The sequence below is a fragment of the Carassius auratus genome, unplaced genomic scaffold, assembly GCF_003368295.1.
Source record: "Carassius auratus strain Wakin unplaced genomic scaffold, ASM336829v1 scaf_tig00214794, whole genome shotgun sequence".
NCBI lineage: Eukaryota > Metazoa > Chordata > Actinopteri > Cypriniformes > Cyprinidae > Carassius > Carassius auratus.
In genome coordinates this window covers 366,874-511,052 of record NW_020527807.1, presented here as the reverse complement: position 1 = coordinate 511,052, position 144,179 = coordinate 366,874, and the positions used below count along the sequence as shown (strand labels likewise).

At 39.2% G+C, this 144,179-nt stretch overlaps 1 protein-coding gene and 1 pseudogene across 1 annotated transcript; both read right to left on the bottom strand.

The window, feature by feature from the left end:
• Positions 1 to 32,868: 32,868 nt before the first annotated feature.
• On the bottom strand, positions 32,869 to 34,397 carry LOC113092972 (tumor necrosis factor receptor superfamily member 11B-like; annotated as a pseudogene).
• A 3,319-nt stretch (positions 34,398 to 37,716) lies between these two features.
• LOC113092971 (tumor necrosis factor receptor superfamily member 11B) lies at positions 37,717 to 94,667 on the bottom strand. Its single transcript, XM_026258775.1, has 5 exons — positions 94,570 to 94,667; positions 72,038 to 72,401; positions 68,285 to 68,500; positions 39,079 to 39,303; positions 37,717 to 38,254 (listed from the first exon to the last, which is right to left on the bottom strand). The coding sequence occupies exons 1-5, from the start codon at positions 94,600 to 94,602 to the stop codon at positions 37,869 to 37,871; spliced, it is 1,224 nt and encodes a 407-aa protein (XP_026114560.1). The 5' UTR covers positions 94,603 to 94,667; the 3' UTR covers positions 37,717 to 37,868.
• Positions 94,668 to 144,179: the final 49,512 nt, after the last annotated feature.

The following is a 144,179-nucleotide window of genomic DNA, read 5'->3' as shown; positions in this document are numbered from 1 at the left end:
ACTATGCTGACACAAAGTTATGGATTTTTTATCGATAGACAAAGCCGTTTTCGCATACCACAGCGACGAATTTGAGGCACAATGAGAAAATGACACTTGAGGCTGTATCCCTGGAATGCTTTGGCATATTGACACCAAACTTTGTGTTTGTCATTGAAAAGTCACACAGAGTACACCAAATTGATTTTATAACAGTGCCACCTATTGGTCAAGCTTGATAAGCCAAGTAATCATGCTACTAGAGGTGGTATTATGATTTTTTTTAGCCATTTCAATTACAATAATTCCAAAATTGCTGTTATTGCTCATTAATGTATTTGGTGTGATGCTTCATGCGATGCTTAGCTCCTACATTTGCCGTTGGAGTGCTTGGCCCCGTAATTGCTGCTTGCAGCTATATTTAGGGGCCACGCACCGAAGGTGCATAGGCACCTATTGTTTTCGTTGGCGTTATTAATAGGGGCCAAGCACCGAAGGTGCGAGGCACCTATTGTTTTCGTTGGAGTTATTAGGGGCCAAGCACCGAAGGTGCGAGGCACCTATTTTTTCCGTTGGCGTTATTATTATTAGGGGCCAAGCACCGAAAGTGCGAGGCACCTATTGTTTCCATTGGCGTTATTATTATTAGGGGCCAAGCACCGAAGGTGCGTAGGCACCTATTGTAATCGTTGGCGTTATTATTCTGCTTCTTCTTCTTCTTCCGCCGCAAGTCTATGGCAGCCCATAGAACCAATTGCGGGAAAGTTGTATAATTTGGCACACCGATAGAGGACAGTCCCACCATTAACTATAGCAAATTTGAAGTCTCTAACTCCAACTCTCTAGCGCCACCACTTGTCCAAACTTTCAATGTTTCTATGCTAATAACTTTTGAACCGTAAGCCAGAAAATGGAAATTCTTTTTTCCTCTGAATCCTTGGCTCATGCCAAGTCGAATGAACCCCAAAATTCGCAAGGTTTAGTTTTTTCGCTATTTTAAATTTTTCAAAAAAACTACTTTTTCGAACTCGTCCTAGATGGTTAGTCCGATTTTCACAAAAATTGGCTCAGATCATTTTCAGACGATGCTGGCTAAAAGTTATGGAATTCAAGTTGATTCGTCTAACCGTTCTCGAATGACATGTAAAAAAATATGACAGAAAGGACGCAAAAATACACGTGAGGCTATATCTCATCAACGGTTTGGCATATTGAGACCAAACTTGGTGTGTGTTATAATAAGCATGACCTAAGACGACCTGCAGTGTTTCGACACAGTGCCACCTAGTGGTCAGGAGATATGAAAAATGCATATTTTGGCTTATAACTTCTGAATGGTTTGGCCAAAAATCACACAACTGGTCTTTTTAGATTCAGTGAGTCATGTCGAGTCGAATGATATCCAATTTTCCTGTGTCGGCCATTTTAGGTGTCGGCCATTTTGAATTATGTTTTAAAATGCTGTATTTTTTGAACGCAGCATCGTATCGTTTCGCAAATAATTACAAAAATATTTGGCTCCATGCCCTGAAGGTACTCAAAAAGTTTGGTGGCAGCGCCAACTTGTTGCCAATAGTTATAATGAAATATCACAGAAATGCTAATAACTTTTGAATAAATTAGACTATTAAAATTAAAATGGCCTCCCTATATTCTGTGGGTCATGCCGAGAGCACTGATACCAATTATCCGAAAATTGGCCAAACTTCCTGTCCGCCATTTTGCTGAATGTTGAAAACCTACTTTTTCGAACTCCTCCTAGAGCGTTAGTCCGATTTTCACCAAATTTGACGTGGATCATCTTCAGACCATGCTGGCAAAATGCTATGGACTTTGTGTCGATGTATGAAACGGTTCTCATTTAGCGCATCAACGAATTTGCTGGAAGGATGCCAAAATGCATTTGAGGCTGTATCTCAGCAACGCTTTGACATATTTGCACCAAACTTTGTATGTGTTATCGCCACCTCACACTGACCATGCCACATAAATTTGGTAACAGCGCCACCTATTGGTCAAGAGTAATAAACCATTCATTAACCATGAGTAAATACACTTTTTAAAATGCTGATAACGTTTTATTGCATTAGCCTATTTGAATGAAACTGGGCTCAAAATATTCCCTGGCTTATGCCGATAACATAGATACCAAATATGCCATAGTAAGCTGAACTTCCGGTCCGCCATTTTGATTTATGTTGAAAACATACTTTTTCGAACTCCTCATCAACCGTATGTCCGATTATCACCAAATTCGAATCAAATGATCTTCAGACTATGCTGACTCAAAGTTATCGATTTTGAGTCGATAGACAAAACCGTTTTTGCATACCACATCGACGAATTTGAGGCACAATGAGAAAATGACACTTGAGGCTGTATCCCTGGAATGCTTTGGCATAATGACACCAAACTTTGTGTGTGTCATTGAAAAATCACACAGAGTACACCAAATTGATTTTATAACAGTGCCACCTATTGGTCAAGCTTGATAAGCCAAGTAATCATGCTACTAGAGGTGGTATTATGATTTTTTTTTAGCCATTTCAATTACAATAATTCCAAAATTGCTGTTATTGCTCATTAATGTATTTGGTGTGATGCTTCATACGATGCTTATCTTTTACATTTGCCGTTGGAGTGCTTGGCCCCGTAATTGCTGCTTGCAGCTATATTTAGGGGCCAGGCACCGAAGGTGCGAAGGCACCTATTGTGTTTGTTGGCGTTATTAGGGGCCAAGCACCGAAGGTGCGAAGGCACCTATTGTGTTTGTTGGCGTTATTAGGGGCCAAGCACCGAAGGTGCGAAGGCACCTATTGTGTTTGTTGGCGTTATTAGGGGCCAAGCACCGAAGGTGCGAAGGCACCTATTGTGTTTGTTGGCGTTATTATTATTCTTCTTCTTCTTCCACCCCAAGTCTATGGTAGCCCATAGAACCGATTGCGGGAAAGTTGTATAATTTGGCACACTAATAGAGGACTGTCTGAACATTAACCGTAGCAAATGTGAAGTCTCTAACTCAAACTCTCTAGCGCCACCAATTGTCTAAACTTTCAAAAACTTGATGCTAATAACTCTTGAACCGTAAGCCACAAAATGAAAATTCTTTTTTCCTGTGATTCCTTGGCTCATGCCGAGTCGAATGGACACCGAAATTCGCAAGGTTTAGTTTTTTCGCTATCGTCAATTGTTCGTAAAACCTACTTTTTCGAACTCGTCCTAGGCCGTTGCACCGATTGTCACGAAAATTGAATCAGATAATCTTCAGACCATGCTGGCAAAAAGTTATGGAATTCAAGTTGATTTCTCAAACCGTTTCCGAATAGCTCATGAACGAATTCTTCGAAAAGCACGCAAACGTGAACGTGAGGCTATATCTCCGCAAAGGTTTGGCCTATTGAGACCAATCTTGGTGGGTCTTATAACAACCATTCCCTGGGACTACCTGCAGTGTTTCGGTGCTGTGCCCCCTAGTGGTCAGGAGATATGAAAAATGCATGTTTTTGCTCATAACTTCTGAACGGTTTTGCCAAAAATCACAAATTGTCTTTAGATTCAGTGCATCATTCCGAATCGAATGATACCGAATTTTCCCAATTCGGCCATTTTGGGCGTCGGCCATTTTGAATTTAGTTGTAAATTGCTGTATCTTAAGAATGAAGTTCCGTATCGTTTCGCAAATAATTACAAAAATGTCCGGCTCCATGCCCTGAATGTACACAAAAAAATTGGGGGCAGCGCCACCTTGTGGTCAATAGTTATAACGATTTTTCGAAAAATGCTAATAACTTTTGCATACATTAGCCTATTGTAACAAAACTGATGTTGATAGATTCCTTGGGTCATGCCGAGAACACCGATACCCCATTTGTCAATTTTGGCAAAATTTCCTGTCCGCCATTTTGATTCATGTTGAAAACCTACTTTTTCTAACTCCTCCTAGACCGTTGCTCAGATTTTCACCAAATTTGATTTGGATCATCTTCAGACCATGCTGGCAAAAAGTTATGGAATTTGTGTCGATACACGTAACCGTTTTCAATTAGCGTACCAACGAATTTGCTGGAAAGATGCCAAACTGCATCTGAGGCTGTATCTCTGCAAAGGTTGGAGATATTTACACAAAACTTAATATGTGACATTGTCACATCACATTGACCACGCCACATCATTTTGGTCACAGCGCCACCTATTGGTCAAGAGTAATAAACCAATCAATAACCGCTAATTATTACATTTCCAATAATGCTAATAACTTTTGATTGCATTAGCCTATTATCATGAAACATGTCTCAAAATGTTCCTTGGGACATGCCGACAACATACATACCAATTATGTCATATTAAGCAAAACTTCCTGTCCGCCATTTTGATTCATGTTGAAAACCTTTTTTTTTAAACTCATCCTCAACCGTTTGTCTGATTTTCACCAAAATTGAATCAGATCATCTTCAGACCGTGCTGACAAAAAGTTATGGATTTCGTGTCAATAGACGAAACCGTTTTTGTACAGCGCTGCTTCAGATGTCAGGCATCTTCACAAAATGAGTCTGAGGCTATATCTCTGCAAAGCTTTGTTGTAATAAAGCCAAACTTGTGTGTGCCATTGTCTAACATGGAGAATAGGCTCACAGACACTCACACACAGAAATGAAATGGTTCAACTATTATATGAATAATCAATAAGCATGATTACACACACACACACACACACACACACACACACACACAGAGAGAAGTACATGCCCACACATTTTGTTGTATGTAGATATTTGAAATAAATCATAGGTGACACACAACTCACAGAAAGACTTCTTTTCTTACATTACTATGTCAGGTTTCATTGCATTCATATTCTGACATAATAGTTAAAATTTGATATACATGTATGAATAAATTGTTGAACTTTCACTCAATGTGATCTTAAATGCTTGAACAGTAATATTAAATAATAGTAATATATATTTTTCTAGATGAATCAATCATCGAGACAATGAACTGTAATGTTTTAGTCTTTAGTGAGCCCATTAGTGGTCTTCCAGTGACATCTAGTGGTCGTAAATGCAATTTATCATACAACACTGTCTCTTTAACCTTTATAACTGTTATATGTTGTTGTTTTTTGCCCAATTTGTCTTAAATTGTGTATGCTTCTTTGGAATGAAATTATGCATAATTTTACTATCTAGATAATAGTACTGCACTGATTTTAAATAACCTAGATATGGCTGACAGTAAAAGAATAGAACAGGATTACAGACACACACAAACATGAAATGTTTAAACTACTATATTAATACTCAATAAGCATGCTTAAACCCACACACAGATGCACACATTTTGTTATATATATATATATATATATATATATATATATATATATATATATATATATATATATATATATATATATATATATAGATAGATATATATATAGATAGATAGATAGATATTTGAAATGAATGATAGGTGATAAAACCTATTGCAAGTCTTCTGTTTTTATGAGTGTCTATGTCATTTTTCAGGTTACATTGCAACAATAATCTGGCATAATAATAAACATTAGATATATCTGTATGAATAAATTTGTAAACTTTGACTCAGTGTGATTTTAAATGTTTGAACAGTAATATTAAATAATAGTTATATACATATTTCAAGATAAATCCACAGCAAATCCATAAACTGTAATGTTTTAGTCTTAAGTGAGCCCATTAGTGGTCTTCCACTGCCATCTAGTGGTTATAATTGCAAGTTTTTAATTCAACACTGTGCTTTATAAATATTAGTGTTCTTTTTTACCTAATCTCTCTTAAATTTTGCATGATTGTTTAGAAAAAATACAGATCTAATGCATGTGTGATTATATTACCCCTTTTTTTGCAGTTTAATGCCATTCACAACAGAAATCTTTTGTTTTTTAGGCCATTTTAACTGTTATAGCACCAGCTATTTTCTGATCTCAATGAAACTTTGCATGCTTGGTGGGTCATCTTTCACATGTTATAACCAAGTTTCATAAAGTTTTGAGTTTTTGTTTCAGTTTTATAGGCTTTAGGTTACATGTGGCCACGGCCCTTTCCTAAATGACCTCTTATAGCTAACCAAAGGACAAAATGCAACATATTTTTGAAAATTATTGATCTAGAGAGTCCAGAGAATATTATTGCAGTGGTTTGATCAAGACTGAACAAAAAACCAGGTGACCCAAAACATTCAAATTCGTGGACCAATTTTACGAAAAAGGCTATAACTCGGGAACAAAATGAGATATCTTCACCAAACTCAGAACTCATATGCATGAACAAAAACTTTAGTCAAATTATTATTTTTTTTCCATATCTGCCACTTGGTGGCGCTACAGGATGAAAAAAAATCAAATGGCTATAACTAAGCAACCGTTGATCCAATCAACTTGAAAATTGATATGGCCCAATGTGGCACAAGTGCTCTATGAGGAATTTCACTTATCTTAAAATACATGGCCGCCATTGGCCAAACAACTTTAAGCACCTATTTGACAAGGTTAATGGAAGTCGATCGGAACGAAACTCGGTGGGCATGTTCGACTCATTGCCCTAAAGGTCTGTAAGTATTTTGAAAGAAATTGCCCACAACATTGTCACCTCCCACAGAACACAACAAAGCGATTTGATTACAGCGCCACCTATTTTCCAAAAATGATAATGCATCATTTTACTGGAGTTTTACTGGCTGTTTCAATTACACTCTTCCAATAATTGCTTTTCTTACTCGTTGCATTTGGTCTGATGCTCCATGCCATGCTTAGCTCCTCGCTGTGGAACTTTTATTAACGATTTTCAGCCATTTCAATTACAATCATGCAATTATTAATTTCATTATTCATTGTTGCATTTGGTCTGATGCTACATATGCTTAGCTCCTGATGTTGCCGCTGGAATGCTTGGCCCCGTGATTGCTGCTTGCAGCTATATTTCTTCCTCTTCTTCTTCCACCCCAAGTCTATGGTAGCCCATAGAACCGATTGCGGGAAAGTTGTATAATTTGGCACACTAATAGAGGACTGTCTGAACATTAACCGTAGCAAATTTGAAGTCTCTAACTCAAACTCTCTAGCGCCACCACTTGTCCAAACTTTCAATGTTTATATGCTAATAACCTTTGAACCGTAAGCCAGAAAATGGAAATTCTTTTCCCCCCTGAATCCTTGGCTCATGCCAAGTCGAATGAACCCTGAAATTCAAAAATCGCAATGTGTAATCTATTTTCGATTGTTCGAAAAACCTACTTTTCGAACTCGTCCTAGACGGTTTGTCCGATTTTCACGAAAATTGGCTCACACCATCTTCAGACAATGCTCGCTAAAAGTTATGGAATTCGAGTTGATTCGTCTAACCGTTCTCAAATGACACGTGATAAAATTTGACGAAAAACACGCAAAAATACTCGTGAGGCTATATCTCGGCAACGGTTTGGCATATTGAGGCCAAGACACTGGCCAGAGACTATCTGCAGTGTTTCGACACAGCGCCACCTAGTGGTCAGGAGATATGAGAAATGCATATTTTGGCTTATAATTTCTGAATGGTTTGGCAAAAAAATCACAAAACCTGTCTCTTTAGATTCAGTGAGTCATGTTGAGTCGAATGATATAAAATTTTCCCATGTCGGCCATTTTAGGCGTCGGCCATTTTGAATTATGTTTTAAAATGCTGTATTTTTTGAACGCAGCATTGTATCGTTTCGCAAATAATTACAAAAATATTCGGCTCCATGCCCTGAAGGTACACAAAAAGTTTGGTGGCAGCGCCACCTTGTGGCCAATAGTTATAATGAAATATCACATAAATGCTAATAACTTTTTAATAAATTAGACTATTAAAATTAAAATGATCTCACTACATTCTGTGGTTCATGCCGAGAGCATTGATACCAATTATGTGAAAATTAGCAATACTTCCTGTCCGCCATTTCGATTAATATTGAAAACCTACTTTTTCAAACTCCTCCGAGACCGTTAGTCCGATTTTCACCAAATTTGATGTGGATCATCTTCAGACCATGCTCGCAAAATGTTATGGATTTCGTATCGATATACAGAACGGTTCTTATTTTAAGCATCAACGAATTTGCTGGAAGGGTGCCAAAATGCACTTGAGGCTGTATCTCCGCAACGCTTTGACATATTTGCACCAAACTTTGTATGTGTCATCGCCACGTCACACTGACCACGCCTCATAAACTTGGTGACAGCGCCACCTATTGGTCAAGAGTAATAAACCATTCATTAAGCATGATTAATTACACTTTTTAAAATGATAATAACTTTTTATTGCATTAGCCTATTTGAAGGAAACTGGGCTCAAAATCTTCCCTGGCTTATGCCGATAACATAGATACCAAATATGCCATAGTAAGCTGAACTTCCGGTCCGCCATTTTGATTTATGTTGAAAACCTACTTTTTCAAACTCTCATCAACCGTAGTTCTGATTTTCACAAAATTCGAATCAGATGATCTTCAGACTATGCTAACAGAAAGTTATGGATTTTGTGTCGATAGACGAAACCGTTTTTGCATACCACAGCGACGAAGTTGAGGCACAATGAGAAAATGACACTTGAGGCTGTATCTCTGGAATGCTTTGGCATATTAACACCAAACTTTGTGTGTGTCATTGAAAAGTCACACAGACTACACCAATTGATTTTATAACAGTGCCACCTATTGGTCAAACTTGATAAGCCAAGAAATCATGCTAATAGAGGTGGTATTTGTGATTTTTTTTAGCCATTTCAAATACAATAATCCTAAAACTGCTGTTATTGCTGATTAATGCATTTGGTGTGATGCTCCGTGCCATGCTTAGCTCCTACATTTGCCATTGGAGTGCTTGGCCCCGTAATTGCTGCTTGCAGCTATATTTATTATTATTATTATTATTCCCGCTTCTCCAAAATGAATCGCATTTTTGAGGGCCTAAACATGCTCAAAAAGTCATGAAACGTTGCAAACACCTCAGAACTGGCGAAAATTTACGTCTGATATGGTTTTCAGAAGTGGGTGTGGCAAAATGGCTCGACAGCGCCACCTATAGACATTCAACGGTGTGCGCCTCGAGCTATGTTTCCCGTACATGCATGAAAATTGGCACACACATGTACCACACCAATACCTACAAAAAAGACTCTTGGACCAAAATTCTAAACCCAACAGGAAGTCGGTTATTTTTAATTTTATGAGCAAATTTTGTGTCTTTTTTGTCATTTCCATGCATTGTATTTTAACAAACTCCTCCTAGAGATTTATTCAGATCAACACCAAATTTGGTATGCCTAATCTAAAGGCCTTTGCGATGTTAAATTGCGAAGATTTTGAGTTTTCGTTAATGGGCGTGTCCCTGGCGGCCTGGCGAATTTCGTTGATTCGCCATGAAAAATTAAGTTGCTATAACTCAGACATACAATGTCCAATGTGCCCAATACTTCACATGTTTGATGAGACTCCGAACCTGAACATATTGACATGACCATATTCAGTTATAGTCATAGCGCCACCTATTGGCAACAGGAAGTGACATATTTTACGCTGCGAAGAACTACTCCTAGAAATGTTATGACATCAATGTCTTTTTTGTGGTCAGTCTAATCTAAAGGCCTGTACGATGTTAAATTGCGAAGATTTTGAGTTTTCGTTAATGGGCGTGTCCGTGGCGGCCTGGCGAATTTCGTTGATTCGCCATGAAAAATGAAGTTGCTATAACCCAGACATACAATGTCCAATGTGCCCAATACTTCACATGTTTAATAAGACTCCTGACCTGAACATATTTACATGCCCATATTAAGTTATAGTCATAGCGCCACCTATAGGCAACAGGAAGTGACATATTTTACACTTCGACAGACTACTCCTAGAAATTTTTTGACATCAATGTCTTGTTTATGGTCAGTCTAATCTAAAGGCCTGTGCAATGTTAAATTTTGAAGATCTTGAGTTTTCGTTAAGGGGCGTGTCCATGGCGCCGAGACAAAGTTCGATGTCTCGCCATGGGAATAAAAGATGTTATAACTCAGGCATAAAATGTCCGATCTTCCCCAAACTTCATATGTGTGATAAGAGTCCTGCCCTGAACACATCTGAAGGCCATAATTCCATCGGGTGTCGCAAAATGCCTCGATAGCGCCACCTATACACTTTCAACAGAGTGCGCCTCGAGCTATGTTTCACGTACATGTACAAAAATCGGTACACACATGTAACACACCAATACCTACAAAAAAGTCTCTTGGGATGAAATCCGATTCCCAACAGGAAGTCAGTTATTTAGAATTTTCTCTGCAAAAACTGGCGTTGTTTTTGCCATTTTCAGGGGTTGTACTTTAACGAACTCCTCCTAGAGATTTATTCAGATCAACACCAAACTTGGTCCGTTAAATCTAAAGGCCTTTGCGATGGTAAATTGCGAAGATCTTGAGGTTTCGTTAAAGGGTGTGTCCATGGCGGCCTGACAAATTTCGATGTTTCGCCATGAAAAAGGAAGTTGCTGTAACTCAGTGTGACGGTTGGGTTTAGGATAAACACAAGGAGAGGCCAGGATCCAATAGCAAGGTATGGGTTTTATTAACAGAAGGGTAAATACAAAATAAACAGTCTTGATAGACAAACAAACCAAAAGAGGGAACCGGATGAAACGGGAAACTCGGAGGAACGAGAAGGTAGGTGAAGTCTCGGGAGCCAAGAGCATAGACACATAGGATAAGGACTCCATACAGACAACAGAGAAAGAAAGCTCTATATAGGGAGACTAATGACAAAGGATTGTCAACACCTGTGCAATTTAATTGGAGTGCAATTACTGTGACGACATGACCAGACTAGCGGAATTAAAGTGCCTATGGTGAAGTGCCTAAGGAGAAGTGAGCTCACTAGGGAACACCCAGGAAAACAGATACTGACAGCGTGACATTACCCCCTCCCCTACGGAGCAGCTCCCAGATGCTCCACCTGAAACCCCGGAAAACCCAACAGAAAAAGAGGTAGGAGGGAGGTGAAGTGGCGGCGGACTAGGGGGAGGGACGGAGGGTCAGAAAACAGAGACAAACAACCAGGTGGAATGGAGAGACAAAGACAGGACAACCAGGTAAAATGGAAGAAAACAGAGACGGAACAACCAGATGGAATGGCGAGGCAGAAGCAGGAGAGGTGAAACACAAAACAAGGAGGGTGGTGGACCGGCGGAGGAAAAAAAAGGGGAGGGACGGAGGGCCAGGTCCAAAGGAGAAAAATAGAAAAACAAATGAAAACAAAAACATGGGTAAATGGAGGACATTAGGTGATGCCCATCCGGGCGGAACAGAGGGCCATCACACCCATGTGGTCAGGGCAGAAGCCCCCCCAGGGCGGAGCGGAAGACCACCACGTCCTCACAGTCAAGGCCAGAGTCCCCCAGGGCGGAGCGGAAGACCACCACATTCTTGCGGCCGACCCCATGGGAGGACGAAGATCACCGGTGACTTGACTCAGTCCTCGAAGATCACCGGTGACTAGCCTTGTCTCTGGAGAGTCCATAAGAACCTGACTCGACTCTGAAAGGTCAATAGTGACAAGCCCTGACTCTGGAAGGCCATCGGTGACTAGCCCTGGCTCTGGAAAGCCATCGGTGACTAGCCCTGACTCTGGAAGGCCATCGGTGACTAGCCCTGACTCTGGAAGGCCATCGGTGACTAGCCCTGACTCTGGAAGGCCATCGGTGACTAGCCCTGACTCTGGAAGGCCATCGGTGACTAGCCCTGACTCTGGAAGGCCGACGGTGACTAGCCCTGACTCTGGAAGGTCGACGGTGACTAACCCTGACTCTGGAGGGTCCACGAACACCTGACTCGACTCCGGAGGGTCAACCGGGAACTGACTCAACTCTGAACAGTCAATGGGCACCTGACTTGACTTAAGACTGCCTGTGGAGACGTGAGACACCTCTGCTTCGGGCACCGCCTCAGTCACCGCCTCGGCCTCCGGAACAACAGCGGGCGCCGCCTCGGCCTCCGGAACAACAGCGGGCGCCGCCTCGGCCTCCGGAACAACAGCGGGCGCCGCCTCGGCCTCCGGAACTGCATCGGGCGCCGCCTCGGGAACTGCATCGGGCGCCGCCTCGGGAACTGCATCAGGCGCCGCCTCGGGAACTGCATCGGGCTCGGCCTCGGGAACTGCATCGTGCACCGCCTCGGCATCTCGAACAGCATCGTGCACCTCCTCGGCATCTCGAACAGCATCGTGCACCGCCTCGGCATCTCGAACAGCATCGTGCACCGCTTCGGCATCTCGAACAGCATCGTGCACCGCCTCGGGAACGTCCTCCTGGATGGCAGCGGCCCGCTCGGGAACGTTCTCCGGACCTTGAGGAACGGCAGACGCCTGTCTCCTCCTCCGTCCTTTATGATGGCGAGTCGGTGGCAACTTATCAGGAGACTCAGGCGTTGAATCGGCCATCTTGTGCTGTGGTGCTAGGCTGACGGCCATCATGGGTTGTGGCGCTGGACTGGCGACCATCTTGTACTGTGGCGCTAGACTGGCGGCCATCTTGTACTGTGACGCTGGACTAGCGGCCATCTTGTGCTGTGGCGCTGGGTTAGCGGCCATCTTGTGCTGTGGCGCTGGGTTAGCGGCCATCTTGTGCTGTGGCGCTGGGTTAGCGGCCATCTTGTGCTGTGGCGCTGGGTTAGCGGCCATCTTGTGCTGTGGCGCTGAGCGGGCGGTCATCTTGTGCTGTGACACTGGGTCGGCGACCATCTTGTGCTGTGGTGCTGGGTTGGCGGCCATTTTGTGCAGCAGCACAGGACTGGCGGCCATCTTGTACTGTGGCGCTGGACTGGCGGCCATCTTGTACTGTGGCGCTGGACTGGCCGCCATCTTGTATTGTGGTGCTGGACTGGCGGCCATCTTGTACTGTGGCGCTGGACTGGCGGCCATCTTGTACTGTGGCGCTGGACTGGCGGCCATTTTGTGCCGATGCACAGGACTGGCAGCCATCTGGTTCCACGGCGCTGGCTCGGCCGATCTGCGTTTCCCCTCTCCTCTTGGGACATACTGGGGAACTGGCAGCCCCCAACCGAATCCCGGGTCGACGGGCGCCCACAGTGGAGATCGCTGCCGGACCTCCTCCCGACTGTTTGTTCCGGAGCGACCTCCCCTGGTTCCCCGGAACACCACTAGGCGAGAGCCCTCGAAGCCACCTTTCTCCCGCTTGCTGGCTGGGGAGAACATGGCAGCAGACATACCGCTGGATCCTTGTGGATGGAGTCCTTCTGTGACGGTTGGGTTTAGGATAAACACAAGGAGAGGGCAGGATCCAATAGCAAGGTATGGGTTTTATTAACAGAAGGGTAAATACAAAATAAACAGTCTTGATAGACAAACAGACCAAAAGAGGGAACCGGATGAAACGGGAAACTCGGAGGAACGAGAAGGTAGGTGAAGTCTCGGGAGACAAGAGCATAGACACATAGGATAAGGACTCCATACAGACAACAGAGAAAGACAGCTCTATATAGGGAGACTAATGACAAAGGATTGTCAACACCTGTGCAATTTAATTGGAGTGCAATTACTGTGACGACATGACCAGACTAGCGGAATTAAAGTGCCTATGGTGAAGTGCCTAAGGAGAAGTGAGCTCACTAGGGAACACCCAGGAAAACAGAGACTGACAGCGTGACACTCAGACATACAATGTTCAGTCTGCCCCAAACTTCACATGTTAGATAAGACTTCTGCCCTTAACAGATCTACATGCCCATATTCAGTTATAGTCATAGCGCCACCTGCTGGCAACAGGAAGTAACATGTTTTACGCTGCGACAAACTACTCCAAGAAATCTTTTGACATTAATGTGGTCAGCCTAATCTAAAGGCCTGTGCAATGTTAAATTGTGGAGATCTTGAGTTTTTGTTAAAGGGCGTGTCCATAACGCAAAGACAAAATTTGATGTCTCGCCACAGCAACAAAAGTTGTTGTAACTCAGGCATAAAATGTTCAATCTTCCCCAAACTTCACATGTTCGATAAGAGTCCTGCCCTGAACACATCTGAAGGCCAATATTCCATTATAATGATAGCGCCACCTGCTGGCAACAGGAAGATTGGCACATATATGGAATAAACTGATATATTCTACTTGTATTTATGAATTTAAACGCATATTTCTCACTGTTCACCTATTTACTAAAGCCACTTGCTGCCGGTGAGCCCGGGTGCGAGGGCCCGTTCATTGCTGCTTGCAGCTTTAATTAGGGCCCGAGCACCGATGGTGTGAGGACCTTATTGTATCTGCTCTGTTTATTATTATTAGGGCCCGAGCCAATGGGCGCAGGGCCCTATTGTTCCCCTAAAGATTCTTATTATTATTATTTTTATTTTTTATGAACCTTCCGGGGGTTTTTGGGGGCCTTAGCATACTCAAAAACTCTTGAAAATTGGCATACACATTGGAACCTGCGGCCATCAGGACGCCGCAGAAGCTGGGACCCGGGCGTGGCAGAGGGGCTCTACAGCCTTGAACCAAAGCTCACACACACTTGCATGTATTTATATGAAACTCAGTACACCTATAGATCTCATTGAGCTGAACAACTTTTGCGCTCTATGTCATAGGCTCCGCCCAACAGGAAGTCAGCTATTCAGGGTTGTTTATAAAAAGCATGCTCTGGAATTTGAAATACTCCTCTGAGGACTTTCAACCGTTTGCTGCGGAACTCGTTGAACATGATCTCATGACATTGGGGATGAAAAATTGTGAGGGGATTTTTGATATCTCAAACGGTTTGCCCGTGGCCTGGCGTTGAAATTAGGGCAAAAAATTAGAAACAGGAAATGCCTAATAACATCCACATACAGTACCTGAGTTAGATCAAACTTCATCGGTTTGTTCGAAATATGATACCGATCGTATATATGTGACTATTAAGAGTCAACGTTATAGCGCCACCAACTGGCAGCAGGAATTGAGTCATTTTCAAAATGCTTTGAATTCAGCATCTTATTTTTACTCAATTTGCTTCAAACTTCATCAGAATAATGACAAAACATGGCCGATGTAAACCTGTTGTGGGAATATTGATATCTTATATATTGTTGCCATGGGAACGTGTCAAACGTGAATATTCTGTTATGGTGATTTTGAGGCAGATAACAACCTCAGATTTACATGAAACTCAAAACACATATCAGTATTATTGATAGCTAGACAATGGAAAAAGCTTTTACAAGGGCGTGGAAGAGGCACTCTATAGCGCCACCTTTTGTCAAAAGTGGGGGGGGGGTTAGTTTTAGCTACAGACACCAAACTCGATACGTATATTGATCTTATCAAGACGGACAACTTTCTAATTCACAGTCATCAGCTACGACCAACAGGAAGTCGGCTATTTTTATTTGAATATGGATTTTTGAAAAAAAATTGAGCTGTGATTTAATCCATACTCCTCAGAGGAAAAGTTCACTATACTCACCAAACTTTATCTACATGTTGCAAAAACATTGAGGAACTTAAATTGCGAACGGATTTTGGTTAGCTTGAACGGTTTTGTCGTGGTGATTTTTTGAAATGACAGTCAAAAAAGGAATCATTAATTGTCTTGTATTTTTTATTGCAGCTTCCAAACACTTAAAAGCATTTTCTCATACAGAGATCAAATCATTCTGAGGAAATATGCATAGTTTCATGACTTTACGACACTGTATGATTAAAAGAAAATACAAAAAACTGTCAGACATCTCAACTCACTCTGTCCCTCTGTTTGAGGAATGTATGTGTGCTGACTGAGTGCGTGTGTGTGTGTGTGTGTGTGTGTGAGTGTGAGTGGGGGATGGGCATGAGCTGAGTGGCAGACAGACAGGGAGAGAGAGAGGGACTTAAACATCTCTTTAATCACCAGAAAAAAAAAAATATTATTTTAAATTGTTATTTTTTTTTGTTGTTGTTGCTAATTGTGCTGTTTTCATTACAGCTTAAGAAATCTCTTAGGCCTTATCCTTTTCTGACAGTTTCAGTGATTAAAAAAAAAAAATTGTGCTGCAAATAATATCAAACTCATTTGATACTGACCTCTGACACCCTGTGATTGACATTAATCTGAATTTATATAATCTCATGGATGTAACAGTAAAACTGTTCAGCTCACAGATGACGACCAAGCTGTGATGCAAGCAGAACTATTTCACAAATGCTTATAGGCCAGTAAATTTATAACAAAACACTTTTAATTACTTAAGGATTTGGTAACAATATAAAATAATGTCTCATTTTTTAACATTAGTAAATGCATTGGTAGATACTAGAGGGCTGCATTGGGATTGAGTCCCGCCGGGTCCCGCGGGACCCAACGCAAATCTCGCGGGAGCGGGCGGTTTGAATTTTGTTGTGGGCAGGAATGGGCGGCTAAAAAAAACACCGCGGGATAGGGAGGTTGCCTAGCGACATGATTGAGAAGATGTCAATAGATGATGTAGAAAAGAACCTATTGTTATTTATTAGTGTTGTTTTTTGAGCACAGCCCCTCGTTACCATTTGTTAATTAGGTCAAGAGGCATGATGATGCCAGTGTTATTGAGCAGGCTGCCTAAGTTTGAATGTTTTTATTCTTATTTGTATTTTTCAAACAGAATACCTGTGACATTTGGCTAATAATTGTAAAACTGTTTTTCATGTAGCCTAGTTTATCATATTATTTATATTTTTTCTTTGCAAAGCAGTCTATTTTTATGTGCAAAGTTTTTGATAATAGCGAAATTATATTTGAATGTATTGTGTGTTTTGTCTTTTTTTTTTTTTTTTTTACATTCAGGCCAGGGAAACGAAACAAACAACCCCATGAATCTCTTTAATAATATCAATTCAAATACCTGTTTGTTTGTTTTTTTTCCTGCGGGACGGGAGAAGACACAAAATCAATGCATCTCTATTATTGTGCAGGAATAAATTGTCAGAGTTTTGCGGGTGCGGACGGGAGTGGAAATACATATTGCGGGAGCAGGCGGGAGTGAAACACATACGTTGCGGGAGTGGGCGGTAATCAGTGTTGTGGGTAACGCGTTACAAAGTAACGCGTTAGAGTACTCTAATTACTTTTTTCCTGAAATTTGTAACTTAACGCGTTAGTTTCGTGCGTAAGTAATCAGTAACTTCGTTATTTTTTTAAAAAAAGTAATCCGTTATTTTAAGGAAAGGAAAATCCCGACTGCAGCCTGCTTTTTGTCAGACAGCAGTCCTAGGTCTACTGTGCCACCTGCGGATGTACAGTATCAGCGGAGCCGAAGCTCTGTGATCGTAAAGTCAATGGCTGTGATGCGTCTGTGCCCTGCGCCTGACCCTGTGTGTGTGTGTGTGTTTTTTTTTTTTTTTTTCGAACTCCCGGCAAGATAGCAGAGAGGACAGCGTTTGGTTTATGGAAGTACGCACATTATTTTCAATTTGTCAACGAAAAAGAAAAGAACATAACGGTAAAATGCACACTCTGCTTTGGTGAAAAGCTTCTGTCGACCGCCAAAAATTCTACCTCAAATTTAACGCTACGTTTTAATCACTACTTTGAAGAGTAAATGTAAGAGGACTGTGTTAAAGCGAATTTAGGCTTTTGACTGTGAGTGACACTTTAATAATAATTAGTTCGGCTATTAAGCGATTTGTCATTTGCCTGTGTGGCAGTGAAGGATTTAATTCGGTTTGTTATCATTTTTGTTTGACAGGCAGCTGTTAATTTCTGTTAGATCATTGTCTGGCTGGTTGTTCATCATTTCTAAATGGATTTAAATCTGCAAGCCTGTTTAAGGTTGTGTTTACAAGTAAAAATACTTGTACTTTGATAACTGCATTATTTAAAGTTAACGAAAAATCAGGTGTTATCTTGTGGTGCTCATAATATACAGTAGCCTAGGCTACCCGGGCTGGGTAATGTTAGGTGCGAATTTTGATTAATAATATGTTCTGTGATAAATAAATAAAACGCTATGTGGAATAGCCGATTGCTGACTGTCTATCCTGTTATTGTTATTCTGCAGTGTTAATTTAGTCGGATGACTGACGTTATTCATTGTCGGGAGTCACGACTTCTAGGTGCATTTAAAGGGTCCGGGGGCTATGTCTGTCGTGTGTCGTGTGTCAGCCGCTGCAAACGGCTTTTAATTTTTGGTAACGCATGAGTACTCTAACGCGTTACTTTTATGAATAGGTAACGCTGTATCATAACTGATTACTTTTAATTGATGGTAACGTTGTAACCTAACTAACTACTTTCCAAAGTAACTATACCCAACACTGGCGGTAATGGTCAGAAATTCGGCGGGAGCGGGATGAAGAAAACAGTCCCGTGCAGGCCTCTAGTAGATACCTACAAAATACCTACAACAAAGTCTCTTGGTACGAAATCCGAATCCCAACAGGAAGTCGGTTATTTAGAATTTTCTCTGCAAAATTGGCGTTGTTTTTGCCATTTTCATGGGTTGTACTTTAACAAACTCCTCCTGGAGATTTATTCAGATCAACACCAAACTTAGTCAGTTAAATCTAAAGGCATTTGCAATGTTAAATTGCGAAGATCTTGAGGTTTCGTTAAAGGGCGTGTCCATGGCGACCTGACAGATTTCGATGTTTCGCCATGAAAAAGGAAGTTGCTGTAACTCATACATACAATGTCCAATCTGCCCCAAACTCCACATGTTAGATAAGACTTCTGTCCTTAACAGATCTACATGCCCATATTCAGTTATAGTCATAGCGCCACCTGCTGGCAACAGGAAGTGACATGTTTTACGCTGCGACAAACTACTCCTAGAAATCTTTTGACATTAATGTATTTTTTGTGGTCAGTCTAATCTTAAGGCCTGAGCAATGTTAAATTGTGGAGATCTTGAGTTTTTGTTAAAGGGCGTGTCCATGGCGCCATGACAAAATTTGATGTCTCGCCACAACAAGAGAAGTTGTTGTAACTGAGGCATAAAATGTTCAGTCTTCCCCAAACTTCACATGTTCGATAAGAGTCCTGCCCTGAACACATCTGAAGGCCAATATTCCATTATAATGATAGCGCCACCTGCTGGCAACAGGAAGATTGGCACATATATGGAATAAACATTGATATATTCTACTTATATTTATGAGTTTAAAAGCATATTTTTCACCGTTCACCTATTTACTAAAGCCACTTGCTGCCGGTGAGCCCGGATGCGAGGGCCCGTTCATCGCTGCTTGCAGCTTTAATTCTTCTTCTTCTTCTTCTTCTTCTCCTCCCGAATGAATCGCATTTTTGAGGGCTTTAACATGCTCAAAAAGTCATGAAACTTTGCACACGCGTCAAACCTGGTGAAAATTTTCGTCTGATATAGGATTCAGAAGAGGGTGTGGCAAAATGGCTTGACAGCGCCACCTATACTAAGAAAATCAACAGCCTTCCAGCTATGTTTCACGTACATGCACGAAAATTGGCACACATATGTAACACACCAATACCTACAAAAAAGACTCTTGGACCAAAATTCTAAACCCAACAGGAAGTTGGTTATTTTTAATATTATGAGCAAATTTTGTGTAATTTTGGTCATTTCCATGTGTTGTATTTTAACGAAATCCTCCTAGAGATTTCTTCAAATCAACACCAAATTTGGTATGCCTAATCTAAAGTCCTTTGCGATGTTAAATTGCGAAGATCTTGAGTTTTCGTTGAAGGGCGTGTCCGTGGCGGCCTGGCGAATTTCAATGATTCGCCATGAAAAATGAAGTTGCTATAACTCACACATACAATGTCCAATCTGCCCCAAACTACATATGTTGGATAAGACTCTTGACCTGAACAAGACTACATGTCCATATTCAGTTATAGTCATAGCGCCACCTATTGGCAACAGGAAGTGACATATTTTAGACTGCGACAAACTATTTCTAGAAATGTTATGACATCAATGTCTCTTTTGTGGTCAGTCTAATCTAAAGACCTGTGTGATGTTTAGTTGTGAAGATCTTGAGTTTTTGTTAAAAGGCGTGTCCATGGCGCCGTGACGAAGTTCGATGTCTCGCCATGGGAATAAAAGATGTTATAACTCAGGCATAAAATGTCCGATCTTCCCCAAACTTCACATGTGTGATAAGAGTCCTGGCCTGAACAGATCTGCAGGCCAATATTTTACCGGGTGTGGCAGAACAGCTCTATAGCGCCACCTGTACACTTTCAACGGAGTGCGCCTCGAGCTATGTTTCACGTACATGTACCAAAATTGGTACACACATGTAACACTCCAATACCTACAAAAAAGTCTCTTGGTACAAAATCCGGATCCCAACAGGAAGTCGGTTATTTAGAATTTTCCCTTCAAAATTGGTGTTGTTTTTGCCATTTTCAGGGGTTGTACTTTAACAAACTCCTCCTAGAGATTTATTCAGATCAACACAAAACTTGGTCAGTGTAATCTAAAGCCCTTTGCGATAATAAATTGCGAAGGACTTGAGGTTTCGTTAAAGGGCGGGTCCATGGCGGCCTGACAAATTTCGATGTTTCGCCATGAAAAAGGAAGTTGCTGTAACTCAGACATACAATGTCCAATCTGCCCCAAACTTCACATGTTGGATAAGACTCTTGACCTGAACAGATCTACATGCCAATATTCAGTTATAGTCATAGCGCCACCTATTGGCAACAGGAAGTTACATATTTTACACTGCAACAAACTACTCCTAGAAATTTTATGACATCAATGTCTTTTTTTGTGGTCAGTCTAATCTAAAGACCTGTGTGATGTTTAGTTGTGAAGATCTTGAGTTTTTGTTAAAAGGTGTGTCCATGGCGCCGTGATGAAGTTCGATGTCTCGCCATGTGAATAAAGGATGTTATAACTCAGGCATAAAGTGTCCGATCTTGCCCAAACTTCACATGTGTGATGTGGGTCCTGGCCTGAACAGATCTGCAGGCCAATATTCCATTGGGTGTGGCAAAATGGCTCGATAGCGCCACCTAAACACATTCAACGGAGTGCGCCTCGAGCTATTTTTCACGTACATGTACAAAAATCGTTACACACATGTAACACACCAATACCTACAAAAAAGTATCTTGGTACGAAATCCGAATCCCATCAGGAAGTCAGTTATTTAGAATTTTCTCTGCAAAATTGGCGTTGTTTTTGCCATTTTCAGGGGTTGTACTTTAACGAACTCCTCCTAGATATTTATTCAGATCAACACCAAACTTGGTCAGTGTAATCTAAAGCCTTTTGCGATCTTAAATTGCGAAGATCTTGAGGTTTCGTTAAAGGGCGTGTCCATGGCGGCCTGACAAATTTCGATGTTTCGCCATGAAATAGGATGTTGTTGTAACTCAGGCATAAAATGTCCAATCCTCCCCAAACCTCACATGTTCGATAAAAGTCCTGCCCTGAACACATCTGAAGGCCAATATTCCATTATAATGATAGCGCCACCTGCTGGCAACAGGAAGATTGGCACATATATGGAATAAACATTGATATATTCTACTTATATTTATGAGTTTAAACGCATATTTCTAACCGTTCACCTATTAACTAAAGCCACTCGCTGCCGGTGAGCCCGGGTGCGAGGGCCCGTTCATCGCTGCTTGCAGCTTTAATTATTATTCTTCTTCTTCTTCTCCCGAATGAATCGCATTTTTGAGGGCTTTAACATGCTCAAAAAGTCATGAAACTTTGCACACGCGTCAAACCTGGTGAAAATTTTCGTCTGATATAGGATTCAGAAGAGGGTGTGGCAAAATGGCTCGACAGCGCCACCTATACTAAGAAAATCAACAGCCTTCCATCTATGTTTCACGTACATGCACGAAAATTGGCACACATATGTAACACACCAATACCTACAAAAAAGACTCTTGGACCAAAATTCTAATCCCAACAGGAAGTCGGTTATTTTTAATATTATGAGCAAATTTTGTGTAATTTTGGTCATTTCCATGTGTTGTATTTTAACGAACTCCTCCTAGAGATTTCCTCAAATCAACACCAAATTTGGTATGACTAATCTAAAGGCCTTTGCGATGTTAAATTGCGAAGCTCTTGAGTTTTCGTTGAAGGGCGTGTCCGTGGCGGCCTGGCAAATTTCGATGATTCGCCACGAAAAATGAAGTTGCTATAACTCACACATACAATGTCCAATCTGCCCCAAACTACATATGTTGGATAAGACTCTTGACCTGAACAAGACTACATGTCCATATTCAGTTATAGTCATAGCGCCACCTATTGGCAACAGGAAGTGACATATTTTAGACTGCGACAAACTATTTCTAGAAATGTTATGACATCAATGTCTCTTTTGTGGTCAGTCTAATCTAAAGACCTGTGTGATGTTTAGTTGTGAAGATCTTGAGTTTTTGTTAAAAGGCGTGTCCATGGCGCCGTGACGAAGTTCGATGTCTCGCCATGGGAATAAAAGATATTATAACTCAGGCATAAAATGTCCGATCTTCCCCACACTTCACATGTGTGATAAGGGTCCAGGCCTGAACAGATATGAAGGCAAATATTCCATTGGGTGTGGCAAAATGGCTCAATAGCGCCACCTATACACTTTCAACAGAGTGCATATGCACATTCAACAGAGTGCGCCTCGAGCTATGTTTCACGTACATGTACAAAAATCGGTACACACATGTAACACACCAATACCTACAAAAAAGTATCTTGGTACGAAATCCGAATCCCAACAGGAAGTCGGTTATTTAGAGTTTTCTCTGCAAAATTGGCATCGTTTTTGCCATTTTCAGGGGTTGTACTTTAACGAACTCCTCCTAGAGATTTATTCAGATAAACACCAAACTTGGTCAGTGTAATCTTAAGCCCTTTGCGATGTTTAATTGCGAAGATCTTGAGGTTTCGTTAAAGGGCGTGTCCATGGCGGCCTGACAAATTGCGATGTTTCGACATGAAAAAGGAAGCAGCTGTAACTCAGACATACAATGTCCAATCTGCCTCAAACTTCACATGTTAGATAAGACTTCTGCCCTTAACAGATCTACATGCCCATATTCAGTCATAGTCATAGCGCCACCTGATGGCAACAGGAAGTGTCAATGTTTTACACTGAAAATAATTACTCCAAGAAATTTTATGACATCAACATTTTATTTTGGTCAGTCTAATCTAAAGTTCTTTGCAATGTTAAATTGTGGAGATCTTGAGATTTTGTTAAAGGGTGTGTCCATGGCGCCATGACAAAATTTGATGTTTCGCCATAGGAAGAGAAGTTGTTGTAACTCAGGCATTAAATGTTCAGTCTTCCCCAAACTTCACATGTTCGATAAGAGTCCTTGCCTGAACACATCTGAAGGCCAATATTCCATTATAATGATAGCGCCACCTGCTTACAACAGGAAAATTGGCAGATATATGGAATAAACTTTGACATATTCCACTTATGTTTCTGAGTTTAAATGAATATTTCTCACCGTTCACATATCTACTAAAGCCACTTACTGCCGGTGAGCCCGGGTGCGAGGGCCCATTCATCGCTGCTTGCAGCTTCAATTTATTTTGTATTTGCCTACATTATGTATTTTAACAGTGTTATTATTAACCAATCATTATTGTCTAGTTTTTTTTTATATATAATTTAATTCAGTTCAATTCAGGTTTATTTGTATACCGCTTTTTACAAAACGTTACAAGGCAACTTTACAGAAATTATGTTTCTACAATATTTAGTAGTAGCTTATAAGTGGTGGCTGTCAGTTTCTGCATGTATGATTTTTCAGAAAGATTAATACAAGCATGGCGTTTTGTGACCTTAGGGAGCGTAATGGATTGTAACGTGGTATAAGGCTAGTTAGGTATGCAGGAGCTAAACCATTAAGGGCCTTATAGGTAAGTAATGATAATTTATAACTGATACGGAACTTAATAGTTAGCCAGTGCAGAGACAGTAAAATTGGGGAAAAATGATCATATTTTCTTGACCTGGTAAGAACTCTAGCCGCTGCATTTTGGACTACCTGTAGTTTGTTTATTGAAGATGCAGGACAACCACCTAGAAGAGCATTGCAATAGTCCAGACTAGAGGTCATGAATGCATGAACTAGCTTTTCTGCATCAGAAACAGATAACATGTTTCGTAGCTTGGCAATGTTTCTAAGATGGAAGAATGCAGTTTTTGTAACATGGGAAATATGATTTTCAAAAGACAAGTTGCTGTCTAATATAACACCCAGATTTTTGACTGTAGAGAAAGAAACAGTCCATCCGTCCTTTCCTGTCTCAAACTATCTTGAGTAACAAAAACCTGATTTGGCATTCCTGATGGCATTGAAGTGATTATAACAATCAAGGCCTGTAGGCCAGCATGTGTTTACATCGGGGGTCTGCTAATTGTCACACCTTTTGCACAGTGGGTGAAGCTGTAGTCTGCTGATTGGTCAGGTTGAATGTCTCGCATTTGTTTCATGGAAATGGTCAAGGAAGGGATAAAAGAAGACTGTGAATGTTACTCTAGGATTTTCTCTCTTCTGGCTTTTCCTTTGCTGGAGCTCTCTTCTCTGGGCCTTGCCCTCTCTCCCTCTATTTCTCCCTCTCTCTCTCTATCTCCCCCTCTCTCTTTCCTTCTCAGGTAATATTTTACATACATATTGGGTACAATTAACTATATGTTTTACCATCCGTCATTTTTTTTGTAACCAATTCAAGTGTAAGCGTAACAAAATATTGTTATTAAACAATTTCAATTATTAATTATGTGCTAACTAGTCTTTACTCAATATTAACTTTGAAGTGCAACTTATTGCAATACAATATAGTCACTTAATAGCAATGCTCTCCCACATATTTAGCTATTGTAACTGCGCTTATTTCCATCGTTGGTATAAGTGGCAGTGGGTGGTAATAGACTAGAAATTTACAGTTTTATAACGTTTCTTTAGTCCTTCTGCAATCCTACAGCCTGAACCTCTGTAGGCAAACCACCCTTACAGATTTTGTAAGGTCCAGGCACTCGGCCCAAGGAAGGTATCCGGTAGAGTTATTCAATTTAGGTTAAACTCAAATCTGACTCCATTTTATTATTTAATCTGACTCCAATTTAGTATGACCTTGAATTTAGGTTGAAATGCAGATTGGTTGTATGCCTTTTTAATTAGTATTCTTCTGACATTTGATTATTCTAGTTAACTCCTACTCTTATTTTAATTCGTTCATTCGGGTGCTCATGTTACTAACAGGGATACAGGAACGTAATCTACTATAGTCAATAATCACAGAGTAAAACAGAATAAAATCAAATGTAACAATTTATTATCAGTCAGGTAAATATGTGTTCTGCCAATTACATATCCAATTGGAACATATCAAATCATAGCATTATAAAACATCAAACTCTCAAAGATTCATCTAAAAGTAAAATATGCATACCTGACCTTAGAAAATACATAGTATGAAGTGAAGAGACACACCACACTACGGGCTTTCTGGCTACAGAATCGCCCCGATCCTTTTGCTGCAATCCTTTAAATACCTGTCACGGTTGGAAAAACGTGATCTCGGGGTGTTTGCACTTTGTGGTGAAATCTGTGTGTTTCGCGTCTGCACTGATTAGCTTGTGGGCATCTCCATTAATTGTCATCAGCAAAAGCTGCCACTCATTACTCATCCACTATATATTGGCTTGTCTCACGTCTTGTGTTTGTGAGATTGTTGTTACTTGTTTGATGTGGTTACCCTGTTCGTCTAGCTTTAGTGTTGTATGCGTTGGATGTCTGTGTTTTCCCTTGAACCTCATCCACTCTCCGCACGTTCACTCAGCCACGGACACTTACCTATGGCTCTATTCACCGCAGTTCCTGTGCCATCCTCTCCTGCTGCCTACACGCCGTCATCATCCGGCCTATTTGTATTCATCTCATCCCATTAAAACTGTTAACTCGCATCTGCTTCCAGACTTTCCTTAATCCACCGTCACAATACCTCAGACCAAGACAAACATCCCCGAGATGAAGACAGAAACAAACAATTGGAATTTGATTAGGCCAGGTCCCAGACCAGGGTAGTTTACACATCAGTGGGAACAGAAGGTAATTTACATGGAAGACCCTGGAAAAGGGCACTCCCATTACAGTAATCAAAATATCTCTTAACTCTTAGGATCTGTATTATCTTTTAATCTACTTTTCTAAGGTTGAGACCATTGTACCTGTCGCCCTGAGACAATTCAAATGACACCAAACATGACTGTAAATATCACTTGCATTAATGCAGAATATTATACTATTGGCAATTCTGAGTGAAAGTAAGTGGAGGGAGTGTGATGGTGAGGTGTGAACTACTAGGTGTGGTGTCTCTTTGATGGCACCGTTACTTATGATGGAGGGTGTTCAAGAGAGTGTTCAAATGTTTATTATCAGGAAAGTCCTTTGTTTTCTCAGGGAGAAGTCGTCCCTCAGTCCAGACGGTCCGGCTTCAGTCTTACACTAATAATATTACCAAGGGGCAACATGTATATTGAAAATAGAAGGGGGACCTAGGGCGGATCCTTGTGGCACTCCATATTTTACTGGTGATAAATGAGATGACTCCCCATAGTTTTGTAATCTTTCTATGAGTATGCTCCGGGTGTGTGTTCACAGTGTGTGTGTGTGTGTGTGTTCACTGCTCTGTGTGTGTGCACTTCGGATGGGTTAAATGCAGAGCACAAATTCTGAGTATGGGTCACCATACTTGGCTGAATGTCACATCACACTTGTCACTTGTCACTTGTATGTCATGATCTATGGTGTCAAACGCAGCACTAAGATCAAGTAAAACTAGAAATGAGATGTAGCCTTGATCTGACGCAAGAAGCAAGTCCAGTTTCTGCAGGCCTGAAACCTGACTGAAATTCTTCATACAGATAATTTTTTTGCAGGAAGGAGCTCAATTAAGCAGACACAACTTTTTCTAAAATTTTAAACATAGATAAAATAATGCATTTTATGTCATTTTAAAGGTTATTGATGGCTTAGGTCCGTTTTTATAGAAACAACAAAAACATTACAGTATATTAATGCTTCTTTGTAAATTATTATTTGAAGTAACAAAACCATGATTAATTTGCAGTTACCATGGCTACAAGAATGATGATTTGTGGTGTTATTGTTAAAAACCATAGGTAATTTTTGTAAGGGAACCTGAAAAAAAAGCAAAAAATAAAACCTTCACAGGAATGTGCCTGAAAAGTGATAAATAGGCCTCGTTTTTACCTAAATGATTTATAATTTATTTTAATATTTATTAAAAATGTATAAGGTGTGCATTGTAGCTGAGACCTAAATGAAGACATGAACAGAAAAGACGTGCCCCCCCCCCCCCATGTAATCTACACCCCTGCTCCGTCCATGACACTGATTCACTGCAGAGCTGCCAGTTTTAATCTGAACAGCTCTTAACACCGATTGGATGGTTAGATGTTTGATGGGCTAATTTTTACAATATAAAAAACAAAAACAAAATAAAGGTCTTTCCAGCACTAATGTAATCATTTTACTGCTTTTTTTCACGTTATCTCGACATAACAAAAGTCGTTTTCTCGTCATAACGACTTAATTTTCTCATTATCTCGACATAACGTACAATTCAATTGACTGTACAATTCAATAAAATTTTTTTAATATTTACTTAAAAAAAACGAATATACACTTGATTTTTCATAATACATATTATTTTAAAGACTTAAAAAAACTTTTTAAAGAATAATTTGGTATTGAATTTAGGTTTTTCATGATTGCAGAAACATTTATCCTTATAAAATAAAATAAAATAAAATAAAATCAGAGGATGATCAATTTAAATAAATATGATAATAAAACTAAAGAAACACTTCACAATACTTAAACTTTTATTCTCAGGGGGACATAAAGCAAAACTGGCAGTTGTTTGCACCTTTGGTCTTCTTCTGGCTAAAGAAATTATTACTTCCTATGTAGCAACACATTAACAAGACACTATAACAACAAACTATATCCTGAGAATTTTTCATGGACCACTGGATGGCAGTATTAATCTAAAAATGAATATGAATTCACCAATGCACTGACTAGGTTCAGAATAACAATAATAATAATAATAATAATAATAGTAATAATAATAATAATAATAATAATAATAATAATAATAATAATAATAATAATACTCAAGTCAAGTCAAGTCACGTCACCTTTATTTGTATAGTGCTTTATACAATACTGATTGTGTCACTGTTAAACAGGAAAAGAGTTTGTCAATAATGCAAGAAGACAATATCAAATAGTATTTTTTTTTTTCCAGAAAAAAATCAGTTCATTGATGATTCAGTGACGTCATCATCAGTTCAGCTCTCTTCCAATTGTGTCTGTGCAATTAGTTAAGTATGGCTGCTTGGACTCATTATTTTTCAGTTCATTATTATTAATAATTTTGCTAGGCATTATAATGAATGCATAATGCATTATTTAAATATATATATATATATATATATATATATATATATATATATATATATATATATATATATATATATATACAGTATTGTTCAAAATAATAGCAGTACAATGTGACTAACCAAAATAATCAAGGTTTTTAGTATATTTTTTATTGCTACGTGGCAAACAAGTTACCAGTAGGTTCAGTAGATTGTCAGAAAACAAACAAGACCCAGCATTCATGATATGCACGCTCTTAAGGCTGTGCAATTGGGCAATTAGTTGAAAGGGGTGTGTTCAAAAAAATAGCAGTGTCTACCTTTGACTGTACAAACTCAAAACTATTTTGTACAAACATTTTTTTTTCTGGGATTTAGCAATCCTGTGAATCACTAAACTAATATTTAGTTGTATGACCACAGTTTTTTAAAACTGCTTGACATCTGTGTGGCATGGAGTCAACCAACTTGTGGCACCTCTCAGCTGTTATTCCACTCCATGATTCTTTAACAACATTCCACAATTCATTCACATTTCTTGGTTTTGCTTCAGAAACAGCATTTTTGATATCACCCCACAAGTTCTCAATTGGATTAAGGTCTGGAGATTGGGCTGGCCACTCCATAACATTAATTTTGTTGGTTTGGAACCAAGACTTTGCCCGTTTACTAGTGTGTTTTGGGTCATTGTCTTGTTGAAACAACCATTTCAAGGGCATGTCCTCTTCAGCATAGGGCAACATGACCTCTTCAAGTATTTTAACATATGCAAACTGATCCATGATCCCTGGTATGCGATAAATAGGCCCAACACCATAGTAGGAGAAACATGCCCATATCATGATGCTTGCACCTCCATGCTTCACTGTCTTCACTGTGTACTGTGGCTTGAATTCAGAGTTTGGGGGTCGTCTCACAAACTGCCTGTGGCCCTTGGACCCAAAAAGAACAATTTTACTCTCATCAGTCCACAAAATGTTCCTCCATTTCTCTTTAGGCCAGTTGATGTGTTCTTTGGCAAATTGTAACCTCTTCTGCACATGCCTTTTTTTTAACAGAGGGACTTTGCGGGGGATTCTTGAAAATAGATTAGCTACACACAGACGTCTTCTAACTGTCACAGTACTTACAGGTAACTCCAGACTGTCTTTGATCATCCTGGAGGTGATCATTGGCTGAGCCTTTGCCATTCTGGTTATTCTTCTATCCATTTTGATGGTTGTCTTCCGTTTTCTTCCACGTCTCTCTGGTTTTGCTCTCCATTTTAAGGCATTGGAGATCATTTTAGCTGAACAGCCTATCATTTTTTGCACCTCTTTATAGGTTTTCCCCTCTCTAATCAACTTTTTAATCAAAGTACGCTGTTCTTCTGAACAATGTCTTGAACGACCCATTTTCCTCAGCTTTCAAATGCATGTTCAACAAGTGTTGGCTTCATCCTTAAATAGGGGCCACCTGATTCACACCTGTTTCTTCACAAAATTGATGACCTCAGTGATATAATGCCACACTGCTATTTTTTTGAACACACCCCTTTCAACTAATTCAACTAATTGCCCAATTGCACAGCCTTAAGAGCGTGCATATCATGAATGCTGGGTCTCATTTGTTTTCTGAGAATCTACTGAACCTACTGGTAACTTGTTTGCCACGTAGCAATAAAAAAATATACGAAAAACCTTGATTATTCTGGTTAGTCACATTGTACTGCTATTATTTTGAACAATACTGTATATATATATATATATATATATATATATATATATATATATATATATTAAAATGTTGTATCATCTCATGAATATTCATAAGAACAGCTTTAATATATTATAATATTTAAGTATTTGTTGTTATAGCTTTTAAGAGTATGATGATGATTTATAACACAATAAAAACGTTGCATCCACTTTTACAATGTATTTTACCTCTCATAGTTATAATGTTGTCTCATATCTTGCATTTTTCTGATTTTCTGACACATTTTCTTTGTGAATATCAGTTTATATCAGATTATTTTGATGGTACCCTTTAGACAATTAAGTTACTCTGCAACTACTGTACATATCAACTAGTTGTCATTAGAGTATTATTATGTCTGCTACTGTAAATACAGGAGCTTCTCAATGAATTAGAATGTCATGAAAAAGTTCCTTTTGTTTCCGTAATTCAACTCAAATTGTGAAACTCGGGTATGAAATAAATTCAATGCACACAGACTGTCTTCTTTTTAATTTAAGTCTTCTTTTAATTATGATGATTTGGCTCACATTTAACATAGACCAGCCAATTCTCAACAAATTAGAATATGGTGACATGCCAATCAACTAACCAAAATTGCATTTTTTTACTCAGTTTTTTTCAGAAAATTAAGCTGACATCAATAAATTAACATTAGCTCCACAGGAAACACTCAAATAACACTCAACATCTAGCCACTCACAAGCTGTAGTAAGATACTATGCAGATAAACAATGTCAAGATATGACACAGCCCATTACACTGTAAATGAAAGAGATTCAATATGGTGCTCATTGTGTGTTATAAATAATCATACTCTTAAACTTATAACCATAAATACATAAGTATTATGATGTATTATAATTGTTGTTATAATTATTCATGAGTTGCTATAACATATTATAAAGTTTTATATAATGAATTATGCATTCATTATAATGCCTTAAAAATACCTCATAATGTATTATGCATACGGGCTTCATAGAAAGTGTTACAGTTACATCATTTTAATAATAAATTCCTGTAGATAAATAATACATTTATATTTAACATAATTTCCTGCACAACATGTATGTACATCTACATATATATGATACATTTTTCATAGAATTACTTAAAAAAAAATGTATTGTCACCACTTGAGTGTTGATTTGAATCAGCAATAACTGGAGACACTCTTTACAGGATTTTAATTATTCTCTCTGCAAGCCTCCACTATTGGTTGTGACAGAAATATCTTCTTGGGGGCATCTGGTTTGTTCAAATGCTGACATTTTGTCATCATTTGGATAATTGCAGCAGTGTGAGTGCTTTCCTCCTCAGCCATCTCAGAGCAGATCTGGCCAGGTCAGTTTTTAATGTGCTTATTGTCGAAAGTTTACATACACCTAGTTATAATTATATATATAATTCAGCTATTGTTTTAACTTGTACATTACATTTCAAAATTAACATGTGGAATAGTTCACAATTATGTGAAATAGAACCAAATGCTCCAGTAGTTGTAGTAACAGTGTAATTAATCATTAATCGGGAAGTCGTGGCCTAATGGTTAGAGGGTTGGACTCCCAATCGAAGGGTTGTGAGTTCTAGTCTCGGGCCGGATGGAATTGGGGGGGGGGTAGTGCATGAACAGCTCTCTCTCCACCTTCAATACCACGACTTAGGTGCCCTTGAGCAAGGCGTCGAACCCCCAACTGCTCCCCGGGCGCCGCAGCATAAATGGCTGCCCACTGCTCCGGGTGTGTGCTCACAGTGTGTGTGTGTTCACTGCTCTGTGTGTGTGCATTTCGGATGGGTTAAATGCAGAGCACAAATTCTGAGTATGGGTCACCATACTTGGCTGAATGTCACTTCACTTTCACTTTTTCACTTTCACACTTTTACTTATTATTAGTCAAAAGTGTCTGTCTGCAATCGGAAAGTCTAAAGAACCAAGAACCAAGACTATCCCTGAAAGAACCTTGGCAGAAAGCTGGTCCACATGTAACTGCAACTGAGGTCTGTTTCATGGGGAAAGTCCTGCTGTAAAAATATCGCTTTCACTTTTTTTACATTTTAATTTTAGAAAAGGCCTGAGGCCAAAAAAGAGCACACAAATGAACAGTGTAAACTAAACATGGAGTTCCCCTGCTGGTTTAAAAAATAAGTTAGCTCAATAACACTAGAGAAGAGGACAAAGAGACACACATACAAAAAAGGGAAGAGGAACAAGTCTAATGCGTGACCAAAGGGCAATTTTTAATGGCTTAGTGACCAAAGCCTCATATTACCTACCAGTTGTCATGTGACTTCCAGTTAAAATACTCAGAAACATTCTTGCTTCCAGTTGTGGTAAGCTAGCTGCTTGAACTCCCTGTAATGGTTTCTGCACTTGTTTAGCATGGCGGAAGATAAGTGAAATGTGGTACTCTGAACCACTAGAAGATAATTCAAGCTACACTCTGGAGGAACTCCCAAAATGAACCATGGCATTTATAGTGACTCTTTCATTCTGTCACAACTCCTACTGAACTGGATTTATTAATGCTGCATTTTCAGACAGTGTGGACATATGAGGAGATGAAGCCTTGTATTCTGTATTGGATAAACTTATTCAGTTTTTTGCCTACACCACCTACTTACTGTTTCCATTATAAAAAATAAAAAATAAAAAAAATGCACCAGTGCTTCATTTTGCCAGCTAGTACTGGTTATATATGAAAGCACAACTTTTTTAAACATTCAAAAAAGTTGTTTATTTGTTGTTCAATGCTTCTCACATCAAGAGAAAAGGGCACAACGTACACTCACAAGCAACACAATCCACATCAACAAAATTTCTGTTTAGTGGCCTTTAGGAAGGAAGCCTGTAATTGACCAAGGTGGGTGCACCAGAGAATCTTAGCAGAATGTATGCTTTTGTAAATGTCTTTTATAAACTCTGCTGTTCTCTGCAGGTCAGAATACCACAAAGTTGTACCAAATACAAAATTTGATTAAACAAAAAATTGATGAGGTAATTTTTTTTAAATGAAATGTGCTTGATGTGTTAAAGATGTATTCAAGTAAGTAGCCTAAGGTTTAATAGCCTTGAATGAACCAGACCCAATTAGTTTAAATCATTAAATCAACCCAATTATCTTAAACCAACAAAAGTAAAATCTCCAGTAACAATTGACTGTTACCACTTTTTACTATATGAATTATGTATGACTTGACAACAATCAATGGCAAATTAGAAAATTTACCAGCATTCTGGAGATTTTTGCATGTTGAGCATATGTTATCATGCCAGCTGGTTCCCCTCGGTACCACATCAAGATCGATCGATTTGCAGTCGGTGTGCTTTATGCAAGGCGATGTCGAGGATGTGACAGCAGAAAAGGTGCCTCACACACACCTCTCACATTTTGTATCATGTAAGGTACCTATAGACAAATTAAAAAGCATTTCACGCAACTTAGAAAAAACACACACACACACAAAAAAAATCATAACCCCAGAAACGTCTATAATACCATCATGCTTGACGCCGTATCCATATGGACACTCTGCATGCTTGATGCAGAAGTCAGCTTGCCAAAAATAACCTTCTTTACACTGGCAAATCCTGTTGTTAGTAGTAGATCATTCTATCTCAATGTACTGATTTTCTACACAGAAAGTGCTGCAATACAGTCATTTTGGTAAGTAGTTCCAGAACTGTGTGAAATGGTCCTCTGGACATGGCAAGCAGATGGTGTCCTCAGTTGCAATGCAGTATTTACTCATGTGGGTTCCAGGGGGGCAGAGTGTGCATGTGAGTATCTGCCTTGTGAGCGGGTCCTCGTGCTGGTAAGTGAGTATTTCTACTGTCGATGTGTCAGTGGGTAATAGTAGCATCAGTAATAGAGCCGGGTGATGTTCAACACTGTAACATTTCTAGAACATTAAATAAATACATTTCAGTATCCAGTAACACTGTACTTTTTCATAACAAATGTGGAAAACCACAAAATGATTTAAAGTTTATCCAAATCAGTCTTTGCAGCATATTGACACATCCTAAAGATTCAAAGCACAGTATTACCCAGACAAAGCACACAAAATCAAGATACTTACATTCAGTAAACTTTAACTATATTACAATATGTTACATAAACAGTGACTTTTTAAATAAAAATATTGTAAAACAAAGAATTACGGAAAGTAATTTTCTTCATAAAGAATAAAATAAAATCTAAATTACATTCAAAATAAAAACATTATTTTACATTTTACAAATATTACCTTGTTAAATACTTTATTACATTTGAAAATTATGAGGCAGTTCATGAACCATTATTTTTAAAGAATTTCACAAACTTACCTTAATCCATTTTAAGTCCAAGTAGTTACCTAATATTACTCAGTACCTTCTTAAAATATACAGTGTAAGTACATTGTATGCAAAGAGAAATTGAGTGTTCACTAGTATAATTAATTACCATAGGGATGTTCAGTTACATTTACAAAAGAAAATAATTACAAATTAATTTGATATTCATTAGTATTACTCTAATGTACTTACATAAATATGACCCATTTTACTTTCTTGTCCTGACAAGATACGAAGAACTAAGGGCGTTCATCCCTTTAAATGTATCCTTACCCACCCACAAAAAGGCTGGACTGCTGTTTCAGTTCATTACACACCCACCACTCAAGTAATACATTATGAGGATATAGAGAACCATACAACCCTTTTACATTATCCAGTGAAACACAAATTAAATTACCATATTGCTTCCAGTAATACATTAGCTTATCAATTAATGAATATTATCTTTATTAATCTGTGATCTATGATTAGGCCTATGATTATTTCACTTTAAACTGTCTATTCTATTTTCCGATATACCGTAGATGAAAAGCTTTTTGATAAAGTTAAATGTCATTTGAATTCTCAGTGGTGAATATCAGTGAAACTGGAATGAATTACAGGCATAACGTGGGTACCATGTGAAAGAAAAGAGAAATCCATTGTAACAATTCTAACTTTAATTAACTTTAAGTCTTATTATTAAATAACGGTTTAAAATGAATTCTTAAAAGGAGAGGAACAGCAGTTAACAGTTAACCTAAAAAACCCAATCATTATGAACACTACCATAATGTACAACAGACCACCAAACTTCCATTTGAAGTTGGAATCAGTATATTGTTGGTATATAAGCATGTTATGTTTATATTATTTATATATATATATATATATATATATATATATATATATATATATATATATATATATATATAGTGCCATTTGTAAGTAATGTATCTGACATGAACTTTTTTCATTCATAACTCGTCAGTTATCTTAAAGGAGAACTCCTGGAATCCCCCCACCAACACACTTCTATATTTGATTTCCATTTGGAAAGATGACGTAAGATCTAAAGTAAACAAAACAAAACATTTTAAACAGAAACAAGCCCTTTTATAATATTGTACACCATGCTCATACACTCATGTATGCCAAACTATTCTAAGTTGTTTTATTCAGTAATTTCCTCCACTAATAATTTGGATGTTTAAATATTTATGTTTGTTGGATTCCTCTTTTTCCAGTTGTCACAACTGCTTCCTAATATATTAGAATTCCCCCCCGTAGGATACCTCCATATTATCAATATAATACAATACAAGCAGAATAGTGAAGTCAGAAAATGTATGAATGCAAAAAGTTATTTTTTAAAGAAAAATCAAGCAAATTTACACTGACAGTAAAAAAAAAAAAAAAAAAAAAAAAAAAACACCTGTCATATATTAGAATGAGAAATAGACATCAAACAATAAGCTCATTTTAGAGTGTTTGAAAGTTGAAATTATAATTAAGATTACATTATTAGCTTCCTTGATTACTATGTCCAGCGGAAACAGTTTTAAAGACTTTACAAGCTTGTCATGGTTACAGGGTCAGAATATGGTTCTGCAAAGTCCCTGGGCACTTGTCAGTGGAGGCCCTCACTATCCTTAGTGACAGATGCCTTATCCTATATTAAGTGTCATGGGAAACATACATGTTTTGGTAGGCTAACAAAAGATTACTAAATGATAACTGGGGACCTCATGCCCTAGTGGTCCCTGTATGGACAAAGGATCTTCAGCATACTTTCATTTTGAGAATATGTGGTGGTAAACCTCAATATCTACCCAAAACTGTGACAACCATACTTAAATCCTTAAAACAAATTATATTATATTGATAATATATATATATATATATATATATATATATATATATATATATATATATATATATATATATGCATTTAATATTTTTTAAACAAAACAAAATATGACAACATATAATGACACTTAAATATAACAACTGTTCCCTATTGTATAATAGATTCATGACCAACTTCCATTATTTACAACTTCATTAAAGGAAAACACCACCGTTTTTCCATATTTCACTGTTCTTCCCACAACTTAGATGAGTTGATACATACTTCACATTCAATCGCTTAGCGCGCAGCGCCACTATGCTAGCATTTAGCTTAGCACCATTCATTCCTTAGGATCCAAACAGGGTTGAATTTAGAAGCCACCAAACACTTCCATGTTTTCCCTATTTAAAGACAGTTACACGACTAAGTGTGGTGGCACAAAATAAAATGTGGCAATTTTCTAAGCGGATAAAAAATTATAACTATAATGTATGACGGAAGAGCACTAACCCTTTAACACTTCATAATTTTTTATCTGCTTAGGAAATTGCCACTGTTTACTTTGTGTCACCATACTTACTTGTTTAACTACTTATGTAGTTTGTGTTTGGTATCTTCTAAATTCATCCCTGTTTGGATCCTAAGGAATGAATGGTGTTAAGCTAAATGCTAGCATAGTGGTACCGCGTGCAACAGAAATTGATTGCATGCACTGAGACGGAATAGGTACATACCAACTCATCTATGTTGAGGCAAGAACATAGTGGAATATGGAAAAATGGTGGCATTTTCCTTTACAGCATATAGGTTCATTTTCCAAGTAATAACAGGTCAAGCAATATCTTGAATTAATGTTGATTTTCCTCTAGAACTTGGCTTATATTTCCATTTTGGAGTCAAACCTTTAGTTTCAGTCCAATATAAAACAGCCCCCCAAAAAAAGATATACATCTCCACACAAAAAAAAGTTACTTAACCCATCCCCCTTTTAACCCACAATTTTTAAAAACTATATACTTAAAGCTGCAGTAGGTAACTTTTGTAATTTTTTTTTTTTACATATTTGTTAAACCTGTCATTATGTCCTGACAGTAGAATATGAGACAGATAATCTGTGAATAAATCAAGCTCCTCTGGCTCCTCCCAGTGGTCCTATTGCCATTTGCAGTTACAGAGCGCTCCCAGTAAGAAAACAACCAATCAGAGCTGCGGTCCGTAACTTTGTTTGTGTTCAAAATGTAGAAAAAATTTATATAATAAGCAAGTATAACATGAATCCATTTTCCAAACCGTGTTTTTAGCTTGTCCTGAATCACTAGGGTGCACCTATAATAAGTGTTTATATTCAGACTATTTTAGATTGCTTCGGGGGTACCCCAGCGGAGTAACCCAGTACCGTTGTGGTTCTTCATAGACATAAACAGAGAGAAGTAGTTCCGGCTAAGATGTTCTTCCGCGAGACGCAAGCAGTTCTGTTTATTAACCACTAGAGCGTCAAAAGTTACCAACTGCAGCTTTAAACTTAAATAACTTGTTTTAATTGTCCTTCGATAAAGTATAATTAGTCATTGTACAGTTGGGTTTTGAAATGTGTTGTCCTGGATCATGTTAACAATCATCTTCTCATACATACGGTGTATGGATGACGCATTAATAATCCGACTGATCCTCTTCAGAATTTTAAGAAGGTGTCGGTGAGCACCTTTCAAATGTAGTCTGCGGAGACTGTGAGATAAAGCTTTGGCTAGGTCCTGAGCTCCATTCTGAATCTTCCACAGGTGTAGAAGCTGCAGGATGTAACGCTGTGAGGGACAGAAACGGACCAGGGCTCGAATATCCTCCTCGCTCACTTTCTCCCCAGGTAAACTCTCCATCAAGGTCAAAAGGTCTTCCAGAGTAAGGTTTTTTACACTGGCACAGTGAGATACTTTCCTCTCACAGTGGTTTATACCTAGGAGAAAGTAGAATTAGTATCTATTAACCTAAAGTACATTGCACTTGAGTTAATTTTTAATTTCTATTAAAAACAATTCTGCAGACAAATATGTAAATGCTATGTAATGAGGGTAAATGAAGTCAAAACAAACAAATAGTTAATTTTGCTTAAGGAGCAAGCTACATCAAGTCACATTGATTTATAAGCTCTAGTATATATTTAGCAAGCCTTCCAATAATTATTATCTTTCTTCCAAATGTTCATACATCTGTATGTAAAATCCTTTAAAAACGGTTTAATTTCCAAATGCAAATAGTGTCAAAAGTAGGACATTTGTAGATTTCTCTTCATTGCGCTAAAGTCTGGAATCATTTACTGTAAATTAATTAATCCTACTTTGTAATCACATGTATAAACTGAAAGATCAAAGCATTTACAGATTAAAATGTTATATTTGTATAAAAATAAAATATTTATTGTTTCTTTTTCTCAGACATCATAAAGTTTCAGGAGACTACATTTTACCATTCTATTTTACATACAGGCTGACGTCTTGATATCAGGATTTGAACAGAAAACCATGATTTGTATTGATTATGAGTTTGAAAGAGATTTCAATCTAAAATAATAGTTTGACCTTTTATGGACTTTTTTATTAACTGACAGTTTATGGTTTTCCTATCCTCAAATCTGTCGAAACAGGATTATATGTAAGCCACATTCCCACAACATGAGACAAAAATAGCATAAACGATCAATAATGCTTGCACTTTTTAACTTGAATTCACATTTTTTTATCTTTGAAGTTAAAGCTATATAAACCAAATATAGATGATGACCTTGGATGATACTGAGGAGTTTGTCTTGGTGCTTATTTTGTTCTGTCCAGAGACGAAGCAGATGTAGTGCCTGCTGCTGCGGGCTGCAGCTTTTCTTCAGCCTCTCAACACTCTTCCAGTCCACTTTGCGTCCTGGAAGGCTCTCAGAGAGATGCTCCACAGAGACAGAAGCCAAAGGTGGTGATGCAAGGAATTTAAATATTGCTTCCTCACATAATATAATGTCTAGAAGACATTGAAAGAGAGGTGTGGGGATGGTTAAATATATGGAAGTGTGAAAAGTGCACTAAACAAATCAAAAGATTTTGCAGAAACAAAACAAAAACAGATAGAGAAGACAATGAAGCATATTAGTACATCAGATATGGTGATTTAGTCCATAGGTTTTCATGTCCTAATACAGGAAGTAACATGTTCCCACATGTTTAAAGAAGCTTTGACCTTCCACATCTACTCCACCCTATCTGTGGTTATTCAAAATTTTAGAACTAGACATGGGACATGGCTTTAGGGTATAAGGTGCAAGTTTGTATAGGAATGTCCTTTTCAAGTTTTTTTTTTTTTTTTGTGCTCCCGGTTTTATTTGAGTAATTGTATTTTGAATATCTGGGATCTGCAAACCTGATTCAATACTTGTTTTCTCTAACTGCATGATGCTTCACATCAAGTACATTTAACATCAAAATCAGTCCTATGCATACAAGGATGTGCATAGAGTTTCTCAGGTGTAGGGGCTCAAATAAGGGGCATCTATCACTATTGAGGAATTTACAGTATAACATTATAATATAACAATATAACATTATAGGCCTGTAATAACATTATCTCTCTCTCTCTCTCTTTAAAACAGGAACATGTAAAGACATTTTGAAGGACAGGGGATCAAGTGGAAAAAAGGGTACCTCTCATATTTATTTATATATTTTTTTCCAAACAAGACGTTAAATATATCAGGGATGTGCGTTATTGACAGAAAATCTATATTTTCAGGTAATATATCACTTCCAGGACTCCCCACTTTATGGCCATGGTCTCTTTCTCGACCGCCACATACCTGGTCTTGGCGGGGGAGAGTTTTCTGCTGATGTGCCTCTTGGATCTGGGAAAAAACTGCTACCAACACGGTGCCAGAAGCATCAGTATGCAAAATGAAGGCTCAGCTGAAATCCAGGGCTATAAAACTGGTGGGGACATAAGGGCCATCTTCAGGACCTGGAACGCTTGCTCTGCTTTCTTGGACCACATCACCTTCTCTTGCTTTTTTATTTATTTTTTATTGGTCAGGTCTGATGGGGCTGGCTAAAGAGGATAAGTTAGAGACAAAATACCCGTAATAGGACACCAACTCCAGAAAAAAGCCCATACCTGGGCTTTGCTGGTGGGTCAGGGAATCTTTCTGACTGCCTCAATTTTATTTATATTCCAGATACTTGGCTTCTATCAGTCCATAGTTGACATTTCATGGGGTTGGCTGTGTGAGTTGGCTGGGGGTGCTAAACGCTAAACTTCTGACGGGATGCTGGTTTTGGGTGAAGGCAACAAGCTGTCTTTTTGTCTTTCTGTCAAGCACATTTTAAGGATGCTAAAATAGTAGATATACTGAAATAGTCAGATGATAGATAGATATATAGATAGTTAGATAGTGTTACATGTGTCCCAAGCTCTCGTCAGCGTCGCCCTGGAAACCGAGCAGGCACACCTGCACCTGCTGGTCACAGGCTGAGTGGCCACACCTGCACCCCATCAAGCTCTGGTTACTTAAACCCAGCAAGCGAACACAGAGGAGATAGATGTCTCTGTAAGACTCAGCTAATCCCTTATTTGATTGTGCCCACAGGGAGCAGCGTGTGACCGCCTGCTGACGAGCTTCAACAAGTGGACCTTCGAGCCGCAGCCGCCGGCCTCTCCCGTTTGCCTCAGCACTGGTTACAGGCCGGGGGTCCCACCGTACACCAAGTAGTGGAGTGCGTGGTGGTCGATCGCCTCCTGCGGGCAACTTCCCCACCCACTTTGTCAGGCAGCCAGTATGCGGAACCCGTCCAACGTGGATGAACTGGTCGAGGCCAGTTCCAGCGAGGAGACCACGTCCTGGTTCTGGTTCCCACAGCCGCCAGCCCGGGCGGACCCACGTCCTTGAAGCATGACATCCGCACACCACCGGGGACCATCATCCGGCAGCGGCCCTACCGTGTCCCGGAGGCTTGGCGACACGCCATCGAGGAAGAGGTTAGTTACAGGAGATGCTGAGGTTAGGGGTAATTTAACCACCACCCAGCCCATGGTCCAGCCCCATCATCATGGTTCCAAAGCCCGACGGCACCCTCCGGTTCTGTAACGACTTCCACTGCCTGAACGAAGTCTCCGAATTTGACTGCTACCCAATGCCCCGTGTCGACGAGTTGTTGGACCGCTTGGAAATGGCCTAGTTCATCTCGACCCTCGACCTCACCAAGGGCTACTGGCAGGTCCCCTTAAAGGAACAGGCCAAACCGAAGACGACCTTATCTACGCCAAGTGGCCACTGGTAGTACTGGGTCCTTGGCTCAGCACTGGTTAATGGCTGTGGGTCCCACAGTACACATTTGTGAGCTACCTGGCTGCAAAAAAAACTACAACAGTATTTTTCTATGGAACCTTGCCATTATCTATTCTAATAAAAGGCTAGGCTATGGAACATCTTTAATATAGTTGTCTAGCTGGTTGCAAATAAAGTCAAGCCTTTTATATTTTTCCCTGTGTGGTATTTCAAAGTACGGTCACTGATGTGTTGTGGACAAAGTCACAGAAAGTAACTAAACAATGCCATTTAACTCATGGCAATCATTAGGGGTGCAAGCACAATGGTTTGTGTAGATGATGCAGTTACACAATGGACATTTCACAAGTAAATTTTAAGTCCTTATGTGAGTACTATTATGTGCACAATATGAAAATAGATAACTAATGTTCTTTCTTTACTGTTTTAGTGTATCAGACCTGAACCTGACAAATTAAAGAATCCATCATGTCCATGGTTGAAACATAAGCTGAATTCCTCAGAAAGTCAACAGGATGTTGTAAATCAAATCCTAGTGCCACAAGTCAGAAGCAAGATAACCAAACAACCAACTCTTTCATAGAACAGCTTTCAACATTAACACCATTAGAACAATTATTGACAATTTCAATTCGAAGAAGAGATTGTCACATTTGGGGGAAGTAATCAAGATTGATGGTCAAAGAGATGCCTGACCATCATATGTAAAACCATGAGAGTAAACAAGGTTCCCCACCTAGCAGAACCAGACTGAAATTCCAAAGGGGACCTCTTAACCTCTGGTCTCCAAAGAACATCCTTGTCAAGGAATGGCAGATAGTCTTTTACAAATGTAGATGCACCAAAATGAACTCAAAAGGACATCTAAAAGAATATCAGTCCATTGCTTAAAGGGTTAGTTCACCCAGATAGCAAATTTATGTAATTAGTAACTTACCCTGATGTTGTTTCAAACCCGTAAGACCTCCGTTTATCTTTGGAACACAGTTTAAGATATTTTAGATTTAGTCCGAGAGCTCTCAGTCCCTCCATTGAAGCTGTGTGTACGGTATACTGTCCATGTCCAGAAAGGTAAGAAAAACATCATCAAAGTAGTCCATGTGTCATCATAGGGTCAGTTAGAATTTTTTGAAGCATCGAAAATACATTTTGGTTGAAGCATCGAAAACACATTGTGGCGCTGGGCTGGCGACCATCTTGTGCTGTGGTGCTAGGCTGGCGGCTATCTTGGGCTGTGGCGCTAGGCTGGTGGCCATCTTGGGTTGTGGCACTGGACTGGCAGCCATCTTGTACTGTGGCGCTGGGTTAGCGGCCATCTTGTGCTGTGGCGCTGGGCTGGCGGCCATCTTGGGTTGTGGCGCTGGACTGGCGGCCATCTTGTAGTGTGGTGCTGGGTTAGCGGCCATCTTGTGCTGTGATGGCTGGCGGCCATCTTGTGCTGTGGCTCTGAGCTGGCGGCCATTTTGTGCTGTGGCGCTGGGCTGGCGGCCATTTTGTCTGGAGACTCAGGCGTGGTTGCTGCATCTCACTGAGCACGATGGCGCAGGTAATGGGTAAACCCCCAGAAGTCCAGGATCTCCAACCCCTTCAACTCCCATTGAGGCAAAGGGTCATCCAGGCAATCATTAAACAGTGCTTTTAGTGCTGCATTGTTGTATCCCATACCCTCGGCCAGGGACCAGAAGACCTGTGCCAGGGCACCCACTCCATTGCCCTCTTGGCGGAGGGCGGTCAAACGAAGAAACTTGGTTCTCCGCTCCGCCATCTTGGCTGGGGAACGGAAAAAACGACATATCGCTGGTTCTCGTGTTGACGGAGTCCTTCTGTCACGATTCGTGATGCAAGGAACGAGGAGAGAGAACCAACAGAACAGTAGACAGGTGGGGAACAATCAATTACACAACAAGGAAGAAGGTGACCAAATAATGGAACAGGAAGTGATAAGGTGACAGACACCGTGAGAAAGTGGGACATCTAGTGGAACCCCAGGGAACACAACCTAGACACAGCTTGCTTGAAATGCTTCTGACCATCAGTTATGTGTCAAATGTATCATATTCTTGTTATAGAAATCATATCCAAAATTATACCCTGCAAGAGCATGGAAATTTGGACCACATGCTTGACAAGATAACATATAATTTATGATACCCTGAGAAAAGACAATATCAAATTGTTCAAGACAACATTCAAGGTGTGGCCAAAAGGCCAGTTTAAATACTCAAGACACCATCAAATTTAGTTTTTAGCATTTGCTTAGCTTTTGCTCTCAGCCATGCTTTTAGTCATCACTTTCAGCGTTCTTTGAGCGTGGTTCCAGCATGCTTCGGCCTGCACGCCTGCTGCTACTTAGCCACGATGAGAAGAAACACCACATAGTCTCGTCAAACGTTACTCCTGTTCTTTTACTTTAGTTTCTTTTCTGTTGAGAGTTTCGTGTTCTGAGTTAAGTTTTGCAACTCCTACATGCCTCCTAGTCTGACCTCGAGTGCCCGTTCGACTTTAACTAGCCCACAACTCCGCATAATCAGAAGACGCCCAACCACAGGTTTTCCCAAGATGACACTTCAATGACTACTGAAGTTCCAGCCAATCAGCAACCTTGTGAAACCCCCTTTACACAGGCAATGCAAGTAACCTCCAGACTCTGATCTTTACTGGTGTATCTAATATGATTTTAACCTCATTGAGGATCTTAGTGCGAGGGTAAATTAAGTGATTGATGGCTTTTAATGTCTATGCAATTTCACGTATTGCTGTAAACTTGGGATTCCACATTTTCACTCTCAAACTCATCCTTTCCTAACTTTCTATCTTCCTGCAACTTGTGTGAATGTGTGAGTGTGTGTTCTTGTTTTAGATTAGTGTATATGTCTTAGATTTATCTAATAAAGCCTTATTCATATTGAAAAGAGAAGTATCTTGTGTTTTCTGCTTACACGTTAATGTCTTAAACTGCCGATCTTGTTATTGTGCAATTGTTAATAGTGTTTTTACTATATATTGGATATTAATATCCAGTGCAGATTTGATGTTAAATGGCTCGTACAATGAATTGCTGGCCGTTTTAGTGATCAGCCGAGAAACAGTGATTCTGTTCAAATTACCTTTAAAATCTTAAATGATTCCCTTACATATTAACGGTGGAGAATGCAGGCAGTTTAATCAAAATGAGCATAAACCAAGTTATTTAATCTTTTCTTTTGCCCCGGATGATAGATGAGAAGCTGAGTTGAGACGTGTGTGACCCATGACGTAAGCAGCGCGCAACCACTTAAATGACCTCAAATCTGCCACTTCAGTCTTAAACCGCAGTAAGTGAACTAAAAGTTTACATCTGAGATGGTTCAATAATGTAGAATTTGAACATGTTCCTCTTTTTTGTAATGCCTTGTTTATAGCTGAATTGATTTTACTGGTGCCTCTCAAAAGCTATATCTCAGTCACCGTTCGCTGAATGGAGGTAAACTGCTGTAATTCAAAGAAAAATAAATAGTGAATTAAGAATAGTCCTCAATCGTCACTAGTGTAAACAAACTCCATGGTATTGCTAAGCTAATGAAATGGTTGTTTTAACATTGAAGTCTATGCTAAAGCCACTAGCAACAAAGGTTAGCCATTAGCATTAACATCCAGTGGTTGAATGGTGTCTGTTTGGGCAATGTTAAAGTGATTTAACTCTTTAAACATCTCAACTAACACTTGATGGTCTCTTTATTGCTCTTATTTCTCCCTTTTCTCACTATACAACTTATTTTTATTTTATTAGAAAGGGAAATACTGACTCACAATTATTAATTGTGTCAAATTCAAATTTAACTGAAACATTACATTTATTTTGAATCATTCAAATTTCACCTCAGATCATTACATATGATCATTACTTTTAGTATTCTTTTTTGGGTCTCATTATTTTAGGAATGAATAAGCCTTGAACTTTGAAAGTTTAAGTAAACTTATTCTACCTAATTTATTTATTACCCAACTTAATATATTCTATTCAGACTTGTACTTATTGCGTTTTACCCCACTTTCTTCCTTTTTTGGTTATACACCTAACCACTATTGTTTTATTTATTGATTTCCTCTATTTAATTTCATTTTTGCTTATTTTGCCCATTTAATACTTTTTAATTTTACCATTAATAATACCATTAATTCTTACCATTTCTTCCTCTGTGAGTAAAGGCAACTCACTTTCAATTTTAACATTTGTAGGGACATTTAGGAACCATCAATCAATTCTAAGTGAATGAAATACACAATCGTGTCAAAGAATACGAATCATCCTTATGAATTTGATTGTAATCAACCTCTCCTTTGTTCTTCCTAACCTTCCTACATTTTGAAATGCAATGCAAGTTGTTGCATCTCATCCAACGTTGAGATCAATTTAATGGAGATACATGTTGTATCATTTGGACCAATCAGACACACAACTATGTTACATTTAACAAATAATATCTAACACCTCCTCATCTAACCAAAGGGTCTATGGACCCTTCCTATGAGTTCATATTTTCATGATCTAAATGAGAGTGTGTATTATATGTTGATGCCTATGTGACACATTAGTTTTATAAGAATCATAAAGATTCTTCTCTTGAACCCCCCAATCTAATTTCATATGCAAGACACCAGACTAGAAACAAAGAGTTGTAAAACTTCCCTCCAAAAGGTACCATTCCTCATTGGCTCATTCAAATCCTGAGGGTGTGACATCATCCCCCTATATAGATCACTGATCAACAGATCAGGCGATTCTTTTAAGATTCAGGAATTCCAGGAGAAGATGCTGAGCTAAGAGCTCTCAAAACCATGCTAAGCATGTGCCAGGCTTTGGCCTTGACTATTCATTCATCTCTCTGATTCGAACTGGTCTCATCTATTCTCTTCAGCAGAGATCAACTGGAGCCCTAAAGTGCATCAGGACTCTTTATCAAACAGGTGAGACTTGCAAGTATCAAACTTAGTCTTTTTAAATGATATATTAAGTATCATATGCACCTTTTACAAATGTTTGTTTGAACTAAGAAACTGATGTTTCCTTCAGGCTGTAGATCTGATTAATATCAATAATAATATGATAATATGATAGGTAAAAATTGATAGCCTGAATGCACTGTAAGTCACTTTGGATAAAAGTGTCTGCTAAAAGCATAAATTGAATTTAAAATGTTTTTTTTTTTTTTTAAATATCAAATTGTACCATAGCTTCATGTATTTATTTCTTTTCTTTTTACTGTTACTATGCTAACTGTATGCATGTGTGTGTGTGTGTATGTTTGACTAGTTTAAGTGTTTATGTAGTTAATAAAGTCTTATTTGTATCACACTTGAGTTGTTCATTGTTTGCTCATATCTGAAGTTCCACAATCATGCAGATTTTAGCTACATGCTCTGAGTAGTATTGTACAGTAAGAAAGTTTTTTTCCTTAACCAGTAAGTTAATGTTCTTAGAATTGACAGACAGTTGACACTTATAGGTCAAGTAAAAACTTACAGTGGATCTAAATATTTATAATTTATCATAACTAGTTATGATTGATTATTCATATTTCCCCCTTGAGCTGATTCGTAACAGTGTTGAACAACTGTCACCTTCACAGCCTCCATGGTGAGCGGTGCAACTGTAAGGTGTACGGTGTCAATCCTGTCAGACTAAGGAAAGAGATATCAGCATTATTATTGTATTCTTTTGTCCAAAACATGAGATTTAATAATAATGTTTACCTTATTGATAACATTTAATTGGGAAAAATGTATTTTCCTCATTTGAAAAACTGACAACTGCTTGGCATTGAATTAGTTTTTCACCTCTTTCTCTCTTTTCCTCCTCCTCATTAGAGTGACAAAGTCTTCACATCTCTAGTCTACTTAGACACCCTGAGACCAACACAGTCATCACCACACTTCACTAGTGGTTCACAATCACTGACACAACACTTAGTTGCCCCACCACACATAGGCTTTTACATCACACAGATCTGTCACTCTCTTCTCTCCAGCTTGCCAACATGCCGCAGACTGCCAAGATTTAAGCCAGAACAACCATGAGGAGCTAATCAAGATCACCTCCCTAAGATATTAGTTAGTAGTACCTTTATTGTTCAGCCCAAGCGGAAAATTGATCTTTGGTCTCGCCATACAATCACAAAACAATTAACAATACACAACATCCAGAGAATACTTCTAGCCATTCAAACATATATGCCTTAACAACACAGTTTAAACTGAGTGACAAGTACATCACCCACCTTCAAGAGGAGATGAAACGTGCTCAACATCGCATAGACAAGCTGGAAGTGAAAGTTCAAGATCAACTCAAAGCACCCAGTGAGAGGGAGCAGGAAACAACGGAACAAGTTGGCAGAAGCTTAGCTCGACCAGCAACATGCAACGGCTGCTCAGAAAGACCTGGTAAACAGAGTCCAGTATGCTGAACAGCTACTAGAGGAAGCCAAGAATGACATCAGAGACAATAATTCTGAAATCAGTGCTTTGAAAGACCACCTCGAAATGTACAGAACTGAAACAGTCAATCTGACCCAACAACTAGACGATACCAACAATGAGCTCTACATGGTCAGAAAAGAACTCCAATATGATTACAAGCAGAAACAAGAGCCAAGGAAAGAAACATCTCTAAAGCCCCATTCACACCAAGAACGATAACTATAAAGATAACTATAAAGATAACGATATTAGCGTCCGCACCAGCGAACGATATCGTCTATTTATTCTAAGCGCATGTGCGTCTGCTGCTTTAAAACCTCGAGCTCATTATAGCAGGATGGATTCTGATTGGATGTCAATGTTTGTATCATTCATCAGCTGGAAAAAATCTTCTGAAAGTTTTTCCAATGATACAGTTTCTCTATGCCTTTATCGTTAAAGTTGTAGTGTGGACTCTGCTATTCTTTAATATTGAAAAAGATTTTTAGAACTATATGTTTATCGTTATCTTTATAGTTTCGTGCTTGGTGTGGACGAGCCTTTAGCCCCGGCACTGCTGAGCAGAGCAGAGTCCCACGTCCAAGAATTGCCATATGACGAAAGGAGCCTCCGCCACACAACCCTTTCCTGTCAACGAAAGAAAACCTCCCATCCAAGCTGACCTGATCCCAGCAGCACATGGGATGACCATCGAAGACCTCAACAAGCTGTCTGAAAACACCAGCAGGTTCAACCCAAACTCCATAGAGGGCCACGACATTCAGGCTTACCTGTGAGATATCGAATATCAAATGGAAATGAGACCTCATATGACTTACAGAGACCGGTTATACCTCCTTAGAGCCACGTCCAGTCCAGAGGTACGAAACTTCCTAGATCGACAGCCCAGTCAAACAAAGTCAAATTACCAGCGGCTTCGTGAGGTCCTGATTAAAGAGTTTACAGACCCTGAGTCTGAACATGGACTGTTAACTGCCTTGGACAAGCCTACTTTGGTGCACACAACCAACCTGACCTTGAAGAGGATGTGAACTTCAAAAGCCTCTTCCTAAGAAATCTGTACCCTGGAGTCAGCCACCATCTATCCGTCGTGGCCATGACCATCCAACAATTCCATGATCTAACACAGAAGGACTACAATAAAGCAGAAGATGACCTAAAAGAAAGGTAACATAACCTCCACACTCTTGAACTCTGTCAACAAAGACACAAGCTTTGCATTGGACGACACCCAGTGGCATCACAACACCAGAGTCTTCCATCAAGAGCTCAGAGAACATGACACCTATATCCATGACCGTTTCAGCCCAACCACTTGAAAAATCCATGGGACCAGCCACACTTATCAAGAAACCAAAAAAATAAGAACAGCTGGAAATCCAACCAGATGTCCAAAGGTAATCACGGGACTCATCCAAGAGCAACTCGGGTGGGTAAGTGACAACAAAACCTGCCTCAACAACACTCAGACATGCACATTGCTGAGTAAGCACAAGAACATGACAGGTTCATGTGCATATATATATATATATTTTTTATGTGCATTTTATAAATGACTATGGTTGTGGATAAGTTCTATGTTAAGTTGATATTTATTATTTTTATTATTTTTGTATTTTCATTTTCTATTGTTTATCCAATCGTATTCACTTGTCCACGTTGGGTGTCCAATCTACGCTCTAGATTAAGGTGAAAGGGGCGAGAAGAATTGACAGAAAAGTTTAACGAGGAAGAATCGGCGATCATCTGGTGTGATATTGTTTCACTAAAGATATAGTGTAACTAATGCTATAATGTGTTACAGTAGTTTATGTATTTAATGTGTTGTCGAAATGAGAACAGAAAGTTATACTACAGAGACGGGTAAGAATTTTTCTCCACAAAATATTTTTGGTTGTGTTAATTCCAGCCTCAATTTACTAATACAGCGAATGGACTAACTATAGAGACTGAACATCTATCTTGATCGGATGGATTGTGTGTTTAGTTGGAGAAATTCCTATTGCTTATTTAAATAATTATTTTATTTTACATTTAGAAAAAAATCCTCAAACGTGATCCTTTTACATTTTATCCAGTAAAATTTTTATTTACCGTATACTTGAGTGTTTTAAGTTTATTATAATTTGAGTTAAAAAGGAAATATACATATACATTGAGACTTCTTTGTTGGTAAAACAATTACTTTATTAACTGAAGGTAAATCCTAAAATTCTAATTTATTAATGTTTGTGAATTTATTTTAAAGTTTAAGGGAACCCAGGGAAATAAGTAACAAACACAGTTACACAGAATAAGTTGAAGTGAGTAAATAAGCACACTTAGCTCACAATATTTGATAAAGTTTATTCATACAAACTCAGAGCGCTCCATTATCTATCTATAAAGGAAAGGGTTAAAAGCGCTACACCAGCTTCACACAGCAATGCCAAACAGCCTCTGACTGTCTGCTTATGAACTTCCTGCCTTGCTGGACCGACCCCGATTAGACCATGGACACGCCCTCATTAAAGCCATGGATACAGAGAGCCAGTCTTCAGTGACATACTAGAAAATGGGGGATACAACACAGACCTAAACAGATCTGTCCACACATACACTACACCATTAAAACACACATTACCTACACCCAGAGTTAACCACATCTATCGATAACACATTCAACAAACATATTCTTCCCACAAGTAGAATACCCACCATGAAGAAACATGCAGCCATCCTCACAATATGTAGCACACATGACACTAAGTTAAGGTACATGACACAATAGCTGCACATGACATCCTAGCTCAGACAATGGACGAAAACCAACCTAATAAGTTTAAATAGAATTTCAGTAAGTTGGCTTTCTAAAGCAAAATTAACTAGATAAAAAAGTTTGCCAAGACAAACTTTAAGTTGCCTTGAGAAAGCCGGACCAGAAAGTTAGAAAAGATTAAACATTTTAACTTTGCTGGTTTTCAGTGTGCAATAGTTTGAAATTTAAAGTAGTTTTAAAAGATAAAAGGCAATACAGTTTGTCAGAGATAGATATATACTAGAACACAGATGTGGTTGTTAAGGTGTTGCTATTTGCTTGCTAGGGTACTTGAGATGGTTACTAGAGCGGTTGCAAGGTTACCTGGGATGGTTGCTAGGTTGTTGCTATGCGGTTGCTAGGGTGCCCGGGATTATAGGTAAGGTGTTGCTATGAGGTTGCTAGGATACCCCGGGTGGTTGCTAGGGTGTTGCTATGCAGTTGCTAGGGTACCTGGGATGGTTGCTAGTCATAGTAATGGTTGCTAGTCACCATGGTGAGCCTCCCCGTTTCCATCCTTGCACATACTTTTCCTGGAAGCTGACCCCTGCAGAGCAAAACTATGATATAGGAAACCAGGAATTGCTGGCAATCAAGTTAACCCTGGAGGAGTGGCATCACTGGCTGGAGGGAGCCTCTTTCCCATCCACTGTCATAACCAGCCACGAGAACCTACAGAACTACGGTACTTTAAGAGATTCAAAACACCTAAACCCATATCAAGCCTGATGGGCCCTGTTCTTTACACACTTACATTTCATCTACATTTTCACCTACTGTCCCAGAAACCAAAACCCCAAGGCAGATGCACTCTCCCATTTACACACTCCAGATCTACCCTCTGACCCTGAATCCATTCTCCATCCAACCCTCCTTATCAGCCTTGTCAGAAGGGAAAACATATGTTCAATCTTTCCAGCGATGAACCCCTCTGGGCTTAGTTTGTGAAGTACTGGGCTCTGGACACCCAGGCAGCCAATGAACCCTCTAGCTCATTCAAGCTCCATTCTGGTGGTGTGGTATGGCCAAGGATGTCATCAGGTATGTCCGCACCTGCTCTGTCTTTGCCCTGTTGAAGTCGCCTCCCAAATTCTCCCAAATTCGGAAGGTCACACATGTGTGCTCGTGGTCATGGATCATTTCTCCAAGGCATACAAGTTGATACCCCTAAAAGGCCTTCCCACTTCAGAGAGTCTTTTTCACCATGTGTTCCAAAATTTAAACAAACTTGAACCTAGGTGAACTCTATATAGACTTACCTGTGTGTTTCCTTACCTCAGACGTTCCAGTTTTTCCACCCTTACGAAAGGAAAATATATTTACCAATATATTTCTTAAAATATATTGATATATATTGTAGTATATTTTTTTTCCCTTTTTATTTTCTAATATTTTATATATTTGAATACATTTAATAATATATTGATGATACATATATTATATAATATATTGCAAAATATACAAATGATTGCCGCTTTCAATATATTGCAATATATTGGGAAAAAAATGAATATATATAAGAATATATGCCTAATATATTACATGATATTTTCCAATATACTGCAATATATTTTTGTTTCATAAGGGCACTGCATGAAAGCAAAGAACTGTCACAGCAAGCTAAGGCTGGGTTCACACCGCAAGCTGCAGTACATTGGAAGCAGCGCGTTAGCAGCAGGTAGGCAGAGCGGAAGTGACTTTGTGCTTCTTTGGGATGGCACAATCAAGCGACGTTCACTTGCAGAACGCAAGCTTCTAGAGGGCACATAAATCTGAAGTAACAAATTTAGGTAAATGGGTGCAGAACCAGTGGTAGTTTTGTAGGCAAACATCAATGCCTTGAATTTTATGCGAGCAGCTATTGGAAGCCAGTGCAAATTGATAAACAGAGGTGTGACGTGTATTCTTTTTGGCTCATTAAAAGTTAATCTTGCTGCCGCGTTCTGAACTAATTGTAAAGGTTCGATAGAATTGGCTGGAAGACCTGCCAAGAGAGCATTGCAATAATCCAGCCTGGACAGAACAAGAGCTTGAACAAGGAGTTGTGCAGCATGTTCCGAAAGAAAGGGCTTCTTCTTGATGTTGAATAAAGCAAATCTGCAGGATCGGACAGTTTTAGCAATGTGGTCTGAGAAAGTCAGCTGATCCATGAAAAGCCATGTTTCTGAATGACAGAACCTAATGATGCCATGTAGACAGAGAGGAGAATTGGTCCAAGAACTGAGCTCTGAGGCACCCCAGTAGTTAGATGTTGAGACTTGGACACCTCACCTCTCCAAGATACTTTAAAGGACCTATCTGATAGATAAGATTCAAACCATTGAAGTGTGGTTCCTGAGATGCCATTTGCCAGTAGGGTTGATAGGAGGATCTGGTGGTTAACCATGTCAAAAGCAGCGGACAGATCAAGCAGGATAAGTACCAAAGATTTGGATTCTACATTTAATTATCAATTATTTAAATTTTCTGCACAGAATAAGGTAGAAAATATACTTTATAGTTTCTGTACTGTAATAAATTCAGTTTAGCTGCAGATAAATCCTGGCAAGTCTTTTCTTTCAGTGTGAAAACTTCTTTATCTAATTTTCAGAAAATAAAATGCTATAGTAGCTATTTAACTTCTCCTCTCCATCAGCGAATGATGATTCTGAGAGAAAACGAGCCAGATGTCTGTTTGCTAAATCTACAAACAATTCTTTCAGATTAACCTTGCACTCTTATTTCAAGGTCGTTGTTCATGCTGTGGTTATTTTAACAGTTTCCTTCATACATTCGGTTCATCCGCATTGTTTAAACACATTTATCATTCAATAGAACTGTGCGTATGATTTAGACACTTACATTTCTGCTCTGACCGTGAAATAAAAACGCAGCTTTCGACTGCTCAGGTAACGCCGTTGGTAAGATGCAGAGAGCCATTTACAAAATACAGAAAAAACGACTTCATTTTACTACTACAGCCCACGAGTTTTGATGACAGATTGCACGTCATCAGCTGCACAGAGCGCGAGCGCAATCCTGTGACAGTCTCAGGCGGTGGAGCACGTGAATGACAGATAAGAAGCACGAACACTGTTCAAGGTCTCGATTAATTTGTGCGTGTAGTAATTTAATGTGTATATATTTTGAAAGCATTGAATCGCTATGGAAATCGCGATTCATTCGATTCTTAGCGTTTTGAATCGATTACTGTCCGAGATTGGCGATTCACGATTCAGAAATCATGTTTCAAGATCCATGCATATGAATCGTCAGGGTTTGTAATCAATGCATCGAGAAAAGGAGTGATTCGTTACACCCCTATTATATTTATATATATATATATATATATATATATATATATATATATATATATATATATATATATATATATATATATATTAGTGCTGTCAATCGATTAAAAAAAATTAACTAATTAATCGCACAATTTTTTAAAATTAATCGCGATTAATCGCGATTAATCGCAATTAAAAGACTGAAACTTTTTGGATATGTAAATGTAAAATGTAAATAATTAATGTAAACTCAAGACAAAGAAACTATTTAAATTCAAAATATGATTGTTTATTGGAATTTTTTTAACTTGTAACACAGATTTTCTCATGTAAACAACATACCTGCAATAAACCATCAATATCCTCCAAATTCACTGTTGGCTTGAAAGCCATATTTATTACAGAAATAAAAACACAGGCATGTAAGTACCATGTGAATTTCAAAACAATCAATGCCAATAAAAAACAAAAATGATTTCCATGTTGAATTCTAAGTGGACTGCAAAAAAATTCCAAAGAATAGTCATTGCCAGTGCTTTAAGTGGGCCGGTATGCACCAGTACTCAGTACCGCCACTTCCAAATATAGCTCTTGAGCATACCGCCACCTCTCCGTGCGCCCAGAACGTGCTTGTAGCGTACCGGTACGCTCATTTGGACATCTGTTTTAATAGAGGTTTTAATCTTTTACCTGCACTGCCGATTTTCAGAGCACCCTTCACAATGCAAGCTTCCTAATTCATCCCACCCAGAGCAGAAACTACATTACCCATTCACCCTTAAGTTATACAAGTGAATAGCGCATGTGTCGCTTTTCCCACTGTTAAGTGTCAACAACTCAACGTGGCCGGAGAAGGTGTGTGAAACTCGTTGTGAGTTATACTAAAGCAAAATCTTGAGTATTTATTGTCTGATAAACATTAAAAACTGTCTGCGGAGGTTGAGTCGTCCTGCAGCCCCCGCTGGCGGTTCATTGGCTGCAGCATCTTTTTTCTAAGTTCTAAAAAAATACCGTAGACGGCAAGCCACAAATTTAGAGATTCATCTAATTAATCTATAGCCTATGCACAAAGACAATTCGATCTTTTTGTCCCCTTTTTGTTTTAAAGCTTGATGAAGAGAGAGAGCGCAAGTTGCTGCAGCTGCGAGGAGGACAGTGATGCACGCGTACAGGAGTGATTGACAGTTCGCGGCACTGTGTACAAAAAATACTCCGCTACACAATTATTTCGTTATTTTCATTTAAGCTTATTAACGTTAGCGTTACAGAAAGGTCTGATTTACGCACTGTTACAGTCATTGTTTTTTTTTTTTTTTAAACAATGACATTTGAGTTCATGATTTTAATGTTGCTGTTTCTTGTGGCAGACTGAATGAAGAGTAATGTTTCTTGTGGCAGACTGAAGAGTAATCCGGCAGAGTTTTATACTGAAACTTTCCGTCTAAAAGTCCTTCCTTGGTCTTATCCATATTTCTTTGCACGTTGAACACACATAGGCCACAACTGGAAATAAAAAAAAACTGCAACCGCGTTAATTGCGTTATTTTTTTTTTAACGCGTTAAATATTTCAAATTAATCGAATGCGTTAACGCGCTAATTTTGACAGCACTAATATATATATATATATATATATATATATATATATATATATATATATATATATATATATATATATATAAATCGAAAAATATGTGAATTTAAATATCATAAATGTTTTATGTAATTTGCTAAAAACAAAGTAGATATCATTAATGCAAAATTACTTTTTCGTTTCAGTACATGTGTATTTTGGCCATGATCATTGTCACTTTATCTTCTTTCTTTTCTTTATCTTTATCTTCTATACATATTTTTTTGATTAATTTTCTTTCCTAACATACTCCAGTTCTTGTTAAAACACCCTAGATGTGCTTATTTTGTGCATTTAGAGCACTTTTTGTGTCAAATCATATTTATTTTGTCCATCAAAGGTGTACTTTCACTCTAACTGAGCGTCAGCAGCGCAGCAAAAATAGCCGAAACGATCACGGCACTGCTGCTTCTGCTCTGCTTCTGCTACACTCTGCCGTGCAGCCTCTGCGTGAAGTGTGAACGCTCTCATCTGTTAACATAGGCACCGGAAAAAATACGCACTGCTTCTGCTCTACTGCAGCTTGTGGTGTGAACCCGGCCTAAGTCTTCAGAACCTTCTCATTTTTCACTATTAGTCTCATTATAAAACCCTTGTTTGACCTCTACCGCTGTGTCTCCTACGCTGTGTTAGTGACAACAGAATTTTTTTTTTTTCCTTTTAAGCTTTTAATGCTCTGGAATCAACAAATGCAGATATGCGTTTTGTGGCATGATAACACTGAAAAGAATTTAAATTACACTTTCAGTTTTGATTGTACACATATGATCAATACATCAATCGGACCTGTAAAGGGTCTAGAGCCTTGCACAAGCCTTAAATTTAGTGTGTATGTGTATATGTGTATATATATATATATATATATATATATATATATATATATATATATATATATATTAGTACAGACCAAAAGTTTGGAAACATGACTATTTTTAATGTTTTTTAAAGAAGTTTCTTCTGCTCATCAAGCCTGCATTTATTTGATCAAAAATACAGAAAAAATGTAATATTGTGATATATTATTACAATGTAATTTTTTTTTAAATTTATTATACTTTAAATTATCATTTATTTCTGTGATGCAAAGCTGAATTTTTTAGGATCATTGTCACATGATACTTTAAAAAATATTCTAATATGATGATTCATTATCAAAGTTGGAAACAGTTCTGCTGCTTAATATTTTTTCAGAACATGTGATATTTTTTTAGGATACTTTGATGAATAAAAAGAAAGAAAAAAGAAAAAAAAAGAAGCTATGTTTTTAAAATATAAATATTTTGTAATAACAATATACACTACTGGTCAGTAATTTTTTTCTTTCTTTTCTTAATAAAATCAATACTTTTATTCAGCAAGTATGTGTTAAATTGATAAAAAGTGATAGTAAAGAAAATATATTATATAGAATATATATTATTAGATTTTTTTTTTTTTTTGAATAAATGCAGTTCTTTTTAACCTTTTATTCATCAAATATATTAGACAGCAGAACTGTTTCCAATACTCATAATAAATCAGAATATTAGAATGATTTCTAAATGATCATGTTATAGACTGGATCACTGCACTGGCTTCCTATCAAACATCGTATAGATTTTAAAATATTGCTTATTACTTATAAATCCCTGAATGGTTTAGCAGCTCAGTATTTGAATGAGCTCCTTTTACATTATAATCCTCTACGTCCGCTACGTTCTCAAAACTCAGGCAATTTGATAATACCTAGAATATCAAAATCAACTGCGGGCGGCAGATCCTTTTCCTATTTGGCGCCTAAACTCTGGAATAATCTACCTAACATTGTTCGGGAGGCAGACACACTCTTGCAGTTTAAATCTGGATTAAAGACCCATCTCTTTAACCTGGCTTACACATAACGTACTAATATGCTTTTAATATCCAAATCCGTTAAAGGATTTTTAGGCTGCATTAATTAGGTAAACCGGAACCGGAAACACTTCCCATAACACCCTATGTACTTGCTACATCATTAGAAGAATGGCATCTACGCTAATATTTGTCTGTTTCTCTCTTATTCCGAGGTCACCGTATCCACCAGATCCAGTCTGTATCCAGATCAGAGGGTCACTGCAGTCACCCGGATCCAGTACGTATCCAGACCAGATGGTGGATCAGCACCTAGAAAGGACCTCTACTGCCCTGAAAGACAGCGGAGACCAGGACAACTAGAGTCCCAGATACAGATCCCCTGTAAAGACCTTGTCTCAGATGACCACCAGGACAAGACCACAGGAAACAGATGATTCTTCTGCACAATCTGACTTTGCTGCAGCCTGGAATTGAACTACTGGTTTCGTCTGGTCAGAGGAAAACTGCCCCCCAACTGAGCCTGGTTTCTGCCAAGGTTTTTTTCTCCATTCTGTCACCGATGGAGTTTCGGTTCCTTACCGCTGTCGCCTCTGGCTTGCTTAGTTGGGGTCACTTCATCTATAGCGATATAGTTGACTTGATTGCAAATAAATGCACAGACACTATTTAACTGAACAGAGATGACATCACTGAATTCAATGATGAGCTGCCTTTAAAGGGACAATAAGTAACTTTTTAGGTATTTTATTATCTAAAATCAATATTTTTATTCATAAATATGCCCTCAATGGTGTACAAATACCTATGCCAATGTTTAAACTAATCCTTGTAAATGAAGAATTTATTATCTTTATATACATGGGACGGGTAGGTCGACGGAGGCTTCCATGTAGTTCCGCCATCTTGCAAAACTATAATAGCAGAGAGGGACAAAAAGTACTAAGCCAACGCATTTCCACAGCGCGTTTTCGGTCAGAGCTAGAAACGCAGGTGCAGAGCAGTGAGAGGCGCTTGAAACTGCACCGGCAAGTTTAAAAGTCTGGATTGCATTCTTATTATGGACCATACATATGCCGCGCCACAGGAGAAGAAAACATTGTCGCCAAAACAGTAAAAAATAGAACGTAAAAGGAAACGTGACCGTAGATTACAGAAAACAAGAGTTAATGTCGGGGAAGCTTTTTCTAGGTGGAAAGAGCTAATGCTTGATAAAGATTTCAAAAGAGACGCTGAAGTGGCCAGTTTTCTTCTCGACAGGTAAGTCAGTGTTACAATCTATATTATAATATTTTTTTTATATCTAACAATGCATATAATTCAGAAAATATAACGAATAAATTAGACATATCTACTAATTACAATATTTCATGTTTTCCACAGTGAGTAATTCATACTGTAACATTCGTTTGTTAGTTGTCATGTTGCAGTTTGTTTGAAATAACACACCTGTTCACCTGAAGGAAAACTCGACGAAGTGCTATTAGAAGACATCCTGTCAAAGCTTTTTGGTACATATCGCCTACCGTAGATGCAACGCGCATTTGAAAAAGCGAGGCGCTGGAGAGCAAAATTAGTTTGAATGCAAAATACAATTTCACCACTAGATGGGAGTAATTCCTACTTAGTGTCCCTTTAACTATCATTTAGCATTATTGAAACACTGTTTTCCTATTGAATGTTGTTCAGTTGCTTTGACGCAATGTATTTTGTTTAAAGCGCTATATAAATAAAGGTGACTTTGACTGGATGTTACATGTGACACTGAAGGCTGGAGTAATGATGCTGAAAATTCAGCTTTGCATCACAGGAATATATATTTTTTAAAGTATATTCAAATAGAAAACTATTATTTTAAGTTGTGATAATATTTCACAATATTACTGTTTTTTCTGTATTTTTGATCAAATAAATGCAGGCTTGATGAGCAGAAGAAACTTCTTTCAAAAACATTAAAAATATATAGAAAGCTTTAAATTACTACTTAACGGAAAAATAAATATTATAATCATAATCCGTAAAGATACACCTCTTTTTAAAGACACTTCGAATGAAGAGGTGGCAAGTGAGTTCGGCAACTTCATCCTTGCGACAGACTCAGAATTTTTTTTTTGTAAATAATTAAAATATCACCCTCCTCTTTTCCCTCGACACATTTACGGTAATAACTTTTTCTGATGCTTTGCGGCAAGCTTAAGCCTATTGCATGCATTTTAACAGAGAACACTTCGGCTGCGATGACGACACGCATGTTGCTGGACACCAAACACCATAGAGAGCGCTCTTGACAGTCGCGGAAGCATAGTCTCATATTGTTTCCACCAGCAGGTTATTTTTTCATCACTAATTGATGGATGTCTAAAATATAAAACTAGTTTGAATTTTTGATAAATAGCTTGGTCTATATAGCTTGGTCTGCGTGATCTTCATTTATAAATTATTATTATCATTAAAATGAATTGTAACTCAGCAAGTACTCAACAAAGAGACAAGACAAAGCTTGACATGTCTACTTTTAAAATATTCTGTGTCTAAACAAATATTCTGAGATAAAGTAATCCATATGAAACCAAAGTGATGTCCAGTCTTTCAATCTCCCTTCATTATATCTAATGCGACCACACCCACACGCTGAGCATGCTTTAGATATTATAATCATCCACATGAAGCACCCGGCGTGTAAACAACCCACATCACAGCAAAGCAGCAAGACTGTACCAAATAAGACAGAATTCACCTCAAATAAGAAGAATGTGGCAGCTTGATTCAGCAGAGATCATAAACATGAGTAAGTCTTTTTTTATTAACCTACTTCTATTAGTTTCCACATAACTAACACATTTTATGAGTTAGACATTTTCCAAAATATGAAGTTTCATTCACAGCATCTAAATGTCTCACAATGCCAGGATATTTTTGTTGTTGTTGTTGTTGTTTTTATGTTCTATGACAGGGGTTGGCAAGTTCAGTCCTAGAGAGTCGCAGTCCTGCAGAGTTCAACTTCAACCCTAATCAAACACACCTGAACAAGCTCATCAAGATATTAGGGCCGGCAGCCATATCACCCTGGAGCCCAAGACCGGTTTCCCACTGAAGCTAAGCAGTTAAACCGAGGTCCTGACTCTCTGTGGTCATTAAAAATCCCATATAAATATATTTTAAAATGTAATTTATTCCTGTGATCAAAGCTTCATTTTCAGCATCATTGCTCCAGTCTTACTCCAAGAGTAACAATATACAGTACACTATACTACTCAAAAGGTTGGAGTCAGTATATATAGAAACTAAAACATTTATTTAGCACACAAGTGATGATAAAGACATTTATCATGAAACAAATGATGCTGTTCTTCTGAACTTTGTATTCATCATAATAATAATAATAATAATAATAATAATAATAATAATAATAATAATAATAATAATAATTGTATTATTTACATGATGTGGTGATTAATATAATTAATCGCACATCAAATTTGGAGAAATTACTCTGAAAAGATCATTTAAAGTCATTGTTGTGCAAAGCATCAAACAGAGATTACAAAAAGTATTTTGTTTGATCAAATTTATTGCAAATACTCTTTTGGACCATGTGAGTAAATTATGACAGAATTGTCATTTTTGGTTGGCTAAACTATAATTAAATTTATTTGTCTTAATTTTATTATACTTACTATGACAATATTAAATTATTTATTTAATAAAATGATACTCTAAATAATAAATTAAAACTGCCAGTAGGTAGTGGTAAATGTCTTAATGATTAAGTAATTGAGTCATATATTAATCAGTTTGATTCGTTCAAATGGCGATTTATTAAGGAGTGAAGTAAATGGTTCTTTATGAATGGTTCATTGAATCATTAGGCTTGTTCGACTTGAAGCGGGTCATCACCATCAGACTGATCGATGTGTGACATCAAAGAACCACAAGAGCTTTAGAGAGCAGATGACTCTTTGTGCTTTTGAATCGCTCTCACGTTACTTTGATGTCATACATTGATGACATGCAGTGCCACTTCAAAGCCAACACGACTATGGCCAATGGTTCAACGTGGCAAATGGTTCACCAAATTCGTTCAAAACGTGGATTAAGTATTTAAATGCTGTTGTGGGTTGCTCCTTGATTAACACTTCTGATTTGTCTTTATATTTTGGTTGTCAAAATTTAACAAAACAGAAGACATCATGTCTAAAATGACACAATATTAAATTCTTAATATATATATAGAATTGGACTGGAGGGATTAAAAAAATTAAAACTTGTATAATGTTGTGTAACCTACGAATTAGCGCCCTATATATATAAAATATATACTGTATACAGAGGCTTTTGGATTCCCATAGTTTTTTAGACATCTCTTCATTTTTTTTTAGGTTTTGCATTTAGATCTATATCTAGACATTCTAAAAGATAACTTTTTGTCTAGGTTTAGATATTTTTGGTTAGATAAGTATCAGGTTTTACATTATGACAGTCAAACATTAAAATCTTATTAGAAAGGGAACACATAGAAAGCATTTTTGTTACTCAGTATTTGATCATTAAAAGTGATCATTCAAAACACTATATACACATTTTGTAATTAATATTTTATTCAAAGTACTTCAATAAATGTTAGAGAGAGAGAGAGAGAATCTCTTTTGGATTATTTGATTTATAATTTATTGATTTTATTTCAATAACTCTGATGTAGTCTTAGGAGTTCATTTGTGTGTGTGTGTGTGTGTGTGTGTGTGTGTGTGTGTGTGTGAGAGAGAGAGCTAGAGAAAGCAAGCCTTTTGTTTTTTTTTTGTTTTTTCATTTATTGATTTCACATATTCTCACAATGTGCTATCTTGCAGTCTCACCAGTTAATTTATGTGTGTGTGTGTGTGTGTGTGAGAGAGAGATAGAAAGGAAACAAGCGTTTTGTTTTTTCGTTTTCATTTATTGATTTCACATATTCTCACAATGTGCTCTCTTGCAGTCTTACTGGTTCATTTCTGTATGTGTGTGTGTGTGTGAGAGAGAGAGAGAGAGAGACCGTTTTGTATTTTTTCCATTTATTGATTGGTGTGTATTTTTCACTCCTGATATTCTAGAGAGTCACCCCTTGATTGCTGCACACTTTTTTCCTGACCAGTGGCTGATATGTAGTTTGTATCACCAAAAGATTCACTGAGTTTTAAATTTTTTCGTATTTCCCATTCATTTCCTATGTCGGTCATTTTTGACCACGAAGAAGGTAAGTCTGACTTATTTATTTTTTTGGACTCTTTAACATATCCAAATTATGTCCATGATTTTTTGTGTGTGTTCATATTGGTAACGTGACAAAAGTCACCAAGTGTTATCTCATTCCGATGAAGCTACGATTTTTTTAAATTTCAAAATATAAAATATTTCGGTCAAAAATGGCCGTAGAGTGCCAGTGTATAAGATTAGTATCACATTTGCACCCCTGTGATATTGCACTTCCTTAAAGAGCCAGTAAGATGAAAATTCTAAGCTACCTATCACTGTTTATAAGTCCTGTACACAAGGTTTAAATCCATCCAAGGTTAAAAAACATTGTCATTTTGTCAAAATATCATTTTAAAATTACCTCAATTCTCAGAGATCCCCAAACGGTTCGCGCAAAGCTGTTCAAAAGATTCAGTTTCATTAAACCCCACCTTTCGGTAGCATACTGTGTTCTGATTGGTCAACTGACATATTCAGTTTTGATTGGTTGTTCCGCACACAACTTCACGGTAAACAATGCGTTAGCATCTTTTTGGGGTGAATTATGTCTTATTCCTCTCACCGCGAAGCAAACAGTAAAATAAAAAACTTGAACAGTCTCGCTGCTTTTTCTTCTGTGTGGGTGTATTCAAGCTGCGCACTTCAGTTTGAATCTGAATAAGCGCGTTCAGCGCTGGGGCGTGGTCACATTAAATATAATGACGGGAGACGTGAAAAACGGACATCGCGTTGTTTCCATATGGATTACTTTAACAGAATATCTGTTAGCAGCACTTGTTTTAAAGAAGACATGTCAAGCTTTCTATAGATATCTCTCTCATGTCTCTAGGTTGAGTATTCACAGAGTTACACTTCATTTTAATGACGTGTTTGTAAATGAAGATCAGCGCAGACAAAGGCAATAAAACAAACTTGCCTTTACAATTAAAAACACACTGTCTCCTCGACATGATGCTATCACATCAACCAGAGCGTCTGTGTGGGAGGTGGGGCAGGTAAGAGATTTGTTTCTCCCAAGACGGTAGGCGGAGATTATTATGCAAAGTGTTCTATTGACGTACATAGAGATGGGCAAAAGATTTGAGATCTATAACGACTCGTTTCAGCGATTCAGAGTCGACTCCTTACTTTAGAAGCCAATAACTTTATAAATTGTGTACTTTTTGGTTTAATTACTTTGCACATTGTTTACACTGATGGACAGCTACATCATACACTGTAATATAACATACAAGGTAATATCTGATTTCCCATCTGTGTGGCTCTTTAACAATGTGATGTAAATGAGACAAAATTTCAAACAGGGGCATTTTGCCCTATAACTTGAATTTAAGGGATGTTCTCTAGGCTGTAACAAGCAGGTAGTTGTTGCTCTGCCTCATATTAGTCATCAGTTGACTGTATGAAATGGCAGTTGGTCCACACAGGTCTGGGGCGGGGCAGGTCATTAAATGCTTTAATACTTTTAACAAGTTATTTTTCTTAATAATTAATTAATCTAATCAACGTGTTAAGTCAAGTCAGGCCAAGTCTGCTTTGTCAATTCTTCCACGTGTACAGTACATACATACAGAGAATCAAAATTGCGTAACTCTCAGACCCCAGTGCATACAGATAACATTATTCATAGTTCAGGGGTGCCTGGGGCAGAAGAGGCAAGGGGGCAAGTTCGGGAGCGAGTTCAGCTTCCTGACAGCCTGGTGGATGAAGCTGTCCTTCAGTCTGCTGGTCCTGGCCTGGAGACTCCGCAGTCTCCTCCCTGATGGCAGCATACTGAAGAAGCTGTGTGATGGGTGTGTGGGATCACATGTGAAGCAGAGGGCTTTTGCGGGTGAGACGAGTTCCATAAATATCCTGCAGTGAGGGGAGAGAGACACACCAATTCTTCTCATCTGCTCTCACTATGCGTTGCAGAGTCTTTCGGCAGGACGCATTGCAGGCGCCATACCACACAGTGATGCAGCTTGTCAGGATGCTCTTGATGGTGCCTCTTTAGAAGATATACATAATGGGGGGTGGGGCTCTGGCTCTCCTAAGTTTGCAGAGGAAGTAAAGATGCTGCTGTTATTTCTTTGCCAGTGCTGCTGTGTTTTCAGTCCAGGAGAGGTCCTCTGTGATGTGCACACCCAGGAACTTGGAGCTGCTCACTCTCTCCACAGTCGCACTGTTGATGGTCAGAGGAACGTGTGTGTGCTCTCCTGAAGTCTACAACAATCTCCTTCGTCTTCTCCACGTTCAGAGAGAGATTGTTGTCACTGCACCATCCGGCCGGGCGGCTCACCTCGCTCCTGTAGTTTGTCTCATCTTTGTTGCTAATAAGACCCACCACAGTCGTGTCGTCCGCAAACGTAATGAAGAGGTTGGAGTTATGTGTCGGTGTGCAGTCATGGGTCAACAGAGTGAAGAGGAGGGGGCTCAACATACATCCTTGGGGGGCCCCAGTGTTCAGTGTGATGGTGCTGGATGTGTTGCTGCCGACCTGTACTGCCTGAGGTCTTCCAGTCAGAAAATCCAACAGCCAGTTGCACAGCAAAGTGTTGAGCCCCAGCTGGATCAGTTTTTGAATTAGCTGTTGAGGGATGATTGTGTTGAATGCTGAACTGTCTATGAAGTCTATTAACAGCATTCTGACGTATGAATCCTTTTTGTCCAGATGTGTGAGTGCTGAGTGAACAGCTGTGGCGATGGCATCATTGGTAGACCGGTTGGACTGATATGCAAAACGGAAGGATTCCAGGGAGGGGGGAAGGGCAGATTTGATGTGGAGCATGACTAGCCGTTCAAAGCACTTCATGAGGATGGGAGTAAGTGCAACAGGACAGTAGTCATTGAAGCAGCATGGAGATCGCTTCTTCAGAACTGGAATGATGGTGGTAGTTTTGAAACATGTGGGAACAACAGCCTGATTAAGTGAGATGTTGAAAATTGCTGTGAAGATATCAGTGAGTTCTTCTGCATAGTCTTTCAGTACACGCCGAGGGATGTTGTCAGGACCCGGAGCTTTGCGTGCATTGATCCTGCTGAAGGATCTCCTTACGTTGTCTGGGGTCAGCGTCATCACCTGGTGGACTGGAGGAGTTGAAGTCTTCAGTGCAGTGGTGCTGTTTTGTTGCTCAAAGCATGCAAAGAACGTGTTCAGCTCGTTCAGCAGAGATAAGTTGTTGTTACAGATCCGTGGTGGGGGCTTATAGTCCGTAATGGTCTGTATTACCAGGTCTAAATTACCAGCCCTACAAATTTCTTTTGTCCACACATTCTTTCTTGTAACTCTTTTCTCTCTCAGTCAGAAACCAGACTGAAAAGCTCAAAATGCAGCTCATTATGCAGGCCTTTGTTTTCTCAGGTGGGAATCACAGCATTATGATGCCTTCTCGCATAGACTTTTTCTACTCAAAAAGTGTCTTAGAAGATTTTAATCAATATATCGTTTTCTGTGAGCAAGTTAACAAGATGATTTCCACATTGTTTTGAAGCAAAAACTCTAAGCTACAAGATCCAGTTATTTTGAACAAATGCTCTGTATGTTTATTATGGCCTTATTTCGATGACTTCAAAATTGTAGTTTTTCACTAACCACGAATAAATGTTGTTTTATCAAAAGCAAAATCATATACATACTAGGGGTGTGCACGGATAGTCGAACATTCGAATATTCGCTCTGCTCTAATTATTCGATTAATAAAAATTATATTTGAATTTTCTATATTTTTGCTTGCCATAAAAAAAGATTAAAAAAAGTCCACAATAAAACTTTCTTTGATTCTCCACGGCATATTTGAAGATGTATGCAAGCAAAAAAAAAATGATTGAATAAGAACTGTGGTCTTCTACAGTACTTCAAATATGCTGTGGAGAATCACAGAATGTGACCGAATTCAAGAACACTGTTGCGGCATCTCTCAAGCAACGAATAAACACTTCTAAATTGGAGAATGCAGTGAAAACTCCTCTTCTCACGTCCACCCTAGACCCTCGGCACAAACATCTCAGGTTTCTCGATGAAAACATTTTCCTGATGCAAATGGTGCGGATGCAGCCGCCGCCACCAATGATGAAGAGGATGCAATGCCCACTCGTCGGAAACGCAGGCTGCAGGCCTTAATCTTTACTTTTGTTTGTTTGCACGCATTGTTAAAGGTTTTCAGCTACAAAACACGATGTGTAATGTTCAAGCTTATTGTGTGTAAGATTGTTCAAAAATGACGGAAACGATAAATGTTGCTGAAAAATAACATCTGTCTCATTAAACTTAATTTAAATAAACGAATATTCGTTTTTTGTGAGCTCAAATATTCGAATGTGATATTTGCGGAAAACGCCCATCCCTAATACATACATGCTGCTCACCTATTATTGTAGTCCAGTTTGCGCTGATTAAAGTGTTTTTAGACTTTAGCCATTGATATGTTAAAAAGCACAAATGTCAAGGCATGTTAAAACTTCTCCAGGCCCCCAAAACATCATCAGGCCCCAGAGGGTTAATAATAAAAAATTTATAATGTATATCTAAGGGCATTTGAATGAGGGTATATTAATAGCATGGGCAATCTTGGTTTTAGTTTCTGACTTGACTATGCGACCTCTTAAATTTTACGGAAAAAAAAAAAAAAACACAAATCATGCAACTGCTAAATTATGTTGACTATACTGCTCATGTTTTTTTTCTCTGCAGTTTCTATCAGAAAAGCAGTCGGCCAAGGTAAGGGGATTGTTCTAATATGGGCCCAGAACAAACAAAGAGTCCTACAGTGTGTTGGAGAACACCAGTCATCTTCAACACCCTTGCAATACACAGTCACAGAGCCCAAGAGGGCAATTCCTAGCAGTGTATCTCAACTTTTCCCAGGAGATAGGGACTTTGGGTTGGAACTCGTGTGTTTTCACCACAGGAACCAGGATTGAAATAAAGTACCAGGTAAAAAAAACGCCGTCAGAAAGTCCCTGCTGGCAAAGTAGTACTTTTTCAAAGTTCCGGAACTTTCAGGGACTGAATATGATGATTGGTTGAGTTCATGTAGCATTGTGATTTCAACCACTATTTATTCAGATAATTTTCTAAATATTACTGTTATTGTGTCATGAAATGTAGTTTTAAAAGTATTTTAGATGAGAATGTAGTTGTTTAAAACTCAAATTCGCGGTTTATATATAAAGACAGGGCCTATTTAAAAATTTGTTGCGCCGATTTTGGAGACGATCAGGTCCACGCGATCAGTGGGAACTCCGTGTTCATGTATCTGCCTAGAGTAGTCTCAACTCGGCTAGTCCTTCTGACATCTGACAGTTCCTGTGGAAAAAGTTCCTGGTACAACTGTTCTGGGTGATTTAGGTGGAAATGCGGCATCAGGTATTTGTTAAAAATTTTGTCCATTATCTACCAAAATTGGCAGTAATTTTCTTCAAATCAAACAATGTTTTTAATTAATCAAACAAGGACAAGAATGTTGCTTACCATTGTGACACTCTGTGTGTTGATTGGAGCAGTCAAAAGTGAACTCTTTATTCTCAGAATCACACAGAGTATCATGGGTGGCTGTACCTGGTCTTACAGTCTTCAGGCCTAGTTGAGTGCAGTTCCTGTGGGGTATGCATGGTTCAGTGGTTGAAGATGTGCTGGAGAAATAACCCTGGGGACATTTCTCACACAAGGTGTTCCTCTCTGGTGTCCCTGCAGGACATAAACATACACTCTCAATACACAACTGATGTTATTTTAGAATATAGAAAACTTTGAATAGCAAAATCTAAGTCTACTATGCAAAGCAGGCATATTCATGTCATTCTTTTGAATAAATAACATACTACTGAAATAAACCTGTCCTGTTATATTACATTGTTCAAGTTCTGTTTTATACTGCTTTGTCTTAAATTATATTAAAAGGGTATATTTAATATATACTGTAGTGGAATTTAGGAATGTTAGTATGTTAGAACATGACTCAGGATCTATTCAATGAAACATAACTTCTGGTCCATACTGCCAATGCAATAATGCAGGTCTAATGCAATATTGAAAGCATGAGCATGAAGAGTACAGAACAAACAGTTAAGAACATCTTTACTTTTAAAAAAAAAAAAAAAAAAAAAAAAAAAAAAAAAAATAAAAAAAAATATATATATATATATATATATATATATATATATATATATATATATAATAAAAAAAAAAATATATATATATATATATATATATATATATATATATATATATATATATATATATATGCTGATTTATTTTTATTTTTATCATACTAAAACTCCTACATTCAGTTTTTTGAGAACACAAAATGTTAAGGATGTACCCTCTATGGAAATACTGTAATATCTGAAATGAATCTCGTTTAATTCAAGCTGAACACCCATGTGTATGAAATATAGGAAGTGAGAGTTTTCTAACAAGAATTAGAGATGACTATTTAAGGAATACCAGACATTTGTCATTCACACATGACTAACAGAAACCAGCCACTCTTGTTTAGGTCAAAAATGAGTCAGATCTATAAATGACTAAACAGAATTTGACCTATCAATGGAGTTTGAATATGACCTATTGGTGGAGTTTAATTATGTAAATGAATTTAGAAATTTAATGAGGAACTATATGTACTATATTTACTTTTGGGCTCATTCTTTAACTGTGCATAAATTCTATGTCCTAAATGTTTGCACAAAAAAATAAATTAAAAAAACATTATCTAATAGTTTCACACTTTTTATTAAAAACTGCATAAATAAGTGCCGAAAAGCAAACTTACAACATGTTTTACATCATAGTAGCAATCATGTAAAATAATAATAATAATAATAATAATAATAATAAATACATAGTATACTACGGTGCCCGTAAGATGACTTGTTTGGTTTACTTAGTTTTGTCGTGGCCACAAAATAATAACTCGAGGGAACGTGATAATATGTCGTGGCCACGAGATATTAATTTGTGGGAACGTCATATTATGTCATGGCCATGAGATAATTTTGTCGAGGTAACAACATCCTCATGTCGTGGCCTCGAGATGCTATGTTGAGGGAACAACATTCTCATGGCCACGACTTCTTATGTTGAGGGAACGACATGTTTTTCTCGTGGCCACGAGTTTAATGCGTAAACAAACCTGCGTGACCATAGCAACCAGGGATAATCAGAGATGGATTCATTAATATTTTATTTAGAATTAAGTAATTATTATATTACTATACGCTTTGGCTACCAGGCTGTATTAAATGCGATCGTCAGCATTCACATGAAGTTTATCATAAATAAATATTACATAAAGTGCATAATAAAATATAAAAACTTTTTTTATTCTACAGTCTTGCAAGTCCATTAACTGATAGTCTTTCCCCCATAATATGTGAACATTATTATTATTATTAACCTATTATTATTGGTTATATTTTTTTATTTAGTTTATATTCATTTATTTTTTGCTTCAATTTCGATCTCTTAACATTCTGAATACTTTTGTAAATAATAGAGTTCACTCGACATTAACATAAAATGAAATAAATGCATGAAATGTAAATGCATAATAATTTCTTAATTCTACGAGAAATGGATGTTGTTCCCTCAACATAGCATCATGAAGATGTCGTTACCTCGACAAAATGATCTTGTGGCCACGACATAATATGACGTTCCCACAAATTAATATCTCGTGACCACTACATATTATCACGTTCCCACGACTTATTATTTCGTGGCCACGACAAAACTGAGTAAACCGAACAAGCCACTTTACGGGCACCGTAGGAAACATAGAATAGTATGTCTGTTTCAAAGAATTGATTCTGAGAATGTTGCCCTAGCTTCTTTAAGAACTGGCTGTAATGGAGACGTTCTCTGGAAAGCACATTTAAGGAGATGTTTTGGGAATCTATTAAGCTAAATGATACCTTCTGGCATGTGTTTTTTTTATTTATAATACATTTACTTTAGAACAAGATTTATCTGTGTACATACCTATTGCAAATTCTGTAAAAATATTCCACAATAACCTTCTGTCCACATAAGTTAGAACACAGTTAAATGACCCTGTAGGAGTCATTGTGATTTCAGTGTCTTATTATTTACAAAGAATATTCAAATGTTTGATTGCTTAGAATAGTAATAATATACCACTCTTTATTAAGTGTCATTATTTGAGATATCATTAATGTCCATAGCACAAATGGTGCAGGACAAGTTATTATAAAAAATGTATAATTGGGGTTAATGGTATGCTAATCTATAAAATATCAGAAATATTAACAAATAATTAAGTCACCATCTAATGTATTAATATATACCCCTTAATGCACCTTTAACAATGAGACAGGCCTACAGAAAATTAATTTATTCATATTTTTCTGAAAATCCCACAAATAATGTAACATAATCCAAACTGCATTTGGAAATAAATAAGAGCCATAATCATGCCATCTTCACTGTTTAATATAATAATACTATAATAATATCGGTACAGTTATGGATTATATACTGTATATATATATATATATATATATATATATATATATATATATATATATATATATATATATATATATATATAGTTTTTTTTACATCCTTTTTGAGATCATTTCTATTAGACTCAAGCTAGAGTATTATAACAACCAGTAATGTCATTCCGTTTAATGAAAACCTACGTCAGTCACACTCTATGTCAGTCACTCTCTTATTTCCAACAGGGACTGTTCACTTACACTTCTTTTGCTGGAATTCAGCCACTGTGAATATTTCTTAATGTCTCATCATACAGTACAGAATGATTATCAAGCACCCTGACAACATGTTCAGGGTGCCAAATGTTAAACCAGCTGCCATTGAAAGCTTAAGGGAGGTAGTGGCTGACTGTTAATGTACTGAATTCTAATTCCTTATAAATGTGATTTATTAACCTTGAAACGGGTTACACAGTACATGACGAATACTGCAACGATAAAACGATGAAGAAAACTGTAATGATAAAAAAAAAAAATAACGAAAAAAAAGAAAAAACTGGCTGAATCTCAAGTTTATTATTTATTATGATTATTTTTATCATTAAGTATGATTATAAGCTCCATAATAATAATTACATCTAAAATGGACTGAGATGATCTAAGAAAGTAAAGTGTTTCAGTATATCAGTGTAAATTATTTCAGCATTAAAGTTTTTCAGTGTAATCTGCTAGCACATTGGTGACAGATAATAAGTGTACTTACCCTGCACAATGACACCAAAGCCAGGTGAACAGGCAGTGTGTCGGACACAAAATTCCACCAATAGGTAATATCCATGTATACACTCACAGAGCCTGTCATGAGTGCTGTTACATTCCCTTCGTACAATCTGTCTTTCCTTGCAGACAGATGTACAATGTTGACAGCTGTCTCCCCAGTGCCACTGCTCCGCAAAGCATTTTTCTGGGCAGAGGGCACAAACAGTGGGTTCCTTTGTGCTGCAGTGGTGTTTCACAGCTGTTCCGGGTGGACACTGGTCACAAAGCAGCACCTTAGATGTCACAGGGTCTCTGTGCTGGTATTGAGGTATTTCTTGGTAGGCCCGTGCAAAACACATGGCAAACAACTGAGAAAAAGCAAATAGGAATACAGTTTAAAGATGCATCTTGCAATTTGGGGTGTATGTAAAATGTTTGCTGAAAACTGTCTGCAATGATGAATGAATGTGATGTGTGTTTATCATGGTATGCTTATTAATGCACATAGCCATTTTACGCACAGAGCCAGTAAGAGGCAAAGACTGCATATGGCTTAGATATCCTCCACAAAGCATCAGTAGAGAGTTATTTTCTCTGGGGACTTCCCCTTCACACTGCTGTCATGATAAACAATATGCTTTGGATATCGCACAGGCCATGGTGTGACTGCTCTTGGCTCATGTCAGATGAATGGTTATTGAAGTACTGTAGATGGGTGAGGTGGGGTGGGGGTTAGAGAGATGTCATGTCCTTAAAATACTCACTTTACACTAAAAGATGACTAAATAATTCCTGAGTTCCAATAATCACTCCATGATGACAAATGACAAATTAAGAATATTACTTGGTGAAAGACCTACTTCCTCTTTAGTAGCACATCATATTTATAAATGCCACAAAATAAGGAGGTAATGAGTGAACACATCTGCATTAGTAGTACCTTTAATGTTTACATATGTTAAATATTGGATGTATTTTATATATTATTATTATTTTTTTTTTTTTTTTTTTTTTAGTTTTTATTCTGTCATGTACAATGCTTTGGTAATATGTACCTACAGTAAGAATGTCATGCCAATAAAGCAATATGAATTGAAAAAAAAAATTGACAGAGGGGAGAGAGAGAGAGAGAGAGAGAGAGAGAGAGGATGCCAAGTTACACATAATTTCTGCTTCCGGCTTTGCTACCATTCGGACTGCTCTGCCCTTTGCTTCTTATATCTGTACTTTTCGCAGATTTTACTTAGATTTTTACTTCAGCAGATCAGCACAGTGCTCAAACAACACATTTTTGGCACGAACAATAAAAATAAAAACTTTGGGACTGGAATAATGCTACAAAAAGAAGACTTTGCTTCCCACTGCCAGCAGCTTATATTCCCGAGATGGGAGAACAACTGCCTATATTCAAACAGAAGAGAGAGAAAATGCCTCCTATTGAATATACTTGTTGCATGAATTGCTGAAAACTTCTAAAGAGGATTGTGGTTTTTTAAACAAAGTTATTTGCTGGACTTCCAAAACAGGCGTAAAACTCTGCAGGCCATCGTCATGGACCCTCTCAACATACAACCGTGGAGTTCCATGAATCTTCTGAGTTTATACCCAGTTTAGTGGAACAAGCCAAAACTGTTATTCTTCCACCCCGTTAATTTCGTTAACAATTTTTTTTTTTTTTTCTGTGATGAAGATGAGACGTTGACGAGCTAAAACTAGCTTAGATTCCCAATAAAATGCTCTCAGACAGCAAATGCAAGGAGTTCGCTTCCTTCATTTTTGAGAAGATCATCAATATCAGGAAGGCGATTAGCACATCCTCAAGTAATGCAGAGGTCAGACAGATTTGCCCACAATATCAAAAAGATACTGGGCCTTATCATACACCTGGCGCAATGCAATGCAAGGAGCTAGTTTCAGTCTGGATTTCCCCATCCAGCGCCACGTCATTTAATTAGAAAATGCATTTTGTGGTTCTTTAAACAAAGTTATTTGCTAGACTTTCAAAACAGGCGGAACACTTGGCAGGCCAACGTCATGGATCCTCTCAACATACAGCCGTGGAGTTCCATGAATCTTCTGAGTTTATACCCAGTTTAGAGAAACAAGCCAAAACTGATCACCACACTAATTGATGGCACAAACAGGGAGCGGGACCCAAAGGAACACGAGACATCAGATTGTCACAAGTTTCTCATATTGCTGCCGTAGCATCCTCTATCCCAGATTCGACTATGACAAGGCTTGTGAATACAGGTATTCTACCACCCCGTTAATTTTGTTAACACATTTTTTTTTCTGTGATGAAGATGAGACGTTGACGAGCTAAAATTAATATTTAATGATAAAAACTATGACAAAATATATGCCGTCTTCGTTAACAAGACGAGATGGGACCGGACATTCAAAATACATCCAATAGGGTACCGTCTTGTCCTAAAAAAATGTGTGTCGCTGTCATTGGATTGCAAACAGATAAGGGGCATCCCATATCTATTCTCAATATGGCAGCTGCAGTGGATGGATAGACTAACAAAACGCGAACTAGCGATCTGAAACAATTGCCTTAGCACCCGAAAGGGTAGGGATGAGGTGACCAGATGTATAGTTCCCCAGGAGTCACATATTGTTGTCGATTAATTTATAGTTAGTGAAGGCAGGATAGGCAGAATCGAGCTGATAGCGGTGCTCTCTTGTGCACACTCCACTTTTCAGTTCTCATATAAAGCATGCGATCAGTTCTCAGCGTTCAAACACACACATAGCAGTCTAAATGTCTTTCGTGTAAAATTTGTCTTATTATCGTGTTCTGCTTCTGCAGTGCAACAGTCCTAAATAAAGCAGCCCCTCATAACTTTATTTTCATGAGTGTATGTAGGACACTGTTAGGAGAGGTTGAGGTGAAGCCACTTTATTTAAAGATGTCTATCAATGCAAGCAAGTGTCAACTAGTCAATACTTGTCTTTTGAATATCTAGGGATTTTTCTGAAAGGTGCTCCACGCATTCTTTTTATTATTTACAGGCCTCCAAAATACTCTCCAGCCTTTGTTAAATAGGTCACAGAAATGTTATCAATGATTTCTTCAGAGTTTGACTGTTTTGCTATTGCAGGGGATTTTAATATTCCCATGAATAACACAGAAAACAAAACTACGAAATAAATGATAATGGTTCTAAAAACTTGTGACCTGATTCAGCATGTGCATGGACCCATACACAAAGGTGGACACACTCTAGATTTAATCATCAATAGGGGTCTAAACATTTCATCCAATGTTATTAAGGACATAGCTCTATCTGATCACTTCTGTATTTTCTTTGATATATTGATCTCTGCTACCACTGAATCTACACTGTAATGAATTGCTGTAAAAATTACAGCATTATTTTAAAGCCGCAGACTGTTTTTTAATAATACAGCATATTGCTGTAAACTACAATGCATTCTGGGGTCACGTGTAGGTCTGACTCAAATTACCGAATTTTGCTGTAAATTTCAAATGTTCAGAGCCGCATCAACGGTCGAGGAGATTAATGTTAAAGGCAAGCGGAGTGATCCACAACTGTTGTAAGTGACTTCAGTTTTTTATATTTTTTGTTTGGTAGTATTAAATGTGTCTACATTCACGGATTATATTGGTAACCCCAGATTCAAGCATCATCCGTCCGCGGGGCGCATTGCAGAATTGCACAGGGTTTCAGTAGCGCGGTCGCGGTAGGATTTCACACATCCCAAGTTATTCACGGTAACTTCGTGTTTATCAGCACACTTCGTCGTGATTATTTTATGATGTAAAACAACTTTGCACAGGCAGTCATCTGTTAACACGGGCGGTGAAATAAAACGCGTTTCTAAAGCCTTGCGGTCAGTCAGGGCCACTCACGGAGGATGTGTGTGTCATATAAATTCTCAGTGGTGCTCTTCCAAGAGGTAAACGTAACCAGTGAGATGCTGGTTAGATTGCTAACTTCAGGTAACGTTAATGTGAAAACTTTAACATATCTGTTTGATATAAAGTCTGCTTTGTATAGTTAGCCTAATTTATTACCTTAGGGCGACCAAATAATTTTTCCTTGAAATTATTAAATATGCTATTTATAGATATGTGTCTATATTTATGTCGGCAGGCAAATCTTGTGTGTATTTTTGCACAGGGTGCACAAAGGCACCTTATCAGTGCGGTGACACTTGAACAAATGAACTGATCATGCGCGACACTGACCAATAAACAAACGAGTTGACTTATTGTAGTTGTAGAATATTTCTCTTATTTTTTTCTTAAGTTTTATTGCGCCTATGACTTGAATCTTATCATCAGTTGTAGTGATGGGAAGTTCGGATCATTTTACCGAATCGGACTTTTGAGTCTCGTTCAGCAAAATGAACGAATCTTTTTTCAAGTCGTTTCAAATGAACGAACAACCCGAAGGTTCAGGAAGAAAAAAACAAAGTGCTTTCAGTCTGTTTCACATTAGGAGGCATTTTGCTGCATAATCGATCCACCACTGACCATCTGCAACTATGGAAGCTAAACTTCCATTAAATGGACTGAAAACGCTCAAGTATAGGTCTCAAAACGCTTGCTCTGCACCAGTGGATACACACAGTTATGTGCATGTCACAGACTGTCGGGGCATGCACTTCCGCGTTTCAGAGATCCGCCTTTTACTTTCCGTCAACATTACATTAATTAACGTTTAGAAAATTGATTTTTGACATTTGTGAATCAATTCAGAATAGTCTGCTTATGCATTGCGATACATTTAAGAATCAAATTTTTATCCCACCCCTACTAAATATAATGTAAATGTAAAAATCTGAAATACAAAAAAAAAAAATGGTATAGGTATTAATTACTATTGTGATATTGATTGTTTTAGGAGACACTTTGACAAGTGGGCACTGGATGCTGAGTATTGAAGGCAAGGTGGTGTGTGAGGGCACTCAGCCCAGTTTCCTGTCCAGCCTTGCCACTCTGTTTGCTGCTTATTACTAGTTTAATCTTGAGTATTAGTAGAAAGCAGTGTGTACTTTGGAGTTCATTCAAAGGTAATGATTGAATTCTAACAACTTCAGAACCAGCATTTTATAGATAAGTTATATCAGGACATTCTTTTTAATAATGTTATGTTATGTTATAAGTGTTATTTCTGTTGAGGCCTCTAAAACAATGTGTCTTAACTCGAGGAGAGAATATATTTGTCTCGCTATTTAACACCAGCAAACTATTGAGTTAAATATGTTTTTTTTTTATTATTATTAGTGGACATCTCCAACTTTCTGGGAGGTCCTAAAACCGATCTTAATTACATATTGTCTGTTTCATGACCCTTTAGGTGCTTTGTTGGCATAAATCCGGAGAAAGGATCCAAAGCCAAGGGAAAAGTGCCATCGAAATAAAAACAGGACAAGTGATACAGAAGAAAATGTGTGGCAGTCAACCCACATGTTGCCACTCTTCTGTGCAAATTCCAATTTCTGAAATGTAAGGATACGTCTTCCTTTTATTGTTCTCTATCTGCCTTTGACTCTACCTCTCATCCCTCTGTCTCTCTGACTGTACCTCTCATCCCTGTTTCTGTCACTAACTGTATCTGTCCTCCCCCTATTTGTTTCTGAAAGTATTATTATATTTTGTAATAAAACTAATGTATTGTCCTCTTTGCTCTTTTCAATATTTTTAGTCACACTTTGAATCCTGGGATGGAACTTCATCTGGAGCATAATTGTTATTTGGTTGATTTTTATCTGTTTGATGGAAAGTTTGTATGACTTGTTTGGCCATATTGGTCTATTCTTTAAGTGATGAAAGCTATCTGAAAGCATCTTTGTGGTTTTTAAAGGATTAGTTCACCCAAAAATGAAAATTAAGTCAATAATTACTTATTTCGTTCCACACCCGTAAGATCTTCGTTCATCTTCACAACACACATTAAGATATTTTTGATTAAATCCAATGGTTCAGTGAAGCCTGCATTTCTAGCAAGATCATTTCTTTTTTCAATGCCCAGAAAGTAATAAATATATAATAAATATATAATATTTATATAATAAATATTATAAAGCGACGAGAATACTTTTTTTGCCAAAAAAATTTTTTTTTTAAATATAAGCACAATGTAAAAACATGTATGTACACAATAAGTACATTGTACTAAATCATTAATTAAAATGTAAGTACATAGTAGTTAAGGCCACTTAATATAAAGTGGGTCCCAAATCATTTGCTCAGAACGTGTATCAAACTGCAAAAGTCACATGAAAATGTGAAATTTGAAATGTCAAAACACTTACGAAGCCTCATTTACTGAAATCATGTGACTTTGGCAGTTTGATATGCTCTGATTTTTAACTGAAAGATTCATAAAGCTTCGAAGCTTCATGAAGCAGTGTTAAAAAAAAAAAAAAAAAAAACATCCCTCACTAGATATTGTTGAATAGTCATTATTTTGTTTTTGGCATACAAAAAGTATTTTCATAGCTTCATTACACTAAGGTTGAACCACTGTGGTCACATAAACTGTTTTAAATATGTTTTTAGTACCTTTCTGGGCATTGGAAAAGGAAATTATCTTGCTAGCAATGTAGGCATCACTGGGCCATCAGGTTTTATAAAAAATATCTTAATGTGTGTTGTGAAGATGAACAAGGTCTTAAGGGTGTGGAATGACATGAGGGTGAGAAATGACAGAATTGTAACTTTTGGGTGAACTGTTTTAACATGACCATGTTGGTCATGTTTCGGTTATAACGCAGTTTGAATATTTCTTTGTGTCTAGGTCCATGATGGCCAATATGTTCCAAGTAATAAAAAAGAAAACATGCCAAAATTTCATATCCATTAAAAAAATGAAATAATTTTAAAATAAATAAAAATGAGTTCAAAATAATATACTTTTTATGTCATTTTTTCATGTAAATTTGAAAGTGATATATAACATTTTTACAGTTTTTTTTTTTTTTTATGTTTTTTTTTTTTATGTTTTTTTTTTTTTTTTTTTTTGGTGAATTAAGTTATGCATTATACAACACTTTATGCAGTTAAAGTTAAGTCAGCAATAGGGAAAATATACTGTATGCTATCATTTTACATACTTTAAATATAGCAAATACACATGCTTTTTTCAAAGAATTGCTTTTCACAGTAAACTACTTGATGGGCATCTCTGAAACATTTGCTATTTAAATAATTGTGTAAAATTCCATATACAAAATATTTAAAATGCAGTTTATAATATATTTTTTGTAAAAATGCAGTATACAAAATATAAAAAAATGTAAATTTTACAGTAAAATACTGGCAGCAGGGTTGCCAGACACTTACTGTAAATTTTACAGTAGTACAGAATTTTACTGTAATTGAGAATACAGTAAAAAATCTGTACATTAAATTACAGTAAAACTACTGTAAAATTTACAGTAATTTTTTAACAGTGTAGATATGTCTCTGTCAGAAAGAGATGCATTAAAGGTGCTGTAGGGAACTTTTGTAAAAAAAATATTTTTTACATATTTATTAAACCTGTCATTATATCCTGACAGTAGAATATGAGACAGATAATCTGTGAAAAAAATCAAGCTCCTCTGACTCTTCCCAGTGGTCCTATTGCCATTTGCAGAAACTCCATCGCTCCCGGTAAAAAATAACCAATCAAAGCTGCGGTCCGTAACTTTGTTTGTGTTCAAAATGTAGAAAAATTTATATAATAAGCGAGTACACCATGAATCCATTTTCCAAACCGTGTTTTTGGCTTGTCCTGAATCACTAGGGTGCATCTATAATAAGTGTTTATATTCGGACTATTTTAGATTGCTTCGGGGATACCGCGGCGGAGTAACCCAGTACCTTTGTGATTCTTCATAGACATAAACAGAGAGAAGTAGTTCCGGCTATGATGTTCTTCTGCAAGACGCAAGCAGTTCTGTTTATTAACCGCTAGAGCATCAAAAGTTCCCTACCGCAGCTTTAACGAGAACATGGAGGCTATATCTCTAACACCAAGCTTTTCTGCAGACTCTATTGATATTCTCCTTGATTCCTTTAACTCTAAAGTTAAGAATGTTATTTATGATATTGCTCCTGTAATAGTCAATAAGAAAATTAGCAGATAGAAATCAGTTCGGAGAAGATCAGCAGCAGTTCAGACTATGAAAAGACAATGCAGAAAAGCCTGATTTGAAATTCACTATAGCATCTATAAAGACAGCCTTCATGTTTTAATGTGAAACTAGCCACAGCTATATAGAATTTCTTCTCAAACCTTATAAAACAGTAACTTAAAAAACACTCGTACTCTTTTTGCCACTGTTGGGAGACTGACAAACCCCCTAAGTCAGATTCCCAGTAAAATGCTCTCAGACAGCAAATGCAAGGAGTTTGCTTCCTTCATTTCTGAGAAGATCATCAATATCAGGAAGGTGATTAGCACATCCTCAAGTAATGCAGAGGTCAGACAGATTTGGCCACAATATCAAAAACATATTGTGCCCTATCATACACCTGGCACAATGCAACGCAAGGAGCTAATTTCAGTCCGGATTTCCCCATCCAGCGCCACGTCGTTTAATTAGAAAATACATTTGCGCCCATGGGCGTGCTGGTCTAAAAAAGAGGTGTTGCTATTTTAAGGAGCTGAAAATAGCCTGCGCCAGAGACCAACGCAAGCCTGGTCTAAAGTCTGTGGCACAATATTTATTTTATTATTTAAAGGGTTAGTTCAACCAAAAATGAAAATTTTGACTCACCCTCATGTCTTTCCAAACCCGTAAAACCTCAGTTCATCTTTGGAACACAGTTTCATATATATATATATATATATATATATATATATATATATATATATATATATATATATATTAGCATTGTGAGTCTTTTATCACAGAACAGTAACAATCTTTCATAGTTATAGACATTAGTTTAAACTCAATAAATATAAACAACGCATTATTCATGAATTTTACTTCTAGGTTTGTATAATAAGTTGCTCAAGCAAGAAGCAAAACATTTAAACACAATAATTAGCCTATGACTTTTCTTGTTAAAATATTTCAAATTAAAACACCACAGACAGAAACAGTCTCGTACATTTTGCATTTATATCTTTATCATAAGCAATCCCACAGGTCTTAATGAACTTTGTTTTTCTGCTTCCATAAAAGTGAACATATATATTGTTTTCCTTGTTTATCTAAAAGTGCAACTTTTCTCGTTTTAATAACCTAAAACCTGTGTTGCGTGTGAAACACAGTAGGCTTTAATAAGTATACATTTATTGTGAAATTACTGCGTTTCCATGTAAATCCATGTTCATTTTTCCCTGCGAACAACATGCTATCGCTTTAATTCAGTGCCTGCAGCACAGCAAAAATAGACTCAGTAGCCAATCGCTGCACTGCTGCATATGCACTTCTCCTGGAACGCACTGACAAACCGCAACCTCGTGCAGCTGGAATCCATTAATACGCACTGCAGATCGACTATGTGTGAAACAGGCGTTATAACATAAAACCAGAGCACTGCTGAGTTTACCCTCACCACGCCTCGCAGTCACTGCTTAGAAGTGCAATATTGTAAAGGGTCCGTCTGAAACAATGTCGCGTGGCCGCGGAGCAGCATAACATTCATTCCGAACGTTGTGTAATGAAATACACCGGTATGGCGGTATATTAAAAATTTATGTCATAAACGAAAATATACACCGGTTTTCGGTATGAACCGGTATACCGCTCAGCACTACTGTCCAGAAAGGTAATAAAAACATCATCAAAGTAGTCCATGTGACATCAGAGGGTCAGTTAGAATTTGTTGAAGCATCGAAAATACATTTTGGTCCAAAAAAAAAAAAAAAAAGACTTTATTCAGCATTGTCTTCTCTTCCTGGCCTGTTGTGAGTGCGTTCACAACACTGCAGTGTAGTAATGCCCGGTTCACGAATGAATCATTCGATTTAACTGGTTCTTCTTGAACCAGTTCACCAAAGAGAACTGAATCGTTTGAAATGGTTCACATCTCCAATAAGCATTAATCCACAAATTACTTAAGCTGTTAACTTTTTTAACATTGCTGACACTCCCTCTGAGTTAAAATAAACCAATATTGCGGAGTAATTAATTTACTTAAACAGTACACTGACTGAACTGCTGTGAAGAGAGAACTGAAGATGAACACCAGGCCAAGCCAGATAACGAACGAAAGATTGACTCGTTCTCGAGTCAAGAACCGGTTGTATCTGTTTTCGGATCACCAGTACACTGAACAGAGAACCGTTTCTGTCAGACGCGTCTGACTCGAGAACAGTATGTGCATGCGTGATTCAGAGTGAAGCAGACAGACACACAGCGCATCTGAACCGAACTGGTTCTGTTGGTGATTGATTCTGAACTGATTCTGTGCTAATGTTATGAGCCCGGGTAAACCGTAGGCTTGAATAAAGGGCAATCATTGCAAATTACGTCATTACGTAGAGCGTAAAAGAACCGGTGTACCATTTTTTTTTTTCAACTGGATTATTGAATCGAACTGTCCTAAAGAACCAGTTAGCAGATAAGAACTGAACTTCCCATCACTACTGGTGGCCAGAGGAGTGGAGTCCCGAGGCGGTGGATGGACGACGACTGACCAAGGCAGAGCCGGAAGGAAGAGGGAGCAGGTGGGATGACGGGCCACAGTAAAGACGAGGGAGCCTGGAAGCGGAGATGGGATTCTCATGCCAAGGCAGAGCCTGAAAGTCCCAAGGTGGATCAGAGCACCCAGATGGCACTGACTGAGGGTGAGCTTTGGGACTGACAGGCGGAGATGGAGCTAAGGAACTTGCTGGTTAAAGAGGAGATGTGAGAGGGAGGCTGGGAGGGAACAAAGGAGGACTTGAGCTGGGCAGAACCAGTGAAGACACAGGAGATTCAGGGCTGGATGGAACCAGTGCAGATGCAGGAGGATGTCTCAGGTTACAAATGTAACCATAGTTCCCTGAGGGGGAACACCAACGAGTTGGCCGGCGACAGCCCCTGACGTCACTACCGGCGACTATAGATACACCGTTAATCACCAGATTCTTCTGTCCACCCTCAGAAAGATGGGCATCTCTGAAACCGCACTCCTGTGGTTTAAGTCCTACCTCTCAGATAGATCCTTCAGCGTGTCTTGGAGGGGTGATGTTTCTAAGTCACAACATCTTGCTCCTGGGGTTCCTCAAGGTGTCATTAGGATCTGTCTTTCAGAAGCATGGCTTTTCTTATCACTGCTATGCTGATGACACCCAATTCTACTTTTCATTCCAACCTGATGACCTGACATTAGCAGCTCGCATTTTAGCCTGTCTGAATGACATTTCTAGCTGGATAAATGACCATCACCTTCATCTCAACCTTACCAAGACATGACTCCTGGTGGTTCCAGCAAACCATTGTTTCATCACAACTTCTCTATACAGCTGTGTTCGACAACCATAACTCCTCCCAAGACAGCCAGAAACCTAGGAGTTGTGATGGATAACCAGTTAAGCTTCACAGACCATATTGCTACAATGACCTGGTCCTACAGATTTGCCTTATACAACATTAGGAAGATTAGACCCTTCCTGTCAGAGCAAGCCAACCAAATTATTGTCCTAGCTCTTGTTCTCTCAAGACTGGACTATTGTAATGCTCTACTGGCGGGCCTTCCTGCATGTACTATCAAGCCTCTGCAACTGATCCAGAATGTAGCAGCGAGGGTTGTCTTCAATGAGCCAAAAAAAAGCTTATGTTACTCCTCTCCTCATCAGGTTACACAGGCTACCAGTAGCCGTTTGCATCAAATTCAAGGTACTGATGGTTGCCTACAAGATGACCACTGGCACGGCACCAACATACCTAAACTCACTAGTTCAATCTTATTTGCCCTTCAGAAGTTTGCGCTCTGCAACTGTACGACACCTTGTGGTGCCATCCCAAAGAAGTTCAAACTCACGGACCTTTTTCTGGACTGTGCCCAGCTGGTGGAATGACCTCCCAATCTCAATTCGTACAGATGAGTCTTTACTCATTTTCAGGGAACATCTAAAGACTCTTTTTTTCTTGCACTTAACTAACTAATACTAGCAGTTTTCTTTCTTTTCTTGTCTTTCATAAATATATTTATATAAAATAACCCTGGCTATGCGTTCTCTACTAGACGAACTGAGACTTGTCATGGCACTTGTATACTGTTGTTGTTCTCTTGTTGATCTGATTGCTTCCATTGTTCTCATTTGTAAGTTGCTCATTTGTAAGTCTGCTAAATGATTAAATATAAATATAGGATTTTAGAAAAAATGAAGAGCACTAGCATGTGAACTTACCACAGTGTGGATTTCAGAAAGTGCGCAAAGACTTCACATGCACACTTACCATAACATTGATTTTAAATACTGTTCTAAGGAGGGGGCTCTCGTGGTACTCTCATAGAGCAGCTCACAGTCAAGTCAAGTCACCTTTATTTATATAGCCCTTAAAACAAATTAATTGAACAACTGAACTGATTAACTAACAAAAAATTAACAAATTAACTGAACAACATTCGTTAGCAAAACAGTGTGTCAATAATGCAAAATGACAGTTAAAGGCAGTTCATCATTGAATTCAGTGATGTCATCTCTAAGTTTAATTTGTGTCTGTGCATTTATTTGTAATCAAGTCAATGATATTGCTGTAGATGAAGTGACCCCAATTAAGCAAGCCAGAGGCGACAGCGGCAAGGAACCAAAACTCCATTGGTGACAGAATGGAGAAAAAAAAACCTTGGGAGAAACCAGGCTCCATTGGGGGGCCAGTTCTGCTCTGACCAGACGAAACCAGTAGTTCAATTCCAGGCTGCAGCAAAGTCAGATTGTGCAGGAGAATCATCTGTTTCCTGTGGTCTTGTCCTGATGGTCATCTGAAACAAGTTCTTTACAGGGGATCTGTATCAGGGGCTCTAGCCATTGAGAAGATAGGCCATCATTTAGATATATTTTTGAGATGGAAAAATGCAGTTTTACAAAAGCTAGAAACGTGGACTTCTAAGGAAAGATTGCGATCAAATAGCACACCTAGGTTCCTAATTGATGACGAAGACTTGACAGAGCAGCCATCAAGTCTTAGACAGTGTTCTAGGTTATTACATGCAGAGTTTTTAGGTCCTATAATTAACGCCTCTGAATTTCAGAATTTAGCAGTAAGAAATTACTCATCATCCAGTTTTTTATATCGACTATGCATTCCATTAGTTTTTCAAATTGGTGTGTTTCACCGGGCCGCGAAGAAATATAGAGCTGAGTATCATCAGAATAACAGTGAAAGCTTACACCATGTTTCCTGATGATATCTCCCAAGGTTACCATATAAAGCATGAAGAGTACTAGTATTGAGCCTTGAGGTACTCCATACTGCACTTGTGATCGATATGATACATCTTCATTCACTGCTACGAACTGATGGCGGTCATATAAGTACGATTTAAACCATGATAATGCACTTCCATTAATGCCAACAAAGTCTATGCAAAATAATGTTGTGGTCAACTGTGTCAAACGCAGCACTAACATCCAATAAAACTAATAGAGAGATACAACCACGATCAGATGATAAGAGCAGGTTATTTGTAACTCTAAGGACAGCACTCAGTACTATGATACGGTCTAAATCCTGACTGGAAATCCTCACATATACCATTTTTCTCTAAGAAGGAATATAATTGTGTGGATACCACCTTTTCTAGTATCTTGGACAGAAAATGGAGATTCGAGATTGGTCTATGATTAACTAGTTCTTTGGGGTCAAGTTGTGGTTTTTTGATGAGAGGCTTAATAACAGCCAGTTTGAAGGTTTTGGGGACATATCCTAATGACAATGAGGAATTAATAATAGTCAGAAGAGGATCTATGACTTCTGGAAGCACCCATTTTAGGAGCTTAGATGGTATAGGGTCTAACATACATGTTGTTGGTTTAGATGATTTAACAAGTTTATACAATTCTTTCTCTCCTATAGTAGAGAATGAGTGGAACTGTTCCTCAGGGGGTCTATAGTGCACTGTCTGATGCGATACTGTCGGCGGAATGGTTACAATTTTATCTCTAATTGTATCAATTTTAGAAGTAAAGTAGTTCATAAAGTCATTACTGCTGTGATGTTGTCAACACTTTTTGAGGCTTTATTTTTCGTTAATTTAGCCACTGTGTTGAATAAATACCTGGGGTTATGTTTGTTTTCTTCTAAAAGAGAAGAAAAGTAAACGGATCTAGCAGTTTTTAATGCTTTTCTGTAGGATAGGTTACTTTCCCGCTAGGGAATACGAAATACTAAATACTAAATTCCTCCAGCTGCACTCCATTTTTCGGGCTGATCTTTTTAGGGTGCAAGTATGCTCATTATAGCATGTTGTCATACTGGTTTCCTTAATCTCCCTTAAGCGTAAAGGAGCAACTGTATTTAAATGCTAGAAAAGATGGAGTCCATAGTTTCTGTTACATCATCAAGTTGTTCTGAGGTTTTGGTTATGCTAAGGAAATTTAGATACATCAGGAAGATAACTTAAAAAGCAGTCTTTTGTGGTAGAAGTGATGGTTCTTCCATACTTGTAACAAGAAGTAGAATTTATAATTTTGGCTATATGAAGTGTGCACAAAACTAAATAATGATCTGAGATATCATCACTTGGCTGCATAATTTCAACACTATCAACATCAAATCCATGTGACAGTATTAAATCTAGATTATGATTTCGACAATGAGTAGGTCCTGAAACGTGTTGTCTAACCCCAATAGAGTTCAGAATGTCTATAAATGCTGATCTTAATGCATCTTTTTCAACATGGATATTAAAATCACCAACTATTAAAACTTTATCTGCAGCCAGAACTAACTCGGATGTAAAATCACCAAACTCTTTAATAAAGTCTGTATTGGTGCCCTGGTGGCCTGTATACAGTAGCCAGCACAAACATAACAGGGGATTTATCATTAACATTTCTTTCTCTGGATAAGGTTATATGAAGCACCATTACTTCAAATGAGTTATACTTGAAGCCTGCCCTCTAAGAAATCCTGAAAACGTTGTTATAAATTGAAGCAACACCTCCCCCTTTGCCTTTAACACACGGCTCATGTTTATAACAGTAATCTTGGGGGATGGACTCATTTAAAATAACGTAATCATCAGATTTTGGCCAGGTTTCTGTCAAACAGAGCACATCTAGATTATGATCAGTGATCATATTTTTTACAAAAAGTGTTTTCATAGAAAGGGATCTGATATTCAATAAGCCAAGCTTTATCATTTGTTTATCCGTATTGCATCTGTTTTTTATTTGTCGAACCTCAATTAAATTGTTAATCTTAACTTGGTTTGGATGTTTTTTTGTATTTTCTAGTTCGGGAACAGACACAGTCTCTATAGTGTGATATCTAGGTGAAAGAGTCTCTATGTGCTGAGAATTAGCTGACCTCTGTGATGTGAGACAGCTACCAGATGGTCAGTTTAGCCAGTCTGTCTGCTTCCTGACCTGGGCCCAAGTTATTCAGGTATAAACACTAAGACTATTTGCCATATTTCTAGAGAGAAAAGTGGTGCCACCCCAGGAGGGATGAAGACCATCTCTTTTCAACAGGTCAGGTCTGCCCCAAAAGCTCGTCCAATTGTCTATGAAACCTATGTTATTCTGTGTGCACCACTCAGACATCCAGCCACTGAGTGATGACAATCTTCCATGCATCTGGTCACCACGGTAAGCAGGGAGGGGACCAGAGCATATTACAGTGTCTGACATCGTGCTTGCACAAGTTCACACACCTCTTTAATGTTATTTTTAGTGATCTGTGACTGGCGAAGTCGAACATCATTAGCACCGGCATGAATAACAATCTTACTGTATTTACATTTAGCATTAGCCAGCACTTTTAAATTTGCCAAGATGTCAGGCGCTCTGGCTCCCGGTAAACATTTGACTATGGTGGCTGGTGTCTCTATATTCACGTTCCGTACAATAGAATCAACAATAACAAGAGCACTTTCATCAGGTTTCTCAGTGGATGCGTCACTGAGTGAGGAGAACCTGTTTAATGTTTTGATCGGAACAGAAGAGCAGTGTTTTGACCCACGACTAGGCTGCCTCACTGTCACCCAGTTGCCCTGCTGCAGGGGCTCTGTCGCCAGAATCGAACAATGTACAGGAATCCCTGAGCTAGACTCATCCAAAGCCGTATCTAGAGCCCTAACATTCTTACTGTCCTCAATAAAAGTTTTGATGCGTGTCTCTAATTCTGAAATCTTCTCTGTCAGCCTAACACTTTCCCTCCTTATCACATGTGAATCCCTCATCTGCGACAGAGATAGATAAACTAAAATGTGACAAGAGGTGCAAATAACAGTAGCAGGAGAAGCCATTCACCGTACTTGATGAAATATTCTTACCACAGTTGTTTGATGAACTTGTGAAAAACTGGAGCGAGAGAGAGGAGAGGAGAAAAGAAAACAGCGATAGGTTCGAATGAAAATGCTAATGACAAACTAACAAGTGCAACATAGATGGAATGGTGCATACCAAAACAATATGTTTGAGAGTCATCAACTTGATCTGTGGAAATAATGCTGGAGCGCTCTGGGGAAAGAACAGATAACTCAATCTACATGAGAGGAGAACTCAGAATTCAGAAAGAGAGTAGCGCACTCACAGGCGACCCTTCTTAGTAAAGGGGAGTGCTGCTAAACTACCACGAGAACCACCAAAATAGCCCCTCATGCTTTAGGGAAGTAATGTTTGAAGTGTATAATAAAATACACATTGGCTGAGTGGAGCCCAATGAACCAAGATCTAACCATCTCAAGAAAGGGAATGAAGCGGAGCATGTAACCCTTACCGTACAGGATTTCAGAAAGTGTGCAGAGTCTTGCGTGAACACTTACCACTTATGTGGATTTTACAAAGTGTGCAAAATGTTCAATGTGCACACTCACCACTAAGCATCGCAGAGGTGCCGAACCGCATGGGAGAGGCAAGCTCAAATTTACAAACCTCTGGCGAGGGGAGCAGAACCTGAGGCAGCATATACAAGAAGACTTCTGTAACTGCCACCTCCACTTCCCGCTTGATGCGTCAGCAACAACTAAGCAACCAGGAAATCCCTCAGGGTGACCTGGCTGGACATACATGAAATTCCTTGCAGTGCTGTGCCGGGCCTGATGATCAAAAAAGGCTCCCACAGAAACCTGTTATTTGGCCGCCTAAAACCGGAAACATGAAGCCGGAATCAGGGCTATCATATCGTCAGGACATAATGCCGACGAGTGTTTAGCAAGCACTGTAGTCGAGCATTGCAAAAAAACTCACAGAAGATTAGTACACACATAACCACCAGCAATTTGCAAGAAGTTCCCACCTAACCTCGGTCAGGTGGAGAGCTGGTGGTTACAGGGGAATTAGGAAGGAGAGGATCAGGGCAGATTTAAAAACCCCCAAAGAAAACAAGTAGATACAAAGTAGCCTTCTGTGCCCGTCTCATACCCTCGGATCGAGATGGACCAGGAACCCAATGTTGTTCGGGCTCAGACCTGGACCTTCGTGGAACGAAGGATCTGAAAGCAGCGGAGTGCACCTTCGTCTCCCTGAACTTCTCGATTACCATCTCAATGGAAATACCAAAATGTTCAGAAGTCGAAACCTGAGGATCGAGAAGAAAGCTTTTTCTTCCTGATGTCTGCCAGGTTCATCTACAAATGTCCTTCAGTTACCACCATGGTCGCCATAGTCATGCCCATGGTGGAGGTGGCCTGCTTGGTAGCATGAAGAGAGATCTGTGGTGGCAAGGAGGGAGATTAAGAGAGGACATCTCCCCCACAGAAAGAAAGCTCTTTCTACAGAGGGCATCCTCTCATAGCCGCTTTTGCACAACGCCTCGATGTCTGCATGACTCTTGTGCTGAAACCGATGAATGCAAGAAAAAAATGGCCTCTTCCATTTCTTTTCAATCTCTGCATGGATACAGTCAGAAATGGAAGGCTCACCTGACCTGGAGGGCTATGGTCAGAAAGATAAAGCTCGTCGAGGCGGCCTCATGGTGTCACCTTGTTAGCACATTTCCATGGCAAGTCAAACTTTGCCATGGCACGGTCCATGAACTCCAACAGGTCAACATACGCAGGGCAGGAGGAATGAGAAGGCTCAGTCTAAGCCTAACCTCTTCACCCTCCTTAAAATATCTTCTGCTTTTCCTGTCTAAACGCTTGCTAGTAGTCTCCATGATAGACAGAGAAAAATCGCTCTTACCAGTTCTTTCAGATGTATGTCATAGAATATCAGTCAGTGAAGATGAAGAAGAGAATGATGTGTTTCCTGGTGCCTGTTTATCCATAGTCATGCCGGTAGTGATGTCAGGGGCTGTCGCCGGCAAACTCATTGGTGTTTTTCCAATGTATGCTTCAGACACGGGTCACTATGAGGAACACCTAGAGGATATGCAGTACGAAGTTCCCTTCCCTCTAATTGACGTGATTGTCAGTGGTGGGGAAAGAGTTAAGTGCTGCTTTTACACCTTGGTCAGTTTTTGTTGTATTTATTTTGGAATTGAGAGGAAAGCGGGTCAAACCATATTATTGCAGGCACTTACATTAGGTCATATGAGATGAAATGACTACTTGACAACAAATATATTTAAATATATTTTTTTATTGTTGACATTGTTGATAATGTCGACTAATCGTTTTAGCCCTACTTGACTAAGATGTGTACAGTACTATAACTCAAATTGCATACTACTATGGAGTCTCTGACAGTTGTAATTACATCGTTCAAATTATCTAACGGAAATTCAGAAAGAAACCATTGACCTTGAGTTAGCACTGAATACAAATGCTTGAATTCAACGCTACATTTATCTAAGGAAGACAGAAGGCTCTCAGATAAATCTCTTTGTTCTAAGACAGTAAGAGTGGAATTCTAAAACAAGACACTGAAAATAAAAATTTTATCCAAAAGATCCAAGTGTAATACAAAATTTGGCGAAATAGAAAGTGTACAAACAATACACAATGACTAGGCTAATTCTTAAATTATCATACTTTATTTTTGATTAACAAGCTTTTTAAAAGTTAACTGTTGAAAGTGGGATGATTCAGGATCTGCAGATGGTCTATTAAGATACTGCAAATCTTTATAACTGAGTTACAGTTACAACATTCAAATATAACATTTCCTTTTTGGAGGCAGGCACAATTTCTCTCCTTCTCCTCCCCTTGCCTTCCCTGCTTGCTCTCTCGTCTCATCTATTTTCTGAGAGACTCTCTCTGCACTGCTCTCCAAACTGAAAATCAACTGAAAATCATGGATTTGATCAACTGGTCTCTCAACGCAATTGACACCATCTTCTCAACGATAAGCTGATTGCCCTCCCATGTTGTTTGCAGCTGGCAACAAGATAGATGCGTGGGATAGTTGGCAGGGCGTGTGTCTGGCGGCTCTTTCAGTGGAGGACATTGAAGATATCTACCTATTCGGAACATTGATAAAAGGTCTTCTGCTGACTTGATTAGGCTTTGCCCTGTGTAATCGAAAAAATGTGAAAACTGGAACAGCTGTCCAAAGCCTCACAAGCCTTCATGATTGAAGCAGTGGGCAGAGCGGTCAGCACTGATACTGAGACTATTAACCGCAATATGGATACCATCACGAAGAAGCTCACGGCTTTGGAGATGAAAATGGATGGATTTGGAGACCAGAATGGACAAAGAGAGTGACTGGAATGTAGTAATTGGAATGCAGCTACTCGACCAAACAATCACAATCTTATCTTCTTTCAGCTCCCTCTACCAGCACTGGCCTCGGCCAATGTTGGAAATAACAAATGCCCCTGAGGAGCACTGTAGCGAGATGCTCTTGCGTTCCTCCCCCATCTTCACAGATAGATATCGATATCTGCTGATTGTTGACTCTGTCTGGAACCTGACTAAGGCTGTCTCCATGGCAACTTGCTGTGACGCTATCACAATCTGCGGACTGAGACACCTAGCTCTTCAAGCCTACAAATAATACATACATACATACACACACACACACATACGTGCATATATACAGATATGCATTCACCCCCCCCCCCCCCCCCCCCCACCATCCCTCGCCTTCGCCGCTTTGTACTGCCAGTCAAAATCTAACCATCTCTCTCTCTCTGGGCCCTGTGGGCTATCCATTCACTCTCTTGAAAGCCTAACATGAAACAAGGCTGTGTTTCTCCCTACATCCTCATCATTGAGCCATCAGTCTGGCATATAATGCACAGAAGGAAAAGAGAGTTCCCACTGGATTTTACCACCACCAAAGTCAGTCATTTTAAACTTTGTAAAGTTTAAAGGAATAGCCCAGTCATTAATTAATTAGAAAATGAATTGGATTAAATATATATAAATAAATATGATTATTAATACATTCATAAATAATAATAATTAATTAACATACACTAATATTATCTCCATTATAATATTTATCCTGGAAATTGTAAATATATGAATATATAAATTCAAGACAAATACTCTGTAAATGTAGTAATATAATGATGTTGTTGTTGGTTTTATTTGGAAAGGTAAACATTCTATCAATGTATATCAATGGGACATAATACATTTTAATCTTAAGTATAAGGTTTAATTGAGTATAATGTTTGTTGGTCTAGCTGACAGTGTTAACAAAATCAAACATGAGAATAAAACACATTTATCAAGCCATTTTAACTTGTTTCTACGGAGCTTTGGGCCTTTCTTTTACTGGGCGTCATAACTTGTGTATCCAAGTTGTCATTGCAAGCACAAAAATAGCCTGAAGCTGGACTGGCACTACTAGCTCTAAAAACAAACAAACAAACAAACAAAAACAAAAAACTACTAACCTCACTTTCTTCTTCCTTTCTCTATTAATATTTGATGACATTGTGTTCATAACTTATTTAATGCAAATGGGTGAAAACAAACTGTGCTTAATTTAAGAACTACCTCTTTATTCTTCCTTAAGGTATTACTGTAGCAACAGCCAAATAGAAAGATAACATTTAGGGAAGTTCAAACTCTTTCAGACTCTCCCAATAACGGAAAGCCTCACTTAGATAACACACCCACTGTTTCCATACTAAACCCCAGCTTAACCACCATTATTCTAGTGCCACCATGTGATTCCACATTATATAGTCATATATAGTTTTCCTTAAAAAAGACACATGGAAAGCCCATTGATGTTTGATAATATTGATAATTATCTCCAAAACATGGATTCATGCAAATAATGTTGCAGAACCACAAAGAGCTACACATGCAAAGCACATCACAGGAAATTACAGATCCTACAAGTCACAATCCATACAAAGCTGTACAAAAACTGAACACAGAAACAACTTGAATGATATAAAACCATACAGACCAAATTTTGTATCATGCATCTAACTATGCACCTACATCAAATATAAAGCATATGATCAATGTACTCATCGTGTTCTCACTTCATGTTTTTCAAATCTAATAGGGGATTTGTATTTGTGCCTATAATGATTAGGGTTCCCATTATGGGTATGGCTAGAGGTACGTTTTGAGTTTAGGGGTAGGCTCATTGCGAGACTGAGTCTCACAGTCTACACATAACACCATGCTCTACCCTCCCATTGTTTCCTACCCTCCCATTGTTTCCTGTCTTCACAAACACTTTATGAATAAAATAAAAATCGCAAAACTCTGTCAATATTATGCTATATATTATATATAATTTTATTTTTATTGCATATAATAATACTTATTATTATTATTATTACACTTACACCACGGTGCAAATTAAGGTGTGTATTTTAAGTAATTTCACCTAATTTATAACACCCTGGGGGGGGGGGGGGTCATATTAAGATAATACAAAGAATAAAAATGGCAAGGTTCTTTATGCTGTATATTTAATTAGTATGTCTAAAAATAAGCTTATGTATATTTTATTATTACACTACTTAATGGAGTGTATCATACAAACTGTAACATCAAGTGCAATACAAACAATAGATCTATAGATAACTCTTATTAGTGTTAATATAAACCTAGTGTTGCAACATTTCCTATCAAAAAGATGTTCCACTGAAAGCAGAGCCATGCAAATAGCATACTCAGGGGACACTCAACACACAATAACCTTACTGTGAAGCATATGCTGATCCTGCGTAAATAAATAAATTATATCTCTCTCTTAAAACCAAGTGAGTGACCAGACAGCATTTGGTGCAAATTAAAAAGTATGTTTAATTGTGTCGCGCGTTCTGACTCCGAACAAGTCGGTATGATTCACCAAATGCGAATGTTTTTATACTTAGAGCGAAAATACCAGTTGATCAGCTGTTTCATTCACCTGCGTTCTCGACTGAACACTGCATTACTTTGTTAAAGCATCAGCACACAATGCGCTTTAAATTGGTTTCGTCCTCATTTATAACCATTTCGTACTATGTAAAACAGCATGATAAAATGACAAAAAAGAAAAACTGTGCAAAAGGTCTCGTTAAGTGTCGCAGGCAGACGATAATCATACTCACCATTTGTAATTTCATTGCTGTCAGTGGAGGCATTTTCAGCACACTCACAAGTCACGCAAATCCGCATGGACAAGATCGTGTCTACACTTATAGCTAAGGGAAAGGTCAGAATGTGCACACCCACTTTATGGCACTGCAATCCATCCTCTAAATAAATTCGTATTTTTTTTTAGGGTAACGGGCATCATGAAACAAATTATGACATGAATATTTAATTTATGTCAGTAATGAGACATTTCTTGATAACAACTTTCATTACATACTCTGGAAAGTTTTTCAAGCTTTAAAATTGTTCATTGTTGCTAAGTTTTATACAAACATTTTATGGAGCAATCAATCCAACCCAGCCCAATTTTTTATTAAAATATTTGTATTTAAAAAGAGGATCATTATACTGTAAGGTTCAATTTATTAATATTATTTAATGCAACAAGTATCAAGAAAGAACAACCTATTTTACAGAAACCACTTTTTAAGATTGTTAATATATAAATACACTATATGCATCCACTATATATTAACTGTTTATTTTTGTTAATTTGTAATACATTGGTATATATAAAAAAATATAATTATATATTATAATATTATATATTATTTCATTATTCAATTTTAACAGATTAATAAATTCTGTACAAACATATTGTTCATTGCAATACATAATGTATAAACTAATGTCAACAAATATAAATTTGTTACCAACAAAAATGACAGAGTTTGTATGTAAACAGGTTTATCCTCCACTGTGGGGACTAAATTGTAAAAATGTGGAGTTGGGATGGTAACAGGAGACAGCGTAGGGCAGGCAGGAAGGCAGGCAGATGAAGAGGGCGGCGACGACTGAGGAAGGAGCCATGGAGGAATCAGGAGGAACCGTGAGGGACCAGATGGAGGGAGGTGCCAGGATGGAGACAGGAGGGACTTGGCGCAAGAGGAGCCAGGCGGAACCCAGACCACAACCAACATAATGTCCCATGGTGGAGCCAATGGAAGGAGGAGCTATGGTGGAGGAAGGGCTGACGACTCCAGGGGGCTTACAGACAGCAGCAGAGCAGATAGAAGAAGAGCTGGACAGAGAGTCCAGACAAAGAGCCAATGAGCCAGGGTGATGCCGAGGATCCAGAGGGCCAAGGCAGAGCAGAAATGGCTCAGTTGTCTGATGTGTAGGTGGGGATCTGGAAGGCCATGGTGCAGCCAGAGTGACAGATAACCAAGGAGGAGCCAGAGGAAGGGCCAACGGAGCCAGAGGGACGAGGTGCTACCAGAGGAGTGCAGTCCCGATGTGAGGACAGTTTGACAACTGAGTTTACGATTAGCGGGGGCTTCAAGGAGACAGAGGAGGTGATGTTGAGGATTGATGAGAGGTCGTGGAAGAGGGAGGGATGGTGGTTGGGAGTTCATAACAGTCAAGAGGTTTTTGGATGGTGTATGCTGCCAGAACACACCAAATAGGGACTCCCAGCAATAAATAGGGGAATGAACTCCGTGGTCAAAACAGGACAGCTAGATAATTCAAGGCAGACTGGACAGATGGACAGTTCATAAACGGCCTCCCTGGTTGTAACAGGACAGACAGATAGTTCAGGGTAAACAGGAGGTTCCAAGGATGGCCGAAGACAGGTAATATCCGTCTCTAAATCCAATTCTTACACACCCTTAGAAAGGGCTGCACAATAAATTGAATGTGATTGTCATGCACATTTTGTCAGTAAAGCTGGTTCTGTGATTAGTAGTAAATCCTAATCTCCTGCTTTCAAATGGAGCAGCATTTACTACACAGGGCCATAGATCTCTGACAAGCTACAAAAAAAAAAAAAAAAAAGCTGACAATATAATCTTACGATTATAAAATTGAAGAAATATTTTGCGATAATGATACCTGTTTGTGTAGCTTCTCAGTTAACTAGACCTAAATGCCACTCCACCTGATAGCATGTGAAAATAGCACATTTAATAATGTTTTTAGTCATTTCATAACATCAGTCAAGTGTTTGAAATAAATCCTTCAGTGAGATGATGTGGCTTCTTACACAGAATAAGGTACACAACATATTTCATAGTTTTCTAAGCAGTGATAAAGACAATGCTGCAGTATCCACACATGTGAGCTCAAATGGTGGCTGGCACACCTGGTCAGACATCATGAGAGGCTCTGGCTCCATAGTGATCCTCAGGACTGTCGCTCCTATCAGCAATGGCTCTGTACTTCTCCAACTCTGGCTCTCTGTCTGTTGTGGGCTCTTGCTGAGGCATCACACAGCGGGTTGGTGATTGGCTGGGTACTGCATCGGAAGTGGGGCTCATCAATGTAAGGAGTCAGTGGCAAGATACAGCTCGCCAGCACCCACCATGAAGATGACTAAATCCCCTCGAGGACCATCTACGGACAACGGCACTCTGTACATGGTGTTGATTTAAAACAAGCAGAACGTATCAACAGGTTAGCTGGTATTGTTGGAAATTTCCAGGAATAGTCTGGTGGGGTCCTCTAGGGCAAGTTCCCCCTGGTGGAGGAGATGGAATTTGGGGCGATGCATGAAAAAAAAAAAAAACTTTAAAAAATGAGAAAACAAATGAGGGAAACATGCCGCTCAACTTTTGGTCTGGTATTCTGTCACGCTCATGTAGAGGAAAGGCACATGAAGGCAAAGGTAACCCACACAAGAGTTTAAATAGAGTCCAAGAAGATGATAATCCATAGATGCAAAGGCAGCAAAAAAAAAAAAAAAAAAAAACGCAGCAAATCAACAAAATTAACAGAAAAAGACAGGAACTGATAAGGGAACTTAAGTACACAGGCAAATGAGAAATTAGTGACTAATGACATGACACAGGTGAACAGAATAATGACATCAACTCAAAAACGGCAAACAAAAGGTCCAAACTGACAGAAACTGTGACAAAAGTATTTATATCTAGCTTTTTGGCAACTTTAGTCTCTGAAATTCTCTCTCTCTCTCTCTCTCTCTCTCTCTCTCTCTCTCTCTCTCTCTCTATATATATATATATATATATATATATATATAAATATGTTCACCCATAGCTCAAATGGTGAACAGATTTTGTGTACCTGTAATAGCTATTATAATATCATGGAAACAGACCAATATTAGCGTAGATGCCATTCTTCTAATGACGTAGCAAGTACACTTGTAGCAAGGTGTTATTGGAAGTGTCCCCGGTTCCAGTTTACCTAATAAAGGCAGCCTAAAAATCCTTTAACGGATTTGGATATTAGAAGCATATTAGTGTGTTATGTGTAAACCAGATTAAAGAGAAAGGTCTTTAATCTAGATTTAAACTGAAAGAGTGTGTCTGCCTCCTGAACAATGTTAGTTAGGTTATTACAGAGTTTAGGCAGTAAATAGGAAAAGGATCTGCTGCCAGCAGTTGATTATGATATTCTAGGTATTATCAAATTGCTAGAGTTTTGGCCATGACTTCCCCACAATCTTCAGGGCTTTATAAGTAATAAGCAAGATTTTAAAATCTATACGATGTTTGATAAGGAACCAGTGTAGTATTGACAGAACCAGGCTGATATGGTCATACTTCCTGGTTCTAGTAAGAACTCTAGTTGCTGCATTTTGGACTTGCTGGAGTTTGTTTATTAAGCATGCAGGACAACCACCTGGTTGCTGACTCGAAAAAGAAGAAACAAGATGGCGCCAGTGAACCCAGCTTGCCATCTCTCTGTCTTACGTTTGTCTCAGTTTGGTGTACCTGTGGTACCTGTTCGCCCCACATCTGGGCTGTTCGTTTTATGCATGATTTTGCACTGATTCCATGCATTCTCAGTGCTCACCTACGATCACCAAGCTTTATTTAATATTAAAAGACGTATGTGAGATTACCCTGGATTGTGTCCCGTTCTGCATTCTCACTCTCAATCCTCATTCAACCAACCCGTGCTGGAGTGCGCTCACTTAAGGAAGCGCAGCAGGAAGAGAGGTAATTGTGGAGTTGTTCGTGTGAGAATCAGAAGGGCAATTGCGTATTCCATACTGTCTTTGATGGAGTTTTCTGTGGATAATATGAGCTTGGATGGTCTTCACCTGTTGCGACGTTCACGGGATTATACTTTACATCTCCCGGTTTTTCACTCATCTACTTTTTCTGCTCCTGTGTGTTTACGGATTCGTCAAAGAGGAGTGAACTGTTCAAATCTTTGCCAAATGAACTTGGTTCAACATCTGGATCTGAACTTGACAACAGAGCCTCCTTTGAATAAGGCCTTAGTGAACGCTAGGTCTGTTTGCAATTAAACTTTCATTTTCCGCGACTTTTTTTATCCGTTGGGATCTGGACATTTTGTGCTTGACTGAAACCTGGGTTTGTGCTGGTGAGTTGTCACCTTTTGAAGAAATTTGTCCACCAATCTGCTGTTTTATTAGTACCCCAAGATCTACTGGTAGAGGTGGTGGGGTTGCAATGGTTTTTAAACAATCACTTAATATTCAATCAGTTTTTGTTCAAACTTTTTTATCGTTTGAAGTACAGTGTGTGGCATAACAGTGTAATAAATCTCTGCTGTTCTGTGCTCTCATCTATAGGCCACCTAATGTTGGAAGTAATTTTACCAGTGAGTTTTCTGAATTTTTAACATCTGTTGCCCCGTTGTATGATCGTACGGTGATTTTAATATACATCTTTACTGCCCGGGGTGTCTTTTGGTTGCTGAGTTTTGTAATATCTTGGACTTGTTCGGTTTTTCTCAACATATAAATCAAGCAACTCATGTTCTTGGTCACACACTTGACCTTATAATGTCACATGGTTCCTCTGTAGATGATGTTGTCATTGATGATGCTTCCTTCTCTGATAACAAACCCATTATTTTTAAGGTTCCTGCTGTAACCTATGCCACTGTGAATAAGCCTGATGGTTTTTATTCTCGTGTAATAGATATGCAGATCATCGATTCATGGGTTAAATTCAGGCATAAAAAAATGAAACCCATTTTGCACTAATTGCCTTGCCTGGCGCCAGCCTGGCTGGACTTAAATTAGTTTACGATACCCGTGCAAGCCTCAAAGGAGACACTAAACCAACCACATTCCAACATACACAAAGGAAACCTTTCGTAAAGTTCCTTACTTTTGTAAGTCCTTATTAATATGTATTTTTAATGTTTGTGTATTGCATAAAAATGGTTAATCCTGGGTAAATGGTTAAAGTGCTGACTTATAAGTGGAAATGTTCTCCTCAGCCTAACTCTTTCTCAAATAGTCATGTGTATGTAACCCCCACTTTTGCAGGTCGTAAAACTTTACGACCACCCTGGACAACAGGAGAGGAGAGAAGCCAAATCACTGGTTTCTTTTCCCCAATGCATTCTATGGAATGTATTCATTAACTTTCTGTTTTTATGTTTTATACATGTATTACGTATTCCCTTTTTGGTACATTAGATGTTTCCCATATAAATTGGGACTATCTGCAGTGTTATCATGTGTTAATCAAATCTTTAAATGTGTGTAATTCTGCATTTGAATGTAACTTCATGTTTTGATCATCTATATATATGTTTAGTATCTGTGTAATCGTCATGCTGTGACAGACCCATTTATTTAGAGCAAAGTACTGAAAAATGTATGTAATCTGGAATTACGAACTTGCTAGAAATTTCCCTGAGGAAATCTGACAAGCCCTAGATCACCAGGGGGTTGTCTCCACAGAGACAAAGGAACTTTTCCCTCCGCTTCAGATCGCGGACGTTCATTGGCTGTTAACGCGAAAAGAGGCGGAGACCATCTCAAGCCATAAGAACGACCAAACAAGGTCCGCCCTCTCTCTTCTTCTCCTTCTCCGTTCTCGGACACGCTGCTCTCCTGTGTGACCAACGTTGCTTCCGCGCAGCCTTAGGCCGCGCTCATAGCGCAAGCCCCCCTCAGCACAGGGGCTGAGAGAAAAAGACATTTTAATGGCTCCTTTGGAAGCTTTCGTTTTTGTTGTTTCTTTTCTTTTCTTTACTAAGTTTATTCAACTATTCGCCTCTCCACGCAAGGAAGACGAATTCTGGAACATTGTTTGTTGAACCTTTCAAATACCGCGCGAGGACAGAACAAAAGACCACGTGCTCCAGCGTGCGCCGGTCTCCAGCACGCGCACGCCGGTTTCAAAAGATCCAGCACGCCCCGATGTCCAGCTCACGCACATTGGACACTTTGCAAGTATCACTTTCTCTATGGAGATTTAAATGCTGCTTTAAATTGTTGCGGTGATCTGACCGTTGTTGGCTTCCAAAAGTTACTGACTATGATTTCCATACCTGAGCTCCTTATGTGATCTTATTCTATTCTCTCTCTCTCTCTCTCTTTCTCACTCTCTTATTTGGATTCCGTTATGTCTTGTATAAAGCTTACTGTTTGTATTGTCGTACGCATATTTACTCTGTGTGATTTGTAGTTTGATGTATTACTAGTTTAATTATTAAAAACCCATATACTGACGATTGGCTTGGACTCCACCCCACTCACATTATGAGTCACTGAGATGTCTGATCTATAGCTACAAGCTCTAAATTTAGAAACTAAATTTATCATAAGGATAGGATAATGTTTTCATGGCCAGAGATTATTTTTCCTTGAATTATAAGGCGTGATAACTTTATTGAAAATTGATAGGTCAGTCTGGTTTGCTGGTCAAACCACTGTTTGATTTGCAGTAATTTACAGTAAGGCATATCACAATAATTGATATGGAGAATGGAATATTGACATATTAATGAGTAAATTACAGTGCCCTGTGATTATTTATTGGTATAGGCAATTGAGCTATTTTTCATAATCAATCAAATTTAATCTAACTGTCATCTGAGATATAAATTAATCATATTCCTGATTAATTATTCAAATTCCCTATATATCATTTGAGTTAATTATTCTGTAAGACTCAATGTTGTTACACTCGTTTTATAAACTCAGTGACTGTTTCTAAGTTAAATGATGACTGTCTAGCTAATGCTGTTGAAAAATCTATCTTACATGCTGCAAAGGCATCCTGTGGGCCTGATTCTTTGATTTCTCTGTTTTACACAGTTTGTTCTAATATCTTAGATTATATTGCTCCTTTTAAAGTTAAACAACCTAAGATTAAATCTTATTATTGGTTGGATGACAATGCTCGCACTCTTAGACAGGTGTGCCATAAAGCAGAGAAGAGATGGAAGCACGATCATCTTACTGTTTCTCTTGAGATTTTTAAAGATTGTCTGGTTAAGTTTCAGAGCGCTGCTAAGTCAGCAAGATCGAAATATTTTTCAGAACTGATTACAGCACATTGTAATAGACCTAGGATATTATTCTCCACAATAAATTCAGTTATTAATCCAAAATCTAGGGAGCCATCAGCAGGGCTCTGTGAGAAATTTTTGGCATTTTTTATTGACAAAGTGAGTGCCATTCGCTTACCTTTTACTTCACCGCTCTCAGTCCTGTCTTTAAACTCGCCTGGTAGTCCATTTTTATTTTGTCATTTTTAATAGAACTTTCCGATCTCATTAACAAAATGAAGTGTACTAATTACTCACTGGATGTTGTTCCTTCTGTGATCATAAAAGCAGCTTTTCCAGTAATTGGCCCCAGAGTCCAAGTGTTGATTAATTCATCTTTGGACACTTGCTTAAAGGGGGGGGGGGATGCTCGTTTTCACTCAATATCCTGTTAATATTGAGTACCTATAGAGTAGTACTGCATCCTTCATAACTCCAAAAAGTCTTTAGTTTTATTATATTCATAAGAGAAAGATAGTCTGTACCGATTTTTCCCGGAAAAACACGACCAGCTGTAGGCGTGACCATTTATTTATGATCCAGAATCAGATCCCGAGGCTGAAACTGAACGAGAGCAGCAGCAGCAACGACTCGCTTCGAGCGGGGCTCGAACCCGGGTCTCCGGCATGGGAGGCGGACGCACTAACAAGGAGGCAGAGCCTCCTTCACCTCAGAAGACTACAGAGGGTAGTCCGGACTGCTGAGCGTATCATCAGTTCAACCCTCCCATCTATTCAAGAACTGTACTTATCCAGAGTGAGAAAAAGGGCTGTCAAAATCACTCTGGACCCCTCACATCCAGCACACTCCCTCTTTGAACTGTTGCCATCTGGTCGACGCTACAGAGCACTGAGCACTAGAACGACCAGACACAGGACCAGTTTCTTCCCTCAGGCAATCCATCTTATGAACAGCTGACAATAATGGCGAACACACTACACTTTATATTTATATACACACACACTTTATTTATCTAACACACATACTTAGTATACACTTAAACTTTGCACACAATATATATGTACATACATAACTTCACTTTGTAATATACCTGCCTACAATTGTCATTTGTATATTGTCATTCACTGTCTACATATTTGTATTTTTTATTCTTTTATTATGTGTTTTATGTTCTGTCGCTGTCATTCTGTTGTACTGCGGAGCTTCTGTCACGAAAACAAATTCCTCGTATGTGTAAACATACCTGGCAATAAAGCTCATTCTGATTCTGATTCTGATTCTGATTCTGAGATATTTGAAGCAGTTTTACTCACCGCCTGCGGTTCCAACACACGATCGTGACCCTTTTTCGTTGGGATTGCATCATCCTTAAGAAATAAACGAAACGCAAATCCGTTGTCAAACTGGGCCTTGTTTGTAAAACAAGCATCTTCGAAATGCAGGGAACAAACAAAAACACTTGCACAACTCCGTTGATGCTCTGTAAAAATAAAATCCATCCACTGGTCCCTTAATGCTGTTTTTTTTTTTTGGTAATCTGTGCAGGGTTGTCTTGCCCTTGCAACCAAAAACACACTTCTTTTGTGACTTTTCGTGACGCTCTCGCTCTGATCAGTGAATGAATGTCTGTGCTCAGCCTCTCAGTGCTCTGCTATACAGGAGCGCGCGCTTTTCCGGCAGACGTGCCCTTAGGACCCATATAAGGAAATTCCGCTCCATCTAACATCACACAGAGCCATACTCGAGAAAAACTTTCCTAAACTTGTGACAAACCGGAAGGAGTATTTTGGGAACAAAAAAAACTCCTTCAAACGTACAACTTAATTTTTTAAACTTTGTCCATGTTAAGCATGGGAATCCAACTCTTTAACAATGTAAAAAACTCAGTATGCATGAAATAGCATTTCACCCCCCCTTTAAGAAACAAGGTTTGGATAAAAGTTGCTTTAACTATTTTCGGCCTGTCTCAAAGTTATCTTTTTAGTCAAAGCTTTTGGAAAAAGTTGTGCAGTTATAGCTGATCACATTCTTAAATACAGCTAATGTTTTAGAACATTTTCTGGGTTCACTACTTAACACAGTACGGACTCTGCTTTACTAAGTGTTCAATGATATTGTGGTGGCAGTTGATGCTGGTAAAAATGCAGTATTGATTCTACTGGATCTTACAGCTGCTTTTGATACCGTGGATCATAATGTTCTTATTTGCCGTTTAGAACATCTGATTGGTATCAGGGGCACAGCCTTACAATGGTTTAGCTCATATCTCAAAGAAATGTCTTTTTCTGTAGAGCTAGGCAAGTTTTCCTCATCATTTAATAAAAAAAAAAAAAAAAATTATATACACCTGGCTATGCGTTCTATACTAGACTAACTGAGACTTGTCATGGCACTTTTATTATTAGTGGAGTACCTCAAGGCTCTTTGCTGGGGCCTTGCAGTTGGTACAAAATGCAGCTACAAGGCTGCTGACTGGGGCAAAGAAAATGACCATGTCACTCCAATTTTAGCTTGTCTTCACTGGCTGCCAGTCCATTTTAGGGTTCAGTTTAAGATTCTGTTGTTTGTTTTTATAGCTCTTAACAATCTGTCACAGTGTCTGGGTTGTTGTTCCCCGGGGTTCCACTAGATGTCCTCCTTCTCACGGTGCCTGTCCCAGATCACTTCCTGTTCCCTTATATGGTCACCTTCCTCCTTGTTACCTGATTGATTGTTCACCCCACCTGTCTCCTGTTTCCCAATTATCCTTCTGTGTATAAATACCCAGTCTGTCTTAGTCTATGTCACGGAGTCCTTGTCTGATGTCTTTGTGTTTCAGGTCCATCAGTCTTGCTTTGTCTTACCCTATGTGTCTCATTCTCTCGTTCCACCAGACTTCCTCTACCTTCCATTCTTCCGAGTTCCCCGTTTCATCCGGTTCCCTTTTTGTTTGATTTGTCTCTCATGACTGTTTATTTTGTATTTACCCCTCTGTTTAAATAAAACCCTTACCTGCATTTGGATCTACCCTCTCGTTGTGTTTTTCCCCAATACCTATCGTGACAGAAGGACTCCGTCATGCCTAGATCCAGCGGTGTGGGATTTCGAATCGGTTCCCCAGCCACCATGGAGGAACGGAGGGGGAGATACCAGAACTTAATCACCCTTCATCAAGAGGGAAGTGAGGTGGGTGGCCTGGCGCAATTGTTTTGGACTATGGCAGTCGGGCTAGGTTACAATGATGCAGCACTAAAGGATTTATTTAATAATTGCCTGGATGATCCTTTACCTTCATGGGAGATGAAGGGGTTAGAGATACTGGACTTTTGGGGGTTTACCAATTACCTGCACCATCGTGCCCAGTGGAATGCAACAACCACACCAGAGTGTCCAGACAAGGCTGCCAGCTCAGCCCCACAGCACAAGATGGGCGCCAGCCCAGCCCCACAACCCAAGATGGCCACCAGCCCAGCCCCACAGCCCAAGATGGCCGCCAACCTAGCGTCACAGCCCAAGATGGCCGCCAGCCCTGCACCACAGCACAAGATGGCCGACTCAACGCCACCGACTCCCCATCGTAGAGGGCGGAGGAGGAGACAGGCAGCTGCTGTTCCCGAGGCGGTGCTCGATGCTGTTCCCGAGGCGGTGCCCGATGCTGTTTCCGAGGCGGTGCCCGATGCAGTTCCCGAGGCGGAGCCCGATGCAGTTCCCGAGGCGGAGCCCGATGCAGTTCCCGAGGCGGTGCCCGATGCTGTTTCCGAGGCGGTGCCCGATGCAGTTCCCGAGGCGGAGCCCGATGCTGTTTCCGAGGCGGAGCCCGATGCAGTTCCCGAGGCGGAGCCCGATGCAGTTCCCGAGGCGGAGCCCGATGCAGTTCCCGAGGCGGTGCCCGATGCAGTTCCCGAGGCGGTGCCCGATGCAGTTCCCGAGGCGGTGCCCGATGCAGTTCCCGAGGCGAAGCCCGATGCAGTTCCCGATGCAGTTCCCGATGCAGTTCCCGAGGCGGTGCCCGATGCTGTTTCCGAGGCGGAGCCCGATGCAGTTCCCGAGGCGGTGCTCGATGCAGTTCCCGAGGCGGTGCCCGATGCAGTTTCCGAGGCGGGGCCCGATGCAGTTCCCGAGGCGGTGCCCGATGCTGTTCCCGAGGCGGAGCCGGATGCTGTTCCCGAGGCGGAGCCCGATGCAGTTCCCGAGGCGGTGCCCGAGGCTGTTCCCGAGGCCGAGGCCGATGCAGTTCCCGAGGCGAAGCCCGATGCGGTTCCCGATGCTGTTTCCGAGGCGGTGCCCGATGCAGTTCCCGAGGCGGAGCCCGATGCAGTTCCCGAGGCGGTGCCCGATGCAGTTCCCGAGGCGAAGCCTGATGCAGTTCCCGATGCAGTTCCCGAGGCGGTGCCCGAGGCGGAGCCCGATGCTGTTCCCGAGGCGGAGCCCGATGCTGTTCCCGAGGCGGAGCCCGATGCAGTTCCCGAGGCGGTGCCCGATGCTGTTTCCGAGGCGGAGCCCGATGCAGTTCCCGAGGCGGTGCTCGATGCAGTTCCCGAGGCGGTGCCCGATGCAGTTCCCGAGGCGGTGCCCGATGCAGTTCCCGAGGCGGAGCCCGATGCTGTTCCCGAGGCGGAGCCCGATGCTGTTCCCGAGGCGGAGCCCGATGCAGTTCCCGAGGCGGTGCCCGATGCTGTTCCCGAGGCCGAGGTCGTTCCCGAGGCGGTGCCCGATGCAGTTCCCGAGGCGGAGCCCGATGCAGTTCCCGAGGCGGAGCCCGATGCAGTTCCCGAGGCGGAGCCCGATGCTGTTCCCGAGGCGGTGCCCGATGCTGTTCCCGAGGCGGTGCCCGAGGTTGTTCCCGAGGCGGTGCCCGATGCAGTTCCCGAGGCGGTGCTCGATGCAGTTCCCGAGGCGGTGCTCGATGCAGTTCCCGAGGCGGTGCCCGATGCAGTTTCCGAGGCGGAGCCCGATGCAGTTCCCGAGGCGGTGCTCGATGCTGTTCCCGAGGCGGTGCCCGATGCTGTTTCCGAGGCGGTGCCCGATGCAGTTCCCGAGGCGGAGCCCGATGCAGTTCCCGAGGCGGAGCCCGATGCAGTTCCCGAGGCGGAGCCCGATGCAGTTCCCGAGGCGGTGCCCGATGCTGTTTCCGAGGCGGTGCCCGATGCAGTTCCCGAGGCGGAGCCCGATGCTGTTTCCGAGGCGGAGCCCGATGCAGTTCCCGAGGCGGAGCCCGATGCAGTTCCCGAGGCGGAGCCCGATGCAGTTCCCGAGGCGGTGCCCGATGCAGTTCCCGAGGCGGTGCCCGATGCTGTTCCCGAGGCGGTGCCCGATGCAGTTCCCGAGGCGGTGCCCGATGCAGTTCCCGAGGCGAAGCCCGATGCAGTTCCCGATGCAGTTCCCGAGGCGGTGCCCGATGCTGTTTCCGAGGCGGAGCCCGATGCAGTTCCCGAGGCGGTGCTCGATGCAGTTCCCGAGGCGGTGCCCGATGCAGTTTCCGAGGCGGTGCCCGATGCAGTTCCCGAGGCGGTGCCCGATGCTGTTCCCGAGGCGGAGCCGGATGCTGTTCCCGAGGCGGAGCCCGATGCAGTTCCCGAGGCGGTGCCCGAGGCTGTTCCCGAGGCCGAGGCCGATGCAGTTCCCGAAGCGAAGCCCGATGCAGTTCCCGATGCTGTTTCCGAGGCGGAGCCCGATGCAGTTCCCGAGGCGGAGCCCGATGCAGTTCCCGAGGCGGTGCCCGATGCAGTTCCCGAGGCGGTGCCCGATGCTGTTCCCGAGGCCGAGGTCGTTCCCGAGGCGGTGCCCGATGCAGTTCCCGAGGCGGAGCCCGATGCAGTTCCCGAGGCGGAGCCCGATGCTGTTCCCGAGGCGGTGCCCGATGCTGTTCCCGAGGCGGTGCCCGAGGTTGTTCCCGAGGCGGTGCCCGATGTTGTTCCCGAGGCGGTGTCCGTTACAGTTCCCGAGGCGGTGACCACAAGGCCGTGGTGGTCTTCGGCTCCGCCCTGGGAGACTCTGGCGGTGACCACGAGGACGTGGTGGTCATCCGCTCCGCCCTGGGGGACTCTGGCGGTGACCACGAGGACGTGGTGGTCGTCCGCTCCACCTTGGGGGACTCTGGTGATGACCATGAGGACGTGGTGGTCTTCTGCTCCGACCTGGTGGACGCCGGCCTCGACCACAGAGACGTGGTGGTCTTCCGCTCCGCCCTGGAGGGCTCTGGCCTTGACCACACGGCTGTGGTGGTCATCTGCTCCGTCCTAGTGGACGCCTCAACATGTCCTTCATGGACTTATGTTTTGTGTTTTTTGAGTTCTGTTTCTGTCTGTTCTCTTCAGTTTAGTCTGGCCCTCCGTCCCTCCCCCTGTACCTCCTCCGGTCCTCCTCCCTCCTGATCTCCCGGGTTTATGTATCATTTCTGGTGTTTGTCCCCCATGTGTTCCTTTTCTGGCCCTCCGTCCCTCCCCCTGAGCCTCCACCTGTCCGCCTCCCTCCTGGTCTCTGTGTCATGTTTTGTCTTTAAGCGTCTGGTAGCCGCTCCGTAGAGGGGGGGTACTGTCACAGTGTCTGGGTTGTTGTTCCCCGGGGTTCCACTAGATGTCCTCCTTCTCACGGTGCCTGTCCCAGATCACTTCCTGTTCCCTTATATGGTCACCTTCCTCCTTGTTACCTGATTGATTGTTCACCCCACCTGTCTCCTGTTTCCCAATTATCCTTCTGTGTATAAATACCCAGTCTGTCTTAGTCTATGTCACGGAGTCCTTGTCTGATGTCTTTGTGTTTCAGGTCCATCAGTCTTGCTTTGTCTTACCCTATGTGTCTCATTCTCTCGTTCCACCAGACTTCCTCTACCTTCCATTCTTCCGAGTTCCCCGTTTCATCCGGTTCCCTTTTTGTTTGATTTGTCTCTCATGACTGTTTATTTTGTATTTACCCCTCTGTTTAAATAAAACCCTTACCTGCATTTGGATCTACCCTCTCGTTGTGTTTTTCCCCAATACCTATCGTGACACAATCAAGCTCCATCTTATCTTAAAAGATCTTCTCATCCCTTGTCCATCTACCAGACTTTTAAGATCTGCTGACAGGGATCTTTTACCTGTCCCTCGTTAACGGTGACAGAGCCTTTTCCGTCGGCCCCCGTCTGTGGAACCAGCTGCCTCTAGACTGCCGCCTTGCACCTTCAATTACCATTTTTAAATCGAGGTTTAAAACGTATCTTTTCTCCTTAGCATTTTAATTTCACATTTCACTTTAATTTCCTTTCACTTCATTGCTGTTTTATTGTATTATATGTCTTGTTTGTTCTTTTCTGTGTTTCCTCTTACTTTTTATTTTACATTGTTCAGCACTTTGGATAGCTTTGCTATGTTTAATGTGCTATATAAATAAAATTTACTAACTTACTTACATCCAGTAAAGCAGTAAAATAATCTTGGAAAGATGCAGTTTTACAAATGCTAGAAATGTGCCTTTCTTAGGAAAGATTGCTATCAAATAGAACACATTGGTTCCTAACTGATGACGAAGAATTGACAGAGCAGCCATCAAGTCTTATACAGCGTTCTAGGTTATTACATGCAGAATTTTTAGGTCCTATAAATTAACACCTCTGTTTTTTTTTCAGAATTTAGCAGTCACAATTTACTCGTCATCCAGTTTTTTATATCGACTATGCATTCTGTTAGTTTTTCAAATTGATATTTTTCGCCGGACCGCAAAGAAATATAGAGCTGAGTATCATCAGCATAACAGTGAAAGCTAACACTGTGTTTCCTGATTATATCTCCCAAGGGTAACATTTAAAGCGTGAAGAGTAACGGCCCTAGTACTGAGCCTTGTGGTACTCCATACTGCACTAAGAAATGTTTTTTTTTTTTACATATTTTTCATAAATACCTCTGAATTTTAAATCTGTTAAATCTTTTACATCATGTTATTAACAGTAAACTACTTTGGTGGTTTGGCTGAGTAAAATAAGCCAGTTGTAAATTTATTTTGACAAGTACTTTTTAATTATATGTGACCAATCACGGAAAGTAGGGACACAAGTCGGTTCTGGGGCATTTTGAGTTATTCACAGATTCTGAAAGTGTAGCTTTCCAACAATGTGTAACACATGGAAATCTGATAATATTTGGAGAAGTTGTGGCCATTTGAAGGTAGGCACTCAAAAAAGCTCAAAAAGCAGAAAATAGCCTCTAAAGAATGTGCAGTTCTCACTGCTGCAAGTGACAATGTGGCTCATTTACATCTCATTTAGATAAGCCATACCCCCTGCATAGCAACGACAGACACAACCGGAAAAATCGGACGTCATACTATTAATAATTAAGGAGAATGTGCATTGTAAATGTCAGTAATTTATCTTTTTTGACTTTTATAAAAATGATTTAGAGGCTGAAATATGTGAGTTTTATCTTTTTATAAAAAATCTTTAATCTTTCAAATGTGGCCATCATTTTAAATGTTATTATTTTAATGTTTATGTAAACAAAAATTACATATTGATGCTAATTTTATTTGTTATTTACTGTTTTTTTACATAAAACTTGGTGAATTGATTTCATTGTATAGCATTGGGACTTTTTTAACAGGATTCTGTGATAACCGATGAGCTAGCTAATAACAATAGGTAGATATGGGAAGGTCTAAACATGGACTAAACATGAGATAATGTGTACGTGTTCTTAGAATGAACACAAAACGACAAACTTTGATGTTTATGGAAACTCACCCCATAAGAAACAAAAGTATTCTTGCAGATCTCGATGCCTCCAATGAAAAGTCGTTCGGGCACACTTTCTCTTTGTCGGGGTCTTCTTTGTGGTTGTAACCATCTCTGAAGTTTGCACTGTGCGTCTGTTTGCCTCTAAATGTTACGGATTTTCCCCATTTCTCTGTCTTTATCCCCATCAAATGTTACTATCGATATAGCCTCTGATATCTTACGGTCCAACTCGTCTGACGCCAGTCCAATACATTCTTCCTCATCATCATCTTCGCTCAGTTGTAGATTAGGGATATTACAGTCTTATTATGCCGCTTTCATCGTCGCTCAGATCTTCTTCAGAATCAGTGAGCGCTTGTTTATAAGCATCCGGCTTGTCGAAGAAGTACTTCGAAACATTTTCGGTGTAACGGCCACAGTTCAGCTCGTCTGCGTTCATCTTTGCGGCGTCCATCTTCATTGAATTTTGATATCAGCTAGAGCCAGCCAGAGCGCTGCATACTAAGTAGCCACGCTTCCCTCGGAGGGCGGGGGCAATAACAAAAGAAACAAAAGCCGGCTTATCCAGTATGGAAATACAGACAGACAATGAAACGCCCCTACTGCGTGCTAGAATCTCCGATAAACAAGCTGATTTCAACCTCAAAATGTACGCTTTTAAATATACCAATACTGCTATCTCAAACACGGAGAGGCTTCTTTGTGATATCAACTAACAGATTCTGCAAACGAAAATCACCAATTTTGAAAAAAAAAAACGTTTCTTTCTCATTTTGCTCGAAAGTTGTGCTGCCGAATTGTGTCACTGGTTTCCGTGACGGGTCACATATGTTTTCCAATTATATTAAGTTACTATTGCCATGTCTTTGGCTAAGGAGAGCTAAACTGCACCCTCAATATAAGGCAGCTCAAGATTCCTGTCAAGTGATGTGCATCAGGTCACAGGGGACAACAGGGACACCAGCTGCATGAAAAATTATTTAAAAGTCCTGAATTTATGAGAAACCCACAAAGTATGTTTACTATTTTGTGTGGTCATGCAATCAGTACAGATTGTGCCCTGGGAGATTTTACCCATTTATAGCACACTCATGATGTCTTCACTGCAAAATCCCCTTACCAGTTTTTGCCTTAACTTTTTGCAAAATCAGCTTTTTTATTTCACCATAATATATGTGAGTTCATATTTTATTTTGTTTTATCATTGGACTTTATCTTATGACAGACATTGTTTTATGCAACACACTTTGGCTCACATAAAACCTTAGGAAATTTTGGTCATCTTTTTGCATATTTTACTGACGTACTGGGTGATTCATTACTTCAAAAGTGGAAGCAATACAGGCCACACCTCGTAAGACTGTGGGATAATACACACCACAACATGTAAGCAGCCTAAAACAGACGTAGATCTCAACGCCATCAATGACGCGTGGATTGGCTTCCCGACCTGTGGTGAGGCATTGTGGATTTTTTCACCAATATATACGCATACATGATGTGGGTGTTAAGAGTTCAACCATCAGTGCTTTTATGTGGCCAGTATACAAACCATTTCAAAGCCCTTACCCACACGCTCATCATAAAATGACAATGCTTTGAAATCATTCAAGGCTACTGTATTTTCCCTTTTTATACTTCTTACCACACAAGCTATAGTAAAAGGTCAGTAAAACAAAGGTCTTGAGGCTGTACTGCAGAATCATCCTAAATAATGATCATATTCTTTATTCAAAACATTACACATCTCTTGCTAAAGCAAAACTATTTCAAAACTATGTAATATTCAAAACAATTTTAGTTCTTATAAAAACTGTGTTTTTGCATACTCTATGTTTTGTAACTCTTTACACAAACATCAAACGATAAATTCCATACACGACACACTACACACTGTTATGACAAATGCAAAACACTATCTTGTGTATATTTCTTGTGTGCAATGGAGTGTGCAAGATTTTGTCATAGTACTCACATGTACAAATAAGTGCAAAACTAACAGGTAAACACAGTGTGTATGCACAGTTGCTGAACTTTACAGTTATTGAACTAAACTGAATCAACACTGAACTGACGTGAGCTGTATAAAGACATTACTGGCTTGTTAAAGCTGCTTTACAGCAGAATGTGAAATTGTTACTACTGGTTTTAAACAATATGTACTGTATTAAGTGTTATAGAAACAAAGATGATTTGTTAGCATATTGTCTGCATATTCATACAACATTGACTAGTATGCATATTTACTGTAAAATTACAAAGTACTGTAAACAGAATGGGAAAGGTAAAAAAAAGTTTTTCAGCTTCAAAACTGAATGTAAGGAAGATAATGTGTTTGCTGTTTTGCAGACTTGTTCTGAAGATTCAGTACAGTTATAGTTTCACTGAGTGTAAGCAATTTAAAACATCATAATCATCATCAAGATCATAAAGTTTTTTTGGAATAACATGCATTAATTAATTGTTTGCAATAAGCCTAGGAAAATATACTAAGAAAGTTCTGCAGAGACCTATATCAACAATGTTTGTAGAAATTTTATACATCTCTTTTTGGAGAACAACATCTAGTATGACTAATGTGTTACTTGTGAAGGGGTAAAAAACATTAAATTGTGTTCTGTCAATCACATGCAAAACTCTTGATTTTTCCGTTGTCATCCCTCTAACTAATTACTAAAGGATCTCCATTTTGCAAATATTTAGCAAGAAAACCTATTTACCAGGGGAAGCTGTGAGTCCATAAAGCCTGTTTATTTACATACACTGCATTGATATAAATATCTTCTACTACTGAATGAATCAAAAGTGAAATGAAAATATATATATATATATATATATCGGATACGATGATGTGCTGGAATAAAACAACAGATTCCTATGGATGTGTGCGAAATGTGTTTTTTTTATTTTATTTTATTGAACCAGTCTGACAAATCTTTTCAGTTTCACAAAGTGAAAAAATTGGTCGTCCAATAAGATTTGAGCATTACATCATGTGGCCAGAGCAACTGCTGTTATCCAAAAGGTCAATGCGTTGGTGCTAAAAGCTTAGAAGACTCTATTGAGGATGGGCAATACCACATATTTTGTTTTCAATACAATATGATACTTTTAATGGACAGTATCGTCGATACCGATACGATACTTCTAAAGTGAACTTTTAGATTATTAAATTAATTTAATTATTATGTGTACAATAGGTAATATTACCTACTTATCCTTATATTTGAAATGCATTTTAACACTCAATAAGGCTTAATTGCAACTTATTAGGCTATATTTTTGTTTACACAATGTTAAAATATATTTACTGTAGTGGTAACCAAGCAAATCTACAAATACTATAGTTAAACTATGTTCACTTTACCATGGTTCAATGTCATAAGGTACTGCCAGTAATAGGCTGTTGCATGCATAAAATGCAACCTTTTTATTTGGAGAGTATATGATTTATGTTAACAATGCAGAAAAGAACATGAGCAATATGAACTTTTAACATACAAATTTTAATAAATGTACTGCACAAACTAGGGTACAATTTCAATAGGTTTATTGTGAAATAATAACTCAAACATATAGCCTATGTTTTTTTTTTTTTTTCATTGTTTCTTACGAAGAACCAAAAGTTATTTATTTATTTACATTATCAATCAATCACCTTTATTTATATAGTGCTTTAAACAAAATACATTGCGCCAAAGCACTGAACAACATTCATTTGGAAAACAGTGTCTCAATAATGCAAAATGATAGTTAAAGGCAGTTCATCATTGAATTCAGTTATGTCATCTCTGTTCAGTTGAAATAGTGTCTGTTTTAATTTGCAATCAAGTCAATGATATCGCTGTAGATGAAGTGAAGTACATTATGCCTCCTAGCAGGCAAGGCGTGGATTATCAGAAGGTAAATTAGCCTCTAATTTGTCTTTTTATAATTTCCTGGCACATTTGAGTATAAATCAGGGGATCACGCTCTGTTACCTCAGAACAACTTGATGATGTAACAGAAACTATGGACTCTCTCTTTTCTAGCACTTTAAATACAGTTGCTCCTTTACGCTGAAGGAAGGTTAAGGAAAACAGTTTGACACCATGGTATAATGAGCATACTCGCACCCTAAAGAGAGCAGCCCGAAAAATGGAGCGCAGCTGGAGGAAAACAAAACTAGAGGTATTTCGTATTGCTTGGCGGGAAAGTAGCATATCCTATAGAAAAGCATTAAAAACTGCTAGATCTGATTACTTTTCTTCTCTTTTAGAAGAAAACAAACATAACCCCAGGTATTTATTCAATACAGTGGCTAAATTAACAAAAAATAAAGCCTCAACAAGTGTTGACATTTCCCAACACCACAACAGTAATGACTTTATGAACTACTTTACTTCTAAAATCGATACTATTAGAGATAAAATTGCAACCATTCAGCCGTCAGCTACCGTATCATATCAGACAGTGCACTATAGACCCCCTGAGGAACAGTTCCACTCATTCTCTACTATAGGAGAGGAAGAATTGTATAAACTTGTTAAATCATCTAAACCAACAACATGTATGTTAGACCCTATACCATCTAAGCTCCTAAAAGAGGTGCTTCCAGAAGTCATAGGTCCTCTTCTGACTATTATTAATTCCTCATTGTCATTAGGATATGTCCCCAAAACCTTCAAACTGGCTGTTATTAAGCCTCTCATAAAAAAGCCACAACTTGACCCCAGAGAACTTGTTAATTATAGACCAATCTCGAATCTCCCTTTTCTGTCCAAGATACTAGAAAAGTTGGTATCCTCACAATTATATTCCTTCTTAGAGAATAATGGTATATGTGAGAATTTCCAGTCAGGATTTAGACCGTATCATAGTACTGAGACTGCTCTCCTTAGAGTTACAAATGATCTGCTCTTATCATCTGATCGTGGGTGTATCTCTCTATTAGTTTTATTGGATCTTAGTGCTGCGTTTGACACAATTGACCACAACATTCTTTTGCATAGACTTGAACACTTTGTTGGCATCAGTGGAAGTGCATTAGCATGGTTTAAATCGTACTTATATGACCGCCATCAGTTCGTAGCAGTGAATGAAGATGTATCATATCGATCACAAGTGCAGTATGGAGTACCTCAAGGCTCAGTACTAGGGCCGCTACTCTTCACGCTTTATATGTTACCCTTGGGAGATATCATCAGGAAACATGGTGTTAGTTTTCACTGTTATGCTGATGATACGCAGCTCTATATTTCCTCGCAGCCTGGTGAAACACACCAATTTGAAAAACTAATGGAATGCATAGTCGATATAAAAAATTGGATGACGAGTAATTTCTTACTGCTAAATTCAGAAAAAACAGAGGTGTTAATCATAGGGCCTAAAACTCTGCTTATAATAAACTAGAACACTGTCTAAGACTTGATGGTTGCTCTGTCAATTCTTCGTCATCAGTTAGGAACCTAGGTGTGCTACTTGATCGCAATCTTTCCTTAGAAAGCCACGTTTCTAGCATTTGTAAAACTGCATTTTTCCATCTCAAAAATATATCTAAATTACGGCCTATGCTCTCAATGTCAAATGCAGAAATGTTAATCCATGCATTTATGACTTCAAGGTTAGACTATTGTAATGCTTTATTGGGTGGTTGTTCTGCACGCTTGGTAAACAAACTACAGCTAGTCCAAAATGCAGCAGCAATAGTTCTTACTAGAACCAGGAAGTATGACCATATTAGCCCGGTCCTGTCCACACTGCACTGGCTCCCTATCAAACATCGTATAGATTTTAAAATATTGCTTATTACTTATAAAGCCCTGAATGGTTTAGCACCTCAGTATTTGAATGAGCTCCTTTTACATTATACTCCTCTACGTCCGCTACGTTCTCAAAACTCAGGCAATTTGATAATACCTAGAATATCAAAATCAACTGCGGGCGGCAGATCCTTTTCCTATTTGGCGCCTAAACTCTGGAATAACCTACCTAACATTGTTCGGGAGGCAGACACACTCTTACAGTTTAAATCTAGATTAAAGACCCATCTCTTTAACCTGGCATACACATAACATACTAATATGCTTTTAATATCCAAATCCGTTAAAGGATTTTTAGGCTGCATTAATTAGGTAAACCGGAACCGGAAACACTTCACATAACACCGTACTTTCTACATCATTAGAAGAATGGCATCTACGCTAATATTTGTCTGTTTCTCTCTTGTTCCGAGGTCACCGTGGCCACGAGATCCAGTCTGTGTCCAGATCAGAGGGTCACTGCAGTCACCCGGATCCAGTACGTATCCAGACCAGATGGTGGATCAGCACCTAGAAAGGACCTCTACTGCCCTGAAAGACAGCGGAGACCAGGACAACTAGAACCCCAGATACAGATCCCCTGTAAAGACCTTGTCTCAGAGGAGCACCAGGACAAGACCACAGGAAACAGATGATTCTTCTGCACAATCTGACTTTGCTGCAGCCTGGAATTGAACTACTGGTTTTCGTCTGGTCAGAGGAGAACTGACCCCCCAACTGAGCCTGGTTTCTCCCAAGGTTTTTTTCTCCATTCTGTCACCGATGGAGTTTCGGTTCCTTGCCGCTGTCGCCTCTGGCTTGCTTAGTTGGGGTCACTTCATCTACAGCGATATCATTGACTTGATTGCAAATAAAAACAGACACTATTTCAACTGAACAGAGATGACATAACTGAATTCAATGATGAACTGCCTTTAACTATCATTTTGCATTATTGAGACACTGTTTTCCAAATGAATGTTGTTCAGTGCTTTGACGCAATGTATTTTGTTTAAAGCACTATATAAATAAAGGTGATTGATTGATTGATTGCTCACATTGAATGTAAAGAACATTACTGAGAGTTACCTGAATATTAACTTAAAACCATCTCTCTGTGCAGTATAGCAGTTCTGTAGTACTCAAATCTGTAGTACTGTCTTGAGCCTGAGTCCAAGACCATATTTTCATGGTGCCATGGAGCATTTAGAGGAACATCTTGTCCAAAACTCTGCAGATATTTTGATGTTCTGTGTCGACTTGTGCATATGATCTGCTCTGTATTGTGTCTCTGGACTGGAGCACACTGTGGACATTCAGAGAATAATGTGACACTGGCATGAAACCAGGTTTTATTCACTCTAAAGAAAGCCATTTTTATGTTTTGTGAATCATTCAGACTAAATCTCAACCCTGTCCTGATCTCAGCCTTGACTTGGAGTCAAACAATCCATTTCTTTTACTGGACTTGAATTAGTTATTAATCTTAGTTAGATCATTAGATGTGATCATGATGGCTTGGACATATGTCTAAAAGCATTTATTTATTTATAAAATAAATAAATAAATAAAATCCTTCATAAGGGCAGGGAGGTAAGCAAGGCAGCCTTTTATTTCGCACTCAGCCCATGTCTAACTGATCTTATGCTTTATTCCAATAATAGTTATTTTTAAACTGTAATGTGATAGCACAGCCTACAGTCCATGGCACCTACCTAATGGCTTCCAGGTGATTATTGCCAAGAATTCACCATTACGTATTTCAAAAAAACATCACAGCAGTCATTTATGTGTTTGACACCTCACAGCCAAGAGTAATAACTCATGCTTGATGAAAGGTAACAAATGAGGGGGAAGTTCTATTTTCTGTTCATTTTATTCGATTTCATGGACATCTACATGCATGTACGTCTTGTGCCTAGTGTTTGCAGTCCAAAGTGAGACTGTGGTCAAGCAGTTCTCTCTCTGTAGTAACCAATCTACAAGTGGAGACCTACAAAAATAAGCCTCTTATACTTCCTTCCTCTGTAACCATTCATGCCCCCTTAGTAAGCAATGCATTCTGAAAGAAATTACTTCATGAAGGTTTCTTGCATAATCAGATGTCAGTGTAGTTGTTATACTGGTTTGACATAAAAAGACTGTTTAAGCTAAAAAAAAAAAAAGCCTGTTTTTGTCTTCTTGCATCATTGACGAACTATTTTCCTGTTTCACTATGTAAATCTGCTTCAAAACAAGAAGTATTATGTAAAGCACTATGAATAAAGGAATTAATTTTATTCTAACATCCTTCCAAAGGAAATGCAGAATCATCACAATTTGGGTTGGATACCCTCTGTTCAACACCTCTCAACAAACAGAGAATTAGTTAATTAAGACTTGTTTTCACACAGACTTCTCTCATTTCTGTCACTTTTTAAAAATTTTTTTCCTTAAAACTTTAATTTTCCACAGAGTATCTCTCTGTTAAAAAAGACAAAAAAGCTTCCGACACTGCATCAGCATTACCATGACAGATTCATCTAGCTTGACATGAGTTCATAAGGATTTGTTTTCATCCATGTAAATTTCCATTATTCAAGACATTGTTGGATATCTTTCTGATATAATTCCTCCATGTAGTCCAATTATTGACATGAAAAAAATAAAATAAAAATAATATACATTAAATTTACATTTATTCATTTAGCACACGCTTTTATCCAAAGCGACTTACAAATGAGGGCAGTGGAAGCAATTAAAAACAACAAAAAGAGCAATGAAATATAAGTGCTATAACAAGTCTCAGTCAGGTTTACACAGTACACGTAGCATGGGCTTTTAAATAATATAACAAATTAAAAATAAAACTATAAAAAAAGAACAGAGCAAGCTAGTGTTAGAGGTCTTTACACACACACACACACACGTCTGGTCAGCTATACTTGTGGGGACTCTCCATAGGTGTAATGGTTTTTATTATGTACAGACTGTATTTTCTATCGCCCTACACCAACTCTACCCCTAAACCTAATCCTCACAGGAAACTTTCTGCATTTTTAGATTTTCAAGAAACTTCATTCTGTGTAATTTATTAGCTTGTTTACCCGTGGGGACCTCAATTTAGGTCCCCACCGTGACACGAGTCCCCATGAGTCTGTGTGTATTCAGGTTTAAGTCCCCACCAGAATAGAAAAACAAGTACACACACACACATATATATGCGTGTGTACTGTGCACTGTTTCTACCTCCAGCTCAATAATATATTTATTTAGATTAATATTAATTCACCTAAACAGTGAACAATAATGTCATTTTCATTTTTAAGGAAATTGAGTTTAATGTTGGAGATCCAAACGCAGCTTTATTAAGATGAACCAGAGATATGAGCACCCTCCAAAGACCACCACAGCAGAGCGAATGGGACCAGAGATCCCCACAGTAGAGCAGACGTCCAGCACAACAAACAGGACTGGAAATCCCCACGGTGGAGCAGATGGAGTCAAGAGGGTCTGGCTGCAGACTTGCACTTGCACTCTCAGACTTGCACTCTCAGACACTTGCACTTCCGCTAGTGACGTCACTTGCAGTCTTTATTTTTTATTGTGGCGAAGACAAGAAAAAAATAAACTAAATTACAATGTCACTTGCAATCGCTACTTGCACTCGACTCAAATCGTGCTTTTTGCCAATGGAGACAAGAAGCTGTGGTGGTAAATAAACGCAACGAGGAAAGTTTAGCGTTAAGCATTTTTCCATATAGAATAAACTGTCTACAACTCGTTTATATCACTGTCTTTGTCCATTAAGCTACATTATGTGTTTTATTTATAATGATTTTCTATAGGAGGAAAACGTTTAATGTACAATTTAACACACTGCGTTCGGTACTCGTCTGCTTGCCTGTACGGAGCTGATCCTTTTAAAATCACTTAATGCATTTCACAATGCACGTTCATATTTGCTGGTCTGTATATTTGTTGAGTCAACAACAAGACATATAGGCTATGCCTACTGAATTGTCTTTATCATCTTTAATTGTCTGTTATTAGGCCACATTAAGCGTTCGCATTTTGTTCATAGCCATCTGCTTGCCTTGTTGTACATTAAATAATAACTATATATCAAATTTGGTCTTTTAATTGAACAACGTATCCTAATACATTATGCCATATTAAGTGTTTGTTTTTTTCTACAGAAGGAAAACGCTTAACGAAATACTTTGTGTATAGTAGTAGGCCTACTAATGTAGTTTTAATTGTTTAATCACCACCACAGCGTCTTGTCTCCATTGGCAACATGCACGATTTGTGTTGATTCCAAGTGACGTCACAGGTAGCGGAGAGTGCAAGTAGCGATTGCAAGTGACATTGTAATTTAGTTTCTTTTTTCTTGTCTTCACCACCTGGCTACTGTTGTAAGATGTTGAGAGATTCAAACAAAAACTTATAAATTAATAGAACAAAAAAAAAAATAAATAAATAAAGACTGCAAGTGACGTCACTAGCGGAAGCAAGTGTCTGAGAGTGCAAGTCTGAGAATGCAAGTAGCGATTGCAAGTGACATTGTAATTTCTTGTCTTCACCACCTGGCTACAGTTGTAAAATGTTGAAAGATTCATACAAAAAGTTATCAATAAATAGAAAAAAATAAAAAAAAATAATAAAGACTGCAAGTGACGTCGCTAGCGGAAGCACAAGTGTCTGAGAGTGCAAGTCTGAGAATGCAAGTCTGAAAGTGCAAGTGCAAGTCTGCAGCCAGACCCTTCTCGATGGAGTTGAAGACCACCAGACAAGAGCTGAAGACCAGGATGGAGCTGATTACCACCAGGGTGGAACTGATAGGGAACCACCATAGTGGATCAGGCAAGACTGGAATAGAGAGCTCAGAAAGGTTAACAACGGTCTCTACAGCCATAACAAGGCAGGCAGAGAGTTCACAGATGTCCTAATTGGCCGTGACAAGAAAGTCAGAGAGTTCACAGACAACCTCCTTGGCCGGCACAGGGCAAACAGAGAGTTCAGAAACAGCCTCCTTGGCCGGCACAGGGCAAACAGAAAGTTCAGAAATAGCCTCCTTGGCCATGACAGGGCAAACAGAGAGTTCAGGAATGGCCTCCTTGGCCATGACAGGACAGTCAGAGGGTTTAAAGACAGCCCCCTTGGCTGTGACAGGGCAATCAGAGAATTCAGGAACAGCCTCCTTGGTTGTGACAGGGCAAAGAGAGAGTTCAGCAATGGCCCCCTTGGCCAAGACCAAGCAAACAGAGAATGGAAACTGCCCCCTAGGGAGGAACAGGGTAAGAATAGAGTTGAGAAGTGGGTGCCAGTGCCTTGAGAGGAGATGATGTGGACAATGCCAACTCAGAAGGTTCTGCAGTAGAAGCTGCCACCTCTAAAGGTTGACATCAATGGAGGTTATGCATTGGGTGTCACCACCTCTGGAGGTTCTGCAGCAGATTCAGGGAGTAAAGTAGGCTCAGGAGCAGATTCAGGGAATGGAGTGGATTTGGGAATGGACTCAGGGACTGAAGCAGACTCTGGAACGGAATAAGGGAGTGGAGCATGGCCCTGGATCTGACTCAGGGATAGAAGCAGGCTCTGGAGTGGATTCAGGGACTGGTGTGGGCTCTGGAGCAGATTTAGAGACTAGAGCAGGTGCCACCACCTAGGGAGGTTCTGCAGCAAAAGCTGCCAGCTCTGGAAAAGCTATGGCGGTGTTTGCTGCTTAAATGCATAGAATGGCCAAAGCCATCACAGGTAGGACAGAGAGCACAGCGTCTGTCTCTGAGACAGATGGCACTGTGACTGGTAAATGTTTGCAAGCCTATGAGTGCTGAGACCAGTGATCTTGAGTGTATCGCAACTGGCAGGCTAGATTGTGTAGTGGCTGGCAGGCTAGAGCGTGTAGCAGCCAGTAGGCTAGAGTACATAGTGGCCGGGGGGCTGAGGTCACTGGGATGCCTGCCCCTCGCACCGACATCAGCGGTAGGTCAGTCAGACTGGAAAACAGCCTCAAACACCAGTGGAATACCTGGGTGTCTTCAAATGTGACATCTTTAATGACCAGGAAAACTGGAGTGGCATCTGTGACAGATAAAGACTCTGGCTTGACATCCACGATAGCTGGAGGATCTGGTGTGATGGCCATGACATGATGGGCCATGACATGATGAGGTTCAGACATTGCAGACTTGACTGGAGCAGGCTCTGGCTTGGAAGGCTTGATGTGAGGAGGCCCTTGAATGCTGGCCTTGACGGGACGAGACTCAGAAGTAGCAGCCATCTTGTGAAAAGACTCTGTGCTGGCAGCTGGAAAGAGTCTCTTGGCTAGTCAACATGATGGGAAGAGACTCAGTAATGGTGGCCATCTGGAAGGGTTGCCATTTTGTGAACAGTCTCTGGGCTGGCAGCCATCTTATGAAAAGTCTCTGTGTTGGCAGTCATTTTGAGATGAGGTTCAGGTACAGGGATGCATTCCTCCTCCGAGAAACCCACAGTGAAGGATGAACCATGAAGAATTAAAGCATAGTCCATGAAGTCTTTAAATGATGAAATAAATAAGTCTTTAAAAACTCCTATGACATGAATTTTTCACTTTCTGAGGTTTTTTAACATTAATATGAGTTCCCCTAGCCTGTATATGCTCCCCAAGTTTATAGAAATTTGAATCGGTGTAAATTGAGATTTTTCTATCTTTCTCTGCCTTTGAGAAAATGGAAGCTCAAACGGGCTGATCTTGAATCTCTTCGTTGTGACGTTGTAACGAGAATTGTTACCTCCCCTTTCTCTGCTTTGCCCACCCAAATATTTACATATAATTCAGTCGCAATGTCAGCACAGGCGTTTCAAACAGACTTTTATGATATGGATTTGACGGCACTGGCACAAACAGTGAGTAACAGTGTTCATTAATGCCTGATCTGTGATCAGTGATTTCTGATGGGTAGCTAATCATTCAAGTTCACACAGACTTTCTTTCTAAATCGTTTAATACTGTTTATGCATCAGTGAATCAAGCCAGTGACTAAACAATTAACTTCACGTTGTTTCTCTTAGTAGCATGAAACAAATCTGTTATTTAAATTGTGATTTAACTACAGAGAGCGATCAAAGAATGCTCGCTTTTTTCCGGAGCTGTTACACTTCGCGAGTATATCTGCACACTTGCCCAGACTGCCGTTACAATGAATGACGCTGTTATGCTGCACAACGGAGCTCTTACTGTATTCATGTGTTTGCTGTTAGCTGTGGTGAAAGCATTTTGTGAGATAACGTGTTGCAATAATGACGAGATCACTGCATCCACGCGATAAACTGACTCTGTCTACTCAATGCTCATCACTGCAGCCTTTCATGTGATTACATAAATTATTACATAAAAGATCATGGTAAGAGCTTGTATCTGACAATAAACAATAATAATGCGATAAAACAGTAAATAAAAAAAATTATGTGTTCATCATAGTATGAGATACTATAAAAGAAAAACGTTTTTCACGTAAAATTATTTTAAAAAATATTAAAGAGATAACGATTTTGGGTTTTCTAATTAAAAACAAATGCTTTAAGGATAACACTTGATCACATTAGTGGAGTTAAAAATATAAAAAAATTAAATAAAAAGTATTGGCTATACTACAATCACAAAATAAAAAGGCAGCCGTTTCTGCAACATGTTCTTCATTATCAAGATAATTACAAATACAATAATTAAACCTGTCACTTATGTCTTTTACGTTTTTGTGCTTGTTTTTACTTTGTAGGTCACATGATCAACATAGCGGATGATGATATACAATTTGGATTCATACTTCATACATATGCATTTAGGCTGTAGAGTATAAACTCTTTTAGCGCTCCTTAAGTTAGTACTTATTGAAATTAAGTGCCTAATTAAAGGGTATGCGGTTTCGAACGCATCCCGACAAAATCTCGTTTTGAGGTCTCGCGTGGTTGTGTGTGATTTGAACAACTTCAAGTTACGCCCCCGTCTTGCAGTCAGACCCTTCTCGCTATCCATGCCATTCGTCTCCTTTTTGTCACCTCTGAAACATGGCTTGTACTATTATTTTTCCACGCTGGAAAACGATAAAATGATATTCCATTCTTAACCTTTATGCCACTTCTATCGTGAGAACGACTATTGCAGTTTATAGGTAGACAGCATTTTGAACACTGTGTTCTTCCCTCATGCAAAGAAGTCTAGCGCCTAATGCTTGTGCTGCGGATTCCCAAAATGCTTTGCGTTCACCACTGGGAAAACGTCATGATGACGACACATTAGCGATCTCTTATGTTTTGCAGTTATCTTAACTCAGTAATTTGCCATCTAACTAAATGTTAACCATTCTAATTAAAACACTCTTACTTCTGTAAAGCCGTCACAATTAATTATATGATCATCTAACGCATTCTCATCCCGCAACTCCTTGCCATCAACTGGGAAATACCGGGAAATACACATAAATACATACAGCCAGACGGAGGTACCGTGACCTAAGCCTAAAACGCCTTCTGCTGACGTTTTATCGTAGGCTACACAGACATGCTTTTCCAAAATGTGAAACACTTCCATAATTAATGAACCAGTCTGCACACTACTATAGGCTATCTTAAAATCAGAATCAGAAATACTTTGATCTTTATTGATATTGATAACCCGGGGGACAATTCTTGTGTCACAGTTGATGTGCACATCAAGACATTTAAATGAATATAAATAATAATAGAAGTTGGTAAATAAACTAGTAGCCTATATACATGTAAAAAGTATAAAAATATGCTATAAAATATGAAGAAGAATTATAAAGGACTATGGAAATGCAGCCTACAAGATTTACATTACTGTATTAACAGAATTGAATAAATTGTGATGAACAGTACTAGTAAATAAATAGAAACAGAACTGCAGCAAATTCTATTACACTGAATATTAAAACAGATAATATTGCACATAATGTGAAGTATTACATTGCACTACACTACAGGGTCCAGTTTAATAACAAAGGGTCCATGTGTCGGACACTTCACTATCTTGAGGCCACGAGTTAACTTATCTTGAGGCCACGAGTTAACTTATCTTGAGGCCACGAGTTAGCTTATCTTGAGGCCACGAGTTAGCTTATCTTGAGGCCACGAGTTAACTTGAGGCCACGAGTTAACTTATCTTGAGGCCACGAGTTAGCTTATCTTGAGGCCACGAGTTAGCTTATCTTGAGGCCACGAGTTAGCTTATCTTGAGGCCACGAGTTAACTTATCTTGAGGCCACGAGTTAGTTATATATATATATTTCTTTTTGACAAAGTGTGACCAGAGGGGCTCCGTACACTTCAGTTTGGCAACCAATTCTCACTATTAACAATGGGGTAATATTAAGGCATCTACAATTTGGTCAAGCAATAAAATGTTCTTTATTAGTACTTACTAATTACTTATTAGTAAGCTAATAAATATACTAATATCTATATACTAATATCTATATCTATATCATATTAGTAAGCTGTTTATTAGTACTTACTAATAAACAGCTAATAAGTTAGTAATATGCATGCTAATTTTACCCAAATATTTCTTATATATTTATTTATGCAATGTGATGTTTGTTTTTTTGCAAAACACTGAAACCTATGTAACTAAACACAATATACAGTTGAAAAAAAGTATCTCTCTTACCCTGTTCATTATTTTGTCCATCAGTCAGCATATTAATCATTAGATCTTTCCACCCATCCAGAGGAACTACTGGAATTGACAAAAGCTCTGTCTAAAAACAGAACATATATTTAGAAAACAAGAAACAAGCATTGCAGGCACCAGTGATGCAGAGGACAATCTGTTAGTCTGAGTTATGGCAAATGGAAAAAGTTTTTTGGGTTAATAATAATAATGTTAATAATGCTAATAATTATTTTTGTAACACATAATTGTAGCTGTAAATTGTTGCTGTAATTTTGGCTGCTTTCATAATGGCATAATGGTTGAAATAGAGCATGGTTCACATGAAAAAAAATGGAATGTTGTCACTCGAACAACTATGGAACAGTTCACAAAATAAAAAATAAAAAAGTTAATAAATCAGCTCTATAGAGTATTAGGGGCTTAGGGCATTCAACTTAAATCAATCCCAAGTTTTGCCATTAGTGTGCACTTGTGCAATGTTAGCAATGTTGGACATCCCAGTCCATAAGATGGAGGAAAGTTTGCAATTAAAAAGGCATAAACAATGGAACTGGAATTCATTCTCAGACTAGGATCCAGACTAGCGCACACACTTTAGCTGAGGTTAATGAAATACTTGTAGGGCATGACAGTGGTGATAGCTTACCCTAGATATGAGCAAGTACATAGGAGTAAAACTGGGTGTGTAGTGTAATTGTGCACAGTGATTGTAATCAGAACAGTACATTAATAGCTTGCTACCAGCTTCTTCCTCAAAAGAAATTGTTTGTTAATAGGAGAAAGCACATAAATGTAAATGTCTTGCAGCAAAATAAAAAAAAAACTGACCCATGTTGTGTTCTCTATCATGCATGCTCTCGTGTTTGTGACAATGCAAGATAAATGCATATTGGACTAGGGTTGGGTAGAGTCAAGTCACCAATGCTGTGGGGATAACGGGCTCCCAGGAACAACTGGAATCTTAGATCCTGAATGGAGAAAATATACCCAGCGTGAAAGCCCCATTATTTCCATTTATGCTGCTAGGCTAACTACTAACTACTAGCAGTTAAGCACTGGTGGTGAAAGGACTTTATGCATTAGGATGTCATGCTCTAGAATATTTTCATTTAATTAGAATTGTCATTTATTGGTTTGAAGTGGAAAAAATATAGAAACACTAGATAATTTAATGGGCTCAACCATAGAATAAAGAAAATAAAGATTACACTATGCATAGACAAATGATAGACTAGCAGATGCTTTAAACACACTTCCATCCCAGACACAAAAAAATGAATTAATTGCCAGTAAAAGGGCATCGAGAACTATATTTGTCTGCTGAGGTATTGTAACTGGAAGAAGAACAGAGAAAACTGTTTAATCCTTCAGTCGAAATTGATAGGTGCAGAATGGAAATAAGTCTCTTATTCAAAAAGACATCCAGTTTCGATAGGGTGGGGGTAAAAATAAATATCAGTGTATGTGTACCATGGTTTTTGCCCTACTGTATTTGTTTAAGGGGCTGTCAAAATAATTTCCTTAAAACTCTTCTTTCCTGAATCTCTCACAGTCAGATCTCCCAACCACAGTAGTGGTGCACTGACTGTCACTCTGTGGCCACATTACGGTCCAGTTCATCTTTCTTGGAAGTTACAGCCAACCACATGAAGAGTTTTGGGTGGAGCAAAGTTTCTGCAGCCATCTGAGAAAGCCTATGATGTCTGGTGGAGAACCTGGGTATTGGCTAATTATAATTTTTGGGTAAACTAACCCTTTAATATATTACTATGTTAAATAACACATTAGGAATTTCAGACGATATATTTACTTAAATACTGTAATGTATGTAATTTTGCTAAGTAATGGTATATAATTTTGTACCAATTCTCACTATAAACTAGTTGCTTATTAGCATGCATATTACTAACGTACTGGCTATTTATTAGTTCTTATAAAGCATATATTCTGCATGACTATATTCTACATTCATTATCCTATACAGTACCTAAACTTAAAAAGAATTTTATTGAGGCAAAAGTTGTAGTAAATAGTTAATTCATAGCAAGAATTGGACCTTAAAATAAAATGTGACCATACATTTGTTCAACAATATCCTTTATAATTTACGGTATAAATGTACATGTGATAAAAAAAAAAAACACAACATAACCTAATTAACATAATTTTTTAATCAGTGTTTTTGCTATTTTTACAGCTGACTCTGCTTTACTATTGCGTTGGCTGTGATTTGTCATGATGTGACATGGTTAAAGTCCCATTCCTCTGCGAATTCCTGAAAGTCTATGCCACTGAATGACGGTCCGTTGTCTGTGGATACCTCAAGGGGAATGCTATGTCTGCAAATACTGGTCAAATTTATCACATGCAAAGACAATGGCAAGGCATTCTTTCTCAATCTCAGCATGTCATTGTCCTGGACGCAATGCTACAAGTTGTCCATTCTGCAGGAGGGCTGCCCCTAAACCTTTCTCGCTTGGCATCATATTGCAGTGTGACCTTCTCTTTGATGTCATAGTATTTCAGTACAGGGTAGTGAGTGACTAAATCTGTGATCTTCTCCAGAGCAGCATCATGCATTTGTAGCCCCGTCCATTCAACATCCTTGTCTGTCAGTCATCTGCTTTGATAAGTTTTTATTTGATGGGAATAGGAATCTGTCTTGGTAACTGCTGCACAGGCTGGACTGTGGAATCAATCTCAAGGTGTAGCTCCCCTGGGAGGCATTCTAATCCATCAAACACATCATCATACATGGAGATGATTTCATCCATTGTGTTGGGTGCGCCTGACACCTCTTTTGTGTCAATATTGTGTATTACATGGTTGGTGTTTATTTGAAGTAAATTGAGTTTCTGGCAGGTTTCAGCTGAAAGCAGTGGCATGCAGTATGTGATGTCTCATTACTTGGAATCATGTATTTGCGCCCTTCATGGACTGATTTGAGGTCACATTCACTCTTAGGCTTGATTAGCATGCCGTCATACAGCTTGAGTGTGGCTTTGCTGGGCATTAAAGATGGATTGCCATCTTGCAGTAAGCGTTGGAGGTCACAAAAATCGGTTACATTGACTGTGGAGCCTGTGTCTAGCTAGCACTTCATGGTATGATGGGAATCGTCATTGAATGATTTTGCATTATGTGGGGTCAGCTTCAGATTTATAAACCATTTACTTTGGTTGGCTTGCATGCAATTTTACATGTGAGAAGTACCACATTGCATCTGCTTGTTCTTCAGACTGGATGTCTTCCTCTAATAAATTCAGCTTTGGCTTGTTTTGTTTTTGTTTGCAAATGCATGCGTAATGATTTCGGTTGCCACATGTTTTACAGGTTACACCAAAAGCGGGGCATTTAGCTTTTGCACGTGTAGCAGGATGCAGTTATCTGGCTCATGCCTCCCTAAGTGACGCTTAATTTGCTGCAGCTGTGAGTGGTTCTGGGAAGTTAACTTTGAGCCAATCGCGAGGACTACTTCCCTTTATAAACCGGGACTTTTCTTTTGACAAATGATGCCACCGGTACGCGACTTGTCTTGTTTACCTGCCCAGCGACCTGATGTCTGCCTGGTTACCGGTCTACGGTAGCGCCGCAGGTATGGTTAGCTTAGTTTCTCTTTCCACTCGTTAACTTTATAATGTGAGCTTACAGGGAATGTTTTATGCTATAGAATCCCCGGTCTGGCAGCAGCCCTTTTACCAGCTGAGTGTGCGCCCTGTGATCAGCAATCAGAGCTCAGGGCCTGTGACGCAATGTTGTTAATCATAAGGAATGCTATTTAACCGGGGGTGCGGCCGCCAGTTGGGTATATTGATGCTGAACAACTGCGGTTTTGCTTATGTTTTACTGTTATGTCTTGTGTATGAACTTTCGTCGTACCTGGTGGCTTTGTTCACCCGGGATCTATGATTATTGGACCTGTGGTTAGCTCGAGTTTACAGACGGCTGGCTGGCGTGTTACACTATTGCCGGTTCAACTCAGTTTGATACTTCCAGTTTAACTCCGTTTGATCCTTTCTGTTATTTTTGGGAATCAGTGGTTGAGTATAAAGTGTGTTTGCTGGGCTAGCTGGCACCACTTTAATTGTTTTTGTCTATATTATTTCTGCAACCTGTTTAAGTGTTTTGTTTAAGTTTTGTTTAACTTTCAACTGTCCGTTTTTTCCAGGTGCTGAGAACTGTCAGTGGGAGCGGTGCCCCTTGTGGTGGTGGGTCCCTTGGTGTGTGCTGTGGCTGTGTGTTCACCAAGTGTGGTCATTTCCCTTGTGGTGTGTGTGTGAATTCGACACTGGTGATTGGGGTGTCTTATGAATGCTCATTGCTCGTGCCACTAGTCTCACACTGGTAAGATTCTGCCCTGTTCTCCTCTTCTCGTGTGTGTGTGTGTGTGTGTGTGTGTGTGTGTGTGTTTTGGTTTTTGATTTGGTGTACTGTGTATTTTGTTTGCTGTGAAGATTCCCTTCTATGTTTGCTGTGATTATTGTGTGTTTTTAAGTAAAAAATAAAAATTCTATTTTTGTACTGGACCACTGTCTCTGGCTGATCCATCCACGAACTTGAGTGCCTGGTTAGAACAAGATAACAAATTCTTTGGGTGTAACTCCCATTGTGGCGTAGTCTGCTACTGTGTATCCCTTCTTGCCACACACGCAGTGATCCACAGTAATGGCATGAGTTGTTATGTTGCCTTTTTTGTGATATTCAGATACGTTTGCCTGTTTGTACCCCTGCCTGTTGCGTTCAGAGTACTTTTTTCGGTAAGTGAAGTTGATGTCATCTCACTCTGCTCCGCTTATTTTCTGTATTTGCAGTTGCGCCTGTTCACTCACGCAACACATAGCCGTGTTTAGTGTGAGGTTTGGTTTGCGTAACATCTGTGCTTGTGGACTTGAGTCACAGTCACGAATCAGCTCTTCCCTTAAAGGGATAGTTCACCCAAAAATCCAAATTATGTCATTAATAACTCACCCTCATGTCGTTCCAAACCCGGATCACCAGTAGTTCTTTCGGACCGTTCGATTCAATAAACCGGTTGTAGAAAATGGTTCATCGGTTCTGTTGCGCTAGACGTAATGGCAAAGGCAATCATTGGTGATGATTGCCTTTGATTCAAGACTTCGGTTTACCAAAGCTCATAACATTAAAGTTGTTAAACAAGGTTATGATGTAATTCTGTTGGATGACGATGCCATTTAACCATGAAGCCAAAGCATTTTTTAAAGGCTAGCCATCCACATCGAAATGTCAGAAGACATTATATTTACCTTACTGTGCATGTTTAAACCTCACTGAGAGGATACATACATAAGTTGCATGCAATTATTCTGGCAGGACCAATTTTATATAGGTAAGGCACGTTTATTTATATAGCACATGTCGTACACAATGGTAATTCAAAGTGCTTTACATAAAACAAAAGTAAAATAATTATGAAGGAAAATTATATAATAAATAAAACAAGCAATTTTTTAAACTTTAAAATGATTAAAAAATTTATTTAAAATGAATAAAAAAACCCTGTTAGAAACAGAAAATGATCTTACAAAAAAAAAAAAAAAAAACTGTGAAAATACAAGTGCTCATTCAATAAATGCACAGCTAAACAGATGAGTTTTAAGTCTAGATTTAAATGTGACTATTTTACCACATCTGATCTCTTCTGGAAGCCAATTCCAGCTGCGTGTGGCATAGAAACTAGGCGGACTCCTCTTGTTTTGTGTGAACCCTTGGTATTTCTAACTGACTCGATCCTAGTGATCTGAGTGCGCTGTTAAGTGTATATTCAGTGAACATATCTGCATATATTTAGGGACATATTTCACCATTTACTTGCGTGATCAAGATGCGGGCGAGACTTTCTACTCTACAGCCAGCAAGGCTACCCGTTCGATGCGTGTGCTCCCATTGGACGTTGGCGAGAGTCTCTAGGCTAGGGAAACCTTACCTTTTCTTCCTACAGCCAGTAACACTTACCCATTCAATGCGTGTGCTCCTATTGGACGTTGGCGAGAGTCTCCAGGCTAGGAAAACCTTACCTTTTCTTCCTACAGCCAGAAACACTTACCCATTCAATGCGCGTGCTCCCATTCAATGCCGGCGAGAGCCTCCCGGCCACAAAACTTACCTTTCCTTCTATGCCCGTAGAGGTTTACCCATTCAATGCCATGAGTAGGAAGCTCCCATCGGAGGTCGGCGAGAACCTCCCGGCTAGACAAACTTGCCTTTTTCCATCCTTCAGCCAGCGAGGCTTACCCATTCGATGCATGTGCTCCCATCGGATGCCAGCGAGAGCCTCCTGGCCAGACTACCTTTCCTTTCTCTTTACAGCCCCAAGCTGTCAGTTCCACCATGCACTATCCAGATCCTCCGGGAGGCCGGCGAGAACCTCCTTTTCCATTCTACGGTTGTCGAGGCTTTCTCTTGCGATGCTGCGAGTACAAGCTCCCATCGGACGTCAGCGAGAGCCTCACGGCCACCCAAACTTACCTCTTCCATCCTACAGCCTGCAATGCTGACCCAGCCGATACAGCGAGCATGAAGTTCCTGTTGGATGCTGGTGAGAGCCTCCTGGCCAAACTTCTTTACCTTATCGTCTTTCATCCGGAGAGGCTTACCCGTTCGATGCCAGGAGTACAAGCTCCCGTCGGAGGTCAGCGAGAGTCTCCCGGTTAGAAAAACTCACCTTTTCCTTTTCTATGGTTAGAGAGGCTTACCCGTTCGATTGTGTGTACTCCCGTCGAATGTCGGTCAGAGCCTCCTGGCCAGACAACCTTACTTTCCAATCTATGGTCGGCGAGACTTACCCGTTCCATCATGTGAGCTCCTGTCGGACGTCGGCGAGAGTCTCCCGGCCACATGACTGTACCTTTCTATTTGACGGTAGGGGAGGCTTAACTGTCGACGGCATGAGTCTCAACCTTATGTCAAATACTGTCAAAAAAAACCAAAAAAAACTCAGCTACACTCACATCTTTCCCCCCTGCCTGGCGAGGCTCACCCTTTCAATGTTCTGAATTGATACCCCATCGGATGCAGCGAGAGCCTCCCAGCAAGGGTTTTCTTTTCCTCTCCCCATCCGGCGAGGCTTACCCGTCTGATGCGTGTGCTCCCGTCAAACGTCGGCGAGAGTTCTCCCGGTCGGGATCCATACTTGATGGCCCCAAGCGAGTCTCATCTGGGGGATATTCTAGGTTTGGGCCATTCCCAAGCTCGGAGCCCTTCCCCGGACAGACACCAAATACGCATACCATACCTCAGCTAATTATATGTAAGCATGAACTCGTGAAACTGACCCTCTGCTGTCACATGGACTACTTTTATGTCTACTTTTATGACAGTATACCATACACACAGTTTCAATGGAGGGACTGAGAGCTCTCGGACTAAATCTAAAATATCTTAAACTGTGTTGCGAAGATAAACAGAGGTCACAGAGGTTTGGAACGACATGAGGTTGAGTTATTAATAACATTATTTAGATTTTTGGGTGAACTATCCCTTTAATTCACCAAATTCACATGTATCTGCTAGCTTCCTTAGCTTTGAAATGAACTGTTCTGCTCTCTCACACTGAGTTTGTTTACAGTCATTAAACACAAATCTTTCGTAGATCATGTTCTTGCATGGTTCAAAATGTGGCTGTAATGCATCTAGTATTGTAGTCGGGTCTTCCCTGTCTGCCGACGGCATGTGTAGATGGCGTCGAAGTTGATGGCACTCTTTTTTCCATCACTGTCAGTAGCATAGCTACTAAATTTTTTTATCCATGCCTGTGGCAATCTCATAATTGTCCCATTGTGCACGGAAAAATGCCCAGTTTCTTTATGTATCACCTTTCATGTCCATGGGTTCTGAAACCGGGATGCTGTATGCCTTGGCTGCTAGCTGCTGATGATGACAAATGCGTCGCCCATTAGTATTTCTACTATTAACTTGCTTGTTCTGCTGGAGCTTTCTTTGTTGGTTCTGACTTCTGACACCATGTTTCATGTTCATAAGGGTGACTTGCGATGAGACAAACCAGTAGCGTAGCCAGAAAAGATACTCTGGGTGTGCATATGAAAATCTGGGTGTGCCACATTTATTGTCAAATTACTGTGCAAAATTATGGGATAGTATTTTTGTCGCACTGCTTCCATCCGACCATACTCCTAGTGTTAATTTGCAGGTCGTGTCAAAATGTAGTTAATTGTTAAATGTAATAATTTTCTTCCAAATACGATAATTTTGAACTTCTGGTATGATACTTGGACATTTCCAATCTGGCAACACTGTTGATGTTGGGCCTGGGGAGGGAGAAACATCCTCATCAGGTGTAACGTTAAGGCCTTGTGTCCGGCTCTTAATCAAGCCAAGTTTTTTTGCTAAAAAAAATTAAGAAAGGAGCTCTGCGACATATTGCTAGCTAGCAAATGTGCAATCAAAAATAATCTGTTTATATCATAGACTGCTGGGGTCACAGTCAGCTGCTGTTTGCTGATTGGTTGGCAGTCCATATGTCGGCAGATATGTTTTAACAAAAATTATTTAAAATGTAAATTACATTTTAAAATGTTTAGCATTATTGCACCATATATTGGATTCTTATTTCTGTGCCCCTGAGAGTATGATTTAGAATGTTCAGTGGCGTCACAGAACTGCCAGATTCAAACAGCTTTCGCGCGTTGGCTGACACTGAGCCAGAGATGGTCGTGCTCAGCGCTTGTCATATATCACAATTAATAGGCAGTGTTTTCAATCACATAATGTTTATTTTAGGTTTCACACATTTAAATATACATAATCACTAGTAAAACAATACATTGTTAGTTTGTAAAATACACACTGATACACACAAAAACTACACACAAAAATACACACTGATACACACACAAAATACACACAAAAACTATCTAATTGAGTGTAATTTGCAGACGTGTATTATTCATATATCAGACATAGCAGTGCAACGTTTACTCTATTCTTCATCTAGTTCAATGGCCACTTACTTTCATGTATTATGGGAGAAACTGGGGAATTCAAGTGCTGTACGTTAAATCCGGCTGACAGGACTCTGAACTGTCTCATTATAGATCAAGATAATTAATAAAGGTTTTTAAACAAAGAATCGGAATATCAGATAGTTGACATGGTAAGCAAGTTTGTATATATATTTTAATAAAAAATGAAAAACTAAATAATACGAATTCCGATACATCTGTTAGTGGCTGCGGTGTGTCACGTGACAATCATGATGCGTTGCCATGGAAACAAGGGGTCAGTTAAAATATTTGTAATTTACACGCGAAAGGGTTGATTTAAATTTTATATATATATATATATATATATATTTCTAAGTAAACAACAATAGCCCAAGTTTAGTAAAAATTTTGTATTGAGAGCATTACAAAGCATTTTGTATTGTAATTCTGCATCTATTTTTAAGTGTGCCAGCTGCCACTGTGGGTGGCACAGGCACACCCTGGCACACCCGTGGCTACGCCACTGGGTCAAACACTACCTTTCATTCAGCTCACTTTTCCTAGCTATGGCAGTGCATCCCTTCCCCAGCATTCTTGCACTCCCTCTCTCCCCCATCCTATCATTGCTCCTCGGTGCCCTCTATTGGCTGACCTATATCATAACAGCATCTGTCGAACCAGAACAATCTTCTTAGGTAAATGGAAACCCTACTTTAAGAAGTTTTTAAACATTATTAAGCAACTCACAGTCCTCATGAAATATGGTGAGGAAGATAGATCTTTCGGAAGATGAAAAATACTGAACCATGATTTGCAAAAGGATGTCAAAACAAACAATATTTTGCAAATATATATTATTGAACTGTCAAAAGATTTGTGAGTGACTTAGAGTACAGAAGATCTTGGTCAGATGAAGATTTATAAAGGAATTTTTCTGTCAAACAAATGATCTGACTTGTAATGCCAGCTGTAAAAATGCCACTGCTGAGCAGCAGACAGGTGTTTACAGCTACTGGAGTCTCAAGGTCCTCTCCATGCAGAGTGGAAAGTTGTGTGTAAAGCTGCATTTCAGTCAGGGGCTGTAGAAACCTGAAGAAACACATGAAGTCAATCTGCATGGAGAGGGTCTTGAGACTCCAGTAGCTGCAAACACCTGTCTGCTGCTCAGAAGTGGCTTTTTTACAGCTGGCATTACAATACAGTTCATTTGTTTGACAGAAACTTCTCTTAATAAATCTTCATCTGACCAAGATCTTATGTGCTCTCACAAAGTCACTCACAAATCTTTTGAAAGTTCAATAATCTCTATTTGCTTTTATCAAAGCATAGTTTTTTCTTAAAGGGGGGGGGGGGGGTGAAGGGGGGTGAAATGCTATTTCATGCATATTGAGAGTTTTTTACACTGTTAAAGAGTTGGATTCCCATGCTAAACATGGACAAAGTTCAAATAATTAAGTTGTACGTTTGAAAGAGTATTCCGGTTTGTCACAAGTTTCGGAAAGTTTTTTTCGAGTATGGCTCTGTGTGATGTTAGATGGAGCGGAATTTCCTTATATGGGTCCTAAGGGCACTTCTGCCGGAAGAGTGTTCCCTGCATTTCGAAGATCCTTGTTTTACAAACAAGGCCCAGTTTGACGCCGGATTTGCAAATCGTTTATTTCTTAAGGATAATGCATTCCCAACGAAAAAGGGTCACGATCGTGTGTTGGAACCGCATTCGGTGAGTAAAACTGCTTCAAATATCTCTGTGTTGTTAACTTAGCTATCGGCGAGTAAGCACATCAAGTAAACAACATGCGATGTTGTCATCAAACTGCACTTTCCACATGTACAGCTTAAAAAAAAAATAATAATAATAGACGACATAAATTGGAACTTAGTCATTTTCCAAAACCGCTAAGCAAATATATACAGTTTCAGTACATACCACATAGAGACGTCGTTGCTGATGATGCTCTTGTTAAATTTCAGCCTCTGGATCTGATTCTGGATCATAAATATACACTGAATCTGACTGTTAGCCATGGTTTGTTTTGGATGTTTTTTTCCTCACGGTAATGTCACAGCTTCCAAACGCTCTCAACGTAAAAGCTTACTCGCGCTCGTGATTCTTTATCTCCGCCCACACGTCACGCCTCCAGCCAGTCGTGTTTTCCAGCAAAAATCGGTACAGACTATCTTTCTCTTATGAATATAATAAAACTAAAGACTTTTTGGAGTTATTAAGGATGCAGTACTACTCTATAGGTACTCAAGATTAACAGGATATTGAGTGAAAACGAGCATTTCACCCCCCCTTTAAGTCTTTTGCAAGCTATTGCATTGTTTCATATTTTTCTTTTTTAGAATGATCTTCCTCACCATATTTCATGAGAACTTTGACTTGCTTAATAATGTGAACAACCTCTTTAAGTAGGGTTTCAATTTACCTAAGAAGACCTGGCAAACTATTGACCAAATCTGAGATTGATACCAGTTTACCTGAAATTGTCAAAAACAACACAAACAAAAATCTGACTCTTTACTGTACCGAAATCCTATTGATATGTAACCTGCATAATAATTTGGAACATGGTATATTTGAGAGAAATAGGCTTTTTGTGTACATAAAAAAACATCTTAGATCTTTGAGTTCTGCTAATGAAAATTAACTAAATGGCAAAAACAAAATGTCTTGTTATGATCTTTTAACCTGTTCACCCGCACCTGGCCGCCGACACACTGAACGCTCTTTGTTTGCATACTTCAGAGTTTACCCAATAGATTAAATGAAACAGGACAAAATTCATCAATACAAAAAATATCATTATGAAAGTCTAAGCCTCAAAGCACTGACGACAGATCACTGTCTTTCAATGGAAAGCTTATAAGGAATGTATTTGCTAAATGTGTGTAAGCAGTACACATCAAAACATGCATAATAAAAACGCAGTCCATACCAGATTCTTCATAAAAACAAATCATAAACAAGTCAAGTCACCTTTATTTATATAGCACTTTAAACAAAATACATTGCATCAAAGCAACTGAACAACATTAATTAGGAAAACAGTGTGTCAATAATGCAAAATGACAGTTAAAGGCAGTTCATCGTTGAATTCAGTGATGTAATCTCTGTTCAGTTTAAATACTGTCTGTGCATTCATTTGCAATCAAGTCAACGATATCGCTGTAAATGAAGTGACCCCAACTATGCAAGCCAGAGGCGACAGCGGCAAGGAACCAAAACTCCATCGGTGGCAGAATGGAGAAAAAAACCTTGGGAGAAACCAGGCTCAGTTGGGGGGCCAGTTCTCCTCTGACCAGATGAAACCAACAGTTAAATTCCAGGCTGCAGCAAAGTCAGATTGTGCAGAAGAATCATCTGTTTCTTGTGGTCTTGTCCTGGTGATCGTCTGAGACAAGGTCTTTACAGGGGATCTGTATCTGGGGTTCTAGTTGTCCTGGTCTCCGCTGTCTTTCAGGGGTGTAGAGGTCCTTTCTAGGTACTGATCCACCATCTGGTCTGGATACATACTGGATCTGGTGGCTATGGTGACCTCGGAATAAGAGCAAAACAGACTAATATTAGGGTAGATGCCATTCTTCTAATGGTGTAGCAAGTACATCGGGTGGTATGGGAAGTGTTCCCGGTTCCGGTTTACCTAATAAATGCAGCATAAAAATCTTTTAACGGATTTGGATATTAAAAGCATATTAGTATGTTATGTGTAAGCCAGGTTAAAGAGATATGTCTTTAATCTAGATTTAAACTGCAAGAGTGTGTCTGCCTCCCGAACAATGCTAGGTAGGTTATTCCAGAGTTTAGGCACCAAATAGGAAAAGGATCTGCCGCCCGCAGTTGATTTTGATATTCTAGGATTATCAAATTGCCTGAGTTTTGATACTTCCTGGTTCTATTAAGAACTCTTGCTGCTGCATTTTGGACTAGCTGTAGTTTGTTTACTAAGCGTGCAGAACAGCCACCCAATAAAGCATTACAATAATCTAACCTTGAGGACATAAATGCATGGATTAACATTTCTGTATTGGACATTGAGAGCATAGACCGTTATTTAGATATATTTTTGAGATGGAAAAATTCAGTTTTACAAATGCTAGAAACATGCCTTTCTAAGGAAAGATTTCTATCAAATAGCACACCTAGGTTCCTAACTGATGATGATTGGAGATATGCTTGGTCAATACTCAGTGTGCGCTTTGACTCCCTGACTGCGGGTGTCGCTGTTGGACAGCCATTGTGAATAAGAACCTGTTCTTAATGACTTGCCTGTAAAAATAAAGGTTGACACTGTTTTCTCTGCTTCCAGTTGGCCTGCTGGTCTTGCTGAAGCTGATCATAGTTCCGTGTAGCTGTTTTTTCTCTAGAATCTTTATCTTACTATCACTCTCTGTTGTTTAAAGTGATAAAAAAAATAGTTGTGGGTAAAAACACTGCACTTCTCTTCCAATCAAAACATTAGACAGGTTCTGCCCACTCAGTGATGCACCCACTGAGAAACCTAATGAAAGTGCTCTAGTTATTGGCTATTCTATTGTACAGAACATGAATATAGAGACACCAGCCACTATAGTCCAATGTTTACTGGGAGCCAGAGCACCTGACATCTTGGAAAATTTTAAAGTTCTGGCTAATGCTAAAGGTTAATACTGTAAGATTGTTATTCATGCCGGTGCTAATGATGTTCGACTTCAGTCGGAGATCACTAAAAATAACATTAAAGAGGTGTGTGAACTTGCAAGCATGATGTCAGACACTGTAATATGCTCTGGTCCCCTCCCTGCTTACTGTGGTGACGAGATGCATAGCAGATTGTCATCAATCAATGGCTGGATGTCTAAGTGGTGCAGAATAATAGGTTTCATAGACAATTTGACGAGCTTTTGGGGCAGACCTGACCTGTTGAAAAGAGATGGTCTTCATCCCCCCTGGGGTGGCACTGCTCTTCGCTCTAGAAATATGGCAAATAGTCTTTGGTTCTACCATGGTTCTACCATACTTGTAACAAGAAATAGAATTTACAATTTTGGCTATATGAAGTTTGCACAAAACTAAATAATGATCTGAGATATCATCACTTGGCTGCATAATTTCAAAACTATCAACATCAATTCCATGTGACAGTATTAAATCTAGAGCAGTGGTTCCCAACACGTGTGTTTGCGCGGCTTACTGCAAACAATTTACTGACCTCACTATTGTTGGGTTACTAACTTTAGTACTCAGAAGCTAGATTGTTAACTGTATTTATTGAATGAACTAGGGCTGTGCGATATGGACAAGAAAAAAAAAACTATTGCGATTTCTTTGATCAATTTTGCGTTTTGTGATTGTGACACAGATATGCTTTATAGTCATAAATGCATTCAGGATTAATTTGAAACATATTTCCAAAAGAAAACCAATTAGAGCTTTATCAAAAAGTAGTAACCTCTCTAGAACAGACATAAGTCAAAATAATCACTATAGAAAAGGTGTAACAAAATGTATAGACTTATGGCAAAAAATATATAAATAAATAAATCCCGTGTCCAGAGACTTTTTTTTTTCCTTCTTTTTTGCCATGCATTGTTCATAGAGCTCATTAATTATAGCGGTGCCTCAGGTGTTGAAATAGATTTGTTATACATTATACAGGTTCACATGTACTCCATCTAGTCTGTATACATTAATGTAACGCGAAAGCACATTAAAATAATGCACGAGCGCGAATCTCTCTGGTCGCACGCAGATTTCCTTTGCTCTGTCACAAAACCAGACGTGCTTGCTCATATAGAGACTGTGTGCACTAAAAACGTGTATCCTTACACTTAAACTGCGTCCTGTGCACTCACAACTCTCTCTATTCTTGTGTGCTAGACATAAATTATTTTCGCACGTTTTTATTTCTAGCCTTTTACCGCGTGAACGCTCTGATCAGTTAACATGGGCTTGGAAAAAAGGCGCATCACAGGCAGTGTGTGAACCTGGAGTTACGTAGCCATATGCCCAGTGATTGGATCAGATAGCATACTAAGGGAGGTCAGGGCCGCGGAAAATTATGCTATGAAGAGATTTAGACATCGTGTACGCTCTAATCGTGAGCTTATGACGATTTCAATTAACCACACAGACCTAGAATGGACTGGAAATTTACATTTACATTACATTTACATTTTTAATTTACCTGAAGCTTTTATCCAAAGTGACTTACAATTGCTATATGTCAGAGGTTGCACGCCCATGCTTGATAAGATAACATATGATTTATGATACCCAGAGCAAAGACGTTATCTAATTGGTCAATACAACATTTGAGGTGTGGCCAACAGGCCAGTTTAAATACCGTATTTTTCGGACTATAAGTCGCATCTGAGTATAAGTCAATCAATCACCTTTATTTATATAGTGCTTTAAACAAAATACATTGCGTGAAAGCACTGAACAACATTCATTTGGAAAACAGTGTCTCAATAATGCAAAATGATAGTTAAAGGAAGTTCATAATTGAATTCAGTTATGTCATCTCTGTTCAGTTGAAATAGTGTCTGTTTTTATTTGCAATCAAGTCAATGATATCGCTGTAGATGAAGTGACCCCAACTAAGCAAGCCAGAGGCGACAGCGGCAAGGAACCGAAACTCCATCGGTGACAGAATGGAGAAAAAAACCTTGGGAGAAACCAGGCTCAGTTGGGGGGTCAGTTCTCCTCTGACCAGACGAAAACCAGTAGTTGAATTCCAGGCTGCAGCAAAGTCAGATTGTGCAGAAGAATCATCTGTTTCCTGTGGTCTTGTCCTGGTGCTCCTCTGAGACAAGGTCTTTACAGGGGATCTGTATCTGGGGCTCTAGTTGTCCTGGTCTCCGCTGTCTTTCAGGGCAGTAGAGGTCCTTTCTAGGTGCTGATCCACCATCTGGTCTGGATACGTACTGGATCCGGGTGACTGCAGTGACCCTCTGATCTGGACACAGACTGGATCTCGTGGCCACGGTGACCTCGGAACAAGAGAGAAACAGACAAATATTAGCGTAGATGCCATTCTTCTAATGATGTAGAAAGTACGGTGTTATGTGAAGTGTTTCCGGTTCCGGTTTACCTAATTAATGCAGCCTAAAAATCCTTTAACGGATTTGGATATTAAAAGCATATTAGTATGTTATGTGTATGCCAGGTTAAAGAGATGGGTCTTTAATCTAGATTTAAACTGTAAGAGTGTGTCTGCCTCCCGAACAATGTTAGGTAGGTTATTCCAGAGTAGGCGCCAAATAGGAAAAGGATCTGCCGCCCGCAGTTGATTTTGATATTCTAGGTATTATCAAATTGCCTGAGTTTTGAGAACGTAGCGGACGTAGAGGAGTATAATGTAAAAGGAGCTCATTCAAATACTGAGGTGCTAAACCATTCAGGGCTTTATAAGTAATAAGCAATATTTTAAAATCTATACGATGTTTGATAGGGAGCCAGTGCAGTGTGGACAGGACCGGGCTAATATGGTCATACTTCCTGGTTCTAGTAAGAACTCTTGCTGCTGCATTTTGGACTAGCTGTAGTTTGTTTACCAAGCGTGCAGAACAACCACCCAATAAAGCATTACAATAGTCTAACCTTGAAGTCATAAATGCATGGATTAACATTTCTGCATTTGACATTGAGAGCATAGGCCGTAATTTAGATATATTTTTGAGATGGAAAAATGCAGTTTTACAAATGCTAGAAACGTGGCTTTCTAAGGAAAGATTGCGATCAAGTAGCACACCTAGGTTCCTAACTGATGACGAAGAATTGACAGAGCAACCATCAAGTCTTAGACAGTGTTCTAGGTTATTACAAGCAGAGTTTTTGGCCCTATGATTAACACCTCGGTTTTTTCTGAATTTAGCAGTAAGAAATTACTCGTCATCCAATTTTTTATATCGACTATGCATTCCATTAGTTTTTCAAATTGGTGTGTTTCACCAGGCTGCGAGGAAATATAGAGCTGCGTATCATCAGCATAACAGTGAAAGCTAACACCATGTTTCCTGATGATATCTCCCAAGGGTAACATATAAAGAGTGAAGAGTAGCGGCCCTAGTACTGAGCCTTGAGGTACTCCATACTGCACTTGTGATCGATATGATACATCTTCATTCACTGCTACGAACTGATGGCGGTCATATAAGTACGATTTAAACCATGCTAATGCACTTCCACTGATGCCAACAAAGTGTTCAAGTCTATGCAAAAGAATGTTGTGGTCAATTGTGTCAAACGCAGCACTAAGATCCAATAAAACTAATAGAGAGATACACCCACGATCAGATGATAAGAGCAGATCATTTGTAACTCTAAGGAGAGCAGTCTCAGTACTATGATACGGTCTAAATCCTGACTGGAAATCCTCACATATACCATTATTCTCTAAGAAGGAATATAATTGTGAGGATACCACCTTTTCTAGTATCTTGGACAGAAAAGGGAGATTCGAGATTGGTCTATAATTAACAAGTTCTCTGGGGTCAAGTTGTGGCTTTTTTATGAGAGGCTTAATAACAGCCAGTTTGAAGGTTTTGGGGACATATCCTAATGACAATGAGGAATTAATAATAGTCAGAAGAGGACCTATGACTTCTGGAAGCACCTCTTTTAAGAGCTTAGATGGTATAGGGTCTAACATACATGTTGTTGGTTTAGATGATTTAACAAGTTTATACAATTCTTCCTCTCCTATAGCAGAGAATGAGTGGAACTGTTCCTCAGGGGGTCTATAGTGCACTGTCTGATGTGATACGGTAGCTGACGGCTGAAAGGTTGCAATTTTATCTCTAATAGTATCGATTTTAGAAGTAAAGTAGTTCATAAAGTCATTACTGTTGTGGTGTTGGGAAATGTCAACACTTGTTGAGGCTTTATTTTTCGTTAATTTAGCCACTGTATTGAATAAATACCTGGGGTTATGTTTGTTTTCTTCTAAAAGAGAAGAAAAGTAATCAGATCTAGCAGTTTTTAATGCTTTTCTATAGGATATGCTACTTTCCCGCCAAGCAATACGAAATACCTCTAGTTTTGTTTTCCTCCAGCTGCGATCCATTTTTCGGGCTGCTCTCTTTAGGGTGCGAGTATGCTCATTATACCATGGTGTCAAACTGTTTTCCTTAACCTTCCTTAAGCGTAAAGGAGCAACTGTATTTAAAGTGCTAGAAAAGAGAGTCCATAGTTTCTGTTACATCATCAAGTTGTTCTGAGGTTTTGGATATGCTAAGGAATTCGGATACATCAGGAAGATAACTTAAAAAGCAGTCTTTTGTGGTAGAAGTGATGGTTCTT

Excerpts from the sequence above, each read along its gene's own strand:
- LOC113092971 (XM_026258775.1), bottom strand. The coding sequence starts at position 94,602 with ATGCCTCCACTGACAGCAATGAAATTACAAATG. Across the intron at positions 72,402-94,569 it reads CAGCAATGAAATTACAAATG|TTGTTTGCCATGTGTTTTGC; the intron begins GTGAGTATGATT and ends GCTTTTTCTCAG. Across the intron at positions 68,501-72,037 it reads CTTTGGTGTCATTGTGCAGG|GGACACCAGAGAGGAACACC; the intron begins GTAAGTACACTT and ends TATGTCCTGCAG.